The sequence below is a fragment of the Chlorocebus sabaeus genome, chromosome 9 (genome assembly GCF_047675955.1).
Source record: "Chlorocebus sabaeus isolate Y175 chromosome 9, mChlSab1.0.hap1, whole genome shotgun sequence".
Lineage (NCBI taxonomy): Eukaryota > Metazoa > Chordata > Mammalia > Primates > Cercopithecidae > Chlorocebus > Chlorocebus sabaeus.
In genome coordinates, this window is record NC_132912.1 from 44,291,908 (window position 1) to 44,413,803 (window position 121,896).

Sequence of the window (121,896 nt, forward strand, 5' to 3'; positions counted from 1 at the left end):
AAAAAAATCAGAATATCTTGTATTAAATGTTTCCTTTGTATTCTCAGGGTGAATTAATGTTATAATATTTAAAATTACAAAATAGATTGTTAACTGTTACACTGTGGCATTGGAATTTTGACTCTCTGTATTTACTGGTATGAGAGGGCTATCTACAAGGGTAATATTTCTGATTACCTTGGTTGACAGAAACCTCCAGCAGTCTTTGAAACATCTCAAATGACTCTAGTTATTGATTGCTTTTAACGGTATTATGGTACTGTTGGTAGTCATAGTGGCTGTCTATAGAACAATCTTCAAACTGAGCCATGCTTTAGGGGAGGGAAAGGGGCTAAAGTCTCTTCTGTTGGTAATGTATTAGTTACTCCTGAAACGATAAAATCCAACAGAAAGGAAGAGATAGCTACTGTATATTACAGTAAAGAAAACTGCATAGTTATTTTAAATTTAATGGAGGTGAATATGGTTAATATCTACAACTACTTCTGCTTGAGAATAGGAAGAGTATTGTTTTAAAACATATTCTACCCAACTAGAGAGTTCTTTTAAAATGATTGGCCATATGAACATTTGTAATCTTGCCATTAGGCTTGGACCTGCCATATTTTATTTTATTCTATGGTCCTAAATAGTTCCTTTTAATAGTCTAAAAGTATTTATCAATACTGGGCAGACTTTAAAGAAATTACTTTGTAAACCTGCTGACTACCTATATGTATTATACATTTATTATATATTAAATATATAATGAGATTATAAAAGATGGGAATATTGATTTCTTATAATATTTTAAGTTGCAGAATGTATGTTAAAAAGTGATTTGAATGAGATGATTTGTATCTAGAAATTTTATTTCTTTTTGGAATGAGATTAAAATACATTTTGAAAGTTCAAAAAAATGTCCATCTTAACTATTAATTGATCCAGTGGTCATTTGGGATTATGTTATTTAATTTTCATGTATTGATATAATTTTCAAAGATCCTCTTGGTGTAGATTTTTACTTGTATTTTATGGTGGTTTGAGTTATTTGCAATACATATTTTTTCAATTTGTTGTCATGTATATCCTATTGTGTTTTATTTTTTTTATTTTTTTATTTTTTTTTGAGACGTAGTCTTGCACTGTTGCCCAGGCTGGAGTGCAGTGGCGTGATCTCAACTCACTGCAAGCTCCGCCACCCGGGTTCATACCAGTTCTTCTGCCTCATCCTCCTGAGTAGCTGGGACTACAGGTGCTGGCCACCACACCCAGCTAATTTTTTGTACTTTTAGTAGAGATGTGGTTTCACCGTGTTAGCCAGGATAGTCTCGATCTCCTGACCTCATGATCTGCCCACCTCAGCCTCGCAAAGTGCTCTGACTACAGGCTTGAGCCACCGTGCTGGGCCAGCCTATTGTTTTTCAGATGTTGATATTTGTAGTCTGTTATGGAGAATATGCTAATAAAAAGAATGTTTATTCTGCCTCTGTTGGATAAAATGTTTTGTAAATATCTATCAAAATCATTTGACCTAAATTCCAGTTTAAATCCAATGTTTGTTTTTTGATTTTGTTTTAATAATCTTTTTCATTCTGAGGTGGGGTGTTAAAGTTTCCCACAGTTATTGTATTGTAGTCTATTCCTCTCTTTAGATGTAGTAATATTTGCTTTATGAATCTGGGTACTCCAGTGTTTGGTGAATATATATACTCAGAATTTTTATATTCTAACTTAAATTCTGGTTTGTGTGGTATAAGTATAGACACTTCTGCTTACTTTTGGTTTCTTGTTGCATGAAATATCTTTTTTCATGCTTTTATTTTCTTGTCTATATTTGTCTTAATAGGTAAGGTGCATTTCTTGTAGGCAGCCTATAGTCAGACCATGTTTTCTAAGTTCATTCACACAGTCTATTATCTTAAGTGAATAATACAATGCATTTACATTCAAGGTTGTCTTTGATATCTAAGGTAGTGTTTCTGTTATTGTCTTAACTGTTTTATATATTCTTTGTTCCTTACTATTTATCTGACTTTGTCATTGCTCTTTGTTAGTTTTTTTTTATAGTGTTACCATGAGTCCTTGTACTTCCTTTTTTGTGTATTTGCTTTACCAGTGGGTTTTTTACTTTTATGTGTTTTCATGAAGGTTATCCTTTTGCTTCCAAGTTTAGAATTCATTTTATAAATAATTTTCATCTTAATTTCTTTGTTGACTTCATGGTCATTCATGTTGTTTAAATTTCATTTATTTGTATAGTTTCCAGAATTTCTGTTGGTATTGATTTCTAGTTTTGCTCCACTGTGGTCAGAGAAGATACTTAATCTGATTTTGGTATTTTAAAATTTGTTGAGACTTATTTTGTGGCCTAAAATATGGTCTATTTTGGACAATAATCCGTGTACTGATGAGAAGAATGTATATTCTGCAGTTGTTGAGTAGAATGTGCTGTAAATATCTGTTAAGTCATTTGGTCTAAAGTCCAATTTTAGTCCAATGTTTGTTTCTTTTCTGTCTAGATAATTTGCCTAATGCTCTGAATGGTGTGTTGAATTTCCCAAGTATTATTGTATTGCTCCCTATCTCTCTGTTTATGACTAAATATTGGTTTTATAAATGTGGGTGATCCAGCATTTTGTAAATATGTATTTATAATATACATGTTCTTAATGAATTGACCCCTTTATTATTATATAATAATCCTTTTGCATTTTCTTAACTGTTTTTGACTTAAGGTATGATTTATCTGATACAAGTGTAGCTTCTCGTTTTTGCTTTTAGTTTTCATTTGCATGGAATATCTTTTTCCATGCCTTTACAGGTAACATGAGTTTCTTGGAAGCAGCATATAGCTCAAAAATGTTTCTAAATGTATTCAGCCAGTCTATATATTTTTAAATGAATATTTAATCCATTTACAATCAAGGTTTACATTGATATCTGTGGTTTTGTTCCTGACATGTTGTTGTTTTCTAGTTAATTTATAAATTATTTGAATTTTTCATTTTCTTTGACTGTCGTTGTTTGGTGGAGTTCTGTAGTAGAGTCCTATGATTTGTTTCTCTTCCTCCTTCGTGTGATTGCTTTACCAGTGAGTTTTTTATACTTTCATGTGTTTTCCTGGTTGTAAATATTGTCTTTTTACTTCCATGTTTAGGAATCAGTTGAGCATTTTTTGTAGGGCCAGTCTAGTGGTGACAAATTTCTTCAGGATTTGCTTGTCTGGAAAAGACTGATTTATACTTTATTTATGAAATTCAGCCCTGCTGAATGTAGAATTCTTAGCTGACTTTATTTTTTCTTTCAGCATTTTGAAAATGCCATCCCACTGTTTTCTGGCCTTTATGGTTTCTCCTGAGAAACCCACTGTTAGTCTGATGGGGTCTCCTTCATAGGTGAATAGATGCACTTTTCTTTCTGATTTTAGAATCTTTGCATTTACACCGATTTGAGACAGTCAGATTTTAATGCGCTGTGGTGAAGTCCTTTTTGCACTGCATTTGTTAGGGATCACTGAGCCTTCCATATCAGAATGTCTAAATCTCTTGCTAAATGTGGAAAGATTTTATCTATTATTTCATTAAATAGGTTCTCTAGGCCTTTTGAATTCTCTTAACCTTGATAATACAATTCATAAATTGGTTTTCCCTATGTAGTCCCAAATGTCTCAAAGAGTTTCACTTATTTTAAAAATTCATTTTGCAAAATTTTGTCTTGATTATTTTAAAAGACCTATCTTCAAGTCGTAGAATTTTTTTTCTTTTCCCTGGTATAGCCTATTTTTTAACGTTTTAAATGTGTTTTGTGTTTCCTCCAATAATTTTCTTTTCCTTCAGAATTTCTGGTTTTAATTTTCTTTTCTAAGATACCTATTTTCTTTCTCATTTGTACCTTGAATTGATTTTCTGACTTTCTTTTATTGGTTTTCAGATTTCCATTGCATCTCACTGAGCTTCTTTAAACTTAATGTTTTGTATTTTTTAGGGGTTGATGAATACGTTTGTTATCATGATAATGGTGAGGGTTTCATGGGTATACATGTGTCAAAACTTAGCCAAATTTTACACTATAAACAGGTGCAGTTTATTGTATGGAAATTATACATCCATCAAAACGTTAAAATAGAGCCACAAACTCCTTTATATTTCTCTCAATATGAGATGGATTATAATTCTCTTCCCCTTGAGTGTGGATTGGCTATATATGTCAGTACAGAATAATATTTCTGTACTGCAAAAGATACTGATCAAACAGTAAAAAGAAAAGGCACAGAATGGGAGAAAATAATTGCAAAACACATAACTGATAAGAGACTGGTATCCAAATATGCGAAAAATAAAAAACACTTAAAACTCAAGAATAAAAGATAAACAACCCGGCCAGGTGCAGTGACTCACACCTGTAATCTCAGCATCTTGTGAGGCCGAGGCAGGTGGATCACGAGGTCAGGAGATGGAGACTATCTCCTAACTAACACGGTGAAACCCTGTCTCTACTAACAATGGCTAACCCGGTGAAACCTTGTCTCTACTAAAAATACAAAAAAGAAAAAAAAAAAAATTAGCCAGGTGGCGTGGTGGCGGGTGCATGTAGTCCCAGCTACTCGGGAGGCTGAGGCAGGACATGGCGTGAACCCGGGGGAGGGAGCTTGCGGTGAGCCAAGATTGCGCCACTGCAATCCAGCCTGGGCGGCAGAGCGAGACTCTGTCTCAAAAAATAAACACTAAAAAACACTTAAAACTCAAGAATAAAAAAATAAATAACCCAATTATAAAATGGCAAAGGATTCAAACAAATACAAATGTAAAAGTTGTAAGGCTTCACTAAAGAGCATAAAAGTATGGCAAATAAGCATATGTAAAGATGTTCAGCATCATGTGTCATTAGGAAATAGAAATTTAAAATAACAATGACATACTGCTACACCCATATTAGAATGGCTAAAATCTAAAACACTGACTATACTAACCCTAGCAAGGATGTAGAGTAACAAGAGCTCTCATTTATTGTTGGTGGAAATGTTTATATATTCTCTTTATATATTCTATAGTTTTATATATTCTATTGGATAATTTAAATGTATTTTCCTTCTCATATTCTTCATATTCTTCCTATAATTATATTTGTATTTTTATACTTTGTCTTTATTTGGAGATATTCATTCTGCTCAATATTTTAGTTTACTAATCTTTTTATCATGTGAGTCTAACTTGATATTTAACCCAAATACTGTGTATTAAACGTATTCATTTTTTTTCAATTTATCTTTGGCTCCTTTCCAAATATGCTTGTTTAGTTTATAATTCCTTGATCTTTTCAAATCACTTTTAAAAATTTTCCATTTGATTACAATGGAAACTGCTCAGGGAAATAAAGTTGTGTCTGCCTTTCCCAACCCATACTAACTCACCGCTCCCATGTCACCCACACATTTAATCTCCTCTTTGTTTTCCTGAAAACCTGACAACCATGTGGTTTCTACTGTTAACCTTAAGATTTTTCACCTTCAGTGATGATGGCTTCAGTTGAGGGCCAGCCATTTCCTGTCCAGAGATCACTATGTATTCTCCCATGCCCAGAGCTCCGGAAACAACTATGACTAGAGACACAGAGAATGACTTACCCACTTAGGTAGAGAAGATTAAGGTTTCTTCCTCCTTCCCAGGAGATCTGGGACCTACACCACCACTGTGTTTATACTATAAAATAAAAAATATCACACTCATCCCACAGATATGAAAAGTATAAAAAAAAAAAATGTGTAAGGAAAACCTTCCTCGGCCGGGCGCGGTGGCTCAAGCCTGTAATCCCAGCACTTTGGGAGGCCGAGACGGGCAGATCACGAGGTCAGGAGATAGAGACCATCCTGGCGAACACGGTGAAATCCCGTCTCTACTAAAAAGTACAAAAAAAAAACCTAGCCGGGTGAGGTGACAGGCGCTTGTAGTCCCAGCTACTCGGGAGGCTGAGGTAAGAGAATGGCATAAACCCAGGAGGCGGAGCTTGCAGTGAGCTGAGATCTGGCCACTGCACTCCAGCCTGGGCTGCAGAGCGAGACTCCATCTCAAAAAAAAAAAAAAAAAAAAGACCTACCTCTATGTAAATACTATCACTGTTGATTCGATAATTTTAATAGTTTAACCATCACCAAAAGGAGTTATCTCAAAAATGCAAATTAGGCTAAACATCCAAAAATTAGTCAGTGTAACACAGGATAAAAATAAAACAAATTTGATACACACAAGAACATTTAACAAAACCAACATCTATTTAAAGTAAAACCCAAAGCAGTCCAGAAATACAAGAAAACTTCCTAGACCTGCTAAAAGGCATCTATAAAATGTGCAGCTAATGTCACATGTAATGGTTAAAACCTAGGTTTGAGAAAGTTATTTTAGAAAAAAGACAAGAATGGACTCCACCTGGGGATTGGAAACTTTACATATGATGTTATCATACAAATAAAAAATTCTAAGAAATTTTGAGAAACCCACTAGAACTAATAAATGAGTTCAGCAAGGTTGCATGATTTAACATCGGTAAATTTTTTTTAAGATGGCTGACTAGGAGCATTTCAAACCAGCTGCATCCATTTAGTACCATAATAGTATATAGACAATCATATATTCAGTACATTGTCCAAGAGAGAACACAAGACATCAACAGAAAAGTGACAGGAAATGACAAAAACTAGAAAGGAAAAGAAAAACAGGCAGCCTGTGAGGCCAAGACTGGCTGGAAAACAGGAGTGACTCTATAATACAGGAGAAAGTAAGCAACAGCATTTCTCTGGTCCATTTTCTCACTAGGGAATCATAAAATCTAGATCATGAGAGAGCACTTTGACCCTCCCAATCCCTGAATCTAGCCAAAGGAGGAGTCAGGTGACTGAGAGAAGAAACCACTCAAGGGAGGGAACATGCCCTTGGTTCCACACACTTCCTGTAGCCTAAGAAGCTAGAGCAAGATGACCTTTTTAATCCTAGCTCCTAACAGAGTGTTCATGGTCCTAGTCATCAGGGTTGTTGTCATTCCTAGTCATTAAGGAAACTCAAGCTACTGCGCACAGAACTGGGGCATGAGCAGGGAGTGGGCTAGCACAACCAAGACTGAGAAGCAAGCATGACATGGACAGCAGCCAACAGCACTGAAAGTGGGCATTATCCCCAGGACATGAGCAGGATGACAGTTGTCACAGTGGCTTCATCTTGAGCTGTGGAGGAGTTCCTATGACCCAGGGTTGAACTAAAGAGCAGCATAAATTTCTCAGGTCTGACAGAATAGCCAGGGTGTTTGTGACAGGTGGGAGGAGGGAGCAAGCCCCAGTGGGGCTGGGCATGAGAGGGATAAATTTGCCCAACCACCAGTCAAAATTGTGGGTGCTGAGACCACCACCACCCTCCCTGTGGCAAGGCCTCAGGGCAGTGACAGTTGCCCCTCACCCAAGCATTTCACCAGCCCCCTGAGGATTGCCTCACTCCTACCAATTACCACTGTGCAGGCACTCATCACTGGGGAAGTGTGAGTGCAATTCAGCTCCATCCAGTATCACCCCTTCCTTAGGACAAAGTGTAGGATCCAGGGTTGTAAGGAGGTCCCCCAACCTAATCCACCACCTGGGACAACAAAGTGTGTCTTTTGGGATCACTGAAGTTGGGCATAAACAACATACTGCTTCCATCACAGCTGGCTTTTACCTGAAAGTGCCACCAACTGGCCTAGATGCTGGCATACACAGCCCATTACAACCATTGCCAACACAGCTGGGACTCAGAAGAGCACTTGAGACTTGGAAGAGCATTTCACCACTACTGCTTTTTCCATTGCCCATGCCACCATGACTGTCCAGAAGTTTGAGAGTCCATTCGCCCTCCCAGTATGCTACAATTACAACTGGCATCTGAGTAAGTTACCCTGCTGGTGGCCTGCTTGGAGTCACCAACACAGGTGCCAGCATATGTCACTCTAGGTCAAAAGGATAGATAAGCTTAGTTCACCAACACTTGCACTGAAACCTAGAGATGGGCCCATACAGCATTTCAGTGTAGCCAGCACAACTTCACTGTAGCCCCTAGAAATAACCACACTGTAATGCCCTGAGGAAACCATAAATACCACTAATGATATTTTACAACCAAAGAAATCACACAAAGACTTCACAATTAAATGCAAAGCCAATAAACCCTACCCAACCAACATTCTACTCACATCTTCAGGAAAAAACTCCTCACCCTCAAAGAAAGTAAATTCAAAAATAAAAAGTGACTTTTACATCAGATGCATAGAAATCAATGTACAGACACAAGAAACATAAGCAAGCAAGGAAATATGACATCCTTAAAGGAACACAATAATTCCTTAACAAAAGATTTTTTTTTTTTTTTTTTTTTTTTTTTTTTTTCTGAGATGGAGTCTCACTCTGTCTCTCAGGCTGGAGTACAGTGGCACAATCTCGGCTCCCAGGTTCACGCCATTCTCCTGCCTCAGCCTCCAGAGTAGCTGGGACTACAGGAGGCCACCACCACGCCTGGCAAATTTTTTTTTTTTTTGCATTTTTTTTAGTAGAGATGGGGTTTCACCATGTTAGCTGGGATGGTCTCGATCTCCTGACCTCATGATCCACCCGCCTCAGCCTCCTAAACTGCTGGGATTACAGGTGTGAGCCACTGCACCAGGCCTATTATTATATAACTGGCCCCAAAACTATCCATAAACAAAATCTCTGCAGCACTGTGGCATGTTCATGATGGCCATAACGTCCATGCTGGAAAGTTGTGGGTTTACCGGAATGAGGGCAAGGAACACCTGGCCAACCCAGGGCGGAAAACCACTTAAAGGTGTTCTTAAACCGCAAACAATAACATGAGCGATCTGTGCCTTAAGGGCATGTTCCTGCTGCAGATAACTAGCCAGACCCAACCCTTTATTTCAGCCCATCCCTTCATTTCCCATAAGAGATACTTTTAGTTAATCAAATATCTATAGAAACAATGCTAATGACTGGCTTGCTGTTAATAAATACATGGGTAAATCTCTGTTTGGGGCTCTTGGCTCTGAAGGCTGTGAGACCCCTGACTTCCCACTTCACACCTCTGTATTTCTGTAATTCCTCTAGTGCCGCTGGGTTTAGGGTCTCCCTGACCAAACTGGTCTCAGGACAAAAGATCAATTTTCCCCCTAATTTTGGGCTATGATGAATGAAGTGGCTATGATCATTTACATATACATCTGGATAGACATTTGTTCTGTTAGATTTCCAGTAAAAGTTATCTGATTTACTTCTTTATATACAGATCCTGCCTGCCTGCTTGCCTGTCTTCCTTCCTGCCCCTCCTTCTCCTCCTTCCCTCCTTTCTCTCTTTTTCTTCCTTTCTTTCTAATAGGATCTCACTCTGTTGCCCAGGCTGGAGTGTAGTAGCACAATCATAGCTCACTGCAGACTCAACCTCCTGGCATCTCACCTCAGCCTCCTGAAGAGCTAGCACTACGCATGCACCCTGCCACGCCTAGCTAGATTTTTGTTTTGTAGAGATTTTTGTTTTTGTTTTTGTTTTTGTCTCCCAATTTTGCTTGTCTGGTCTCGGTCAGAGACCCACCCACCTCAGTCTCCCAAAGTTCCGGGATTACAGGTGTGAGCCACCATGACCCGTCTATATGGATTTTATTTTTTTAAAAAAGTAGTTTTAGTCCCACAGCAACACTGAGAAGAAAGTACAGAGAATTCTCATCTAGCCTCTACCCCTCCCCCAACATGCCCAACCTCCATTATCAACATCCCCCACCCGAGTGGTGCATTTGTTACAACTGATGAACCTACACTGACACATCATCATCACCCAGAGTCCATGGTTTACACATGGTTTACACTAGGGTTCACTCTTGGTGTTGTACATGCTATGGATTCTGATAAATGGGCAGCAATATGTACCTACCAGTACAATATCATACAGAACAGTTCCACCGCCCTAAAACTCCCCTGTGGTCTGACTATTCATGCCGCCTTCCTCACTAAACCCTGGCAATCACTGACTCTTTTACTGCTTCCATGGTTTTGCCTTTTCCAGGTTGTCATACTTGGAATCATACAGTGTGCAGCCTTATCAGATTGGCTTCCTTCACTTGGTATTATGCATTTAGGTTTCCTCTTTATGGATAATTTCTTTGCATCACTGAATAATATTTCATCATCTGGATGTACCACAATGTGTTTATCCCCTTACCTCCTGAAGGATATCTCAGTTGCTTCTAAGACTTGGTAATTCTTTTAAAAAGCTGCTGTAATCATCAATGTGCAAGTTTTTGTATGGACATAAGTTTTCAGCTCATTCAAGTACATGCTAAAGAGATTACTGCATCATATGGAAAGAGCGTGTAGTTTTATAAGAAACTGCAAATCATCTTTCAAAATAGCTGTACCATTTTCATTCCCACCAGCAGTGAATGAGAGTTCCTGTTATTCTACATCCTCCCCGGCACCTGATGTTGCCAGTGTTTAGAATTTTGGTGATTCTAATAAGTGTGTTATGGCATCTCACTGTTGTTTTAATTTACAATTCCTTAATGGGATATGATGTGGAGCATCTTCTCAATTGCTCATTTGCCATCTCTATATCTCCTTTGGTGTAGTACCTGTCCAAGTGTTTTGCCCATTTTTAAATTACAGTGTTTACTTTCTTATTGTTGAATTTTAAGAGTTCTTTGTCTATTTTGGATAAAGTCCTTTAGCCTCTCCAGCAGCTGGGACTACAGGCTTCTACCACCACGCCCGGCTAATTTTTTTGTATTTTTAGTAGAGATGGGGTTTCACCGTGTTAGCCAGGATGGTCTTGATTTCCTGACCTCATGATCTGCCGCCTCAAAAGTGCTGGGATTACAGGTGTGAGCCACCTCACCAGGCCTATTATTATTATAATTTAAGTTCTAGGGTACATGTGCACAATGTGCAGGTTTGTTACATAGGTATACATGTGCCACGTTGGTTTACTGCATCCATCAGCTCGTCATTCACCTACTTATTTCTCCTAACGCTATTCCCCCCCCAGCCCTCACCCCCCAATAGACCCCAGTGTGTAATGTTTCCCCTCCCTGTGTCCATGTGTTCTCATTGTTCAACTCCCACTTATGAGTGAGAACATGTGGTGTTTGATTTTCTGTCCTTGTGATATTTTCCTGAGACTGATACTCTCCAGCTTCATTCACGTCCCTGCAAAGAACATGAACTCATCCTTTTTAATGGCTGCATAGTATTCCATGGTGTATATGTGCCACATTGTCTTTATCCCATCTATTATTAATGGACATTTGGGTTAGTTATCAATTCTAATCCATTATATCATGCTGTTTTCTTGTCCTGCCTCAGTACCAATGACCTGAAAAGCCTTGTTGAAGGAAGACTCTATCTGATGACTCAGAGCAAGTATTTTTTAGTGTGTTATTGTTATTAGCAGAAAGAGGGCCATAAAACACATGGGGTGAGCTGAATATATTCTAGGCAAAAGAAGAAAATATTCAAATTCTCATGTTATTTTATCTAATTATTTTATCTCTTTTGGTGTGTGGCTTATAATGTGTGTATTGTATTAATAAAATTATATAAACATGTAGTTTACAAATAGTTGCCAATATTATTAGTGCATGTCCAAGTATTATGTTACTGGAAGTATAATCCTCAAAATATACCATTAAGCTCTTAAGTCAATAGTACCCTAACGCTTTTCCTGGTTCCATCGTGACAGCTGAGCAAAATTGTTCTGAGGGTGCAGACAGATGCTAAAGCACTCTCAGTTATCGGTTCTGGCAGTAAGATGAATGTGTTTCTTTACTAACTTATGCTCTTGGACAAAGATAACAATTTTAACTATAAAATGTGTTTCTTATAAACTCATAGATATCAGGAGGTTGTAGAGCAATGTTCTACAGTATAGTCATAATTGATCTTGACATATAATTGGGCCCACTTTTATCTCAAAAGAGGCTGAGTAATTATGGTACTTTTTCGTTTTTTTGTGATGTAAGGCTAAATTGTTTGAGTCACTGGATTAAATAGATTTGATAGCACAATGGTGCCTCCAATCCTGGCAAATAACATTAGTAGTTGCAAAATTGTTCAGTGAAATCATGCAAGGTGTTCTGATGTCATGTATTTTCTGAGACAACTTGAGGAAAATTATATTTTAAATTGGAGACCAAAATATTGTTCAAGGCATAAGAGGGGATTCCTGTATTAAGAGGGATCTCAAAAAAAAAAAAATGATGTTATGATCATTTTGTCGCAACTTTATAGTTTTCATAAAGTTATTGCAAGTAGTGTTTACTCTCTTGAAAAATCAGTGATGGACATCAGAAATACGCGGATGTGTTGAAATGAATTTACATAAAGAATCTCTTAGATGGAAACTAAACTGAGAAAGACCCAGGGCCATTTTTAGGTGGTATAGCTAAGAGGGTTTTGGTAAGCACAACAATGCCCTCCAAAGATGTTTACATTCTAGTTCTCAGATACTAGGAATATATTATATTTCATGGCAATGGGCATACAAAGTTACACATCAGATCAAGATTGCTAATCTTCTGATGAAAAACGGGGATATTATGAATTATAATGGTGAGTTCAGTGTAGTAATTAGGGTCCAGAAATGTGAAAGAGATACAGAGAATGGAAAGTGTCAAAATGATGGCATCTTAGAAAGATTTTTTCAACTGTTTGCTTTGGTAATTTTCTCCATATTAGCTTAAAATTCTACCAAGTTCACATAAACTATACACATATAATTGGATAATTTTATATGTTAACAGCATCAATATAAAGTGAGAGAATATAAAACAAAAGTATAATGTCTAAAAGGGGAGACCCAGGTACAATTAGAGTATAGATAGTGTACATTTTGTAAGGTCATAATTGTGGATGGCTTGGTGAGACAAATATTAATACATGTATGTTTTAATAATAATTATTAAATTATTACATACACAATTTGGTGTAGAAAATAATGTAGAGGCTGAATGATCAAGAAGTCATATGAGATAGTCTAGGTTTATCAAGGGTAGGAGGATAATGTAAAAAATGAAGATGATTTGTGATGATATTGACTACTAAATAATAAACACTGATGATATGAAGTCTTTCTTTCCCAGATATACAAAATAGATTTTCTCTTTGCCATTTGGAAGAACCCACTTTCCACTTATGTTATCATTAAAAGATCCCTTTTATTTCCAAGCTGGCATTGGAGTCCACCAACACTGTCTTGTTTGTTTATTTGTTTTTTCCTCCATATCTTCACATTCTTTCTGAATAACAAGCCTAAGTCCCCATGACCTGATCACCTGCCACTTGGCCTTTATTCACCTAGTGATGCTTCTCATAGTAATGGATTTGTTTTCTCTAGATGTATTTGAGTCACTTCATTTGTGGAATGACTTCAGATGTAAAGTGTAATTCTACCTGAGCAGAGTGACAAGGGGGCCTCTCCATCTGCACCTCCTGCCTCCTGAGCACTCTCCAGGCCATCACCATCAATCCTAGCACCTCCTGGTTGTCAAGAGTTAAGCATAAATCCATAAATTACATTATCCATGTTTTCTTCTTTTTTTGGTTCCTCAATTTATTTTCCAGAAGTAACACGATCATGTATACAGTAGCTTATTTCAAGTGACACAGACCAGGCAACTGACAAATAAATACTGACAAGTAAATATTGCTCATTTTCCCAGATAATCTCTACAATCAAGGGACTGATTTTTATTCTGGCATTTTCCCTGAATGTTTACTTTGTAGAAATTATGTTGCTCGCAATTGTGTGCATGGTGATACTCTTGTTTAACCATCAGAGGTGATCTCAGCACCTTCACAGCCCCAGCCTCTGCTCCAGTCCCTCCCCAGAGAAAAGGGCCACCCATACCATCCTGCTGCTGGTGAGTTGCTTTGTGATCATGGACTCAGTGGACATCATTATTTTATCTTCCTTAACCATGTGATAGGTTTTTAACTCAGTTATCCCGGATATCCAAAGGCTCACGATCCATCTTTAGGCTTACGTTTGTTCTTTGGTACAGATCAATTTGTCCTTTTGTACAAATAATTGATAAAGGAATTATCAATGTTCTGCAAAAATAAATTCAAAGAGACATCATTTTTAATAAGATCATAACAGAAAAATAATCCTCTGAAAACAGAGATTTTTCCTTCATCAGTTAAATTATTGAAGTAGCACAGGATTTTCATCTGACTTAAGTACAATGTGTAAAATTGTAATTTCATATCTAAATACTTTTGAATTTCAGGCTACCAAGAATTATTTGGTTTCCTTAGTTCAAAGTCCAGCAGGTTTTGATATTCCCAAATCAAGTCTCTTACTCTTTAATTTTTATACTCTTTAATTTTTAACTGTGTACACAAAAAGCATTTCTTTCTTCTTGAAGTGTGCTCTTAAGAAGCTTTTATTTGTAAACAAAAAATTTAGTGTTTTCTTTTGAAAATATTTTAACTTAGACTTTTTTTTGATTAAGGTATTTTAGCTAAGTATCTAATTCTTGCTTTAATATTTTACTCACCTGTATTAGTATTCATTCTCTGTTTCTGGCTCTACAAAAGCTGTGGAATTTTTCTCTCATCTTTGAAAGTTATGTATTTTTCTCTTGCCAATTTTTAGTGTTTTCCTCATTTTTGGTGTTATACAGATTATGATTTCTTTTATGTATTATTTATTTTTTCTTTTGTGAACTCACAATTTCTGAATTCAAGGATTCATGTTTTCAATTATAGAAACTTATAAATTACCAATTGTTTGACTATTGCTATATATATATTTTTGAGACAGAGTCTCACTCTGTTGCCAAGGCTGTGTGCAATGGCACAATCTCCACTCACTACAAGCTCCACCTCCCAGGTTCATGCCATTCTCCTTCCTCAGCCTCCCCAGCAGCTGGGACTACAGGTGCCTGCCACCACGCCCAGCTAATTTTTTGTATTTTTAGTAGAGATGGGGTTTCACCGTGTTAGTCAGGATGGTCTCTATCTCCCAACCTCGTGATCCACCCACCTAAGCCTCTCAAAGTACTGGAATTACAGCCGTGAGACACCTCGACCAGCCAACTATTGCTATTCATTTTAAAATGTATTTTACAGAAACAATTATATTTGTTTTGTTTCTCATTCTTCTACTTCTACTCTTCATGTATGTATAATTATATTTGTGTTTTCTATTACCTTTTCTCCTTTTACTCTATTGGACTATAATAATTATGTTCACTAATTTCTGTTCACTAATCTCATCAGCTTAGATAATACTTTAATTTTTAACTTATATGTTGAGTATTAAATTGATTTGTTTTATTTGTAATTATCCTCCATTTGGCTGAATATAATGTTTTAAGCTTGTAACTTCTTGTTCTTTCCATGTGTTTTTTACATTTTTAAAAATGTATTGAATTTCTTCTGACACTCATTCTAGTAACTTTTTTTCTCTGTGTGCAAGGTAAGTTATAATTTGATTCTCAGATTTGAGATCTGCCATAAGTTTAAGACTTTTTTTTTCCATATGCATTATGGGGAAGTCGGACAACCTGCATGGATTTGGCATCATTATAGTCACCCATATCTAAGAGCAGCACTTGCTCCTTAGCATGATGAGTTGTTTCTGGATTGTTTCTTTATTTTAGTTATATACCTCAGAGATTATAATATTTTCCCTTCAACTCTATTCAGCATTTTAAGAATTCTTATGACTTTCTAAGAATTTTAGCTTTCTGAATTAATGTTTTTAATGTGTATTGTATTTTCTCAAAAAGTACAAATATCAATAGTGTACACATGAGGAAAACCATATATATATTCTGTTGTAGATGACAGCATCTTGAAACAAAACCCTAGTTAGTTCATTTATTTATTTTTATTATACTTTATGTTCTAGGGTACCTGTGCACAACGTATAGGTTTGTTACATATGTATACATGTACAATGTTGGTATGCTGCACCCATTAACTCGTCATTTACATTAGGTATATCTCCTAATGCTATCCCTCCCCCATCCCCACACCCCACAACAGGTCCCAGTGTGTGATGTTCCCCTTCCTGTGTCCAAGTGTTCTCATTGTTCAGTTCCCACCTTTGAGTGATAACATGTGGTATTTTGTTTTCTGTTCTTGCGATAGTTTGCTGAGAGTGATGGTTTCCAGCTGCATCCATGTCCTTACAAAGGACATGAACTCATCCTTTTTATGGCTGCATAGTATTCCATGGTGTATATATGCCACATTTTCTTAATCCAGTATGTCATTGATGGACATTTGGCTTGGTTCCAAGACTTTGCTATTATGAATAGTGCCACAATAAACATATATGTACATGTGTATTTATAGTAGCATGATTTAGAATCCTTTATATATATATATCCAGTAATGGGATCACTGGGTCAAATGTTATTTCTAGTTCTAGATCCTTGAGGAATCGACACTCTGTCTTCCACAATGGTTGAACTAGTTTACAGTCCCACCAACAGTGTAAAATTATTCCTATTTCTGCACATCCTCTCCAGCACCTGTTGTTTCCTGACTTTTTAATGATTGCCATTCTGACTGATGTGAGATGGTATCTCATTGTGGTTTCAATTTGCATTTCTCTGATGGCCAGTGATGGTGAACAATTTTTCAGGTGTCTGTTGACTGCTTAGATGTCTTCTTTTGAGAAGTGTCTGTTCATATCCTTTGCCCACTTTTTGATGGGGTTGTTTGTTTTTTTCTTGTAAATTTGTTTGAGTTCTTTGTAGATTCTGGATATTAGCCCTTTGTCAGATGAGTAGATTGCAAAAATTTTCTCCCATTCTGTAGGTTGCTTGTTCACTCTGATGGTAGTTTCTTTTGCTGTGCAGAAGCTCTTTAGTTTAATTAGATCCCATTTGTCAATTTTGGCTTTTGTTGCCATTGCTTTTGGTGTTTTAGACATGAAGTCCTTGCCCATGCCTATGCCCTGAATGGTATTGCCTAGAATTTCTTCTAGGGTTTTTATGGTTTTAGGTCTAACATTTCTGTCTTTAATCCATGTTGAATTAATTTTTGTATAAGGTGTAGGGAAGGGATCCAGTTTCAGCTTTCTCCTTATGGCTAGCCAGTTTTCTGAGCACCATTTATTAGATAGGGAATCCTTTCTCCATTTCTTGTTTTTCTCAGGTTTGTCAAAGATCAGATGTCTGTAGATGTGTGGTATTATTTCTGAGGGCTCTGTTCTGTGCCATTGGTCTATATCTCTGTTGTGGTACCAGTACCATGCTGTTTTGGTTACTGTAGCCTTGTAGTATTGTTTGAAGTCAGGTAGGTAATGTGATGCCTCCAGCTTTGTTCTTTTGGCTTAGGATTGTCTTGGCAATGTGGGCTCTTTTTTGATTCCATATTAACTTTAAAGTAGTTTTTTTCCAATTCTGTGAAGAAGCTCATTGGTAGCTTAATGGGGATGGCATTGAATCCATAAATTACCTTGGGTAGTATGGCCCTTTTCACAATATTGATTCTTCCTATTGATAAGCAGGGAATGTTCTTCCTATTGTTTGTGTCCTCTTTTATTTCATTGAGCAGTGGTTTGTAGTTCTCCTTTAAGAGGTCCTTGACATCCCTTGTAAGTTTGATTCCTAGGTATTTCATTCTCTTTTGAAGCAGTTGTGAATGGGAGTTCACTCATGATTTGGCTCTCTGTCTGTTATTGGTGTATAGGAATGCTTGTGATTTTTGCACATTGATTTTGTATCCTGAGACTTTGCTGAAGTTGCTTATCAGCTTAAGGAGATTTTGGGCTGAGATGATGGGGTTTTCTAAATATACACTCATGTCATCTGCAAACAGGGACAATTTGACTTCCTCATTTCCTGATTGAATACCCTTTATTTCTTTCTCTTGCCCAATTGCCCTGGCCAGAACTTCCAACACTATGTTGAATAGGAGTGGTGAAAGAGGGCATCCCTGTCTTGTGCCAGTTTCAAGGGGAATGCTTCCAGTTTTTGCCCATTCAGTATGATATTGGCTGTGGGTTTGTCCTAAATGGCTCTTATTATTTTGAGTTACATTCCATCAATACCGAATTTATTGAGAGTTTTTGGCATGAAGTGTTGTTGAATTTTGTCAAGGGCCTATTCTGCATCTATTGAGATAATCATGTGGTTTTTGTCTTTGGTTCTGTTTATATGCTGGATTACATTTATTGGTTTGTGTATGTTGAACCAGCCTTGCATCTCAGGGATGAAGTCCACTTGTTCTTGGTGGATAAGCTTTTTGATGTGCTGCTGGATTTGGTTTGCCAGTATTTTATTGAGGATTTTTGCATTGATGCTCATCAGGGATATTGGTGTAAAATTTTCTTTTTTTGTTGTGTCTCTGCCAGACTTTGGTATCAGGATGATGTTGGCCTCATAAAATGAGTTAGGGAGGAATCCTTCTTTTTCTATTGATGCAAATAATTTTGGAAGGAATGGTACCAGTTCCTCCTTGTACCTCTGGTGGAATTCGACTGTGAATCCTTCTGGTCCTTGACTTTTTTTGGTTGGTAGGCTATTAATTTTTGCCTCAATTTCAGAACCTGTTATTGGTCTATTCAGAGATTCACCTTCTTCCTGGTTTAGTCTTTGGAGAGTGTATGTGTCCAGGAATTTACCAATTTCTTCTAGATTTTCTAGTTTATTTGCGTAGAGGTGTTTATAGTATTTTCTGATGGTAGTTTGTATTTCTATGGGGTCGGTGGTGATATCCCCTTTATCATTTTTTATTGTGTCTATTTGATTCTTCTCTCTTTTCTTCTTTATTAGTCTTGCTAGTGGTCTATCAATTTTGTCGATCTTTTCAAAAAACCAGCTCCTGGATTTGTCAATTTTTTCAAGTGTCTTTTTGTGTCTCTATCTCCTTCAGTTCTGCTCTGATCTTAGTTATTTCTTGCCCTCTGCTAACTTTTGAATGTGTTTGCTCTTGCTTCTCTAGTTCTTTTAATTGTGACGTAAGGGTGTCAATTTAGGATCATTCCTGCTTTCCTTTGTGGGCATTTAATGCTATAAATGTCCCTCTACACACTACTTTAAATGTGTCCCAGAGATTCTGGTATGTCGTATCTTTGTTCTCATTGGTTTCAAAGAACATCTTTATTTCTCCCTTCTTTTCATTATGTACCCAGTAGTCATTCCAGAGCAGGTTGTTCAGTTTCCGTTTAGTCGAGCTGTTTTGATTGAATTTCTTAATCCTGGATTCTAGTTTTATTGCACTGTGGTCTGAGAGACAGTTTGTTATAATTTCTGTTCTTGTACATTTGCTGAGGAGTGCTTTACTTCCAACTATGTGGTCAATTTTGGAATAAGTGTGATGTGGTGCTGAGAAGAATATATATTCTGTTGATTTGGGGTGGAGAGTTCTGTAGATGTCTATTAAGTCCTCTTGGTGCAGAGTTCAATTCCTGGATATCCTTGTTAACTTTCTGTCTCATTGATCTGTCTAATGTTGACAGTGGGGTATTAAAGTCTCCCATTATTATTGTATGGGAGTCTAAGTCTCTTTGTAAGTCTCTAAGGACTTGCTTTATGAATCTGTGTGCTCCTGTATTGGGTGCATATATATTTAGGATAGTTAACTCTTGTTGTTGAATCAATCCCTTTACCATTATGTAATGGCTTTCTTTGTCTCTTTTGATCTTTGTTGGTTTAAAGTGTGTTTTATCAGAGACTAGGAGTGCAACCATACCTTTTATTTTGTTTTCCATTTGCTTGATAGATCTTCCTCCATCCCTTTATTTTGAGCCTATGTGTGTCTCTGCATGTGAGATGGGTCTCCTGAATACAGCAAACTGATGAGTCTTGACTCTTTATCCAATTTGCCAGTCTGTGTCTTTTAATTGGACCATTTAGTCCATTTACATTTCAGGTTAATATTGTTATGTGTGAATTTGATCCTGTCATTATGATGTTAGCTGGTTATTTTGCTCATTAGTTGATGCAGTTTCTTCCTGGTATTGATGGTATTTACATTTTGGCATGTTTTTGCAGTGGCTGGTACCGGTTGTTCCTTTCCATTTTTAGTGCTTCCTTCAGGAGCTCTTGTAAGGCAGGCCTGGTGGTGACAAAATCTCTCAGCATTTGCTTGTCTGTAAAGGATTTTATTTCTCCTTTACTTATGAAACTTAATTTGACTGGATATGAAATTCTGGGGTGAAAATTCTTTTCTTTAAGAATGTTGAATATTGGCCCCCACTCTTTTCTGGCTTGTAGAGTTTCTTCTGAGAGATCCACTATTAGTCTGATGGGTTTCCCTTTGTGGGTAACCCGACCTTTCTCTCTGGCTGCCCTTAACATTTTTTCCTCCATTTCAACTTTGGTGAATCTGACAATGATGTGTCTTGGAGTTGCTCTTCTCGAGGATTATCTTTTTGTCATTCCCTGTATTTCCTGAATTTGAATTTTGGATTTCCTTGCTAGGTTGGGGAAGTTCTCCTGGACAATATCCTGCAGAGTGTTTTGCAACATGGTTCCATTCTCCCTGTCACTTTCAAGTACAGCAATCAGACGTAGATTTGGTCTTTTCACATAGTCCCATATTTCTTGGAGGTTTTGTTCATTTCTTTTTACTTTTTTTTTCTAAACTTCTCGCTTCATTTCATTCATTTGATCTTCAGTCACTGATACCCTCTCTTCCAGTTGATAGAGTAGGTTACTGAAGTTGTGCATTTGTCACATAGTTCTCGTGTCATGGTTTTCATCTCTATCAGGTCGTGTTAGGACTTCTCTACATTGGTTATTCTAGTTAGCCATTTGTCAAATCTTTTCCCAAGGTTTTAAGTTTTTTTGTGCTGAGTTCATACTTCCTCCTTTAGTTCGGAGAAGTTTGATTGTCTGAAGGCTTCTTCTCTCAACTCGTCAAAGTCGTTCTCTGTCCAGCTTTGTTCTGTTGCTGGCGAGGAGCTGCATTCCTTTGAAGGGGGAGAGGTGCTCTGATTTTTAGAATTATCAGCTTTTCTGCACTACTTTTTCCCCATCTTTGTGGTTTTATCTACCTTTGGTCTTTGATGATGGTGACGTTCAGATGAGATTTTGGTGTGGATGTCCTTTCTGTTTGTTAGTTTTCCTTCTAACAGTCAGGACCCTCAGCTGCAGGTCTGTTGGAGTTTGTTGGAGATCCACTCCAAACCCTGTTTGCCTGGATATCAGCAGCGGAGGCTGCAGAAGAGTGATTACTGCTGAACAGCAAATGTTGCTGTCTGGTTGTTCCTCTGGAAGCTTTGTCTCAGTGGTGTACCTGGCCATGGGATGTTTGAGGTGTCAGTCTGCCCCTGGTGGGGGATATCTCCCAGTTAGGCTACTCGGGTGTCAGAGACCCACTTGAGCAGGCAGTCTGTCCGTTCTGAGCTCTCAAACTCTGTGCTGGGAGAACCACTACTCTCTTCAAAGCTGTCAGACGGGGACATTTACATCTGCAGAGGTTTCTGCTGCCTTTTGTTTGGCTGTGTCTTGTCCCTAGAGGTGGAGTCTACAGAGACTGGCAGGCCTCCTTGAATTGGGGTGGGCTCCACCCAGTTCAAGCTTCCTGGCCGCTTTGTTTACCTACTTAAGCCTTGGCAATGGCGGGTGCCCCTCCCCCAGCCTCTCTGCCACCTTGCAGTTAGATCTCAGACTGTCCTGCTAGCAATGAGGGAGGCTTTGTGGGTGTGGGACCTCCAAGTCAGGCATGAAATATAATCTCTTGGTGTGCTGTTTGCTAAGACCCTTGGTAAAGTGCAGTATTAGGGTAGGAATGACCTGATTTTCCAGGTGTTGTGTGTCACAGTTTCCCTTGGCTAGGAAAGGGAATTCCCTTCCCCCTTGCAGTTCCCGGGTGAGGCAATGCTTTGCTCTGCTTCGGCTCTCACTTGTTGGACTGCACCCACTGTCTTGCACCAACTTCATGACATGCCCCAGTGAGATGAACCCAGTACCTCAGTTGGAAATGCAGAAATCACCCATCTTCTGTGTTGCTCACACTGGGAACTGTAGGCTGGAGCTGTTCCTATTCGACCATCTTGGTAACACCCTAGTTACCTCAATTAAAAGACAGCTCTCCTCCAGTATACTTTGAGGTAACAAAAATTGGTAGTGTGTAATTTTTTAAATATTAGAAAACTGATCTTACATTTTGGCAAATGATCTTACATTGGCAAAATTACTTATTTGAATTTAGGTTTTGGCTCTCATCATATTCTTCCTCATTAACATTTCCTTCAATCCATAAATGCAGTCTCAGTTTGAATCTTCCTTTTAACCCAGAAGTTAATTTTTAAAACCTTAATAAAATTTGAATGTAGCTAGATATTATTTGTTGGCTACATATTAGCCAATAATTTCTGTTACTTACAATGATCAGAAAATATGATCTGAATTTCTGTTGTCATAAATTCAATAACATATTTTAGGCCTAAACCTTTCCATTTCAAATCCTTGGGTCTGGTAGTTGAAAATAATGATTATCTTTTGTTTTCCTGCCAAAAGCGCTTCCCATTTATTTCTATGCCTAATTAGTCAAACTTTCTAATAAATTTATTTAACACTAATTATGTTTATTTTCTTGCTGTATACCAAAACCATCAGTTTTGTAATTTAAATGTCACCTAATGTGAGTGAAAATGTGTCAGAGACTAGGGAAGAAGGTAGATGGAGAAAGGGAAGGTGTTGATCAAAAAGTACCCAAGTTTCAGTTACACAGGAGGCGAAAGATTGATCTAGTGCAAAAAAAAATGAGTTTAATAAATAATAATGCACTATATATTTTGAAATTGCTAAAAGTAGATTTAAAATTGATTTACATAGTGTTTTACATATTTATAAAGCACATGCGATATGTTGCTACATGAATAGAATGTGTACTGATCAAGTCAGGGTATTTGTGGTATCCATCACTTTGAGCATTTATCCATTCTATACGTCAGGAACATTTCAAGTTATCTGTTCTAGCAAGGAAATATAAAATACATTATAATTAACTATGGCCAACCTACAGTGCAACTAAACACTAGATTTTTTTCTTTTCCACCTGTGAGTTTGTATTCATTTACCACTCTCTTTTCATTCCCTTTCTCACCCACACACTGTGCCGGGCCTCAGGCATATAATATTCTACTCTCTGTGTCTATAAGGATCATCTTTTTAGCTTCCACATATGAGAGAATGCATGCAAAGATTTTCTTTCTATGTCTGGCTTATTTCACGTAACTTAATGACCTCTGCTTCCATCCATGTTATTTATATGGCCCAACACTGTTCATAAATATATACACACACATTTACCACATTGTATTTGTCCAATTATTCATTGATGGAAACTGGTTAATGTTATATCGTTGCTATTGTGAATAGTGCTGCAATAAACACACATTGGGGATATAATTTGAAGAGGTTTTTTTGTTGATGTTCCATACAGATTTTAAGATTGTTTTGTCTATGTTTTTGAAAACAGTGTTAGTATTTTCATAGAGATTGCATTGAATCTGTAGCTGGCTTTGGGTAAGTATGGTCATTTTGATGGTATTAACTTTTTCATTCCATGAAGATGAGATGTCTTTCCATTTGTTTGTGTCCTCTACATTTTCTTTCATCAAAGTTTTATTGTATTTTTTTAGATGTATTTCACCTTATTGATTAAGTGTATTCACTAAATATTTTATTTTTGTAGCTATTGTAGATGAAATTGCCTTATTGATTTCTTTTTCACTTAATTCATTATTAGTGTATGGAAATGTTATAGATTTTTATTTGTTGGTTTTTTATCTAAAATTGTATGGAAATTATAGTTTTTTTTGTTGAGTTTTTAAGTTTTTCTAGATATAACATCATGACATCTACCAAAAAAAAAAAAAAAAAAAGGGAGACAATTCGAGTTTGTTTTCATGAATGAATTTTATTTCTTTCTCTTACCTGATAGCTCTGGCCAGAACTTCCAGTACTAAAATAAATAGAAGTAGTGAAAACAGGTGTCCTTGTCTTGTTCCCATGCTTAGAGGAAAGTCTGTGAGCTTTACACCATTCAGCATAGTATTAGCTGTGACTTTGATTATATGATCTTTATTATGTTGAGGTATGTTTCTTCTATGATATGCCTAGTTGGCTGAGTTTTTTTGTTGTGAAGACCTGTTGAATTTTATCAAATGACTTTTCTGATTGTTTGAAATAATTATAAAATTTTTGCCCTTCATTTTGTTGATGTCATGTCAAATGTTCGTTGATTTATATATGTTGAACCATCATTGCATCCCAGAGATAGATCCCACTTGATCATACTGTATTATTATTTTTTGATGTGTTATTGAATTCGGTTCTCTAGTATTTTTTGATAATTTTTACGTCTATGTATATCAGGAATATTGGCCTGTAGTTCCTTTCAGTCTCGTGTTCTTGTCTGATTTTGATATCAAGGTAATGCTGGCCTAATATGAGTTAGAGAGAAGTTCTTCCTTTTAACTTTAATGTTTTGATAGGGTTTGAGGAGAACTGGTGTTAACTTTCTTTGAAAGTTTGGTAGAATTTGGCAGTGAAGCCATCCAGGCCTGGACTTTTCTTTGTTGGGAGACTTTTTATTACTGATTTAATCTCATTATTCATTATTGATCTACTCAGGTGTTCTATTTTTTCTTGATTTCAATCTTGGTAGGCTGCATTTGTCCAGGAATTTATTCATTTCCTCTAGGTTTTTCTAGTTTGTTAGTGTATAGTTGTTCATAATAATTTCTGATAATCTTTTGTATTTCTGTGATATCAGTTGTAATGGCTTTTTTATTTCAGATTTTATTTATTTGGATTTTCTCTTTTTATTGGTAGCCTAGCAAGTTGTCAATTTTGCTTATCTTTTTGAAAATCCAATTTAAGTGAAGTTGATTGTATTAAGTGTTTAGTCTGTATTTTGTTTAGTTCTGCTCTAATCTTTATTATTTTTTTCCTTCTATCGATTTTGGGTTTGGTTCATTTAAAACATTACATTCTTTAAGTTCAAAAAAAAAATAAATAAAAAATAAAAATAAAATAAAACATTACATTCTTTATTAGAATGCTTTGTACTTTTTTGATATAATTTGATGCTATAAACTTCTTTCTTACCATTGGTTTTTTGCAGTATTCCATTAGTTTTGGTACATCATGTTTTGATTTTTGTTTCAACAATTTTTAAAAATATCTTTCTTAATTATTATTTTGACCCAATGGTCATTCCAGAGCATGTTGTTTAACTTCCATGTATTTGTACAGTTTCCAAAGTTTCTCATGTTATTGAAGTCTCATTTTATTTCCTTGTGGCCTGAAAACATATTTGATATGGTTTTGACAATTAAAAATTTATTGAGACTGGTTTTGTGTCCTGATATATGATCTGTCTTGGAGAAATTTTAACGTACTCATGAGAAAAATTTGCTTCTGTCATTGTCGGATGAAGTGTTCTATAAATGTCTGTCAGATCCACTTGGTCTAATTTGCAGTTTAAATGTAATGTTACTTAATATTCTGTCTCAATGGTATGTCTAATGATGAAAGGGTGGTATTGAAGTTTTCAATTATTATGTATTGAAGTCTATCTCTCTCTTTAGATCTAATAATATTTGCTTTATATATTTGAATTGTCTGGTGTTGAGTGCCCATATATTTAAAATGGTTAAATTCTCTTGCTGAATTCATTCCTTTATCATTACATAATATCCTTCTTTATCTTCTTTTACTGGTTTTGAATTAAAGTCTGTCTTATGTTACGTAAGTGTAATTACTTCTGCATGCTTTTGGTTTCTGCTCATAAGAAATTATTTTTTCAAACCCTGCTCTACAGATGTCACATATTTTTAGTTATTCTTGTACTTTTCTGAAAATCGTAGCTGCCTGCCTTAAGACGTTTAAAAATATATATTTTCCCAAAAAGTGCAAATGTCAATTCATTACTACTCATGAAAACATTTCACATGTATTTTTTTGTGGCACATCAGCATCTCTTGAGAAATCCCAAGTGGAACACACCCCCATTCCCCAATATATCATAAGATAAAAATAATTTATGGAGCATATTTTTATATTAAAAATCTAATTTTCTGTTAGACATATTGCTGAAATAATAATACTCTACTAAAAAGAATAATACCTATAGGTGGCCAGAAATTACTCTTTTTTCTATAGCATTAAGCTAATATTGGTAGAATTATTATTTCATATTAAGCTTTTTGACTGCAATCACAGTGTTTCCTTATTAGACTTTTCCTGAATCCATAAAAAAAATATTTTAATTTTTCACTTAATCCAGAAGTAAGAAGATCTTAATGAAATGTCCATGTGGCTAAATATTATTTGTTGCTTACACTTTATTTAATGGTTTCTATTGTCATTTTCAGTGGCCAAAATCTATGACCTGCTGAATTTCTGCCATTGTGAATTAAATGACGTATTTTAGACCTTAAGTTTTTCCATTTAATATACTTTGTCTGATATTTGATAATAATGTACATTCTCTCTTTATTGGTCAAAAAGGCTAACCATTTAATTATATGCCTTAATTAAGCTTTCTAATAAAGTTATTTAACATTATTTATCTATATTCATTTGTTGTATGCCAAGACAGTTGATTTTTTAATGAAAATTTTAATATAAACTAATATAAACAAAAACATGCAAACTTTTTTTTCTCAAGGAATCTTTGGGCTATTAAGTTTAAATTCTAAGGTATTAAGCATATAAATAATACCTTAGAATGACACCTAAAATATTGTATATACTAAGTGATGGCAACTCTGTTTCACAAAATTGTCTTTTATCGAACAATTCTTCAAATATAATATTATTTTGTATTTTTATTAAAGTTTATTTTTGGCCTACCTAAAAGTTGCTAAAAAATAAGAGGTAGGCATATTCTGCCTTTATAAATTCTGAAGTGAAATGGCAGTTTCAATAATTTTCTTTAGATACAGTAACTTATTTTTGTCAAACAGTAAATAAAAGTTTTAAACAGCACAGTTATAGTCATATTCTCCATCCTATAACACAGAAAATTTTAAGTCATTCATTAATTGGGCTACAGCCTTATTCTATATTATTACTCCAGCGTGTTTGTTTGTCTATCTATTTGTTTGGCTTTTTGAGATGGAATTTTGCTCTTGTTGCGCAGGCTGGAGTGCAGTGCTGCAATCTCGGCTCACAGCAACCTGCCTCTCCTGGGCTCAAGTGATTATCCTGCCTCAACCACCTTAGTAGCTGGAATTACAGGCATTCTCCATCATGCCTGGCTAATTTTCTGTGTTTGTTTTTAGTAGAGACTGGGTTTCACCATGTTGGCCAGGCTGGTCTGGAACTCCTGACCTCAGGTGATACCTCTGTCTTTGAAAGTGCTGGGATTACAGGCATTAGCCACTGCCTCTGGATACTCCAGAGTTTTTGATGCCAACTGCCTAGAAAATATATTTTTATGAATACTACAAAATAGAAATACACGTTTTGATAGGTACAAACTATAAAAGTTAACTAAAAAATTGAATATATAGACATATATGAAAAAACAAAATTTATAAATAATTATATGTTGAGAATATTAAAATGTTTTTGCATAAAAAAGCTCAGTGACAAATTGCTTAAATTATAAATTACATCAACTTTTAATGAAGAATTAATACAAATTGTATACAAAAACTCAGAGCAATATAAGAAAAGGTAACATTTCCCAATTCATCTATTAGTTAGTATTAGCACAATAAAAAAAAAAAAGCATACAAAAGAATCACGCATAAAAGAAAACCATGAACCAATATTTTTATGAATATAGACACATAGGTTGTCAACAATACAAATTGAATCCAACAATGTATAAAAAAGATTATACATTATGACAGAGAAGGATATTTTCACAAATGCAATGTTGGCAAAATATTCAAAAATTAACCAAAGTATTGCATAATATACTTCAGTGAAGGGGAAATTATTTAACAGACATAGAAAAAGACAAGATGAGAAATCCAATATCCATTTGTAATAAGATTCACAGCTAACTACTGAAAGAAAGAGACATCTGAGTCCTGCTTAAAGCCGTCTATTAAAACCTACTGCTAACATAAATAATAGTGAAATAATTAGAGCATTAGTTATAAGTTTTGAAACAAGAGAATAATTTAAACCATTTTAATCAACATTGTACTAGAGGTATTATCCCCTAAAATTAAACTAGAAAAATAAGCAAAATTATCCAGATTAGAAAAAAAGCACGATCTTTTATTACACAATACATACTCTTCTACATAAAAATATGTAACAAATTCACTAAAAACTTAATCAAGTTAACATCACAACTACAAGACAAACATATTTACACTAAAATATTTTAAATTATAACATGAAAATATTTTAAATAATAAATTGAAGAAACTGAATAAATTGAGAGCTATCCAGTGTTTAAGAATAACAATATTTAGTATTTAGATTAAAATAACCAACAAATTTAGATTCAATGCAAATTCCCAATTCTGTTTTAAAATAGAAATTGACAAGCTTTTTATAAAATATGATTGTACAAAGAAAACCAAATATATACAACAAATTTGAAAAATAATCCAATGGCTTATATTAAAAATATCAATTCCTACTACAGTGTTACAGTAGATAAACAGTATAGTGTTATTATGAAGATAAATCTAAGTAGACTAGTAGAATAAAATTGACAGTCCATTAGTAAATACATTAATATGGTAAACTTATTTTGTCAAAGATACCAAAAAATTTCAATAGGAAAAAGATATTTTTGTGATCTTGGTTTAGGTAAGAACTTTGAAAAATAGAACACCAAAAGCATAATCAAAAGGAAAAAAAAATGGATTGTATCTTGTTGAAAATGTTTTATTTTTTAAACATTTACATGAAGAATACGAAAAGACAAGATGTTTAATAAGAGAACAAATTTTAAATTATATATCAGTTTAGGCCATAATATCCAGAACTTATAAACAATTGTTACAAGTCAATAATGAAGCAATTAATTTAAATGGACAAATACATATTACATACATTTCTTTTTCCAAAGAAAATATACACATTGCCAAATTTTATGTAAAAACATGTTCAGTATCAGCCCTGAGAGAAATACAAATCAAATTACAATAAAATAGTAGTGAACAGCCACTAGAATGGTTATAATTGAGAGACAATAAGTGTTGAAAACATGCAGAGAATGTGGAACCCATATACATTAGAACTGGGAATGTATATATTGCAATCATTTTGAAATAAAAATAAAATTGGCTATTCCTCAAAATTTTGAACATATAATCAACATACAAAACATAAATTTTACTCTCATGTATGTATGTAAAAGGAAATTTCTACACCCATAAAAAGATTTTTATGTGAATTCTCAGAGCAGCAAGATTTATAAAATGTACAAGTAGATACAACCTAATATCTATCAAGTTGTAAAAGAAAAGATAATAAATTATCTTTGCAAACATTACCACTTGATAGAGTTACATAATAATGCATGCTTCAAAACGAATGTAACAAAAATATTAAGCTAAGTTAAAAAAAGACCCAAATGACCACATCATTTATTATTCCATTTATTATAAATCTTTATAATAGGCTCATGTATAGAGATGTAAAATTTACTAATTTTTGTCTAAATCTGTCATGCTAAAGGAAAGAGAATGAAAATAGAGTGCACTTTTCTTTCAAAAGTGGAAATATTTTAAAGTTATTTTGTAACTGATTGTATAATTTTTTTTATTATACTTTAAGTTCTAGGGTACATGTGCATAACGTGCAGGTTTGTTACATATGTATACTTGTGCCGTGTTGGTGTGCTGCACCCATCAACTAGTCAGCACCCATCAATTCGTCATTTACATCAGGTATAACTCCCAATGCAATCCCTCCCCCCTCCCCCCTCCCCGTGATATAAACATACTAAAAAGCTAGAAAATTTACACTTCAAACATGGGATTACTACATTATATAAAATATATGCCTGTAAAGCTCTTTAAAATACAAGCATGTCAACAGATGTTAAGGTTGTTCTGACTTTCAGAAGCCTGTCATGAATTGTGAAAACCAAATACATTTATTATCCATTTGAAGGAATGATAAATGAAGGGGAAGAGGCAAGGTAACATGTTGAGATTTGGGCTTCTATTAACCTCATCACCCAAATAGTGAACATAGTACCTAAGAGCTAATTTTTCAACATAATGGTAAATTTGTCTTTCCATTTGACCTTTCAGAGTCCCCAGTGTCTATTGTTTCCATCGTTATGTCTGTGTGTGTTTATTGTTTAGCTCCTACTTAAAAGTGAACATTTGGTACTTGATTTTCTGCTTCTGCATTAATTCACTCAGAATAATGGCCTCCAACTGCAACCATGGTGCTGCAAATAATATAACTTCATTCTTTTACATGGCTGCATAGTCTTCCATGATGTATATGCACATCTTCTTTGTCCAATCTACTGTAATAAGAACCTAGATTTATTTCATGTATTTGCTATTGCTAATAGTGTTGAAATAAACATACAAGTTCAGGTGACTTTTTGCTAGAATATATATATATGTATTCCGCACCCCCGCCCCCCCACCTTTGGCTAGACCACATCCCTGCCAATATTTGCTTTTGTTTTTTTGTTTTTGCTTGGTTGGCATTTTTTTACTTTTTAATAATAGTCATTCTAACTGGTGTGAGATGGTATCTCAATGTGATTTCAATTTACATTTCTCTGTTGATTAGCGATGTTGAGCATTTTTTATATTTGTTGGCTGCTTGTATGTCTTCTTTTTAAGAAGTGTTTATTTGACCTTTGTCTTTTGACCACTTTGTTGGAGTTATTTATGTTATTCTGTTGATTTAAGTTCCTTAAAGATTCCAGATATTAGTCCTTTGTTGGATGCATAGTTTGTAAATATTTTCCCCCATTCTGCAGGTTATGTGTTTACTCTGTTGACTGTTTGTCTTGCTGTGCAGAATTCCAATTGCCAATTTTTATTTTTGTTGGATTTGCTTTTGCAGTCTTAGTCTTAAGTTCATTTCCTATGCCAATGTCCAGAAGTCATTTTTCTAGGTTATCTTCTAGGATTTTTGTTTTTTGAGGTCTTATATTTAAGTTTCATCAATGTTGTGTTAATTTTTTTATATGGTGAGAGGTATGGGTCCAGTTTTACTTTTCTGCATATGGCTAGCCGGTTCTCCCAGCACCATTTATTGAATACAGTGTCGTTTCTCTATTGTATATTTTTTGACTGTAGAAAAGACCACTTGGTTGCTGATGTGTGGATATATTTCTGGGCTGTCCATTTTGTTCCAGTGATATATGTGTTCATTGTTTTTACTAGTGTCATGCTGCTTTGTTTAATATAGCTTTGTAGTATATTTTGAAGTCAGGTAATATGATGTCTCTGGCTTTGTTCTTTTAGCTTAATATTGCTTTGGCTATTCAGGCTCTTTTTTGATTCCAGATAAATTTTAAGATTGCTTTTGTAAAAATTTTGTGAAAATGGCATTGGTAATTTGATAAGAATTGTGTTGTGTCTGTAGATTGCTTTGGGTAATATGGACTTTTTTTTCATCATCATCATTATTATTATTATTATTTAAGTTGTAGGGTACATGTGCATAACGTGCAGGTTTCTTACATATGTATACTTGTGCCACGTTGGTGTGCTGCACCCATCAACTCGTCAGCACCCATCAACTCGTCATTTACATCAGGTATAACTCCCAATGTAATCCCTCCTCCCTCCCGCCTCCCCATAATAGGCCCCGGGGTGTGATGTTCCCCTTCCCCAGTCCAAGTGATCTCATTGTTCAGTTTCCACCTATGAGTGAGAACATGCGGTGTTTGGTTTTCTGTTCTTGCAATAGTTTGCTGAGAATGATGGTTTCCAGCTGCATCCATCTCCCTACAAAGGTCACAAACTCATCCTTTTTTATGGTTACATGGTATTCCATGGTGTATACATGCCACATTTTCTTAATCCAGTCTGTCACTGATGGACATTTGGGTTGATTCCAACTCTTTGCTATTGTGAATAGTGCCGCAATAAACATACATGTGCATGTGTCTTCATAGCAGCATGATTTATAATCCTTTCGGTATACACCCAGTAATGGGATGACTGGGTCATATGGTACTTCTAGACCTAGATCCTTGAGGAATTGCCATACTGTTTTCCACAATGGTTGAACTAGTTTACAATCCCACCGACAGTGTAAAAGTGTTCCTATTTCTCCACATCCTCTCCAGCACCTATTGTTCCTGACTTTTTAACGATTGCCATTCTGACGGGTGTGAGATGGTATCTCATTGTGGTTTTGATTTGCATTACTCTGATGGCCAGTGATGATGAGCATTTTTTCATGTGTCTGTTGACTGTATGAATGTCTTCTTTTGAGACTGTTCATATCCTTTGCCCACTTTTCGATGGGGTTGTTTGTTTTTTTCTTGTAAATTTGTTTGAGTTCTTTATAGGTTCTGTATATTAGCCCTTTGTCAGTTGAGTAGATTGCAAAAATTTTCTCCCATTCCGTAGGTTGCTTGTTCGCTCTGATGGTAGCTTCTTTTGCTGTGCAGAAGCTCTTTAGTTTCATTAGATCCCATTTGTCAATTTTGGCTGCTGTTGCCATTGCTTTTGGTGTTTTAGACATGAAGTCTTTGCCCATGCCAATGTCCTGAATGGTATTACCTAGGTTTTCTTCTCGGGTTTTTATGGTTTTAGATCTAACATTTAAGTCTCTAATCCATCTTGAATTAATTTTCATATAAGGAGTATGAATGGATCCAGTTTCAGCTTTCTACTTATGGCTAGCCAATTTTCCCAGCACCATTTATTAAATAGGGAATCCTTGTCCCATTTCTTGTTTTTCTCAGGTTTGTCAAAGATCAGATGGCTGTAGATGTGTGGTATTATTTCTGAAGACTCTGTTCTGTTCCATTGGTCTATATCTCTGTTTTGGTACCAGTACCATGCTGTTTTGGTTACTGTAGCCTTGTAGTATAGTTTGAAATCTGGTAGCGTGATGTCTCCAGCTTTGTTCTTTTGGCTTACGATTGTCTTGGCAATGTGGGGTCTTTCTTGGTTCCATATGAACTTTAAAGCAGTTTTTTCCAATTCTGTGAAGAAAGTCATTGGTATCTTAATGAGAATGGCACTGAATCTACAAATTACCTTGGGCAGTATGTCCATTTTCACAATATTGATTCTTCCTATCCATGAGCATGGTATGTCCTTCATTTGTTTGTGTCCTTTTTTATTTCACTGAGCAGTGGTTTGTAGTTCTCCTTGAAGAGGTCCTTTACATCACTTGTAAGTTGGATTCCTAGGTATTTTATTCTCTTTTGAAGCTATTATGAATGGGAGTTCATTCATGATTTGGCTCTCTGTTTGTCTGTTACTGGTTTATAAGAATGCTTGTGATTTTTGCACATTGATTTTGTATTCTGAGACTTTGCTGAAGTTGCTTATCAGCTTAAGGAGATTTTGGGCTGAGACAATGGGGTTTCCTAAATATAGAATTATGTCATCTTCAAACAGGGACAATTTGACTTCTTCTTTTCCTAACTGAATACCCTTGATTTCTTTCTCTTGCCTGATTGTCCTAGTCAGAACTTCCAATACTATGTTGAATAGGAGTGGTGAGAGAGGGCATCTCTGTCTTGTGCCGGTTTTCAAAGGGAATGCTTCCAGTTTTGCCCATTCAGTATGATATTAGCTGTGGGTTTGTCATAAATATCTCTTATTATTTTGAGATACGTTCCCTCAATACCGAATACATTGAGAGTTTTTAGCAGGAAGGGCTGTTGAATTTTGTCGAAGGCCTTTTCTGCATCTATTGAGATAATCATGTGTTTTTTGTCTTTGGTTCTGTTTACATGATGTGTTACGTTTACTGATTTGTGTATGTTGAACCAGCCTTGCATCCCAGGGATGAAGCCCACTTGTTCATGGTGGATAAGCCTTTTGATGTGGTGCTGGATTTGGTTTGCCAGTATTTTATTGAGGATTTTTGCATCGATGTTCATCAGGGATATTGGTCTAAAATTCTCTTTTTGTTGTATCTCTGTCAGGCTTTGGTATCAGGATGATGTTGGCCTTGTAAAATGAGTTAGGGAGGATTCCCTCTTTTTCTATTCATTGGAATAGTTTCAGAAGGAATGGTACCAACTTCTCCTTGGACCTCTGGTAGAATTCAACTGTGAATCCTTCTGGTCCTGGACTTTTTTTGGTTGGTAGGCTATTAATTATTGCCTCAATTTCAGAGCCTGCTATTGGTCTATTCAGGGATTCAACTTCCTCCTGGTTTAGTCTTGGGAGAGTGTAAGTGTCCAGGAAATTATCCATTTCTTCTAGGTTTCCTAGTTTATTTGCATAGAGGTGTTTATAGTATTCTCTGATGGTAGTTTGTGTTTCTGTGGGGTCAGTGTTAATATCCCCTTTATCCTTTTTTATTGCATCTATTTGATTCTTCTCTCTTTTCTTCTTTATTAGTCTTGCTAGCCTTCTATCAGTTTTGTTGATCTTTTCAGAAAACTGGATCCTGGATCCATTGATTTTTTGGAGGGATTTTTGTGTCTCTATCTCCTTCAGTTCTGATCTGATCTTAGTTATTTCTTGCCTTCTGCTAGCTTTTGAATGTGTTTGCTCTTGCTTCTCTAGTCCTTTTAATTGTGATGTTAGGGTGTCAATTTTAGATCTTTCCTGCTTTCCCTTGTGTGCAATTAGTGCTATAAATTTCCCTCTCCACACTGCTTTAAATGTGTCCCAGAGATTCTGGTATGTTGTGTTTTTGTTCTCATTGGTTTCCAAGAACATCTTTATTTCTGCTTTCATTTATTTATGTACCCAGTAGTCATTCAGGAGCAGGTTGATCAGTTTCCATGTAGTTGAGCAGTTTTGATTGAGTTTCTTAGTCCTGAGTTCTAGTTTGATTGCACTGTGGTCTGAGAGACAGTTTGTTATAATTTCTGCTCTTTTACATTTGCTGAGGAGTGCTTTACTTCCAACTATGTGGTCAATTTTGGAATAGGTGCTATGTGGTGCTGAGAAGAATGTATATTGTGTTGTTTTGGGGTGGAGAGTTCTTTAGATGACTATTAGGTCCGCTTGGTACAGAGTTGAGTTCAATTCCTGGATATCGTTGTTAATTTTCTGTCTCGTTGATCTGTCTAATGTTGACAGTGGAGTGCTAATGTCTCCCATTATTATTGTATGGGAGTCTAGGTCTCTTTGTAAGTCTCTGAGGACTTGCTTTATGAATCTGGGTGCTCCTGTATGGGTGCATATATATTTAGGATAGTTAGTTCTTCCTGATGAATTGATCCCTTTATCATTATGCAATGACCTTCTTTGTCTCTTTTGATCTTTGATGGTTTAAAGTCTGTTTTATCAGAGACTAGGATTGTAACCCCTGCTTTTTTTTGTTTTCCATTTGCTTGGTAGATCTTCCTCCATCCCTTTATTTTGAGCCTATGTGTGTCTCTGCATGTGAGATGGGTCTCCTGAATACAGCAAACTGATGGGTCTTGACTCTTTATCCAATTTGCCAGTCTGTGTCTTTTAATTGGACTATTTAGTCCATTTACATTTAAGGTTAATATTGTTATGTGTGAACTTGATCCTGTCATTATGATATCAGCTTGTTATCTTGCTCACTAGTTGATGTAGTTTCTTCCTAGCATCGACGGACTTTACATTTTGACATGTTTTTGCAATGGCTGGTACCTGTTGTTCCTTTCCATGTTTAGTGCTTCCTTCAGGATCTCTTGTGGGGCAGGTATGGTGGTGACAAAATCTCTAAGCATTTGCTTGTCTGTAAAGGATTTTATTTCTCCTTCACTTATGAAACTTAGTTTGGTTGGATATGAAATTCTGGGTTGAAAATTCTTTTCTTTAAGAATGTTGAATATTGGCCCCCACTCTCTTCTGGGTTGGAGAGTTTCTGCCGAGAGATCTGCTGTTAGTCTGATGGGCTTCCCTTTGTGTGTAACCCGATGTTTCTCTCTGGCTGCCCTTAACATTTTTCCTTCATTTCAACATTGGTGAATCTGACAATGATGTGTCTTGGAGTTGCTCTTCTCGAGGATTATCTTTGTGGCATTCTCTGTATTTCCTGAATTTGAATGTTGGCCTGCCTTACTAGGTTGGGGAAGTTCTCCTGGATGATATCATGCAGAGTGTTTTCCAACTTGGTTCCATTTTCCCTGTCACTTTCAGGCACACCAATCAGACATAGATTTGGTCTTTTCACATAATCCCATATTTCTTGTAGGCTTTGTTCATTTCTTTTTACTCTTTTTTCTCTAAACTTCTCTTCTGGCTTCATTTCATTCATTTCATCTTCAATCGCTGATACATCTTTCTTCCAGTTGATTGAGTTGTTTACTGAAGCTTGTGCATTTGTCACGTAGTTCTCATGTTATGGTTTTCATATCTATCAGTTCTTTTAAGGTCTTCTCTGCATTGGTTATTCTAGTTATCCGTTCATCCATTCTTTTTTCAAGGTTTTTAGTTTCTTTGTGCTGCTTACGTAGTTCCTCTTTTAGCTCTGAGAAGTTTGGTCGACTGAAGGCTTCTTCTGTCAAATTGTGAAAGACATTCTCCGTCCAGCTTTGTTCTGTTGCTGGCAATGAGCTGCATTCCTTTGGAGAGGGAGATGTGCTCTGATTTTTTGAATTTCCAGCTTTTCTGCACTGCTTTTTCCCCATCTTTGTGGTTTTATCTGCCTTTAGTCTTTGATGATGGTGATGTACTGATGAGGTTTTGGTGTGGGTATCCTTTCTGTTTGTTAGTTTTCCTTCTAACAGTCAGGACCCTCAGCTGTAGGTCTGTTGGAGTTTTCTTGAGGACCACTCCAGACCTAGTTTGCCTGGATATCAGCAGCGGAGGCTGCAGAAGGTAGAATATAGCTGAAAGGTAAGTGTTGCTGTCTGATTCTTGCTCTGGAAGCTTCGTCTCAGAGGTGTACCCTGCCGTGTGATGTTTGAGGTGTTGATCTGCACCTAGTGGGGATGTCTTCCAGTTAGGCTACTCAGGCCGTCTTGAGCAGGCAGTCTGTCTGTTCTCAGATCTCAACCTCCATGCTGGGAGATCCACTGCTCTCTTCAAAGCTGTCAGACAGGGGCATTTACCTCTGCCGAGGTTTCTGCTTCTTTTTGTTTAGCTACGCCTTGTCCCCAGCGGAGGAGTCTACAGAGGCAGGCCGGCCTCCTTGAGTTGTTTTGGGCTCCACCCAATTCAAGCTTCCTGGCAGCTTTGTTTACCTACTTAAGCCTCAGCAATGGAGGGTGCCCCTCCCCCGGCCTCGCTGCTGCCTTGCAGTTAGATCTCAGACTGCTGTGTTAGCAATGAGGGAGGCTCCATGGGCGTGGGACCCTCTGGGCCAGGTGTGAGATATAACCTCCTGGTGTGCCATTTGCTAAGACCCTTGGTAAAGCACAGTATTAGAGTGGGAATTACCCGATTTTCCAGGTGTTGTGTGTCTCAATTTCCTTTGGCTAGGTAAAGGAATTCCTTTCCCCCTTGTGCTTCCCAGGTGAGGCGATGCCTCACCCTGCTTCAGCTCTCACTGGTCGGGCTGCACCCGTGGACCAGCAAGAACTGTCCGACACACCCCAGCGAGATTAACCTGGTACCTCAGTTGAAAATGCAGAAATCACCTGTCTTCTGTGTTGCTCACGCTGGGAGCTGGCGGCTGGAGCTCTTCCTATTCAGCTATCTTGGACACTCCCTATGGTCTTTTTAAACTGTGAAAATTACCTGGCTTCTTCCATAAAAATTTGGGTTCAGCAGGTCTAGGTTTGGGGCTAAGACTGTGTACTTTTAACTAACAGGCAAAAAGAACTTAAGGAAGAAGTTTTGTCTAGTGCAGATGAGTTTTTGGGGGATTGGTGAGAATTTCTCAAGTTTTTTTTTAAGGGAGACAAAATAAGAAAGTGAGAAAAGAGAAATGGATTAAGTGCAGCAGTAATTTATGTGTGTGGATTTCCTTCTTACCTTCTGAGAGAAACGCAAGTGAAGGACTGAAGTTATTTTACAGTTTCTTGTGGAAGTGAGCTGTGCTTTACTGAATAAGACATCTCTCTCATACTGGATTATATGAGTCTAATGCAGTTTTAAGGAAGCAGAAACATCTTTGGGTGAAGAAGGCTATAGAGAGAGACTTGGGAGTTTTAGGTACACCAGGAAAGTTTGAAGCATTCCCCAGGAGAATCAGGGAGGGACGTCATCACAGATACGGTACAGAGGTCCTCAGCTGTGTGTGATAATGACTGAGCTAGAATATCCTCAGTTTCTAGTAGCCCTTGTCTGAATGGTTCTGTGATTTTTTGCCAGGATTACTTAGCCACACAGTTGTAGCAGTGGAGGAAGCAGAAAGCTAGATAAATCCATGGATGGAATTTTTCAGGAGAGTAACATCGGGCATGAAGGCAAGAGAGCCGTGTGTGCTGGAAAGAGAATGATTATTTGGGGGATGGTAGTTGCTTTAGCTCTCTATTGCCACAGTGTTGCTCCTAGAAAACCACCACAATCCTCAACTGCATGCATTGGTAAGCTCTTTTGCTCATGGGTCTGGGATGTGGGAAAAGCTCTAATTGCTGATGTGTCTCTGAGGCTGTAGGTGGCCCTGCTGGTCTCTACTGGATTTGTTCATATTTCATGGATTTCCTGGCTGTCTGCTGACCCTGGAAGTTCTTAGCTAGGGTCACAGAATCAAAGTATGATTTTGAGGCAAAGGTACATGGCAGAGTATGCACAAATGGCAGGTTTAACATTGGGGCTATTTTTGCTGTCTCCCACAGTAGCTGCCAATACATTTTAGCATCTTTTTGAAAACGGTTCAACTTATGTTTTAGATTCTGGGAATACATGGGCAGGTTTATAACATGGGCATATTGCATGATGCTGAAATTTTGGGTATGGATGATTCCATCACCTGGGCATGTGCATTGTACCCAATAGGTAGTTTTCAAGCCCACAACCCCTCCCTTTCTCCCTCCTCTAGTAGTCCCGACTGCCTATTGTTGCCATCTTTATGTCCACGTGTACCCAATGTTTAGCTTCCACTTACAAGTGATAATGTGCAGTGTTTGGTTTACTATTCCTGCATTAATTCACTTAGGATCATGGCCTCCAGCCACATTCATGTTGCTGCAAAGAACATGATTTTGTTCTTTTTTATGGCTGTAAGTATTCCATGCTATATATGCATTACATTTTCTTTATCCAATCCACCATTTATGGCCATCTGTGTTGATCCCATGTCTTTGCTGTTGTGAATAATACTTTTACCATCATTTGAAAGCATACCTTTATAAGGGAATACTTTGTACAGATAAAACAAAATATAGAGAAAAGTCATTCAGATCTTTTTTATTTAAAATGCTTGATATTACTACCTAATAAAACCTCAACCATCTAAAATAAAACCTCAACTATCTTAAGCAACTAATGCAAGAAATACTATTCTTTCATTGTTCTTTTTATCATGAGCCCTGTGTGTACGTATCTCTTTTATGGATCTCAATCAGGATTCATTCAGCATTTTCAAGATAGAAAATGTGAGTTATAATTAAATTCTGCCTCTCTAAAATCATTTCTGGTATTAAGTTTCCTTCAGGACATTGTTTTTTTGAAAAATGAGTTAAGATATGCAAAATAACTTTGTACTTTATCTTCACTATAAAAGCGCCTGGAGTGAACTTCTTCTCTACTCAGGCTAAATTGTTAATTAGTTCAAGGCACACCAGAGATGTGATCTTGGAATCTTCTGATAGCCAACGTTTATTAAAACAGTAGTCATTGGTCTTGATTAGATTTTTGTATGTATTTGGGGGATGGGGGGCAGTGGGCAGCTTAGAGTAATTTTAATGTGTTATAAAGATAAGTGTTGGATGGGTGCAGTGGCTCATACCTGTAATTCCAGCACTTTGGGAGGCCAAGGAGAGCGGATCACCTGAGGTCAGGAGTTTCAGACCAGCCTGGCCAACACGGTGAAACCCCATCTCTACTAAAAAACACAAACAAAACAAAACAATCAGCCGGGCATGGTGATGGGTGCCTGTAATTCCAGCTACTTGGGAGGCTGAGGCAAGGAGAATCACTTGAACCCAGGAGGCGGAGGTTGCAGTGAGCCGAGATCATGCAGCTGCACTCCAGCCTGGGCAACAGAGTGAGTCTAAAAAAAAAAAAAAAAAAAAAAAAAAAAACTAGCATGGAAGATTTTGACAATAGTTGGCTACCTAACAAAACCCACTAACACCACTTTAAATCAGAATTTTGTGAAGGGTACGGCCTCATCATGAGACATACTCTTTTTCATCCTCATGTGCACACTTGAGTTCTCTACAGCTGACACTGTTTAGGAGTCCTATTATATACTTTCATAAGCTCTTACCCTTCTTCTGTTACAGAAGTTGCTTGCAATTCTTGGTGTGATTTGACTGGGATTCCTTCCCTACTGGAAGGTGAGATTCATGGGGGCCGAGCTCTCTGAGCTCTGCTCATGTTACTGGAATCTCAGCCACTAACACAGTGAACAGGTACATGAGATCCTTCTTCACAAGGACAAAGTAGGTACCTGCTTGCCTTGAGTGATTTAAAACATTTTAAGACATGCTTTGCTGCCTCTAGATATTTCTCTGGTTAGATCCCCACAAAGATATCTGTAACATTAAGCTCTGGGACCACGTGAGAGCAGACTAGCTGCTCACAGATTCCTGAAAGAAATGCAAAACCTTTTCTCTGGCCCCAGGTACTCAACTTACTTTTTCCCGCTCCATCTCTTTTTGCCTTGCCAACATGGAAACTGGAAACCCCATGGAATTATTTCTCCCAGCTCTTATCTCTGAGGGTAGAACTCAATCACCACCCACCCTTAGTTTCTGTTTCTGCAGAGCTAGTCGCAATAGAATAGCAATAATTTGCATCTCCAAGCTTCTGTGACCTGGATGCATGGCATTTTCTGAGACTCTGGCCTCGACGGTGCACAGCTCTCCTGCAGGTTGCCCCTCTGAGTCCCTGCTGGGCTTTGGGCTGGACAGCTCTGCCTTCCTGGCCCTAGGGACATCCCTGTGATTGACATAGCTTGGCTTCAGTGAAAAAACACAAAGTGCCAGGTTTTTCACTTCGGTTTATTTTTTTCCCTTCCTTTGCAAACAAAAGAAAAACTATTTTCCCCTTGTGCTTTATCAAAAGATATACATATATACGTTTTAGTTGACATATTTAAAGCAAGAGAATAGGATCACTTCTTCCCACAGCCTCTTAGCTTGTAGACAGGGCCTTTTAAAAAATATTCATACATTTAAAGATATGTGGGAACACACAGCTACAACGACAGGTTTTTCAATTCACAGATTTTTTTTTTTTTTTTTCTAATCTGCCTCCAGCACCCTGAGTGAACATTACTGGAAGCCTCAGGAGAGAGTCTCCAGCTAGATCTGCATTTGTACAACTGTCAGGATTCTGCCTCCGTTTAAGTCTTAAATTAGCCATTGACAGGTTTACAACATAAAGCCAAGACAGAATTCTCCCAGCTTTTCAAGCCTGGGAACAAGTAGAGATAAACAAAGATAGTAGTGTTTGAGGCAAATGCACTGTCTTTAAGCTAGAGTGGAGTCCGTTTAGGTGAGTACTTTTCCAGGAGTTTTGTTAGCGATCTGGGGAAGGTTGAACACTTTCAAACCTGTATGTTTCCTTCTCTGACCTTTATAAATAGGGAATATCTAAACAGGATGTTAAGGAGATTTCCTGTCAGCTATAATTAAGCAAAAGGGATGGAAGGATTTTATTCCTTAGTCTTCAGCTTGTTCTTAGTCAGACATCTCTGACCCCATGATAAAGTTCCAAAGGGAAATTTCATCTTCTTGGTGTTGGGTTGGGGCCTGTGGTCTAGAAGTAGATGGTAAAGTTAAAGAGAAACAGCCTTAAACTGTTTTCTCCTTCCTTCCTTCCTTCCTTCCTTCCTTCCTTCCTTCCTTCCTTCCTTCCTTCCTTCCTTCCCTCCCTCCCTCCCTCCTTCCTTCTTTCCCTCCCTCCCTCCTTCCTTCCTTCCTTTTTGGCCACTCCTTGTTTTCCCCCAAATCATCTTGTTCTTCTGTTTTTGGAGGTGATCGTCATTATTTAATGAAATCTGTCTTTTATGGTAAGATCAGCAGCAGCATGTCAAAAGCGTGCCTACTCGATTCTTTGGTTGAGATGACTTCAATATCCTGAACCCCTGTGTATTATTATAGGAGAATGCACTGTTAATTATCAGCTAATAACTTATTTATTATGTACTTACTGTAGTGTTTGTCGAGCCCTGTAAGAAAGATGTAAGTGAATAAAATCTAGTCCCTGCCTTCAAGAAACTTCTAATTTAGGGAAGAAAAGCAATGCACATCTAAAGAGATAACTATAACAAGACAATTAGTACCATGTGTGGCTTAGACAGGGAGGCATTTAAGGGCAGTGCTGTCACAATATGGCCCCTTACAACTCTGCTGACTATTTTTTCTGTGCTTGTGATCACTGACAGTCTGTGGCCTGGAGTTTCTGTAAAAGTGTTAATCATAAATGTAAGATTTCTGTTTGTAGCAAAGCTGTGAAATTCAGTACTAGCAAGGTATTTCAAAGTTCCAGATGAAACTCTTTGAGGTACCATGTGAAAGGACCCATATTTGCTAAAGCAACTTGGAGTGAAATTCAATGTCTGGCAAAAGATCCCCTCTGGGTGAAGAATGGGAAGTGCTCTCTCTTCTCCCCTCTCTTTTATTCTCATTCCCTTTTTGTCTCACCTCTCCCTCACTTCTTCTGACCCTGTTGATCATTTTCGTAGCTTTCCCAGTCTAATTGGGATCTTCTGCAACAGAGGGTCAGCGAAGGCTGGAAGAGAAAGGAGGGATATTCTCAATGAGGAAGGTGGGATCCTATTACAGAGGCAATTTGCCCATAAGTGAAATTTCATGTCTAACAAATGCACTACCCTATTGCAAATCCACTGCAATTAAAACTCAACTTCATCATCTGACTGTACTCAATGAATTAGAGTAACTCTTGGGATATAATTTTGTGTGTTCTCATTATAATTGCTAAATCATAAAGTCCATCAATTCACCCTGGGTCTGTAGAGCATTAATATCTAATAATGAAGTAATGAAGTTCTACTATGGTGGGAATTCCACTCAGTTCTTCTTCTTCCAAGGTATTTCCATTAACCCTTAATGAACGAAATATGTAAAGTCTCAAGGAGACAGATTTTCTGGTTCTTCTGGATACTCAATTAGTTTGTACAAGGTAATATTTAAGATGACTGGTCAAGGCTTCTGTAGGAGTGGAAGAGGCCGAAAGAATCATAGCAAAGCACAGGCAGGATGGTTGTGGGTGTGTGGGTTGGTTTGTTTTTATTTTAGAACTTTGAAGACAACATCACGGAGCAGAAAAAGGGGACATGGGATAGGTATATACCTGCTGGAAAGGTATGACCTCTTGGGTTGGCTTTTGATAGGCAATTACCAGTGTTAGAATTACATTGCAGAACTTTGAAATCTAGTTATGAGGTGAAATACGTGGAAGTTAAATGTAAAATGTGACTCTTTTGACAACACTGATTGTTGTTGCCACTAAAATCGGATCCTCTTTTTGTTGGTGATACTGTTTACATAGAGGTAGGTTTTCCTTACACATATTTTTCTTACACTTTTCATAGCGGTAGGATGAGTGTGATATTTTTTATTTAATAGTATAAACTCAGTGGTGGTGTAGGTCCCAGATCTCCTGGGAAGGAGGAAGAAACCTTAATCTTCTCTACCTAAGTGAATAAGTATTCTCTACATCTCTAGTCATAATTGTTTCTGGAGCTCTTGGTGTGGGAGAATACATAGTGATCTCAGGACAGGAAATGGCTAACCCTCAACTGAAGCCATCATCAGTGAAGGTGAAAAATCTTAACTTTAACAGTAGAAACCATGTGGTTGTCAGGTTTTCAGGAAAACAAAGAGGAGATTAAATGTGTGGGTAGTATAGGAGGGGTGACTTGGTATGGGTTGGGAAAAGCAGACACAACTTCATTTCCTTGAGCAGTTTCCATTGTAATCAATGTGTTGGGTCAGCACCAACCTCTTTACCTGAGATAAAATATTTAATGCATGTTTGTGTCAGCCTCGGAATGTGCTTTGCCCTCTTAGATTTATATTTTTGAGTTTAGGGTCTGAGTTACATCCAAAAACTAGTGGCCTAGCCTTAGGCCAACCTCTTCCATGAGGTGTTTTTTGTTTGTTTGTTTGTTTTTGTTTTTTTCTTTTGACAGAGTATCACTCTGTCACCCAGGCTGGAGTGCAATGACGCGACCTCGGCTCACTGCAACCTCTACCTACCAGGTTCAAGCGATTCTTCTGCCTCAGCCTCCCGAGTAGCTGGGATTACAGGCATGCACTACCATTCCGAGCTAATTTTTTAAATATTTTTAGTAGAGATGGGGTTTCACCGCGTTAGCCAGGATGGTCTAAATCTCCTGACCTCATGATCTGCCTGCCTCCACCTCCCAAAATACTGTGATTACAGGCGTTGAGCCACCATTCCCGGCCCTAGTTTGAGTTTTATATCCAGATTTTGGTGGAGCCACCAAAATCCACAGCTTCTGAGGACCTAATTATATGAAGTTTTCAGAAGTGAAACAAAATTCAGGAGTGTGATCAGAGAAAAGGCTCCATTTTCCCCCTCACTGATGCCCTCCCTAGTCCTGGGGAAATTAACATGGTGAACGGCTGTTTCTGAGCTTCTCTGGGCAGTTGATTGTACAAAATGTGGGGAGTAAGGCAAAACCACAGGTTCTCTTCCTGCAGTAAATAATCTGGAAATGATCCTCTCTTTTATAAAAATATTCCACAGTGATCAATGTGAAACAGGTTATCGAGAGCATGCATTCTCAGCAGGGGCGACTTACACCCAAGGAGCAACAACTGCTCCTTGAGGCAGGGCAAAAACAAATCTCACTCAATGGTGCATAGGCTTCCAGGGGGCCAGAACACACGGCACTGCTTCAGAGCACATCAGCATTCAAGTGTTACGGATTGAGTGGGGTTGCAATTAGGAAAAAAGAAATCTCTAAAAAGGCTTTTTAAGGGTACCATAATAAAAATATGGTTAAAAAGCACTGATCTAGGGTAAGGTATGATTTTAGGAGCTGCAGCATTGATATCTATTTGGGGACTTCTCCATGGAGCATTGACACAATTCATAACTTTTCCAAAAGGAAATAGAATCCAGGAATCTTTGATATAGACAGAGTTCAGTATCTAAAACTAACAGTAAGAAAAATATTTTAAAAAATAATATCATCCTTGGGGCACAGGAGTCTTACTATCTCTGAAGTATTCCCTCGAGTACATTTTAAAAAAGGACAATGTTCAGATCCAAGAGGCTGGACAGAAACAAGTGCCTGATGCGTTAACCCTGAGGATGAATGTGAGCTATCTTGGTATCTATGGGAAAAAGATCGATTATTTGGTACATAGTTCTGTGTGGGTTTCTGAAAGTGGAAACATTTTACTCTAGATCTAGACTTTTAAACTACATATTGGTAAATGTTGACAATTGAGAACACTGCTTCTGTTTTATAATGTAGTATAATCCAAGAGATTTATCTGTATTTATAGAGGTTCTTTTCAGAGGTAACCAAATCAAACTCTTTAAAACTATTGCCATTTGCATTTCCAGTAATTTTAACTAATTTAGTTTAATATTATTTAATTTTTTTATTGGATAATCTTGATATACAATATCCAAGCTCTCTAGATTTTACTCACCATCTATTATTTTGCCTGCGCAGAATAATGAAATGGTATTATTTTTGAGTATATTCAAAAATCTTTCTTTAGAAGTGGTTATATTTTTATAAGAAGGTGTTAATTGTTTGGTTCTTATCAAAACCTAGTAGTCGTTTCTAGAAAAAATTATCGATAATGTTGTAGGAGAATAGTATTAAAGATAGAAAGCTTATACCCCCTAATTTCACCATAGGAACTTAAACTTAGATAAATGAGAGCTTGGCTCTACTTCTGCAGTAATTGCAGTATAGACAATTCTGGCCTAAAGTGAAGGGAAAATTGTTTCTGTTTAGATTTAAAATTTGTGAAGCAAACTCTTGTAGGCCTAAATAGGAGTTAAAATAGACTACTACCTTTTGCCCAATGAATCTCATAAAAATAATTGAATAGGTACTGAAAAGAATATTCTTTAATGTCAAATTTCAATCTTGATCTTTAATATGGCAAGTACAGGAAAATTATGAAGGGCCTTAAGAGAAATCATTCTGAAAATAAATCAGACCTCTGATATCCAGTCTCGTATATAAGAAGCTTGGAAGTCATACCATAACCCCATCTTAATACCAAGTAAAAAGATCAACAAACTGAAATTCAAAAACTCTTTCTAGAATCTTCGGATAAGGGAGGACATAGGGCAAGCCTCTGCATCTTAGATTGGAGAGACAAACAGACAAATACAGAGAATTACAACCTGCCAGAGTAGAGAGCCACAAGCAGAAACATCCGAGGAAACAAGCACAAGGGCATGGAAACCTGAATTGCAATTGACGAATTGGTGAAGGCTCAGTATGGACAAGTCTGAGAGTTAAGAACTCTGGGGGAGGGGGGCAGTCATAGGGGCACCCTCCTGTCATTGCAATTTTGTGAGTTTCACCTCTAGAATCTCAGCTCTTCTTAGTTCTCACAGTGACTATCTGAGAAAAATCTTCTCATGCTTCCAGCAGAGAAGAAAAATTAACCATTTTGAAATATGCCAGAAATGTCTATTCTTGAAAGGCCTGCCCACAGGGGAAACTATCTTACCAGTGCCTAACCAACCTGAGGGAAGGCAGATTCCTATTTCCAGCCCCTTCTAGCAATCCTGTCTCACATAAGTAGACAGAAAACTGAGAAGCACTGGCAAAGTCCACAGACCAGGGGCACAGGCTCACCGTAACCTAATCATAAAACTACATTGCACTTTCCTTTCCTATGCCCCTTAACTACTACATCACTACATGCCTCATTACCAAACTCCCTTAAATAGGAATAAACTAGGTATTGATGGAACGGATCTCAAAATAATAAGACCTATGTATGACAAACACACAGCCAATATGATACTGAATGGGCAAAACCTGGAAACATTCCCTTTGAAAACTGGCACAAAGATTCCCTCCCTCACCACTCCTATTCAACATAGTGCTGGAAGTTCTGGCCAGGGCAATCAGGCAAGAGAAAGAAAAAAGCATATTCAATTAGGAAAAGAGGAAGTCAAATTGTCCCTATTTGCAGATGACATGATTCTATATTTGCAAAACCCCATCATCTCACCCAAAAATATCCTTAAGCTGATAAGCAACTTCAGCAAAGTCTCAGGATACAAAATCAATGTGCAAAATCACAAGCATTCCTATACATCAATAACAGACAAACAGAGAGCCAAATCAGGAGTGAATCACTTCACAATTACTATGAAGAGAATAAAATACCTAGGAATCCAACTTACAAGGGATGTAAAGGACCTCTTTAAGGAGAACTACAAACAACTCCTCAATGAAATAAAAGAGGACACAAACAAATGGAAGAACATTCCATGCTCATGGATAGGAAGAATCAATATCGTGAAGATGACCATACTGCCCAAGGTAATTTACAGATTCAATGCCATCCCCATCAAGCTATCAATGACTTTCCTCACAGAATTGGAAAAAAAATACTTTAAAGGTCATAGGGAACCAAAAAAGAGCCTACATTACTAAGATAATCCTAGGCAAAAAAAAAAAAAAAAACAAAGCTGGAGGAATCATGCTACCTGACTTCAAACTATACTAGAAGCCTACAGTAATGAAAACAGCATGGTACTGGTACCAAAACAGATATATACACCAACGGAACAGAACAGAGGTCTCAAAAATAACAGCACACATCTACAACCACCTGATCTTTGACAAACCTGACAAAGACAAACAATGGTGAAATGATGCCCTATTTAATAAATGGTGCTGGGAAAACTGGCTAGCAATATGTAGAAAGCTGAAACTGGATCCCTTCCTTACACCTTATACAAAAATGTAATTCAAACTGGATTAAAGATTTAAATGTTAGACCTAAAACCGTAAAACCTCTAGAAGAAAATCTAGCCACAATACCATTCAGCACATAGGCATGGGAAAGGACTTCATGCCTAAGACACCAAAAGCAATGGCAACAAAAGCCAAAATGGACAAATGGGATCTAATTAAACTAAAGAGCTTCTTCACAGCAAAAGACTACTACCATCAGAGTGAACAGGCAACCTACAGAATGGGAGAAAATTTTTGCAATCTACTCATCTGACAAAGGGCTAATATCCAGAATCTGCAAAGAAGTTAAACACGTTTACAAGAAAAAACGCCATCAAAAAGTGTGCGAAGGATATGAACAGACACTTCTCAAAAGAAGACATTTATGCAGCCAACAGACACATGAAAAAATGCTCATCATCACTGGTTACCACAGAAATGCAAATCAAAACCATAATGAGATACCATCTGACACCAGTTAGAATGGTGATCATTAAAAAGTCAGTCAACAGATGCTGTAGAGGATATGGACAAATAGAAATGCTTTTACACTGTTGGTGGGAGTGTAAATTAGTTCAACCACTGTGGAAGACAGTGTGCTGATTCCTTAAGGATCTAGAACTAGAAATACCGTTTGACCCAGCGATCTCATTACTGGGTATATACCCAAAGGATTATAAATCATGCTGCTATAAAGACACATGCGCACATATGTTTATTGCAGCACTATTCACAATAGCAAAGGCTTGGAACCAACCAAAATGTCCATCAGTGATAGACTAGATTAAGAAGATTTGGCACATATGCACCGTGGAATACTATGCAGCCATAAAAAAGGAGGAGCTCATGTCCTTTGTGAGGACATGAATGAAGCTGGAAACTGTCATTCTCAGCAAACTATTACAAGGACAGAAAACCAAACACTACATGTTCTCACTTATAGGTAGGAATTGAACAATGAGAACACTTGGACACAGGGTGGGGAACATCACACACCAGGACCTGTTGTGGGATGGGGGCTGGGGGGAGGGATAGCATAAGGAGAAATACCTAATGTAAATTATGAATCAATGGGTGCAGCAAACCAACATGGCGCATGTATACCTATGTAACCTGCACGTTGTGCACATGTACCCTGGAACTTAAAGTATAATAATTTTAAAAAGTAAAGAAAAAATAAATAAATAAATAAATAAATAACAGATAGGATCTTGCTTTGTCCCCCAGGCTGGAATGCAATGGCACTATCACAGCATACTGCAGCCTTGAACTTCTGGACCCAAGTGATCCTCCTGCTTCAGTCCTCTTTGTGGCTGGAACCATAGCTGTGTACAACTATGCCTGGCTAATATTTTTACTTTTTTTTTTTGTACAGACAGAGTCTTGTTATGTTATCTAGGCTATCCTCAAACTCCTAGCCTCAAGCCATCCTCCCACCTCAGCCACTCAACATTCTGGAATTACCAGTGGAAGCCACTATGCCCAGCCCAGATGCCCTTTTACCCAGTATATGATGTCAAATTTCTAACAAAAAATTAGAAAGCATACTAAAAGGGAAAAAAAAGAAACCCCAAAACCAGCAAACAAAAAACCCAAAACAACAAAAAGTTTCAAGAAACGGAACTATCTCACAGAACTATATTCAGATATGGCAGGTATATTAGAATTATCAGATTGGTAACTTTAAGCAACTATGATTAATATGATGAGTGATAAAATATTGGAATAGTGGAAAAAATAGACAATTTGTAAGAACAGATTGGTAATATAAGCAGAGAGATGGAAAGTCTAAGAAAGAATCAAATAAAAATTCTAGAGATCAAGAAACTAACAAAAATAAAGCATGGCATTGAAGGCTCATTAGTAGACTGGATGTGGGTGAGGAAAGAATCTTGAGCTTGAGTATATTTCAAGAGAAACTTCCAAAAACGAAAGCAAAGTGGAAAAGACTGAGTAAAAATGGAACAGAATATCCAAGAACAGTGGGACAACTACAAAAGATGTAAGTATGCATAGTGGAACCCCAGAAGGAGAAGAAAGAGAGAAAGAAATAGAAGAAATATTCAAAACGATAATGAATGAGAATTTTTCTAAATTAATATGTGACACAAAACCACAGATTCAGGAAACTCAGAGAAGTCCAAACAGAATAAACACCAAAAAACTAAATCTAAGTCGTATCATATCTAAACTGCAGGAAACCAAGGATAAAAAAATAAATCTTTGAAAGAAGCCAGAAGAGGGAAGAATAAACCTTACTTATAGAGGAGTAAACATGCAAATTGCAGCTATCTTTTCAGAAACCACACAAGCAAGAAGAGAGTGGAATAAAAAGTATTAAGAGGAAAATCCTTCAACCTAGAATTCTGTATCCTGTGAAATTATTCTTCAAAAGTTGAGGAGAAAGACCTTCTCAGACCAACAAAAATTAAGGGAATTTGTTACTAGTAGACCTGCCTTACAAGAAATGTCAAGGAAAGTTCTTCAGAAAGAAGAGACCTGATGTAGGTCAAGGAATCTCAGATCTACATAAAGGAATGCACAATATTAGAGAAGTAATAAGTGATGATTCAAAATCATGATAGCAACACTGTATGTAATGGTTATAGCTTATGTATAAGTGCAGTGAATGACAGCAATGGTAGAAGGTACAGAGAGAGGAATTAGTAATATTTTGTTATGCCCTTGAATCTAAAATCAAATTTGTTTAACAAAGATACCTGCCCTACTTGTGAAATCATATTGTACCATTTTAAAGTGGATTTGAGTTAGTTATAAGTATATATTGGAAACTGCAGGGTAAACACAAAAAAAGAAAAATGTAAAAAATGAGTGTAACCAATATGCTAAGAAAAGAGAGAAAATGGAATCATAGAAAATGATTGGTTAAAGCCACAAAAGGAAGAAACAGTGGAAAGCAAAGATAGAAAGTAACTTATGATAGATATAAATACAACTATAACAATAATCCCAAGTACATGAAGATTAAACAACACAATTCTAAATAACACATGGTTCAAAGACATTTCAAAAGAAATTTTAAAAATTGAACTACATAACCATACACCAGATTAAAATTTGTAGAATACAGAAAAAACACTGTTTAGAGGAAAATTGGAGGAAATGTGTAACATTGAACGCATATATTAGAAGACAAGAAAGATCTAAAATCAATAATCTAAGCTGTCACTTTAGAAATAAGAAAAAGAAGTGCAAATGAAATCCAATGAAAGCTGAAGAAAATAAATAATAGAAATTGGAGCAGAAATCAATGAAATTGAAAACAGAAAATCAATAGAGAAAAATCAATAAGATAAAAAGCTGTATGTATTTTCTTTGAGGTGCAGTCTCGCTCTGTTGCCCAGACTGGAGTGCAGTGGTATAATCTCGGCTCACTGCAAGCTCCACCTCCCAGGTTCAGGCCATTCTCCTGCCTCAGCCTCCGGAGTAGCTGGGACTACAGGTGCCTGCCACCACGCCCGGCTAATTTTTTGTATTTTTAGTAGAGACGGGGTTTCATTGTGTTAGCCAGGATGGTCTGTTTTTTTGTTTTTTAAAATAACTCTATGAGGTCTGCATCCTCCTAAAATTAAACCAAAGACATTACAAAAAAAGGAAGCTACAAATCATCGTCTCTCATGAACAGAGATCACAAAATTCTCAACAAAATATTAGCGAATTTTATCCAACAATTATGAAAAAATGACATACCATGACCCACTAGGATATATCCCTCATCTGAAAAGCTGGTTTAACAACCCAAAATGAATTTAAGTAATCTATCTCAACAGGCTAAACAGGAATAACTGCATGATTATATATATAGAACCATAAAAAGCATTTGCAAAATTCTACGCTCGTTCATGGTAAATCTTCAACTTGAAAAAGACATCTATGAAAAACCTATAGCTAACAACACAATGATGAGAAACTAGAAGCTTTCCTGCTGAGATCAGGTAAGAGGCAGGGATATTCTTTTCTCATCACTCCTTTTCAACACTTTTGGGAAGTTGAGCTAATACAATAAGAAAATAAAAGGCATACCGATTGGGAAAACATAAAACTATCTTTGAAGAACACATGATAATCTAGGTAGAAAATCTGAAAGAATCAACAAAATACTCCTTAATTATAACAAGATTGTAGGTTGCAAAGTGAATATACAAAAGTTAATTATTTTCCTGTATGCCATCAATGAACAAGTAAAATTTCAAATTGAAAACACAAAGTCAATTTCTTTAGCACTTGCAAATATAAAATACCTAGGTATAAATCTAGCAAAATGTGTACAATATCTATATGAAGAAAATGACAAAACTCTGGAAGAAATAAATAAATTGAGAGATATTCCATGTTCATGGATTTAAAGGATCAATATTGTCAAGTTGTCACTTTTCCCAAGTTGAGGTACAAGTCAACACAATCCAGTCAAAATCTCAGTAAATTTTTTTTCGGTATGAAAAACTAATATTAAAGTTTATATGGAGAGTTGAAGATCTAGAATTAGCAATATGTTACGGAGGGAGAAGAACAATAGTGGAGGTCTGACAATATTTGACTTCAAGACCTCCTATAAACTATGGCAATCAAGACAAAGTGGTGTTGGAAAATGAATGTCCAGTAAATCAATGAAACAAAATAAAGATCTCAGAAACAGACCATAAGTGTCATCAACTGATCTTAGGTAAAGAAACAAAAGCAATGTAATTAAGCAAAGATAGTATTTTCAACAAATGGAGCTGGAATATTTGGTCATCCATGTGCATAAAAATAAATTTAGATATAGGCTTTAAGCTCTTACTAAAAAAATGCACTCAAAATGAATTATAGACCTAAATGTAAAGAGCAAGCTTAGTAAAACTCCTAGAAGATAACAGGAGAAAATCTAGGTGACTGACAGTATGGCTATGAATTTTTAGATTAACACCAAAAGCATGATCCTTGAAAGAAATCATTGATAGGCTGGACTTTATTTAAAAACTTCTGCTCTGCTGAAGAATCTGTCAAAAAAATAAGCCACAGATTTGGAGTAAATAGTTCCAAAAGATCTATCTGATAAAGGACTTTATCCAAAATAGACAAAGAACTTTTAAAATTCAACAATAAGAGAGTAAGCACTGTGATTTAAAAATGGGCAAAACACTTGAACAGGTGCCACATCAAAGGAGATATACAGATGGCAAGTGAGCAATTGAGAAGATGCTCCACATCATATCCCATTAAGGAACTGTAAATTAAAACAACAGTGAGATGCCATAAGATGCCTATCAGAATCACCAAAATTCTAAACACTGGCAACATCAGGTACTGGGGAGGTTGTAGAATAACAAGAACTCACTCACTGCTGGTGGAAATGAAAATGGTACAGCTATTTTGAAAGGTGGTTTGGCAGTTTTTACAAAACTACACATTCTTGCCATATGATACAGTAATCTCTTTACCGTGTACTTGAATGAGTTGAAAACTTACATCCATACAGAAACCTGCACATTGATGATTACAGCAGCTTTTTAAAGAATTGCCAAATCTTAGAAGCAACTGAGATATCTTTTAGGAGGTAAGGGGATAAACACATTGTGGTACATCCAGATGATGAAATATTATTCAGTGATGCAAAGAAATTATCCATAAAGAGGAAACCTAAATGCATAATACCAAGTGAAGGAAAGCAATCTGATAAGGCTGCACACTGTATGATTCCAAGTATGACAACCTGGAAAAGGCAAAACCATGGAAGCAGTAAAAGAGTCAGTGATTGCCAGGGTTTAGTGAGGAAGGCGGCATGAATAGTCAGACCACAGGGGAGTTTTAGGGCGGTGGAACTGTTCTGTATGATTTTGTAATAGTAGGTACATATCGCTGCCCATTTATCAGAATCCATAGCATGTACAACACCAAGAGTGAACCCTAGTGTAAACCATGTGTAAACCATGGACTCTGGGTGATGATGATGTGTCAGTGTAGGTTCATCAGTTGTAACAAATGCACCACTCGGGTGGGGGATGTTGATAATGGAGGTTGGGCATGTTGGGGGAGGGGTAGAGGCTAGATGAGAATTCTCTGTACTTTCTTCTCAGTGTTGCTGTGGGACTAAAACTACTTTTTTAAAAAAAATAAAATCCATATAGACAGGTCATGGTGGCTCACACTTGTAATCCCAGAACTTTGGGAGACTGAGGTGGGTGGATCTCTTGAGGCCAGGAGTTTGAGACCAGACAGGCAAAATTGGGAGACTCCGTCTCTACAAAAACAAAAATCTAACTAGGCATGGCAGGGTGCATGTGTAGTGCTAGCTATTCAGGAGGCTGAGGCGAGACGCCAGGAGGTTGAGACTGCAGTGAGCTATGATTGTGCCACTACAATCCAGCCTGGGCAACAGAGTGAGATCCTATTAGAAAGAATGGAAGAAAAGGAGAGAAAGGAGGGAAGGAGGAGAAGGAGGGGCAGGAAGGAAGACAGGCAAGCAGGCAGGCAGGATCTGTATATAAAGAAGTAAATCAGATAACTTTTACTGGAAATCTAACAGAACAAATGTCTATCCAGATATATATGTAAATGATCATAGCCACTTCATTCATCATAGCCCAAAATTAGGGGGAAAATTGATCTTTTGTCCTGAGACCAGTTTGGTCAGGGAGACCCTAAACCCAGCGGCACTAGAGGAATTAAAGACACACACACAGAAATACAGAGGTGTGAAGTGGGAAGTCAGAGGTCCCTCAGCCTTCAGATCTCAGAGCCCCAAACAGAGATTTATCCATGTATTTATTAACAGCAAGCCAGTCATTATCATTGTTTCTATAGATATTTGATTAACTAAAAGTATCCCTTATGGGAAATGAAGGGATGGGCCGAAAGAAAGGGTTGGGTCTGGCTAGTTATCTGCAGCAGGAACATGCCCTTATGGCACAGATTGCTCAATTGTTGTTTGTAGTTTAAGAGCAACTTTAAGCGGTTTTCCGCCCTAGGTGGGCCAGGTGTTCCTTGCCCTCATTCCGGTAAACCCACAACTTTCCAGCATGGGCATCTTGGCCATCATGAACATATCACAGTGCTGCAGAGATTTTGTTTATGGACAGTTTTTGGGCCAGTTATATAATAATAGGCCTGGTGCAGTGGCTCACACCTGTAATCCCAGCAGTTTAGGAGGCGGAGGCAGGTGGATCATGAGGTCAGGAGATTGAGACCATCCCAGCTAACATAGTGAAACCCCATCTCTACTTAAAAAATGCAAAAAAAAAAAAAAAAAAAAATTAGCCAGGCATGGTGGTGGGCTCCTGTAGTCCCAGCTACTCAGGAGGCTGAGGCAGGAGAATGGTGTGAACCTGGGAGCCGAGATTGTGCCACTGTACTCCAGCCTGAGAGACAGAGTGAGACTCCATCTCAGGAAAAAAAAAAAAAAAAAAAAAAAAAAAAAAAAAAAAAAACTTTTGTTAAGGAATAATTGTGTTCCTTTAAGGATGTCATATTTCCTTGCTTGCTTATGTTTCTTGTGTCTGTACATTGATTTCTATGCATCTGATGTAAAAGTCACTTTTTATTTTTGAATTTACTTTCTTTGAGTGTGAGAATTTTTTTCCTGAAGATGTGAGTAGAATGTTGGTTGGGTAGGGTTTATTGGCTTTGCATTCAATTGTGAAGTCTCTGTGTGATTTCCTTGGCTGTAAAATATCATTAGTGGTATCTATGGTTTCCTCAGTGCATTACAGTGTGGTTATTTCTAGGGGCTACAGTGAAGTTGTGCTGGCTACACTGAAATGCTGTATGGGCCCATCTCTAGGTTTCAGTGCTAGTGTTGGTGAACTAAGCTTATCTATCCTTTTGACCTAGAGTGACATATGCTGGCACCTGTGTTGGTGACTCCAGGCAGGCCACCAGCAGGGTAACTTACTCAGATGCCAGTTGTAATTGTACCATACTGGGAGGGTGAATGGACTCTCAAACTTCTGGACAGTCATGGTGGCGTGTGCAATGGAAAAAGCAGTAGTGATGAAATGCTCTTCCAAGTCTCCTGTGCTCTTCTGAGTCCCAGCTGTGTTGGCAATGGTTGTAATGGGCTGTGTATGCCAGCATCTAGGCCAGTTGGTGGCACTTGCAGGTAAAAGCCAGCTGTGATGGAAGCAGTGTGTTGTTTATGCTCAACTTCACTGACCCCAAAAGACACATTTTGTTGTCCCAGGTGGTGGATTGGGTTGGGGAACCTCCTTACAACCCTGGATCCTACACTTTGTCCTAAGGAAGGGGTGATACTGGATGGAGCTGAATTGCACTCAGACTTCCCCAGTGATGAGTGCCTGCACAGAGGTAATTGGTAGGAGTGAGGCAATCCTCAGGGGGCTGGTGAAATGCTTGGGTGAGGGGCAACTGTCACTGCCCTGAGGTCCTGCCACAGGGAGGGTGGTGGTGGTCTCAGCATCCACAACTCTGACTGGTGGTTGGGCAAATTTATCCCTCTCATGCCCAGCCCCACTGGGGCTTGCTCCCTCCTCCCACCTGTCACAAACACCCTGGCTATTCTGTCAGACCTGAGAAATTTATGCTGCTCTTTAGTTCAACCCTGGGTCATAGGAACTCCTCCACAGCTCAAGATGAAGTCACTGTGACAACTGTCATCCTGCTCAAGTCCTGGGGATAATGCCCACTTTCAGTGCTGTTGGCTGCTGTCCATGTCATGCTTGCTTCTCAGTCCTGGTTGTGCTAGCCCACTCCCTGCTCATGCCCCAGTTCTGTGCGCAGTAGCTTGAGTTTCCTTAATGACTAGGAATGACAACAACCCTGATGACTAGGACCATGAACACTCTGTTAGGAGCTAGGATTAAAAAGGTCATCTTGCTCTAGCTTCTTAGGCTACAGGAAGTGTGTGGAACCAAGGGCATGTTCCCTCCCTTGAGTGGTTTCTTCTCTCAGTCACCTGACTCCTCCTTTGGCTAGATTCAGGGATTGGGAGGGTCAAAGTGCTCTCTCATGATCTAGATTTTATGATTCCCTAGTGAGAAAATGGACCAGAGAAATGCTGTTGCTTACTTTCTCCTGTATTATAGAGTCACTCCTGTTTTCCAGCCAGTCTTGGCCACACAGGCTGCCTGTTTTTCTTTTCCTTTCTAGTTTTTGCCATTTCCTGTCACTTTTCTGTTGATCTCTTGTGTTCTCTCTTGGACAATGTACTGAATATATGATTGTCTATATACTATTATGGTACTAAATGGATGCAGCTGGTTTGAAATGCTCCTAGTCAGCCATCTTAAAAAAAAATTGTACCGATGTTAAATCATGCAACCTTGCTGAACTCATTTATTAGTTCTAGTGGGTTTTTCAAAATTTCTTAGAATTTTTTATTTGTATGATAACATCATATGTAAAGTTTCCAATCCCCAGGTGGAGTCCATTCTTGTCTTTTTTCTAAAATAACTTTCCCATACCTAGGTTTTAACCATTACATGTGACATTAGCTGCACATTTTATAGATGCCTTTTAGCAGGTCTAGGAAGTTTTCTTGTATTTCTGGACTGCTTTGGGTTTTACTTTAAATAGATGTTGGTTTTGTTAAATGTTCTTGTGTGTATCAAATTTGTTTTATCTTTATCCTGTGTTACACTGACTAATTTTTGGATGTTTAGCCTAATTTGCATTTTTCAGATAGCTCCTTTTGGTGATGGTTAAACTATTAAAATTATCGAATCAACAGTGATAGTATTTACATAGAGGTAGGTTTTTTTTTTTTTTTGAGACAGAGTCTCGCTTTGCAGCCCAGGTTGGAGTGCAGTGGCCAGATCTCAGCTCACTGCAAGCTCTGCCTCCTGGGTTTACGCCATTCTCTTACCTCAGCCTCCCGAGTAGCTGGGACTACAAGCGCCCGTCACCTCACCCGGCTAGTTTTTTTTTTTTTTTTTTTTTTTTTTTGTACTTTTTAGTAGAGACGGGGTTTCACCGTGTTCGCCAGGATGGTCTCTATCTCTTGACCTCGTGACCCGCCTGTCTTGGCCTCCCAAAGTGCTGGGATTACAGGCTTGAGCCACCGCGCCCGGCCGAGGTAGGTTTTCCTTACACATTGTTTTTTTTTTTATACTTTTCATATCTGTGGGATGAGTGTGATATTTTTTATTTTATAGTATAAACACAGTGGTGGTGTAGGTCCCAGATCTCCTGGGAAGGAGGAAGAAACCTTAATCTTCTCTACCTAAGTGGGTAAGTCATTCTCTGTGTCTCTAGTCATAGTTGTTTCCGGAGCTCTGGGCATGGGAGAATACATAGTGATCTCTGGACAGGAAATGGCTGGCCCTCAACTGAAGCCATCATCACTGAAGGTGAAAAATCTTAAGGTTAACAGTAGAAACCACATGGTTGTCAGGTTTTCAGGAAAACAAAGAGGAGATTAAATGTGTGGGTGACATGGGAGCGGTGAGTTAGTATGGGTTGGGAAAGGCAGACACAACTTTATTTCCCTGAGCAGTTTCCATTGTAATCAAATGGAAAATTTTTAAAAGTGATTTGAAAAGATCAAGGAATTATAAACTAAACAAGCATATTTGGAAAGGAGCCAAAGATAAATTGAAAAAAAAATGAGATACGGGGGGCGGAGCAAGATGGCCGAATAGGAACAGCTCCAGTCTCCAACTCCCAGCGCGAGCGACACAGAAGACCAGCGATTTCTGCATTTTCAACTGAGGTACTGGGTTCATCTCACTGGGGAGTGCCAGACGATCGGTGCTGGTCAGCTGCTGCAGCCCGACCAGCGAGAGCTGAAGCAGGGCGAGGCATTGCCTCACCTGGAAAGCGCAAGGGGGAAGGGAATCCCTTTTCCTAGCCAGGGGAACTGAGACACACAACACCTGGAAAATCGGGTAACTCCCACCCCAATACTGCGCTTTAAGCAGACAGGCACACCAGGAGATCATATCCCACACCTGGCCGGGAGTGTCCCACACCCACGGAGCCTCCCTCATTGCTAGCACAGCAGTCTGTGATCTACCGGCAAGGCAGCAGCGAGGCTGGGGGAGGGGCGCCCGCCATTGCTGAGGCTTAAGTAGGTAAACAAAGCTGCTGGGAAGCTCCAACTGGGTGGAGCTCACAGCAGCTCAAGGAAACCTGCCTGTCTCTGTAGACTCCACCTCTGGGGACAGGGCACAGATAAATAAAAGCAGCAGAAACCTCTGCAGAGGCAAACGACTCTGACAGCTTTGAAGAGAGCAGTGGATCTCCCAACACGGAGGTTGAGATCTGAGAAGGGACAGACTCCCTGCTCAAGTGGGTCCCTGACCCCTGAGTAGCCTAACTGGGAGACATCCCCCACTAGGGGCAGTCTGACACACCACACCTCACAGGGTGGAGTACACCCCTGAGAGGAAGATTCCAAAGCAAGAATCAGACAGGTACACTCGCTGTTCAGAAATATTCTATCTTCTGCAGCCTCTGCTGCTGATACCCAGGCAAACAGGGTCTGGAGTGTACCTCAAGCAATCTCCTACAGCTACAACCTACAGCTGAGGATCCTGACTGTTAGAAGGGAAGCTATCAAACAGGAAGGACACCTACACCAAAACCCCATCAGTACATCACCATCATCAAAGACCAGAGGCAGATAAAACCACAAAGATGGGGAAAAAGCAGGGCAGAAAAGCTGGAAATTCAAAAAATAAGAGCGCATCTCCCCCGGCAAAGGAGCGCAGCTCATCGCCAGCAACGGATCAAAGCTGGACGGAGAATGACTTCGACGAGATGAGAGAAGAAGGCTTCAGTCCATCAAATTTCTCAGAGCTAAAGGAGGAATTACGTACCCAGCGCAAAGAAACTAAAAATCTTGAAAAAAAAGTGGAAGAATTGATGGCTAGAGTAATTAATGCAGAGAAGCTCACAAACGAAATGAAAGAGACGAAAACCATGGCACGAGAAATACGTGACAAATGCACAAGCTTCAGTAACCGTCTCGATCAACTGGAAGAAAGAATGTCAGCGATGGAGGACCAAATGAATGAAATGAAGCGAGAAGAGAAACCAAAAGAAAAAAGAAGAAAAAGAAATGAACAAAGCCTGCAAGAAGTATGGGATTATGTAAAAAGACCAAATCTACGTCTGATTGGGGTTCCTGAAAGTGAGGGGGAAAATGGAACCAAGTTGGAAAACACTCTTCAGGATATCATCCAGGAGAACTTCCCCAACCTAGTAGGGCAGGCCAACATTCAAATCCAGGAAATACAGAGAACGCCACAAAGATATTCCTCGAGAAGAGCAACTCCAAGACACATAATTGCCAGATTCACCAAAGTTGAAATGAAGGAAAAAATCTTAAGGGCAGCCAGAGAGAAAGGTCGGGTTACCCACAAAGGGAAGCCCATCAGACTAACAGCAGATCTCTCGGCAGAAACTCTTCAAGCCAGAAGAGAGTGGGGGCCAATATTCAACATTCTTAAAGAAAAGAATTTTAAACCCAGAATTTTATATCCAGCCAAACTAAGTTTCATAAGTGAAGGAGAAATAAAATCCTTTACAGATAAGCAAATGCTTAGAGATTTTGTCACCACTAGGCCTGCCTTACAAGAGACCCTGAAGGAAGCACTAAACATGGAAAGGAACAACCGGTACCAGCCATTGCAAAAACATGCCAAAATGTAAAGACCATCAAGGCTAGGAAGAAACTGCATCAACTAACGAGCAAAATAACCAGTTAATATCATAATGGCAGGATCAAGTTCACACATAACAATCTTAACCTTAAATGTAAATGGACTAAATGCTCCAATTAAAAGACACAGACTGGCAAACTGGATAAAGAGTCAAGACCCATCAGTCTGCTGTATTCAGGAGACCCATCTCACACGCAGAGACATACATAGGCTCAAAATAAAGGGATGGAGGAACATTTACCAAGCAAATGGAGAACACAAAAAAGCGGGGGTTGCAATACTAGTCTCTGATAAAACAGACTTTAAACCATCAAAGATCAAAAGAGACAAAGAAGGCCATTACATAATGGTAAAGGGATCAATTCAACAGGAAGAGCTAACTATCCTAAATATATATGCACCCAATACAGGAGCACCCAGATTCATAAAGCAAGTCCTTAGAGACTTACAAAGAGACTTAGACTCCCATACAATAATAATGGGAGACTTCAACACTCCACTGTCAACATTAGACAGATCAACGAGACAGAAAGTTAACAAGGATATCCAGGAATTGAACTCATCTCTGCAGCAAGCAGACCTAATAGACATCTATAGAACTCTCCACCCCAAATCAACAGAATATACATTCTTCTCAGCACCACATCGTACTTACTCCAAAATTGACCACGTAATTGGAAGTAAAGCACTCCTCAGCAAATGTACAAGAACAGAAATTATAACAAACTGTCTCTCAGACCACAGTGCAATCAAATTAGAACTCAGGACTAAGAAACTCAATCAAAACCGCTCAACTACATGGAAACTGAACAACCTGCTCCTGAATGACTACTGGGTACATAACGAAATGAAGGCAGAAATAAAGATGTTCTTTGAAACCAATGAGAACAAAGATACAACATACCAGAATCTCTGGGACACATTTAAAGCAGTGTGTAGAGGGAAATTTATAGCACTAAATGCCCACAAGAGAAAGCAGGAAAGATCTAAAATTGACACTCTAACATCGCAATTAAAAGAACTAGAGAAGCAAGAGCAAACACATTCGAAAGCTAGCAGAAGGCAAGAAATAACTAAGATCAGAGCAGAACTGAAGGAGATAGAGACACAAAAAACCCTCCAAAAAATCAATGAATCCAGGAGTTGGTTTTTTGAAAAGATCAACAAAATTGACAGACCACTAGCAAGACTAATAAGGAAGAAAAGAGAGAAGAATCAAATCGATGCAATTAAAAATGATAAAGGGGATATCACCACCGACCCCACAGAAATACAAACTACCATCAGAGAATACTATAAACACCTCTACGCAAATAAACTGGAAAATCTAGAAGAAATGGATAATTTCCTGGACACTTACACTCTTCCAAGACTAAACCAGGAAGAAGTTGAATCCCTGAATAGACCAATAGTAGGCTCTGAAATTGAGGCAATAATTAATAGCCTACCAACCAAAAAAAGTCCAGGACCAGATGGATTCACAGCTGAATTCTACCAGAGGTACAAGGAGGAGCTGGTACCATTCCTTCTGAAACTATTCCAATCAATAGAAAAAGAGGGAATCCTCCCTAACTCATTTTATGAGGCCAACATCATCCTGATACCAAAGCCTGGCAGAGACACAACAAAAAAAGAGAATTTTAGACCAATATCCCTGATGAACATCGATGCAAAAATCCTCAATAAAATACTGGCAAACCGGATTCAGCAGCACATCAAAAAGCTTATCCACCATGATCAAGTGGGCTTCATCCCTGGGATGCAAGGCTGGTTCAACATTCGCAAATCAATAAACATAATCCAGCATATAAACAGAACCAAAGACAAGAACCACATCATTATCTCAATAGATGCAGAAAAGGCTTTTGACAAAATTCAACAGCCCTTCATGCTAAAAACGCTCAATAAATTCGGTATTGATGGAACGTACCTCAAAATCATAAGAGCTATTTATGACAAACCCACAGCCAATATCATACTGAATGGGCAAAAACTGGAAAAATTCCCTTTGAAAACTGGCACAAGACAGGGATGCCCTCTCTCACCACTCCTATTCAACATAGTGTTGGAAGTTCTGGCTAGGGCAATCAGGCAAGAGAAAGAAATCAAGGGGATTCAGTTAGGAAAAGAAGAAGTCAAATTGTCCCTGTTTGCAGACGACATGATTGTATATTTAGAAAACCCCATTGTCTCAGCCCAAAATCTCCTTAAGCTGATCAGCAACTTCAGCAAAGTCTCAGGATACAAAATTAATGTGCAAAAATCACAAGCATTCTTATACACCAGTGACAGTCAAACAGAGAGCCAAATCAGGAATGAACTTCCATTCACAATTGCTTCAAAGAGAATAAAATACCTAGGAATCCAACTTACAAGGGATGTAAAGGACCTCTTCAAGGAGAACTACAAACCACTGCTCAGTGAAATCAAAGAGGACACAAACAAATGGAAGAACATACCATGCTCATGGATAGGAAGAATCAATATCGTGAAAATGGCCATACTGCCCAAGGTAATTTATAGATTCAATGCCATCCCCATCAAGCTACCAATGAGCTTCTTCACAGAATTGGAAAAAACTGCTTTAAAGTTCATATGGAACCAAAAAAGAGCCCGCATCTCCAAGACAATCCTAAGTCAAAAGAACAAAGCTGGAGGCATCACGCTACCTGACTTCAAACTATACTACAAGGCTACAGTAACCAAAACAGCATGGTACTGGTACCAAAACAGAGATATAGACCAATGGAACAGAACAGAGTCCTCAGAAATAATACCACATATCTACAGCCATCTGATCTTTGACAAACCTGAGAGAAACAAGAAATGGGGAAAGGATTCCCTATTTAATAAATGGTGCTGGGAAAACTGGCTAGCCATAAGTAGAAAGCTGAAACTGGATCCTTTCCTTACTCCTTATACGAAAATTAATTCAAGATGGATTAGAGACTTAAATGTTAGACCTAATACCATAAAAATCCTAGAGGAAAACCTAGGTAGTACCATTCAGGACATAGGCATGGGCAAAGACTTCATGTCTAAAACACCAAAAGCAACGGCAACAAAAGCCAAAATTGACAAATGGGATCTCATCAAACTAAAGAGCTTCTGCACAGCAAAAGAAACTACCATCAGAGTGAGCAGGCAACCTACAGAATGGGAGAAAATTTTTGCAATCTACTCATCTGACAAAGGGCTAATATCCAGAACCTACAAAGAACTCAAACAAATTTACAAGAAAAAAACAAACAACCCCATCCAAAAGTGGGCAAAGGATATGAACAGACATTTCTCAAAAGAAGACATTCATACAGCCAACAGACACATGAAAAAATGCTCATCATCACTGGCCATCAGAGAAATGCAAATCAAAACCACAATGAGATACCATCTCACACCAGTTAGAATGGCGATCATTCAAAAGTCAGGAAACAACAGGTGCTGGAGAGGATGTGGAGAAATAGGAACACTTTTACACTGTTGGTGGGATTGTAAACTAGTTCAACCATTATGGAAAACAGTATGGCGATTCCTCAAGGATCTAGAACTAGATGTACCATATGACCCAGCCATCCCATTACTGGGTATATACCCAAAGGATTATAAATTATGCTGCTATAAGGACACATGCACACGTATGTTTATTGCAGCACTATTCACAATAGCAAAGACTTGGAATCAACCCAAATGTCCATCAGTGACAGATTGGATTAAGAAAATGTGGCACATATACACCATGGAATACTATGCAGCCATAAAAAAGGATGAGTTTGTGTCCTTTGTAGGGACATGGATGCAGCTGGAAACCATCATTCTTAGCAAACTATCACAAGAACAGAAAACCAAACACCGCATGTTCTCACTCGTAGGTGGGAACTGAACAATAAGATCACTTGGACTCGGGAAGGGGAACATCACACACCGGGGCCTATCATGGGGAGGGGGGAGGGGGGAGGGATTGCTTTGGGAGTTATACCTGATGTAAATGACGAGTTGATGGGTGCAGCACACCAACATGGCACAAGTATACATATGTAGCAAACCTGCACATTGTGCACATGTACCCTACAACTTGAAGTTTAATAATAATAAATAAATTTAAAAAAAAAAAAAAAAAAAAAAAAAAAAAAAAAAAAAGAAGACATACAATGGTAAAGAAGTATATTAAAAATGTTCAACATCATTAATCATCAGGAAAATGCAAATCGACACTACAATAAGGTATCATCTCACCCCAATTAGGATTGCTATTATAAAAAAGACATAAAGTAGCAAATGCTGGTGAGAGTATGAAGAAATGGGAACTCTTATTCTCTCTTGGTAGGAATGTAAACTAGTACAACCACTATGGAGAATGGTATGGTGGTTCCTTGAAAAACTACAAATAGAACTACCATATGATCCAGCAATTCCACTATGAAGAATTTATCCAAAGAAAGGAACTAATTGTATCAAAGAGACACCTACACCTCCATATTTATTGCAGTACTATTCACAATAACCAAGATATGGAATCAACCTAGGTGTTCAACAACAAACCAATGAATAAAGAAAATGTGGCATATATAAAAAAAAAAAAAAAAAAAAAAAAAAAAAAAAAAAAAAAAAAAAAAAAAAAAAAAAAAAAAGAAAAAAAAATGAATACGTTTAATACACAGTATTTGGGTTAAATATCAAGTTAGACTCACATGATAAAAAGATTAGTAAACTAAAATATTGAGCAGAATGAATATCACCAAATAAAGACAAAGTATAAAAATACAAATATAATTATAGGAAGAATATGAAGAATATGAGAAGGAAAATACATTTAAATTATCCAACAGAATATATAAAACTATAGAATATATAAATAGAATGTATAAACATTTCCACCAACAATAAATGAGAGCTCTTGTTACTCTGCATCCTTGCTAGGGTTAGTATAGTCAGTGTTTTAGATTTTAGCCATTCTAATATGGGTGTAGCAGTATGTCATTGTTATTTTAAATTTCTATTTCCTAATGACACATGATGCTGAACATCTTTACATATGCTTATTTGCCATACTTTTATGCTCTTTAGTGAAGCCTTACAACTTTTACATTTGTATTTGTTTGAATCTTTTGCCATTTTATAATTGGGTTATTTATTTTTTTATTCTTGAGTTTTAAGTGTTTTTTAGTGTTTATTTTTTGAGACAGAGTCTCGCTCTGCCGCCCAGGCTGGATTGCAGTGGCGCAATCTTGGCTCACCGCAAGCTCCCTCCCCCGGGTTCACACCATGTCCTGCCTCAGCCTCTTGAGTAGCTGGGACTACATGCACCCGCCACCACGCCACCTGGCTAATTTTTTTTTTTTTTCTTTTTTGTATTTTTAGTAGAGACAAGGTTTCACCGGGTTAGCCATTGTTAGTAGAGACAGGGTTTCACCGTGTTAGTTAGGAGATAGTCTCCATCTCCTGACCTCGTGATCCACCTGCCTCGGCCTCACAAGATGCTGGGATTACAGGTGTGAGCCACTGCACCTGGCCGGTTGTTTATTTTTTATTCTTGAGTTTTAAGTGTTTTTTTATTTTTCGCATATTTGGATACCAGTCTCTTATCAGTTATGTGTTTTGCAATTTTTTTCTCCCATTCTGTGCCTTTTCTTTTTACTCTTTGATCAGTATCTTGCAGTACAGAAATATTATTCTGTACTGACATATATGGCCAATCCACACTCAAGGGGAAGAGAATTATAATTCATCTCACATTGAGAGAAATATAAAGGAGTTTGTGGCTCTATTTTAACGTTTTGATGGATGTATAATTTCCATACAATAAACTGCACCTGTTTATAGTGTAAAATTTGGCTAAGTTTTGACACATGTATACCCATGAAACCCTCACCATTATCATGATAACAAACGTATTCATCAACCCCTAAAAATTACAAAACATTAAGTTTAAAGAAGCTCAGTGAGATGCAAGGGAAATCTGAAAACCAGTAAAAGAAAGTCAGAAAATCAATTCAAGGTACAAATGAGAAAGGAAATAGGTATCTTAGAAAAGAAAATTAAAACCAGAAATTCTGAAGGAAAAGAAAATTATTGGAGGAAACACAAAACACATTTAAAACGTTAAAAAATAGGCTATACCAAGGAAAAGAAAAAAAATTCTACGACTTGAAGATAGATCTTTTAAAATAATCAAGACAAAATTTTGCAAAATGAATTTTTAAAATAAGTGAAACTCTTTGAGACATTTGGGACTACATAGGGAAAACCAATTTATGAATTGTATTATCAAGGTTAAGAGAATTCAAAAGGCCTAGAGAACCTATTTAATGAAATAATAGATAAAATCTTTCCACATTTAGCAAGAGATTTAGACATTCTGATATGGAAGGCTCAGTGATCCCTAACAAATGCAGTGCAAAAAGGACTTCACCACAGCACATTAAAATCTGACTGTCTCAAATTGGTGTAAATGCAAAGATTCTAAAATCAGAAAGAAAAGTGCATCTATTCACTTATGAAGGAGACCCCATCAGACTAACAGTGGGTTTCTCAGGAGAAACCATAAAGGCCAGAAAACAGTGGGATGACATTTTCAAAATGCTGAAAGAAAAAATAAAGTCAGCTAAGAATTCTACATTCAGCAGGGCTGAACTTCATAAATAAAGTATAAATCAATATTTTCCAGACAAGCAAATCCTGAAGAAATTTGTCACCACTAGACTGGCCCTACAAAAAATGCTCAACTGATTCCTAAACATGGAAGTAAAAAGACAATATTTACAACCAGGAAAACACATGAAAGTATAAAAAACTCACTGGTAAAGCAATCACACGAAGGAGGAAGAGAAACAAATCATAGGACTCTACTACAGAACTCCACCAAACAATGACAGTCAAAGAAAATGAAAAATTCAAATAATTTATAAATTAACTAGAAAACAACAACATGACAGGAACAAAACCACAGATATCAATGTAAACCTTGATTGTAAATGGATTAAATATTCATTTAAAAATATATAGACTGGCTGAATACATTTAGAAACATTTTTGAGCTATATACTGCTTCCAAGAAACTCATGTTACCTGTAAAGGCGTGGAGAAAGATATTCCATGCAAATGAAAACTAAAAGCAAAAACGAGAAGCTACACTTGTATCAGATAAATCATACCTTAAGTCAAAAACAGTTAAGAAAATGCAAAAGGATTATTATATAATAATAAAGGGGTCAATTCATTAAGAACATGTATATTATAAATATATATTTACAAAATGCTGGATCACCCACATTTATAAAACCAATATTTAGTCATAAACAGAGAGATAGGGAGCAATACAATAATACTTGGGAAATTCAACACACCATTCAGAGCATTAGGCAAATTATCTAGACAGAAAAGAAACAAACATTGGACTAAAATTGGACTTTAGACCAAATGACTTAACAGATATTTACAGAACATTCTACTCAACAACTGCAGAATATACATTCTTCTCATCAGTGCATGGATTATTGTCCAAAATAGACCATATTTTAGGCCACAAAATACACAGCTTACTTTCCTGAGGATTTTAAAATTCCAATTTGAATGCTGCTACTGACTTGAGGTAAAATGTAGAGTGAAATTTTCGGCATTTCTTATGATTTTTATTATTTCTTAATTAAATGAGACACTGAGAGGTACCACCAGAAATAGTCACAGTCACTATGGATTCTAAGTAATGGAAGGATAGAAATTAAGGCTACAAAGATTGTCATTTGGTTAAAGGACATATAGTTGTAGCCATGAAGAATGGGGCTAAATGAATGGGAGAGCAGCGGAAGGATGGTCCAACTCAGATACTACATACTAGCTCCTAGAGCTGCTTTGAATCTAGAACCACTCTCCACCTTAAGTGTCCATGAGGACCAGACCTATTTTGACCCTTGTTTTTGTTTTCACTCATGTTTCAAGGTTATTATGCATGAGCTACCACCTGTGAAAATAAAACTCCCTTTTGGCCAAGGTTGACTGAACTTCTATTGGCTTCAAAATGAAGAGTCAAACTAAGACAGATGTGAGGAGAAAGCAGAGATGAGCCTTCCCAGCTCCTCTGTGTTTGGCTGGATGTGTCTTTTCTCATCAGTAGACATGTTGTACAGAGGTGAGGCACACTACAAGAAGCAGCCAGCCTCTGCCATCCAGTGCATGCTCACTCTGGCAGTGACTTTCTCAATCAGCCTAAGCAAAGGCTCCTCCATTGTAGCTGCACTGGTCCCTTTCCTTCTCTGTCTTGCAGGTGGCCTCAGTAAGGAAGGCAAGACAGAGAGATATCTCTACCAGAGGTTGAGTAGTCTAATCGTATAAACAGATTGAAAAACTCAAGAATTCAGATAGTCCAGTGTATCTCCTCTGGCTCCTGAAATCCCGCAGAAGTTGACCTTCAGAAGACAGGACAATGTGGGAAAGTTTGAAACTTCCTGGAGACTTGTTACATGGCTTTGACCAAAAGGCTGATAGTGATATGGACAATAAAGTCCAGGCTGAGGTGGTCTCAGATGGAGATGAGGAAATTCTTGGAAACTGAAGCAAAAGTGACTCTTGTTATGCTTTAGCAAAGGGACCGACGGCAGTTTGCCCCTACCCTAGAGATCTGTGAAACTTTGAACTTGAAAGAGATAATTTAGAGTATCTAGTAGAAGAAATTTCTAAGCAGCAAAGCATTCAAGAGAAAGCAGAGCGTAAAAGTTTGGCAAATGTGCAGCCTGATGATGCAATAGAAAAAAAAAAAAAAAAAACATTTTCTGGGGAGAAATTCAGGCCTGCTGGAGAAACTTGCACAAGCAATGAGGTGCTGAATGTCAATCACCAAGACAATAGGGAAAATGTCTCCAGAGTACATCAGAGACTTTCACAGCAGACCCTCCCATCACAAGCATGGAGGCCTAGGAGGGAAAATGCTTTCCTGTGCCAGGTTCAGGGCCCCCCTGCTATGTGCAGCTTATGGGCTCAATGCCCTGTATCCCAGCTGCTCCAGTTGTGGCTAAAGAGGGCCAAAGTATAGCTCAGGCCATAGTTTCAGAGGGTGCAAGCCCAAAGTTTTGGCAGCTTCCATGTGGTGTTGAGCCTGCGGGTGCACAGAAGCCAAGAATTGAGGTTTGGGAACCTCTGCCTAGATTTCAGAGGATGTATAGAAAGAGCTGGTTGTCTAGGCAGAAGTTTGCTGCAGGGGTGCGGCCCTCATGGAGAATCTCTGCTAGGGCAGTGTGGAAGGGAAATATGGGGTGGAAGCCCCCACACAGAGTTCCCACTGGCATACTGCCTAGTGGAGCTATGAGAAGAGGGCCACCATCCTCCAGACCCCAGAATGATAGATCCACACACAGCTTGTAGCATGCACCTGGAAAAGCCGCAGATACTCAATGCCAGCCCATAAAAGCAGCCAGAACGGTTGATTTTATGCAGATTTTATGGAGCCTGATTTCCTAAAAAAGCTCACTAATTCAGTGATTACCAATTTATTGGCCACAGATTCCCAGGTACCTCAGAAATCACTGAAAGGGTCTCTGTAAGTCCATGGAGTCTCCAGGCATCATCTAGAAACAGTCATATCTCACACATACAGATATTGCTGTTTTTCAAATGTATGTAGATGAGTTGTAATTTAGGAGTTTTACAGACTCAACAGGTACTAAAAGTAATACTTCAATCATATTGGAGGTTTATAAAAATGTTTATAATTTTTTATTAAAATGTAGATTAAGTTAGGAAACCACTTCATTAGACCAGTTGTTATCTAGGTCTGAGCCATCCAGTATGGTAGCCACATGTGACTATTTAGAGTTAGAATGAAATTAATTAAAAATTCACTTTCTTCAGTTTCCCTAAGTACATTTTAAGTAACCACATGAGGCTAATGGCTAAATGACCAAAAAGTGCAGATATATAATATTTCCATCCTTGCAGAAATTCATGCTGTTGATGTTGACACTTAAGATGAATAAAAAGTAACTTAACCATGAAATGTAAATTTAGCAGAAGTCAGTCATCTAATTTATAGCATAACAGAGAGAAAAGAAATTGGGGATGGTTAATCAGTTTCTACCCTTGTTCGGTGAACAAATACATCACTTCTTCATAAAGAAATAAATGAGATTTATTGTTTTTTTTCTGGGTATTGCCTGGATTGTAAATGCTTCTCCCACCTCCTTATCCCAACCTTCTTCCTTGTAAGTTAGTTACTTGATATTGGCAAATGGCAACTATGGAGACTAGAAGAAACACAGAAAGAAAAATAGTGGGTCCAAAACTGAAGAGAAAAAGAAGTGGCATCTACAGGATCTCCAGCTAGGGGATGAAGAAGATGCTGCGAAGAGAAATCCCAAAGTTGTTGCAGTTCAGTCCGCTGTGCAGAAGGCTCAATCCTTTCACAGGTGTGTTTAGCTGCAGTCTGGTGCTTATTCCATTGATTCTTTTTAAATAGTAAGAGCCTTTCACAGGTGACATTTGTATTCACAAGTCTAGTCCAGCTCCAAAGGACAAGGAGATGCATGGTATGTGACTTTTACTAAAATGTGAGAAGCCTTTCCCATAGAAGCTGCCTTGCCTCCAGCATCTGCACACTGGTTGGTGTTTCTCACCCAGGATAAAAGAATTTACAGAATTTGTTTGTTCCTAAACTTTAAACTGTTTCTATGGTGATAAGTGTGCTTTCCCCCTTGGATATGTTTCACGTAGTTGTAATATAAAATACAAAAATTACAATATGTAATACTAACATAGCTTTATTTAGTGAGTCCTTGTGATATTCTTAGCAGTGGACTTTAAACGTTATTCAACTAAATCCTTCCAGCAGCCTCACCGGAGTAGGAATCATTCTTGGCCTCATTTTATAGATAAGAAAACTGAGGTCAAGAAAACGAGTTCCCTCCAGTCATATAACCAGTAAGTAGGAGAGGCAAATTTAACTACAGAGCCTCTGCTCTTATCTGTTATGATGCACTGCTTTGGTATTTACTTTTTGATTTTTTAAAAATTATTAAAATCACTCATAAAACAGTCAGATTTAAGGAGTGTTTAATTTTCAACTCTCTATACTATTGAAGTCATCTTGTTACATCTTTATTAAACAGTAATTATTTGGATAGGGGCCAGAAATTAACAAGTTAATAATTGACAAGTTAATTATATTTATATATTGTCTGTTGTACCTTCTATAAAATACACTAAAGTACTCATATCTATAAGTATACTAAAAAAAGTCTACTTACGAGGTTGATACCTTTTACTCTATTTTGAAAGTGAGTTTACTTTTAAAAAAAAAAAAAAAATGAATAGGACTCAGGATTTGAAGACAAAAAACATCGTATTCCAGTGGTTGATTGAACTCCACTAGAGCCCCCATCAATAGTGGCAGTGGTGACGGGGTCCCCAAAGTTGGAAAGAGCACTTTGATATAATGCCTCATTCCGAACTTCACCGGGCAGAAGTTGACCGAGATCAGAGGCCTTGTGACGATCGTGTCAGGTAAAAGATGCCAGACACAGAGTTGGTGTGGTTGTTGTCATCTGAGGGACATGCGTGTGTTTGTTGTTTACTTGAGTGGAGCATGTTAAATATTGTCATATTATGTTACCTCTCTTATACTTTTACTAAGTTGGCTATAGCGTCAGAAAAGGGTAAGTTCCCGGAGATAAGGATGTGATACATATCTTATCCTGACTGCTCTATGGCTCTACCAAGCATGTTCCTTGGAAGGGCCTAGCAGGCCTGGTCACTGTGAACACATCATTTAACAGAGAGCACGTACCTCCTATGTGCCAGGTGCACATTCTTGCCCTTATGAAGCCACATGCTGGTGGAAGTGCACGTTTTCTCTTTTCCCTATGAGAATTTGTCAGCTTTGGAAGATGGTGGCCTTTCCAAGTTTGAAGGAAGATGAAATAAACTTCCAGTGGTAGAATGGCAATGCACACTCTGAAATCTCTTGTTATTGCAGTAATATAGTTAGATTGAGGTTTTTCTTTATCTTTGGAGCACCCATATTTTGTTTTCCTTTTTTTGAGACAGTCTTATGCTGTGGCACAGACTGGAATGCAGTGGTGGGATTACAGCTCACTGCAGCCTCAACCTCCCAGGCTCAAGCAATCCTCCTACCTTAGCCTCCTGAGTAGTGTATGCCACCATACCTGACTAATTTTTCTTTGCCTCCCTACCTTTTTTTTTGAGACAGAATCTTGCTCTGTTGCCCAGGCTGGAGTGCAGTGGCACGATGTCAGCTCACTGCAACCTCCATCTCCTGGGTTCAAGCTATTCTCCTGCCTCAGCCTCCTGAGTAGCTGGGATTACAGGCATGCGCCACCATGCCTGGCTAATGTTTGTATTTTTAGTAGAGATGAGGTTTCACCATGTTGGCGAGGCTGGTCTCGAACTCCTGACTTCAAGTGATCCACCTGCCTTGGCCTCCCAAACTGCTGGGATTAGAGGCATGAGCTGCTGCACTGCGCCCGTCCTCCTTTTTTTTGTTGTTTTTGTTTTGGAGAGATGGGGTTTCCCCATGTGGCCCAGGCTGGTTTCAAAACTCCTGGGCTCAAGGGATCTGCCTGCCTTGGCCTCCCACTGTGCCCAGCCCATATTTTCTTGACCATTTTCTTATAACCTTAATTTAGAAATGATTATCGTTATGAATATTCTGTTATATTATATTTGAGGATGTTTGTAGCTATAGTGGGAATACGGGAAGTTTTTGTTTTTTTTTTTTTTTGTGGAGCACTCATTTATTGAGGAGAAATTCCATTTACAAACAATTTTATGGTAGATTAAAATAAAGCAAATACTAATTCCAACTGTATAAGTATGTAACAATACAAAATAGATTGTTCTAAATTCTTTTCTTTTTTTATTTAACATTGATGTCTCCCTTGCCTTTGAGAGAAAATATTGCATTGCAAAGCTGATGGGTGTTTGAGTGAAAAAATATATATCAAACTCATCCTTAATGTAACCTGGTGATCATACTTTGGCTGATATGAGATTGGACATTCGCTTGGAGATGAGCCATTTTATTAAGCCACAGTGACCTCCTCTCTTCACTAAATTTGAGTGGAAGATAAACTTCTTCCAGAAATTAAGTGGTAAATTTTTGGAATGTTCAGAATCGGTACCTTTTATCTTTTTATTCTGTTATTAGATGTGTATGATGGGTTGCAAATAATTTATTTACTTTTGTCTTTTTTTTTATTATATTTTAAGTTCTAGGGTACATGTGGATAACGTGCAGGTTTGTTACATATGTATACTTGTGCCATGTTGGCGTGCTGCACCCATCAACTCGTCAGCACCCATCAACTCGTCATTTACATCAGGTATAACTCCCAATGCCATCCCTCCCCCCTCCCCCCTCCCCATGATAGGCCCCGGTGTGTGATGTTCCCCTTCCTGAGTCCAAGTGATCTCATTGTTCAGTTCCCACCTATGAGTGAGAACATGCGGTGTTTGGTTTTCTGTTCTTGTGATAGTTTGCTGAGAATGATGGTTTCCAGCTGCATCCATGTCCCTACAAAGGACACAAACTCATCATTTTTTATGGCTGCATAGTATTCCATGGTATATATGTGCCACATTTTCTTAATCCAGTCTGTCACTGATGGACATTTGAGTTGATTCCAAGTCTTTGCTATTGTGAATAGTGCTGCAATAAACATACATGTGCTTGTGTCTTTATAGCAGCATGATTTATAATCCTTTGGGTATATACCCAGTAATGGGATGGCTGGGTCATATGGTACTTCTAGTTCTAGATCCTTGAGGAATCGCCATACTGTTTTCCATAATGGTTGAACTAGTTTACAATCCCACCAACAGTGTAAAAGGGTTCCTATTTCTCCACTTCCTCTCCAGCACCTGTTGTTTCCTAACTTTTTAATGATTGCCATTCTAACTGGTGTGAGATGGTATCTCATTGTGGTTTTGATTTGCATTTCTCTGATGGCCAGTGATGATGAGCATTTTTTCATGTGTCTGTTGGCTGTATGAATGTCTTCTTTTGAGAAATGTCTGTTCATATCCTTTGCCCACTTTTCGATGGGGTTGTTTTTTTCTTGTAAATTTGTTTGAATTCTTTGTAGGTTCTGGATATTAGCCCTTTGTCAGGTGAGTAGATTGCAAAAATTTTCTCCCATTCTGTAGGTTGCCTGTTCACTCTGATGGTAGTTTCTTTTGCTGTGCAGAAGCTCTTTAGTTTAATTAGATCCCATTTGTCAATTTTGGCTTTTGTTGCCATTGCTTTTGGTGTTTTAGACATGAAGTCCTTGCCCATGCCTATGTCCTGAATGGTATTACCTAGGTTTTCTTCTAGGGTTTTTATGGTATTAGGTCTAACATTTAAGTCTCTAATCCATCTTGAATTAATTTTCATATAAGGAGTAAGGAAAGGTTCCAGTTTCAGCTTTCTACTTATGGCTAGCCAATTTTCCCAGCACCATTTATTAAATAGGGAATCCTTTCCCATTTCTTGTTTTTCTGAGGTTTGTCAAAGATCAGATGGCTGTAGATGTGTGGTATTATTTCTTAGGACTCTGTTCTGTTCCATTGGTCTATATCTCTGTTTTGGTACCAGTACCATGCTGTTTTGATTACTGTAGCCTTGTAGTATAGTTTGAAGTCAGGTAGCGTGATGCCTCCAGCTTTGGGAAGTTTTGATAGAGGTGAGGACATTGGCCTGCAGCTGAACAGCAAGATCATGGTTATCATGGAGCCTGTCAAGTCAGAATTTTTCCTGTTTGAGCACTTTTATTCATCTGGGTACACTTTTGATATTATTTAAATTTAGAACACAGCAAGGAAAACAGGATGGAATTTATTTTATTTTACCAGTTTTCGCTTATAAAAATGAACTTCTGGTACACTCCTATAAACGTATATGGTGTTTTGCTGGATGCAATTACAAAAATGAAAATTAGCGTTGATGGTTACAGTTTTTTCAGGGTCTTTTTAAAGTAAAGCTTTCATCTTTTCACTTACAGGTAAAAAGTGCAGACTCACCATTATTGAATGTGGGTGTGACATTAACATCATAGTTGATCTGGCTAAAGCAGCAGATCTAGTAAGTCAGCAGGGGCAGCCTGGGGTGCTGATGGAGACTTACGGCATTGTGATAGGTTATTTACCCTGTGATGAAGGGAAGAGAGTTTTATGATTATTAAAGGAATCATGGTCATCATCAGGGATACAGTAAATGTAACTGAATTGATGATAATAATAGTAATAAATGTTATTATATTAATAATAAACATGGAATGTGCACAATGACATGTATTCCAAAATCTTAGAGCACATCACAGGATGGAGAAAACCTTTAATGAACACAGCTAATAAGAGCTCATTAATATGTGTACATAGATATGTAAAAATATATCATAGTAAGTGTCATTTCTTCTTGGACCCTTCCTGTCACCGTGCTGACTGCTTTCTACAAACTTGGCTTACATAGACCCTTGATACACCCTTGAGATGAGTAGGCATTATCTGTAGCTTACAAAAGATGAAATAGAGGCTCCCAGCAGTTAAGTAACTTGTGTGAGGATGGGACCTTTCTTCTCGATGGTTCCAGAACCTTCATCCTTAATGATAATGCTAAAGTACATGAATTGCCTGAAGAAGTGGTCAGAGTTTATCAATAGAAAATCTAGACAGTACTCAGTGTATGGAAAATGTACACGCTCTTGCATTTATGAAAATGATAATGTTCACTATTTCTGATATTCTATTAACTACTTAGTTTAATCAAAGATGGGCATTTCTTTTTCCATATTTTGTTATTTTTAGTTTATCTGTGGAAAGATAAGAACAAAAGTGTATTTAATATTAAAATTACAAGTTGCCAGTAATCAATTCTGAAATTATTTTGCAACTTTGAAAGTGTCTTAAATTTTAAAAATTGGTCTTATCTGCTTATATTTTCTTATAGACTACCATTCATTATAATCTTACAGTGTTTTGACTTAATTTTAAACTGGTACCTATTTAAAAAATACTCTGAGCAATTGAGTTATACAAGTTGACATACAAGATAGAGGTTTCCACTGCATACTTCTCAAAAAAAAAAAAAAGATCTTTTTTTTTTTTTTTTCCTATGAGGATATTGAAACAAGAAGTTGGTTTTCTGTACATATTTAATATATTTCATTGGTTATCACTTGCTTCCCATTCTTTGGATGTCAGAGACCTGTTATTTGGCTTAAAAGTACATTGCAGAAAACTTCATTTCTTTAAATTAGGATTTCTTAGGTAAGGGCCAGGTTAGACCCAGCCTTTTCTGAGTTGCTTCTCATGCATTAAAATTCTTAAAATGGAAGTTTATATCCTAGTGGACATTGTCTTATGGTTGGCTTTTAGAGCAAGTAAGAGGGTGGTGGTTTCTCTGTCTGGGTGATGCCTATGTAGTCATTTGATTTAGTCTGGAGTGCGACTTTTCTGTCAAGGACCAGAGAGTAAATATTTTCGGCTTTGTGGATCATATCTCTTGCAGCTACTTAGCTCTGCAGTTGTAGTGCACAGGCAGCCATAGACAATATGTAAATGAATTAATGTGGCTGTATTCCAATAAAACTTTGTTACAAACACAGGTGATGGGTGGATTTGGCCCATGGGCCAGTTGCCAACCCCTAGTGTAGGTGGTCTGTTTTGGTAATTTCTTTGAGAAATGATGTGTTCTGTTTGTAGGTACTGATGCTTACAGATGGCAGCTTTGGGTTTGAAATGGAAATGTTTGAGTTTCTAAACATCTGTCAAGTATACGGTTTTCCTAAAATTGTGGGAGTTCTCACCCACCTTGACTCCTTCAAGCATAACAAACAACTGAACAAGACAAAGAAGCAATTAAAACACAGGTTCTGGATAGAAGTTTACCCTGCAGGAAGAGAAATAATTGTTGGATACTAACAGTATAATCCTACTAAAACAGACTGAAGAGGGCTGATGCAGTGGTGCATGCCTGTAATCCCAGCAATGTGGTAAGCAGAGGCTGGTGGATCACTTGAGGCCAGGAGTTTCGAGCTCAGAGCAAAATGACCAAACCCTGTCTCTACTGAAAATGCAAAAATTAGTCGGGTGTGGTGGCATGCACCTGTAATCCCAGCTACTCAGGAGGCTGAGACATGGAATTGCTTGAACCTGGGAGGCAGAGGGTGCAGTGAGCTGAGATCGTGCCACTGCACTCCAGCGTGGGTGACAGAGTGAGACTCCATCTCACCCATCTCACCAAAAAAAAAAAAAAAAAAAAAAAAAAAAAAAAAAAAAAAGACTGAGGAGGCATTGCTAAAAGTCTCTCTAGGATTTGGATTCGGCTCCTGAATTCCCTTTGTGTATGTGTTCACAGTCTCTGGAAGGTTTCCCTCAAGAGGGTGCTTATTCTGGGTCTCTTGGTGTATCTCACTGCTGCACCAGGCAGTGTCTGGCTGTTTTGGGATCGGGACTTAATAGAGTACATCAGAAGTTTCTGCCAGTTACAGGATCGGGCACTGCCCCTTCCTTTCCATGCTGCTCTGGTCCATCAGCCACAGAACTGTTTCTGTGCTCAGATGCCTCACCTCGCTCTCCTCACCATACTTAGACAGATGAACCTGCTCAGCTGCAGAGCAGTCTGCCTCTGTGGGGTTCTAGTAAGTCCTGAAAGAAGCCAGCAAGGCTCTGGAAGCCTCAGAACAGTGGCTTTGCTGCAAATCTCCCTTCTTAGGATTGCTTCTTGTAAACAAGAAGAGCTTTTATTTTGTTGCAGTATTGATGAGAATTTAATTGGAATTTAATTTTTAATTTTCCTTTAATGTTTAGGGTGCCAACTGTTCTACCTTTCTGGAATGGTGCATGGAGAATATCAAAACCAAGAAATCCACAATCTGGGCCATTTATTACAGTTGTGAAGTTTAGGCCTCTCACATGGCAAACTTCTCACCCTTATATACCGGCAGAGAAGTAAAAAGTGATTGTAAACTTTTTCTTCCTGGGCCATATATTTCAAAGCTAAACAGGCTGGAAAAAGAAGAGTGGTAGGATTTATTTTGTGCCTATTTGAATAGTGGGGGTAGAAGTGTAGTTGATGGGAAATGTCTACTTATATCATTGCTCAAAGATGCTGTGCCTTTGGGAGTAAATTAATTATGAGATGTTTAGGAGAATGGGAGGACTTGGAAGCATTTAAGGCTATAGGATGTGGCCCCATCCTATGTTCATCCTCAGTTTTCAGTGATGCTGCCTTCATGCCCGGGCGCTTGAGTCCTCGTGTATGCCTTCAGTTTCCTTCCTTTGTGCTCTTCTTTGTGCTGTGGTTTTCTCAGCCTGGAATACCCTTTCTCCACCTGCCAGAATCCAAGCCACAGCAAAAATCCCGGAGCACAGGCTCACCCTCTTCCAGAAAGGGGTTTTCTGAATATGTTCTTCACTCTTCCCTGACCCCAGGTGGACATCATCTCCCTGTCTGGTGTCTTATGGAATGAATGTCACTTTCAGCCTAGAGACACAATTGTGTTCCTGCCCCTTTTCCTCTGCTGGATGGTGAACGGTGCTTCCTTATTTCTTCATTTTCTAGTTTTCTAAATGACATGCTTAGTGGACAAGAGTGTGATGAGTCATTGACACATGAAAGGAGGTATAAGAACTTTTGGCATTCATTTCTACTGTATGATTGAGTTTATTTTTCTAGGATGGAAGATTTGACAAACCCAGAGGATATCCAAACAAACATCAAATGTGACCGGCAGGTGTCACTTTATGGTTATGTAAGAGGAGCACACTTGAAAAATAAAAGCCAAATTGACATGCCAGGTATTCTCTTGTTGTAGGACATACTAGAATTACACATAGGATTCTTGGGATGGCTTTATTTCTCAGAAAAACTGAAAAGTGACCAAACAAGGGAAGATGGCCTTGCTGGACGTTTTAAAAGTAAGCCAGCTGTGTGTAGGCCTGCAAAGGTGTTATCGAATCCCCTCTTCTCTGACCTCTTGTCTTGTAACTAGAGGGCCACTGTTTCAGTGTGGCACAATGCCCTTATTTAGTGTCATGGGTTAAGCCCTTGGACTATGGCTCGTTTTTAACCCCCCAGTCAACAGTGGATACTTCTGACTTCTTGTCAGCTGAAGCTGGCTTTTTGGATCCTGTCTTCTAGGGGTAGAAGATTTTGCCATGAGTGACATCGGTTTCCTCTCAGACCCTTGTGCTCTTCCTGAACAACAAAGGAAGCACTGTTTAAATGAGAAGGAGAAGCTGGTTTATGTGCCTCTTTCTGGGGTGGGGGTGTGCTGTGTGACAAAGACGCTGTCTATGTTGCCTTGGTGGCAGCCACAGTTTTCAGGCTTCGGTGAGACGGGAGTCATTGCTCTGAACTCTCATTACTCTTTCTGAATCTGTTTTTTAATCACAAAAAGTAAGGTACTCAGCTTTTACTTATTGAAGATTTTTCTCTTGTACTTATAATAAAGACCCAAATGCATATTGTAAATATATAGGATAAAAATAATACCTTTTTTTTTTTTTTTTCATTTTACCAAGCAGAAGAGTCCTGTCCTCCAGGCCTCCTTGATCCATGGCCCCAGCGCGGGCCCTGCTGCCATGTGGCACCTGCACAGCCCATCCCCCTTTCTACAAAATCAGTGTGCTTTCCAGTTCTCATTGGTCCTTTTCTCATTCACAATGGTCTCCTCATTCTGTATTTTAAAGTGGATTTTAAATGTTTATTTCTTAGTTCTGTAGTTGAATTTTATTGGGTTAAAATCAGGATTATTTAAAGATGTTAGAAAAGCTAGCATTGTTGTAGCACTGGAACTGCGATTTTTCTAGCTAGATGTTTAGATTATCAGGTTACAGACTCCCTGAAGTTTGGAAAAGTTTAATGAAGATGGGGATCCATTTCAAGCTTTGTTCTAAGGATTTTCTTCTCTGCTTTTTGAGGCATTAAGAAAGGTTCTCAGGAAATGTGTCTAAGATAATTTTGAGAAATTGAGTGAAACCAGTGTCTCTCCAGGATCTTTGTGCTTTCCTCACGTGCCTTTTCTTGGTGGCCTTGACAGGACAAGGTGGGGCCCACCCATGAACTGGTCCAGAGTCTCATCTCCACCATCTCCACCATTGATGCCAAGATGGGTTCAAGTCAGGTGACGCTGTTTGCTGGTTCCAAGCCACTTGGGTCAGAGGATATAGATAATCAAGAGGAAGTCTGCTTTTTTTCTATTTTTAATAAAAAGATACATTTTAGAAGGTGTGTAATTCTGCTATCATAACACATTTTGGTGGGATTCATTCTATATTGTTTTGTTTTTCTTTGTGTATGCATGTGTCTCTGAGGGCTTTTCACTCACCTGACATTACGAGGGAGTATTTTCTTGAAATAAAATACACGACGCATTTTTCAACAGACCCCAAATATTCTTCAAATACCACACCATCTTCCATAGGTTACTTTTTGTTTTTTTAAGAGACCTAAGGGCACTCCGCTTTCTTTTGGAGGCCAAAACACTAGAACAGTCAGGGAGTTTGTGGCTGTCCAGAAGCCACATGCCTTGCCTCTGAAAGTTTTATTTAGATTATGTTGTATTATCTCCCATGGGTAGGTTTCCACTGATATATGGCTTATGTGAATTATTTCTCAGTCTGGGTTGGGAATTTGTATACCTTTATGCTTAGTGGATGTTTGCAAAACATTGGTTATGTTGGATTGATTGATGACTCCCAGTAAAATTTATCTGAAATTTTTGAGATTACCTAGTATGTAATTTGTTACAGTGTGCATAAACTACCTAGCACAATGCCTGACAGATACGAAGTGTTCGCCGAAAGATCACTCTTTTATAATGAGTGTTGTTAGCTACTTTCATTTTTCCATATCCTTTTAGTCATCCTTGTCTACAAGAAAATTCTCTTCTAATACAGTTATAGTTAAAATACATAATTTTATTTCTATATTCTGAGCACTTCCTTTTTCTATACAGTCTTCATGTAGTCATCATTTTGTTATTATTGGGGTATTCTTTTTTTTTTTTTTTTTTTTTTTTTGAGACAAAGTCTCACTTTGTCTCCCAGGCTGGAGTACAGTGGCGTGAACTTGGCTCACTGCAGCCTTGAACTCCCAGGCTCAAGTGATCCTCCCACTCCAGCCCCACAAGTAGCTGGGACTACAGGAGTGTGCCACCACACCTGGCTAATTTTTTAGTTTTTTTTCTAGAGATGAGGTCTCACTATGTTGCCCAGGCTGGTCTTGAACTCCTGGGCTCAAGCAATCCTCCCGCCTTAGCCTCCCAAAGTCCTGGGATTACAGATATGAGCCACAATGCCTGGCCTATTATTTCTGTATTCTACCACTATACCTGGCCTATTATTGCTGTATTCTAACTTATCCATCTCTTATGGTATGATTTTTTGTTTTTTTCTAATTTGTGTTTTCATAACTTTACATATCTTGCTATGTTAATTAGCTTTATACAGTTTTTTTTCATCCTGTGATTTTAGCCTCCTGATGATTCTTGTCTGTCAATTATGGCACTGGTGACTTAAAATGGATGTTCTTCCTCTGTCATTCCTCCTACATTTGTTAGCCGGCATTTTTAACAAAGAGCTTTCACTTCTCCCCTTTATTTTGGTATCACTGCTGACTAATGTACTTGCATTTTTTTCCATGGGTTATTTTCCATCACTATCATTATTCTTCCTGATGCCTATGCTGTCCCAGATTTGGCCACGGGAGCCTTCAGCCTGTCTCCTGTGTCCTTTCAACTGTCTCTGTTAGTCTTTGAGCATTTCTTCCTTTCTGACAAAACAAGAGGATCCAGGCTCATTTTGCCCTTTTCCTGCCTTGGGCCTGGACTCGGCCATTTCTCTTAAGGATCATGTGCTTTTAGCTTAGAAATAAATCAGCTTTCCAAAAGATCTACAAAACACTAACTTCCTTTTTAAGTGATTTTTTTCTAAAATTAGATTTTTTTTTTTTAAAAAAAGGCTTATTTCTTTATTCTCCCTATAAGTTCTTTTGAAGTATGCTGTTAGGGAACCATGCCTGAGTTTGTTTATTAAATGTTCCAATTTTTATCAGATCATTTTTTCCCTATGCTATGTCATCTTAAACAATTCCTTGACATTTTCTATTTCTTTATGTTTTTGTTGACTATATTGCCATTTCTAGATTAACTGATTAATGTACAAGTTAAATTATTTTGCATTTCCTTGGTAATATAGGCTGTTGATGTCAAAGGAGGAAAAACAAATGGACTTGAAAACTGGCCAAGTGCATCAGAAAGCCATTTTTGGAGATAAAGATGAATCTGGAGATAGTGATAATGAAGAAGATGATGAAATGTCTGAAGATTATGGGTTGGAAAATGGCTCTAGTGATGAGGAAGCAGAAGAGGAGGAAAATGCTGAGATGACTGATCAGTATATGGCTGGTAAGGGCGTCAAACGACAGAAACTTGAAGAGTTGGAAGAAGACAGTGAAATGGATTTGCCAGCATTTGCTGACAGTGACGATGACCTTGAGGGGAGCTCAGCGGAAGAAGGGGAAGCAGAGGAAGCTGATGAAAGCAGTGAAGAAGAGGACTGCACTGCAGGAGAGGGGGGCATTTCAGGATCAAAGGCTGTTGGAGAAGGTAGTGAAGCAGGGCTATCACCAGCGAATTGCCAGAGTGACCGTGTGGATCTGGAGAAGTCTTTGCCGATGAAGAAAGCAGCTCTCCCCACTTCCGATTCAGGGCATTGCACAGCTGAAGAGGCGTTTGCATCGGAAGATAAATCTAAAGAAAGCTCCTCACTTGGTGCAGAGGAAGAGGACTCAGAAAATGAAAAGGCTATTAGAAAAAAGTTTTCAAAGTCTTCTCAAGTGAGCAGTGGTCAGAAACTGGGGCCAAGGAACTTAATTGATGAGACCAGTGATATAGAAGATTTACTCAAAGAGGAAGAAGATTACAAGGAAGAAAATAATGATTCCAAAGAAACCTCACGTAAGCTTAAATTTAGTTGGTTACTGCTATGAACTTGGCTGTCGAAGTGCTACCCAGTGAAATGTCTACATTTGGGGATCTGTTGATTTGGAGATTAACTGTTGAAATGCTGCATTGTGGATGGATCTCAAGGTAGGGGAGACACGTGAACAAGCCTAACTGGAGGTTGGCATTGGTCATTTCAGGTGCCCTCAGGTGGAAGGAAGACCTTTCCAGAAAGGCAACTGAGGGCTTTCTGAGGCAGCAGCAAGCAGCTTCAAACCTCCGAAAGCTTATTTACGGGACAGGTCAAGAATTCTGGTTCAGAGCTGGAAACGTTTTAGTTTCTCTGATTGTTTTCTGAAAAGGAGATGAGGGAATTGGTTGATTGGGCTGGTATTGTTGACATCCATAATTGCTGGCCATCACATTTCATATTTGGCAGATTAATCATCAGCTTATGAGGACCACACTTTGGTCTTATGAAGTAGACTTATGGGTTTGTTGTAAAACTTGATGCAAATACTGTCCATTGCATCATGTTATGTCCCCTATTTAAAAGTCCTTCATGAGAAACTTTTTGAGAATTTGGTGCTAGAAAAATACTTCTGACCATAAAAATATTTATTTTTTCCTTTCTGAGAATGAGAACCCTATATAACACAGTTTGTTCTCCCTTTTGCCCTTGTCTTCTGATTTCACGCTTTATTAAACTTACCTATATGTTCTTTCTGGTAGAATTAATGCAAAAGTAAATAGATAGTGGTTAACTTTACATTGTGCTCCCTGGTTACTGCACGATGAGATCAAGGCCACATGGTGAGACATTTGGGCTCAGCACACTGAGTTGGGAGGGTTGTTGTGAACTGATTTTCATTCAGGTTTTGTCTAAGTACCCTTAGTGATGAGAGGCTCAACACTCTTTAGAGCTCTTCTTTAATCATCTAAAGCTCTGCTTTTAAATGTCCCTTCCCTCCCTTGACCCCTAATAGTCTCGTTCCTCGGCCTCTTAGCTGCTGCTGTGCAGGAGTGTAGGAGCCCCACACATGTAGAGCAATAGCTTCCTGGCTCTCTTAACCTGTGACTGCCCTGCCCTCTCAGTGCCTAACTCATATGTGGCCATTGCCATACCCACCACAGACAGAGGACCTCAGTTCCTGAGTTCGAAGACTCATGGCCTAACTTGTCGAAAACAATGAGTCCTCCAGGGCTATAGTTTTTGTTCTCACTTTTCTGCCATGGCATCCTCTTTAGTGGCAGAAGATAATGAAGAAGAAGATCATGATACCCAAGAAGAGCTTGCAGGGTTGTTTCATGTCAACCAGACTGACAGAGAGTGGAAGCACAAGGCTGACTCTTTAGACTACTCTGGATTTCTTGTGGAGGCCCTCCGTGACTGGGATTTAGAGGAAGTAAGGCTGGGTAGTACATTTGATTTATTAGAGGATTGTTCTAGAATAAGATTATCTGATGTCAATATTGCTTACCTGTTGCTGGCTTCTTATTTTTACAGGATTACAGGTCATTCTCCGAGATATTACAGTGGGCACTTCATGCATCCTAAGCAGTAACATGTTCTGAGTTTAGTTAGACCATGTACATGGCCCACGGAGGACAGGTTCAGCTTCCAGTGTGGACAGTAGTGTGCATCTTCATTTTGAAGCGGTGCACATAAGTTTTTATACATCAGATGTATTTTGTGTCTTATCACTAGGATATATGTAGCACTCCTGAGTTAACATTTATAGTTTTTGCTATTTGTAAGCATAGAGAAATCTGTGATACCTGTAAATGTTCTTCCTGCAGCTCACCACTTTGTAATCACACTGGAATTCATTCAGTACTCAAACTCACCACAGCTTACCCTCCTCTTAGACGTCTTCTCTTTCTCTCTCTCTCTCTCTTTTTTTTTTTTTTTTTTTTTTTTTTTTTTTGAGATGGAGTCTCACTCTGTTGCCCAGGCTGGAGTGCAGTCATGTGATCTTGGCTGACTGCAGCCTCCGCCTCCCACGTCCCGGTTCAAGCAATTCTTCTGCCTCAGCCTCAGGAGTAACTGGGATTATAGGCATGTGCCACCATGCCCAGCTAATTTTTGTATTTTTAGTAGAGATGGGGTTTCACCATGTTGGCCAGGCTGGTCTTAAACTCCTGACCTCATGATCCATCTGCTTCAGCCTCCTAAATTCTCTTTTTTTTTTTTTTTTTTTTTTTTTTTTGAGACACCGTCTTGCTCTGCATCTTGTACTGGAGTGCAGTGGCATGAGCATATGGCTCAATGCAGCCTCGACCTCCTGGGGTCAAGGGGTCTTCCCACCTCAGCCTCCAGAGTAGCTGGGACTATAGGCATGAGCCACCAGGCCTGGCTAATTTTTCCATTTTTTGTAGAGAAAATGTTTCACCATATTGAGCTAGTCTCAATCTCTGGGCTCGAGTGACCTTCCTGCCTTGGCGTCCCAGCCTGCTGGGATTACAGGAGTGAGCTATCGTGCCAGCCCCTTTCTCTATATTCTTTTCTGCAATGTTCTGATCTTCCAAAGGTTGGCTTCTTTTTTGTCAATTCTGTTTGGCTTAGATGTCGCTTCTCACAGAGGCCCAATTGCTATCATACTGCCTATTGTAATTCACCAGGTACCACATAATGAACTTTATGAGATTTTATTTAACCATTCTTTATGGTGAAATTTAATACAGATATAGAAAATCACATGAAAACAATTGTTTAACTTAATGGGTTGCCAGAAGGTGAAGACTCCAGCACTCAGGCTGGAAAATCAAGCTTTGCTGCTCAATTGTGACACCAGTCACAGTCCCCTTCCTCCCTGTAGAAGGAGGTGTGGTCCAGCTTCTTATGGGGACTCTTTCCTTTTCTTCCTGGTTTCCTCCTCCATGCTTCCATAAGCATCATAGTTTACTTTTACCTGATTTTCATTACTGTTTTTCACTCTATCTTTTAACACTTTTAATCAACAATCTTTCCTTCTCATTTCTTTTTTTGGGTTACATTTTATTTAAGAAATCAAGTCTTTGGTCTGCAGAATTTCTTGTATTCTGGACTTTGTGGATTGCTTTGCATCCCTCTGCAGTTTCACAGGCCCTCCTGTATTTCCTGTGAATGGGTATGGAGCAATACTAATAGAACTTCTGTGATGAGTGGAATGTATATCTGAGTTGTGGGTTGTGGCTTCTTGTGGCTACTGAGCTCTTTAAATGTGGCCAGCAAGACTAGAGAACTAAATTTTAAATGTTATTTAATCTTAATTAATTTAAATAGTCACATGTTTCTAGTTACCTTATAGACAAAACATCTAACGGTTGGATAGGATTTACATTTGATTTTTATTTTGCGGCAAAACTGCCTCCCAAGTGGTGGGTGGTGTTTTCTCATTAGGAGGCGCATAAAGACTGGTTGTGTCCTTTTAATGATGTTAGATGTTATCATTTGTTGGTGCTCAACGCCTAGAACCATCAATTTCTTAAGAACATAGAGTGATGATGTTCTATTCAATAATTTCTCTTTATTTATTAGCTGTAATACTTATTTAAAGAGAAACTTTTTCTCTTCTACTATTTGGTTATCCACTTCTATATATATAAGGTAAATGCTTAATGTCTTTTTTGGAGACGGAGTCTTGCTCTGTCACCCAGCCTGGAGTGTAATGGTGCAATCTCAGCTCACTGCAACCTCTGCCTCACAGGTTCAAGCAATTCTCCTGCCTCAGCCTCCTGAGTAGCTGGGTTTACAGGTGCCCGCCACTGTGCCCGGCTAATTTTTGTATTTTTAGTAGAGATGGTGTTTCACCATGTTGGTCAGGCTGGTCTCAAACTCCTGATCTTGTGATCCTCCCGCCTCAGCCTCCCAAAGTGCTGGGATTACAGGAGTGAGCCAACGCGTCCGGCCCATACTTGATTTTTTAATCAGTTTTTCCAAAGGACACTTGTTAGTAAGTTTCACTGTGGTGTCATGGATGTAAATGTAGTTGATGTGCCTGGTGCTACTGCACCTGTTATCCTTATTGAAACTCCTCTTTATCCCACCTGTGGCCTGTGAGAGTCTCTGCATGCCAACTCCTGAGTTCTTATGTGACGATCATAGTCATCCTTGATCAATTCTTGGTCTGTGATGTCAGAGAGCTCTTGGAATCAGCCATAAGAAGTCCTGATTTCTTTTAGTAGAAAATGTATTTCAACATGACAGCCTAGGCATAGGAATGCTTACTGCCATGAGTTGGTCATTACTTCTAGGCCTTCTCAGCTACCCGAACCAGGAGAGTCCATACAGATATTTCCAGTTCACATTCAGGACTACATCCTATTCATTCTTCCACTGGAGAATTATTCCCTGGTTGAATCAGAAGATGATGAAATTAGAGAATCACATAATTACTCATTTGCTTTATCCCATATTACACACAAAATAGTGTCAGAATAATATGATTACTGAAAACAGTTAAATAATATTTTCCCTCATATACTCACTCATTTCTCTTTTCAAAAGTGACTGTGCCATTTTACTTACCCACTGGCACTGTATGTGGGTTCCAGTTTCACCACTTCTTCACCAGCACTTGTTATTATGTCTTTTTGATTATAGCCATCCTAGAGGGGATGAAGTTGTATCTCATTGCAGTATTGACTTGCATTTCCCTGATAGATAATGATGTTGAACATCTTTTCATGTGTTTATTGATTATTTGTATATATTCTTATATTGTTTACCCATTTCAAAAGTTGGATTACTTAGTTGTATGTGTTGTTTATATATCCTGGATGTAAGTCCCTTATCAGATACATAATTCTCAAATATCTTCTCCTATTTTATAGGAACTAAGTTTTCAAACAGACGGGTTTAGATTAACAAGTATCAAGACCAACTTTGTAAACTACTGTTTCATTGCATCGCCTTAGAAACCTTAATAAAATTGAAAATTAGTTGAATTAGTAATTATCTATTTGTTTACTTATGAGGTTAGTAGGCTAGTAGTATTTAATACTTTCCCTATCTGCTGCTTCATGTGTTTTATCTCTGCAGTTACACTGTCTCCATCAAAGGTAAAGTTATTTCCTAGACTCATTTGGAATGAGAATATCCATGAAAGTGGGAAATATTTAAAGGCAAGTTGTTGCCTACTGCCATTTCTTAGAGTTGTTTTGCTGAGTGATTGGAATATCTCACCTAAGTACTCACTTTTCTGCATAAGGCTATGAACAGTCTCAGAGATTGTTTCGTGACTGGAAAGTGGGAAGACGAAAAAGATGCAGCCAAGGTCTTAGCAGAAGATGGTAAGTAAAGAGCTGGGTTCTCCAGGAAGACTGGCTTCTCAAACTTTATATTCTTCTGTATCTTAGACAATAGTGAAATTGAAAATCAGTCACTTGTGAAATGCTTTGGGGAATTGAGACAGGAGTAATGAGCCAGGTAATATTCTGGTTTTTCCTTTTATGATGATCTTATTTTCTTAGTTGGCTAACTGATTTACTACATATGGACCTTAAAAGTGAGAAACTTTCCATAAATTTTATCACATGTTTGTTAAAAATAGATTTCGTGTGATGTGAAAAATATACACAAATAGCATTTATATTTTTCTTTTGATAATAAAGGTAGTATGCATTGTGGAAAATTTAGAATGAAAAATACAGAACATACCGGAATTCTATCAACCTGTAAGGAAACCTTTGTTAACTTCTTGAAGTATTTACTTCTAGTCACTTAAAAATCATGTGTATAAACCTTTTTAGCTGTACTTTATATAACTTTTGAGAGGAGGATTGCTTAAGTGATGTACTTTATATAAATTTTGTCATCAAATTTTTTCAAAGGTTTCATTTTTATTATTTGAATATCATACCATAATTCAAGTCACAATTTTTTCAACATCTAAGTAGTTTTGTACTTTGCTCATTTTATAAAGAACTCCACACTGAACAACTTTGAAATAATTCTTGGCTCACACTTTTTATGCTCTGTTACCCAGGCTGGAGTGCTTTGGTGTGGTCACGGCCCACTGCAGCCTCAGCCTCGCAGACCCAAGTCTCCTGAGTAGCTAGGACCACAGGCATGCATCACTATCCCCAGCTAATTTTTTATTTTTTTTTGTTCTGACAGTCATTTTCTGTTGCCCAGGTTGGTCTCAAACTCCTAGGCTTAAGAGATCCTCCTGCCTCAGCCTCCCGAGTAGCTTGGACCACAAATGGATACCACCATGCCTGGCTAATTTTTGATTTTTTTGTACAGATGGGGGTCTTGCCATGTTGCCTAGGCTGGTCTTGAATTCCTGGGCTTAAGCAATCCTCCCACCTTAGCCTTCCAAAGTGCTGGGATTATAGGCATGAGCCACTGTGACTAGTCTGTAGTATGCTAATATATTCTTTACATATATACAATTTTTTTCCTGGACTTTCTAGTTTATATCATTGATCTCTGTTGGTTCATTTATTATTACTATAATTTAGAACCCTATGTAGCTTTATCACGTTATTAAGACACTAGTTATTAAAACTGTGTCTCAACAGTTTCTTTCTCTTTCTGTTCTGCTGGGGGGCTTTTTTAAGGATTCTCCTGACTATTCTCACTTCCTTAGGGTTTTTTCCATAGGAACTTAAGAATCGTCTTTTGTTTTCAAAAGAAAGTGTGGTGGGTTTCTTTTTTAATCACTTTAGTGAGGTATAATTGATGGTAAACTACAGTGTTTAAAGTGTACAATTTGATAAGCCTAAATATGTGAATATACCATCGCCACAATCAAAATAATGAACACATTTATCACCCTCACAGTTTTCTTATGCCACTTTGTAACCCTCCATCCTGTCCTCTTCCATCGCCAGGTACATTCAGCTGCCTTGTGTCACTATTAAGTAGGTATTTCCTTTAGAATTTAATCAAAATGGGATCCTACAGTATGTACTCTTTTCTGTCTAACTTCTTTTTCTCAGCATGATTATTTCAAGATTCATCCATGCTGTTGCATCTTCATTTCTTTTTGTTGGCTAGTGGGTAGTCCATTGTATGATGTGTAGCAATTTATTTATCTGTTAACCTGTTGATAAACAATTACTTCCAGGTTTTGGCTATTATGAGTAAGGTTGCTGTGAACATTTTTGTAGAAATCTTTATTTGAACCACCACTTTTATTTCTTTTGGGTAAATAAGTAGTTCAGAATGGACTAAATGGGTCATATGAGAGGTACACATTTAAGTTTTTAAGAAATTATCCAACTGTTTTCCAAATTGTTTACACCATTTTCCATTGCCACCATAACTTTATGTGACTTCCGGTTGCTTCACTCTACATCTTTGCCAGTACCTGGTAGTGTCAGTCTTTTTAAATTGTAGAACCTTCTTTTAGGCATAGAGTGGTATCTTGAAGTTTTAGTGACTAATGGTATCGGGCATTTTTTCATGTGCTTATTTGCCATCTGTGTCTTCTTTGATGAAACATCTGTTCAACTGTTTTGCACATTATTTTAATTTGGTTACATTCTAAGAAATTTTATGTATTTTTGATACAAATTCTGTATCACATGTGATATGTGATTATTTGTGCCTAGTGTGTGCTTTGTCTTTTCATATTTTTAATAGTTTTTCACAAAGCAAAGTATTTAATTTTGGTGTAGGTCAATTTATCAAAATTTTCTTTTTCTTTTCTTGAGATGGAGTCTTGCTCTGTCTCCCAGAGTGCGATGGGATCTCAGCTCACTGCAACCTCTGCCCCCTGGGTTCAAGCCATTCTCCTGCCTCAGCCTCCCTAGTAGCTGGGATTACAGGCACTCGCCACCACACCCAGCTAATTTTTGTATTTTTAGTAGAGATGGGGTTTCACCATGTTGGCTAGGCTGGTCTTGAACTCCTGACTTCAGGTGATCCACATGCCTCGGCCTCCCAAAGTGCTGAGATTACAGGCATGAGTCACTGTGCCATACCCAGAATTTTCTTTTATGGACTATGCTTTTGATACTGTATGTAAGAAATCTTTGCTTCATCTAATGTCACAAATTATCTTTTATATTCTATAAGTCTTACAGTTTCAGGTTTTACATTTAGGCCTATAATCCTTTTTGAGTTAATTTTTTTTATGGTGTTGAGTATGGATTTAGGTTCCTTTTGACATATTGATATCCACTTTTCCCAGCACCATCTGTTGAAAAACCATTTTTTCCCCATTGAATTAGCCTGTATTGGTTGGCCATATATGGATGAATATTTCTGGGCTCTCTGTTCTGTTCCTTTGATATATTTGTTTATTTTTATACCAATACCAACATTGTCTCAGTGACTTACAGCTTTATACTTAGTCTTGGAATTAGGTAGCTTTCAACTTTAGGTAGTTTTGCAAACTTTAGTCTCTTTTTAAAAGTGGTTTTGGTTAATCTAGGTTCTTTGCATTTTCATATAAATTTTATGATGAGCATGTCAATTGCTAGAAAAAAGCCCACTGCAATTTTGATTGGGATTTCATGAAACTTGTAAAATAATTTGGGAAAATTGACATATTAACGACGTTGACTTTTCTGATCTATGAACATAGTATCTCTCCATTTATCTTGTTCTTTAATTTCTCTCAGCAAGGTTTTCAGGATACAGGTCTTATACAACTCTCAACAATTTATTTTCATATCAACTTGTACTTGTGTATGGCTAACATGTAAGAAATACAGTTTATTTTTTATATTGCTCTGTATCCTGCAATGTTGCTAAATTACTCATTAGTTTTTTGTTTGTTTGTTTGTTTGTTTGTTTGGGACAGAGTCTCTCTCTCTTTGTCACCCAGGTTGGAGTGCAGTGGCGTGATCTTGGCTCACGGCAGCCTCTGGCTCTCAGGTACAAGCAATTCTCATGTCTCAGCTTCTCAAGTAGCTGGAATTACAGGCAGCCACCACCATGGGTAATTTTTGTATTTTTAGTAGAGATGGGGTTTCACCTTGTTGGCCAGGCTTGTCTTGAACTCCTGACCTCAAGTGTGTATTTGGAGGGGAGGGGTAAACTTTGACTAAAGAGTGTTGATGGTTTTCTAAGTAAATACTTCTTCCTATCCTAAGGATTGTTTTCTTGTATGCTGCCTTTTCTCCTGTTCTGCACAATAAAGCCTGGGGTTCCAACTTCTACTTTGACCTTTCACTCTGGTCTAATCTCATATGGTTCTCCCAATTTCTGTGCAGGATGGTTCTGGGAGCCGAGCAGGAGCCCCCTTTCTCTACAGAGAGGCTGAGATAGATGCCAGTGGTTTTACTTTCTTTCTTTCCTATCTGGATGACTTAACTTTTCTTGCCTTACTGCCCTGGCTTAAACTTCCAGGACAGTGTGGATAAGAAGTCAAAGTAAAAATCCTTGCTTTGTCCTGATTTTGCTTATTTTCCAAGTGAACTTAAGAATCACCTTTCCTATTTCCAAAAGAGAACTTTGTGGTGTTCTTTTTTCCTAAGAAAACTTTTAAGTTTGAGGTAATTGTAGTTTGACATGCACTTGTAAGAACGAATATGGAGAGATCTTGTACTATAGCGCTATCTGTGTATATATGTACTATATATACTATGTGTACTGTAGTACAACGTCACAGCCTGGATGCCAACATTGATACAATCTGCTGACCCTATGTAAATTTTTCCAGTTTTACTTGTGTGTGTGTTTTACGTGTGTGTGTACTTCTGTGCTCTTTTATCACATGTGTAGGTTTGTGTGTCTACCAACAGTTAAGATACAGAGCAGTTCCATCACAAGGATCGCTTGTATTGCTGTTTTATAAACACACCCACGCCCCTGCTGTTCCCCAGCCCCCAGTTCCTTCCCTTGTGAACCATAATGTGTTTTCTGTTTCTACAATTTTGTCATCCTCAAGAATGTTAAATAAACAGAATTATACAGTCTATAACCTTTTGGGAGGGGCTTTTCTTCACTCAGCATAATTTCCTGGAGATCCATTCATGTTAGTGTATGTACCATAGTTCATTCCTTTTTATTGCTGAATAGTGCTGCGTTGTATAGGTGTACTAGTTTGTTTAACCATTCATCTGAGATCAAGCTGGGTTGTTTTCAGTTTGTTTTGTTCTGTGTTTTTTAAAGAAAGGGTCTTGCTCTGATGCCCAGTCTGCGATCTTGGCTCTCTGCAGCCTCGACCTCCTAGGCTTAAGTGATCTTCCCACATCAGCCCGCCAAGGATCTGGGACCACAGGCATGGACTACTGCACTTGGCTAATATTCATATTTTTTGTAGAGACAGGATCTTGCTGTGTTGCTCAGGCTGGTCTTGAACTACTGGCTTATTTTCAATTTTTGACTATTAGAATTGAGCTATTATGCACACTTGTATACAAGTTTTTGTGTAAATATGCACTTCCCACTTTTCTGGGAAATCAATGCCCAATAATGCAATTGCTGGGTCATATGGTAATTGCACAGTTTCATAGGAGACTGCCAGAGTAGTTGGACCATTTGATGTTTCTACTAGCAATTATGTGAGTGATCCAATTTCTTTACATCCTTGCCAATGTGTGGTGTTCTCACTGTTGTTTAGTCTAGCTATTCTAATAGGTATGTGATATTTCACTGTGGTTTTAACTTCCCTGATGACTAATAATGGTGAGCATTTTTTCATGTGTTTATTTGCATTTTTATATCTTATATACAGATATAAAATATCTGGGGATGTCTTTGGGTTTTTTTTGCACTTTTAAAAATTGAGTTGGGTTGGGTACTGTAAGTTCATTACATATTTAACTCCATTGTCAGCTGTGTGATTTGCAGAAATTTTCTCCTAGTCTGTAGTTTTCACTTTCTTAACAGGGCCTTTCACAGAGCAAAAGTTTTTATTTTTGATGAAATCCAATTTACCAGTTTTTGTTTGTTTGTTATAGGGAATATCAAATTTGTTTCAAGTGGAGGAACTATTTCCTATTCTTTGATCCTGAAGCTTTTCTCCTATGTTGTTTTCTAAAAGTTTTTTTTTTTTTTTTTTTTTTTTGAGATGGAGTCTCGCTCTGTTGCCCAGGCTGGAGTACAGTGGCGTCATCTCAGCCCACTGCAACCTCTGTCTCCTGGGTTCAAGGGATTCTCCTGCCTCGGCCTCCTGAGTAGCTGGGACTACAAGCACGTGCCACCACATCTGGCTAATTTTTTTGTATTTTTAGTGGAGATGGGGTTTCACCGTGTTAGCCAGGATGGTCTCGAGCTCCTGACCTCGTAATCTGCCCACCTCTGCCTCCCAAAGTGCTGGGATTACAGGCATGAGCCACCGTGCCTGACCCTAAAAGTTTTGTAGTATTTTTTGTTTTCTCTTTACACCCATGATCTATTTTGATTTTATGAGATATGAGGCTTAGGTCAAGGTTTATATTTTTGCATGTGGGTGTATAATTTTTCTAGCACCATATGTTCCATTGAATTGTTTTTGACTTTTGTAAAAAAAATAGTTGAGGATCTTTGTGTAGATCTGTTTCTGGGTTCTCTTGTGTTCCATTGACTTCATGTGTCAATCCCTTGGCCAGTACCACCCTTGCTGTGTAGGTTCCCGTAGCTTTATAGTGAGTGTTAAAGTTGAGTTAGAGTGTCTACTCTTACTTATTCTTCTTTTTCAAAATTAGTTAAGCTATCCCAGGGCTTGTGACTTTCCATATAAATTTTAGAATAAACTTGTCTATGTCTATAGCAACTTAGCTGAGATTTTGATAGGATTGCATTAAACCTACAGATCAGTTTGGGGGAGAATCTTTTTCTAGTTTGAGTATTAAAATATATGAACACAGTATACTTATTTATTTTAGTTTTTTTTACTTCTTTCGTCAGTATTATGATTTTCAGCACACTGGTTGGAAATATGTTTTGATGAGTTTAGACCTAAGTATTTCATTTTGATTGATTTTCATTTGTCTTTTATCCTGCTAAACTCGCTTATTAGTTGTAGGAGGGTTTTGTTTTGTTGTGTTTTTGTAGATTGCCTGGGATCATCTACACAGAAAATTGTGTAGAAATCATAGGGACAGTGTTATTTCTTTCTTTTCAGCCTGTATGGCTTTTCCTTTGTTTTTTTTGTTTTTTGTTTTTTGTTTTTTAATTAAATTGTTTGGGGATAGAGATGGAGTCTTGCTATGTTGCCCAGGCTGGTCTCAAATTCCTGAGCTGCAGTGATCTGCCTGCCTCAGCCTCCCAGAGTGCTGAGATTACAGGTGTGAGCGACTTCTCCTGGCCTTCTTTCTGTTTTAAAATTTTCTGCCTTAATTCAGTGACTGGACTTTTAGTACAATGTGGAGTAGGAGTGCTGAGAGTGGAACAACTTCCTATGTTGTTCCCAATCTTTTCACTGTTATCTGTTTATTATCATGATAGGGTGTAGAATTTTGTCTAATGCCTTTTGGTGTCAGTTGCTACAGTCATCTGGATATGGGTTTCACTCTTTACTCTTTTGATATAAATTACATTGATCTTTTCAATTTTATTTTTTGAGATACAGTCTTCCTCCATCACCCAGGCTGGAGTGCAGTGGTGCGATCATGGCTCACTGCAACTTCGACCTTCTAGGCTCCAGTGATCCTCCTGCCTCAGCCTCCCGAGTAGTTGGGACTACAAGTGTGTGCCATCATACCTGGCTAATTTGTTGTTGTTGTTGTTTGTTTGTTTTGTAGAGGCAAGTCGTACTGTGTTGTGCAGGCTAGTCTTCAACTCCTGGCTTCAAGCTATCCTCCCACTTCGGCCTCCCAGTGTTAGGTTTATAGGCAGGAGTCACTGCACCGGGCCCGATTCATTTTTTGATTGCTGAACCAGATTTGCATTCCTGGAATAACTCTCACTTGGTCATAAATAAAAATAAAAATACAACATATGGAAATGTGTGTGTTTTTTTGTTTTTTCTTTTCATGTCAGATGGTTAATGTGCTAATGTTGTAACAAGGGTCAAGGGTGGCATATCCCACATACATGCATGAATACCCAGTCATCACACTTACGAACTATGAAAAGATCGCCATGTGAAAATTTTTATACAAATCTTTTTATGTGTTATTGGATTCCATTTGATAGTATTTTGTTGAGGACTTTTTGCATTCATGAGGAATATTGGTCCTTGGGGTTTTTTTTTTTTTTTTGGTTTGTTTTCTTTTTGTGGTGTTCTGTCTTCATCTGATTTTGGCATCAGGATAATACTAGCCTCATAAAATGAGTTGCAAAGTGTTCCCTATTCTGTTTTCTGGAAGAGTTTGCATGGAATTGGTATTAATTCTTAAATATTTGGTGTAATTCTCCAGTGAAACCATCTGGGTGTAATTCTCCAGTGAAACCATCTGGGCCTGGAGATTTATCATTCAGAAGCTCTTAATTACAAATTTTGTTTCTTCAATGGTATAGGATGATTCAGGTTATCTATTTCATCTTGCCTGAATTTTGGTAGTTTATGATTTTCAAGGTAGTTTATGATTTCAAGGCCCGTTAGGGAAGTGGAAGTTGCACTGAGTGCCTTCTTGAAGAGACCAGCTTGGGTAGTCTGAGGGTGATGTTTAGAGTATTTGCCTAATACTCTTTAACGGCTGCAGGAGCCTTTTTGATAACCCCTGTTTTATTTGTGATGTTGCTGGTTTATGTCTTCTCTGTTTTTATCTTTGTCATAAAATTTATTAATTTTGTTGATTCTATTCGAATAACCAGCTTTTTCTTCCATTGATTTTTTTCTGTTTTTCTGTTTTCAATTTTATTGATTTCTGCCCTTTATTATTTCTGTTCTTCTGCTTGTTTGGGGTTTATTTTGTTCTTTTTGAAATTTCTTAGATTATTGGTTTATCTTTTATCATTTCTAAAGCGAGCATTTAGTGCTTAAATTTCCTTCTCAGTACTGCTGTGCTGTACCCCACAAATGTTCAAATGTTGTGTTTTCATTCATATTTCCTTTGGCACTTCTTTTTGGCCCATGCATTATTTATAAATATGTTGTTTTAATTATCAAGTATTTAGAGAGTTTCCTGTCTTTCTGTTATAGATTTCTGGCTTGATTACATTATGTTCTGAGAACATATTCTTATGATTTGAATTCTTTTAGATTTGCTGTGATTTCTTTTATTGCCCCAAATGTACTTTTTCTTGGTAGATGTTCTGTTGTCCTTAAAAATGTGTGTATTTTGCTGTTGGGGAGTGGGGTGTTGTACAGATGTCAGATTTTGCTGGTTGACTGTTCAGATCTCTTGTAAATCTTTGCTCCTTTTCTGCCAAGTTTCATTCTGTCACTTATGCTAGAGTGTAGTGGCATGAACATGGCTCATTGAAGCCTTGACCTCCTAGGCTCAAGCAGTTCCCCTGGCTTAACCTCCTGAGTAGCTGGGACTATAGGTGTGTGCCGCCACACCTGGCTAAATTTAAAATGCTTTGGAGAAACGAGGCCTTGCTGTGTTGCCCAGGCTTGAAGTCCTGGCCTCAAGCGATCCTTTGTCTTGGCCTCCCAGAGTGCTGGGATTACAGGCATGAGCCACTGAGCCCGACCTCTGCCTAGTTTTAACAGTTGCTGAGAGGAGGATGTTGAAGTAGATGTCTTCTTGGTGGGTTAATCCTTTTGTCATTAAGCAGTTGTTATGGTCACTTCCTTTTCATGCCATTGGTGAAGGAGGGGTCCCTGCCCTAAAGTGTAGGAGATGGCTGAACACAACACCTGGTGTGGATGGATGAGATTGACAGCAGTGTTTTAGTCACATATACCCACAGCTCAGAGGAGGACACTGAATGCCACACAGGGTCAGATGGGCACCGTACTCTGTAGCAGAGTGAGGGCTGGGGTCTGAGGAGGCAGGCAGGCTTGGTAGTAACAAGAGCGCACAATGACTAATGGTTCCCGAGGGGGGATGCAATTGGCTTGTTTGAATAAATTCATGGGCTGGCAGACAGGTGAAGTGAAACTTCTTAGGCTGAGGTGCAGCTGCTCTGGCTGATAAAAGAACTAGCCAGGTGGGGAGCCTTTCCTGCTGGGTGGCAGGGTAGGAGCTGTCTGTCAGAAACAGGAAAACCCATGGCTAGGCCTTTGGGGCCCTGTAAGGCTCAAAGATGTCAAGGCAGCATAGGAAATTTTAGATCTTAAAATTCAGCGAAAACCCTCTCTCTAGCTCTGGTAAATTATTTTACTTGAAGTCTACTTCATGAGATATTAATATATTCATTCCTGCTTCCTTAAAAAATTAATGATTATGTAAGATATCTTTCTCCATTCTTTTACTTTCAACCTACTTAGGTCCTTAAGTGAATTTGAAGTTTCTTATGAACAGTATCTAATTGGGCCATGTGTTTATTTTAGGCTCTCCATCAATCTATCTTTTGGTTTATTTAGACCATTTACATTTAAGGTGCTTATTGTTACGTAACTGCTTAAGTCTGATGTTTTTATTATTTTCTTTGTTTCCTTTTTCTTTCCTTCCATCTTCATCTATTTCTGTATAGTGTAGTTGCATGTATCTCTTTGTATAGTCTTACAGTGTTTGTTCTGGATGTTACAATATGCGTATTGTAATATAGTAGTCCACTGGTACTAGTATTTACTACTTCAAAGTGTGGAAACCTTCCTTCCATTTAGGCCTCTTTACTTTTCTACTTTTGTAAATCACTGGCTTGAGTATCAGGTGGTGATATAGTTTTTGTTTCAGTTATCAAATGTGATTTTAAGAACTGTGGATTGTCTAGTGTATGTATCCACATTTCTGGTCCCTCCCGTGATCCCATGTTCATCCCTTCTGCATAAGAACATTTCGTAGCCGTTTTTTATTTTGATTTTTTTGTTTTAATATTTTGTATTGTAGAAATGGCAGAACATATCTCTGTAGCCCTTTTCTTTAACATTTCTAAATTTACCAGTGACAAATTCCTGTATTCTCTTCCTCTGAGAATGTCTTTTTTCTCTCTTCATTTCTGAAGGGTAGTTTCATGGGATATAGAATTTGTAGCCAACAGTTTTATTTTATTTTATTATTTTTTTTTTTTTTTAGCAATTGAAAATGTTGTGCCACTTCTTTCTGGCCTCCATGATTTTAGAGGAGAAATACAATGGCATTTGAGTTGGCATGTCCCTACAGGCATTCTGCCTCTTTTGGTCTTTGTTTTTAGTTTTGAAAGTTTAATCAGTGTTGCTTTCTTTTGGTATACTTTGAGGTTTGCCCAGTTTCTTGAATCTGTAAGTTTGTATCTTTCGCCAAATGTGGGAAGCATCAGGAATCAGTTATTTGCATGCTTTCGCAGCTCTGGTCTCCTGTAGGACTCAGATAACATAAATGCGGGGTCTTTTATTATTGTCCCACAGGTCCGTGCAGCTCTGTTCATTTGTTTTCAGGTTATTTTCTCTCTATTGTTCAGACTGGGTGAATTCTGTTGATCAGGTTTCAGCTTCTCCGATTCTCTCCTCTGTCGTCTTCACTTTTACTCAATAGAGCCCATCCAGAGAGATTTTTTCAAATTTCTGTTACTATATTTTATATTTCTGTAATTTCCATTTGATTCTTCTTCAGTTTCTTTGCTGAAGTTTTCAGTTCTTTGTTTGTTGCCATAGGATTTGTAGTTGCTTGTTGAAGCATTTTTATACTGGCTGTTATAAGCGATGAGTCAGATGATTCCAACATCTGACTCATTTCAGTGTTGATGTCTTCAGTTGTCCTTTCACATTAAAATTATGATTTTCTCAGTGGTATGACAGGTCATATTCTGTTTCATCCTACATATTTTGGTTATTCTGTTAGGAGGCCTATGTAAATTTTTAATTTTTGCAGGCAGTCCTCCTGTTTAAGTTTAGTCTGTAGGTCCTGGTCTACTTTGTGGGCTATAATTCCAATGACAATTTAATTTCAGAGACTTCATGGTGTTATTTTGGTCTGTTTGGTGTATCTGGTATCACTGGGGCTCTCCCATCAGTCCCTGCTGATGCCCATCTGAGGGAACAGGGGAGCTGCCCCAGGCTGGGCCACCTGCTGCAGCTAGGTGGGTGGGGAATGGTGGTTTTCTTGTTGTGGGGAAGATCTCCTTTGATCTGGGGGCATTGAGCCTGCCTGGGTTGCCTTCTATTCTAGGTTGGGAGTTGGGAAACACTGGGTCTGGGTCACCTTCCTGTTGGATGGGATCCAGGGAGACACCTGGCCACTATGTATTCCCTAGTCCTAGAGTCCCTCAGCAGCCTTTTTCTTTCCACCTTTAGGAATTCTCCAGTGGTCATCTCCTGTCTATTATTTCTAGAGTTTAGGTTATACTTCTTAGTCAAGAGGAAATAATGTGTTGTCTTCTCTAGACCAGAAATCCTTAGTGGTGGTTTTGGGTTGTAACTGTGCTAAAGGGAGAATTGGCATATTTGTGATGTCAAGGCTTTCTTTTCAAATGAGGACATATCATCATTCAGTAGATGATATTTACAACACCTGCTTCCTTGGGTTGAAGAATGTAGTTAAGGCAAGGAAAGTACTTAACGCAGTGCCTGGTGTGGAGAACACTTACGAGTGTTGGTGGTGATGCTATTTCTTTTGTCCTTTGGTGGCATATTAAAGCTTTTCTTCTTTTTTTAAAAATAAATTTCCAGTGCATTTCTTGTTAGGTTTATGCCTGTTTTATTCTTTTTTGCTTTTATTACAAATAGGAGCTTCCTATCTATTATAATTTCTACCTGGTTCTTTGGCCCTTATGTGAAAATGTTTTAATAGCCTTCTAAATGTTGCTCTCCCAGGCTGAGGCAGGTGGGTTGCTTGAGCCCAGGAGGTCAAGGCTGTAATGCACTATGATAGCCACTGCCCTCCAACCTGGGCAACAGAGCAAAAACTCTACCATCTCTTAAAATAAGAAAAGTAAGTCAGATCATTCCACTGCCTTGCTCAAAATCCTCCTCAACTTCTCATCTCTCTCAAGTAAACCCAAAATTCTTACAATGACCTAGAACTATGCCATCTAATATGGTGGGCATTAGCCACCTGTAAGTAAATTTAAACCTATTTAAAATAACATAAAATTTTAAATTTTAATTTTAAATTTTAATTTTAAATTTAATCTTCAGTCTTGCTAGCCACATTTCAAATGCTTAATAGCCACTTGAAATATTGTAATTTGCTATCGAGTTGGGCAAAGCAGATATATAGCATGTCCATCAGCACAAAAGTTCTATTGGAAACCATTGGTCTAACATCTGGAAAGGTTATTAACTGCCTGCCTGTGGGCAAAGCACACTTCCCTGATGCATTTTTTTGGTGGTTGGTTGATTGATTTTTAGATAACTGGAATTTGGTACCAGCAGTTACTTGTGTGATTTAAAATTTTAAAAACTTGTATCTTGAAGAGAATACAGAATATTACAACTAAAAAAAAAGTTGCTCTCCCAAATGAGTTTTAACTTGTCTATTTCTTTCATTATTTTTTCTTTTCCTTTTTTTTTTTTTTTTTTTTTTTTGGACACAGGGTCTCACTCTGTCACCCAGGCTGGAGTTCAGTGACGCAATTATGGCTCACTGCAACCTCTGCCTCCTGGGCTCCCAAAGTGCTGGGTTTATAGGCGTGGGCCACTGCACCCAGCCTTATTTGTCTATTTCTTTTAAAAATGGGACCTATAATTGAGCCCAGAGCTGCAAAAACAAATGAAGGAATGAATGAGTGAATAAGCTCTTCCCATGGGTTTAGTGCTCTACTCTTAATCTAAATGCTATGTTTTATATAATCTAAGATTTCCCCTAGGTGTGTTACATGATTGTGTTGTGTTGAACTTACACTGAGACTCCTTTTAACATGTGCTGGTGTCAGCGTGGGGCTTTTCTATTCACTCTTTGAACTATTCGTTTGGGGGACATAGATAGACCTCTATGTCTCTCACGAAGAGTGTCCATTGGCTGGATATGTTGGCTCATGCCTGTAATCCCAGAGCTTTGGGAGACTGCAACAGGAGGATCACGAGGTCAGGAGTTTGAGACCAGCCTGGCCAATATGGTGAAATCCCATCTCTACTAAAAATACAAAAATTAGCCAGGCCTGGTGGTGGGCGCCTATAATCCCAGCTACTTGGGAGGCTGAGGGAGGAGAATTGCTTGAACCTGGATTGCGGAGGTTGCAGTGAGCCAAGATCGCACCGCTGCACTCCAGCCTGAGTGACAGAGTGAGACTCTGTTTCAAAAAAAAAAAAAACAAAAACAAAAACAAAAAACAAAAAACAACAAAAAAAACCAGAGTGTCCATTATCTATACTGGAAAAATTGAAACTGATTTTGACATGAAGTTTGACATGAATGTGGATTGGGTCCATTTAGCTTACCTAAACAGATGATGAAATACTAACTGTTTTATGAAGCATTCCCTAGTGCAAAGTTTTGCCTGTGTCTGTGTGTGTAGTGACGGGAATGATGTGAATGAGGCTTGGAATGCCGAGCACACTGTGGGCTTGCGGTGGGTGGGGCCAGCAGCACAGGCATGTCTGGCTCACAGAGCAGCCTTTGGGTGTGCTTTCCCCAGAGGAGTTCTATGGTGATTTTGAAGACTTGGAAACAGGGGACGTTCACAAGGGAAAATCAGACCCCGATACTCAGGTATGACTTTATTGTGGCTGGTTGTTCTTGGTCATTGTGTTCTCAGAGAGGCCCACACTGAGAAATGCAAATCTTACTTGTGATGTGTGAAGATTGCAGACTGGATGGATAGATTTCTTACTAAAGGGTGGTGGGGATGTGGGGGCCAGAAAGAAGCTTTCTTGTTTACTTGTTAAGTTTTGGATGACAATTACTACAGCTTCTTGCCACAGTCATTTGCCAAGTCTGCCGTGATTTTTCATTCTCCTCCTCTTAAATTTAAGTGTCATTTAAAAGAATGAAGTCCCTGTTCTCCCTAATATTTCTTTAGAACAGGGTCTGGGAGCATCTCCCTGAGGGACACATCTGTTGTTTTTATTCTAATTTGTGTTCCCAGCCAGCTTAAGGAATGGCAGCTAATTGTAATGCAGATGTAACCATTTCCTATAGCAGCACCATGTTATTCAGAGAGAAAGGTCCTGTTATGTTTTGTTTTATTGATAATGATAACAGATTTTTGCTAAGATTTTTGTTTAAATAGAACTTTAAAAAGTCTAATGTTTAAAGAAAAGACCTTCATAACTGTACACAAAATTTTTTCTTCTGGAAATTTAAGAATGAAGATGTAGAGAAAGAAGTTAAGGAAGAAATTGACCCCAAAAAAGAGGAAAGTGCCACGAAAAAGCATTTGGATAAGAAGAGAAAATTGAAGGAGATGTTTGGTGCAGACTATGATGAAGGAAAAAGCACATATTTTGATGATCTTAAAGGAGAAATGCAGAAACAAGCACAGGTGAGAAGCCTGAGTTCCTCTCAGCCCCTTGTCAAGACTATCATAGTGCAGGAATCCCTGACTTTGTTTGGGTGCCTGCTTCCTATCCTGCTTCTGTGCCTTTCATTTGGACTCCTGGGTAGAGATGCATATGAGTGTGTTTATTCATGCAGTGAGCTCATTGTTTCTGCAGTCAGAAGGTCACCAGAAAAAGATTCATACCTATTTTGTAACAAGAATTAGGAAACAGAAATGACTGAGACATGGTCTCTACTTTTGAGACTTTTACAATGTAGTGACATGAGACAGTGTATTCATTTCAGTGCAAACATTGGCTGCCTATTCCGATCGCTGCTCCCTGATTTGAATGGCAGGTGATCAGTGGCCCGTGTGGCTTATGGACACACCAGAGCTCCCAGGAGGAGTGCTCTGAAAACTCATCCTGGTCAGAGTTTACAAGGACATGTGGAGTGTAAGGTCTGATGTGAAGATAAAGGGAGATGGTGTAGCCCTCCTGCCTGGGGGTGCTGAGCAGGTTGCTGGAGGCGGTGATCTCACTCTGAAGGAGACAGACACAGAAAAGTGTGTACAGTTGATGGTGAGCATCTGAGTTGCGCCTTGTTAGTGAGGCCAGGAGTGCCTGTGTAAGCTGGAACAGATTAGGTATATGATTTGTGAAACAGAGTTTCATCTTAGGTCTTCATTTAGTCAAAGAACTATCTCCTGATTAGGCATTAGCTTAGTGGTTGCAAGTCTGTATTGACCTTTGACAGGCATGACTAGGTTAACTCTGAACTTTTTGCTTCACACCATTTACAATTTAAAATTACCTAGAGCCTTGTAGGCCATTGGAAAAGACTGTTTCACTCTGAAATGGGAGTCCTTGGAGGGTTTTGAGCAGAGGAGAGACATTCAGGTAATCGGATCACTCTGCCAAGAGATCAGTCGGGTGGCACAAACCAGAGAGCTGGCAGTGGAAATGAGACAAAGAGTCAAACCCGGATAGACTTTATTTAGAAGCTGGGTCAGTAGGATTTCCTGGTGGACTGAATGTGGGGTGTGTGAGAGAAAATGAGGATGGTGACTGGAAGTTCCTGGAAGGATGGGTTGTTGTAAGTTAGACAGGAAACCCTCTGTAGATGCAGCTTTGGGAAGATGATGTTTGGGTCGGTTGGGTGTCATGCAGACAAGCGGAGTGTCAGGTCTGGAGAGAGAGGTCTGGCCAGGGACTTAGATGTACAGACCTCAATATGTAGATGCTACTTAAAGCTGTGAAGTGGCCGGGGAGTTAGTGTAGAGTGAGTTGGAGGAGCAGCACTGGTGTGGGCAAGAGAGGACGACTGTGGCCGTGAGGCCTGAGCAGTGCCTGGGAGGGAGAAGCAGTCTAAGCATGCACGCATGCGAGAGGCCAGCTGTACACGGAGACGACGCGCTGTTCAGACCCTGCTGCCATGTTAACTGCGGTGAAGGCAGAGTTGACCACTGGAGCAGGGGCGTGGAGGCCTTCAGCGATCTTAGCAAGCACCATTTTTCATGGATGTAGGAGAATGGGAACAGAGGAATTGGAGGCTGCAACTGCAGAAAACTTTTGAGGGGTTTTGCTGCAGAGAGAAGCAGAAAAATGGAGCAGTTGGTGGTGGAAGAAGTGGAATCAAAAGGTTTTGCGATAAGAGAGAGAACAGAGGGAAGAGCTGTTGGAATAAAGTCCAGGAAGAGTGGATGGTGTCTAGTGAGCCAGTGATGTGTGGCCCTGAGTAGAGGCCTGGACAAATCATCTGTGCCTGAGCTGCCTGTAGAACTTTCTGTGATCATGGAGATGCACGTCTGTTCTTCCCAATATTGTAACCCTGGCCACAGGTTGATATGGACCACTTCCAGTGTGGCTAGTGTGATTGAGGAACTGCGTTTTAAGTATTTGTAATTGTAATTAATTTTAATTTAAATAGCCACACATAGCTCCCCTACGGGCCAGGTTGGAGCTCTAATAAGGCTGGATATGGGAGGAAACCCTGGTAGAGGGTTGACCGTGGATGTTCTTTTGGTTTTGGAGTGAATCAGGAAACAGCCATCAGCTAAGTGAAGGTGAGGGAGGTGGTGGGTGTTTGAAGACAGGGGGTAAGTGTGAAAGAATTGTTCGGAGAGGAAGGAAAGAAGGTGTGGACTGGGGACATTTCCAGTGTTCGGGCACACAGGGCTCCACAGAGTTATCTACATTTGCTGTCCCTTGGAGCAGCAGAGAAGAAAACGGGACATATTCTGAGCAGACTGCAGAGGTAAAATGTGTGGTTTTGTTTGTTTGTTTTGAGACGGAATCTCACTCTGTCGCCCAGGCTGGAGTGCAATGGCATGACCTCGACTCACTGCAACCTCCGTTTCCCGGGTTCAAGTGATTCTCTCACCTCAGCCTCCCGAGTAGCTGGGACTACAGGCATGCACCACCATGCCCAGCTAATTTTTGTATTTTTATTAGAGACAGGGTTTCACCATGTTGGCCAGGTTGGTCTCAAACTCCTAACCTCATATGATCTGCCTGCCTCAGCCTCCCAAAGTGCTGGGATTACAGGCGTGGGCCACCATGCCCTGCCAAATGTGTAGTATTTTTAATGGGATAAAGCCTACATAATTCTGTCCACAGTTCCTTTACTTAGAAATTGCTCCTTTGTTCATGTTAATCTTATGTTTATTACAGATAACGGCATATGGGTTTTTTCCCTGTCATGTGTAGCTGAATTGCGCAGAATTTGAAGATCAAGATGATGAAGCCAGAGTTCAATATGAGGGGTTTCGACCTGGGATGTACGTCCGCATTGAGATTGAAAATGTTCCCTGTGAATTTGTGCAGAACTGACCCCCATTACCCCATTATCCTGGGTGGCTTGAGCAACAGTGAGGGAAATGTTGGATACATGCAGGTGGGTCCCTTTGCTGCATATTTGGTGCCTGAGGCTCTGTGGATTTCCCCTCCATCAATCATCTTACGCTCTCGTCCCCTCAGATGCGTCTGAAGAAACATCGCTGGTATAGGAAATCCTCAAGTCCTGAGATCCAATCATATTTTCTGTAGGGTGGAGGAGGTTTCAGACCATCCTGCTCTATTATATCGAAGACCACAATGGAAGAAAAAAGCTTCTAAAGTATACCCCATGGCACATGCATTGTGGAGCAGCCTTTTGGGGTAAAATATGATGACAATAACTTGCTTATTGCCAAGATTACACCTTACAGGCTGCATCATTACAGCTTTGTGCTTTTCCTGTCATAAAATTCCACTCCTAAGATTTTTCTCTTTTCTGGGAGCGGGGAGGTGGTTTGGAGTATATATGTAAATCTATATCCAAATGTAAATATCCATATCCAATATGTAAAACTGGAATCTAAAATTTGTGGTTTGCTATATTTCTTTTTTTCTTTTTCCTATAAGGCCCTATCACTCCACAGGGAACTGGTTTCTTGGCAATACAATCTGTCAGTGGCATAATGGTAACTATCTTGGATGATTTCTTTTACAGATTGGTTTGAGAAATGCATCCTGAATGTGGGTTATTATGTACATGAGACTTTAAGTTGAAAATTATTCATTTTTAGTATTATAAAGTAAATTTCTGTTTGCTTTTAATCTTCCTACATCCTTTTCAGTAGGGTGTGGGAGTAGAGGAGGTGAGGTGGAAGAATTATAATGGTCCTGAAGACATATTCTACTTTTGTGCATCTTTTGGATTTATTTATCTAAGCAAATACTTAAACAGTGTTCACCATGTGATAAGCACTACAGGAGGTTGTGAGGAGCCATCAGAGACCAGCCAGATGCGAGACTCCCGGCAGCAGTGCTGGTGTAGCAGTCTGTTCACTCCATTTTCATTTGACCAGTCAGGCAGGGCAGGGTTTATCGGTCCCATTTAACAGAGAAGAAAGCAGAATAATGAGCAGAAGGAACCTGCCCTGAAGGTCCAAATTTTGATTTCCTAAACATTGAAACTGTATTTTTCTTTTCCATTTCATTCTAAATAGATCATTATAGTGAATTACATTCCTCTGAAATCACTCTCGGGAGAGTACTCAAGTTGCCCCCGCCCCCCCACCACACCTTTTTTTGAGTCAGAGTCTCACTCTGTTGTCCAGGCTGGAGTGCAATGGTGCTATCTTGGCTCACCACAACCTCCGCCTCCTGGGTTCAAGTGACTGTCCTGCCTCAGCCTCCTGAGTAGCTGGAATTACAGGTTGCACCACCACACCCAGCTAATGTTTGTATTTTTACTGGAGATGGGGTTTCACTATGTTGGCCAGACTGGTTTCGAACTCCTGACCTCAAGTCATCCACCCGTCTCGGCCTCCCAAAGTGCTGGGATTACCTGCACTCAGCCTCAAGTCACCCTTGTTAGCTTGGCTTACCGATTTTAAAGTTTTGGATTGCTTTTGTCAAACCACTGGGTTGCCAGTTCAAATGGTCTCCCTTGTTTTTCTTAGCTAATTGTAAGTAAAATTCACTTTGGTAATGTATTGTGTCACATAGAATTGAAGTTTTTCTCTAGCTGATATTATTCCTATTTTCAAATTTTGGGGTTTCCATTATCCTGATTTTCGGATAGCTGCCACAGGAGTTGTCCTTGATCTGGATAAATCCATAAAAATTGTGAAGAAATTAAAGCTAACTGGTTTTCCATATAAAATTTTCAAGAACACTTCATTTATTAAGGTCTGTATATCTATATATTCTCATATTTATAAATGTCCATATTGTTTGAGAAAAGGAATGAAATACCTCTGAAATATGGGCCTCAAGTTTTTAGAAAAGTATTTGAAATCTTTTATAAACTTCATATTTTGTTTGCTCCTTTATATTCTGTGTTACTTAAATATGCTCAAAAAAGCTATTTTTTTGAAAAGTAAACAGCTATTTAGGAATTGAAGCTGTTACTCATGACTTCCATGTGAGACTGCCACAGAACTCATAATGAAAATATGTCATTTTATCCACTGGCTTTTGTTTCCTACTTTTTCAATTTGTGTTAAGAAAGGGAAAAAAATCACAAGTTTGTCTAACCATTCAGTAGAAAAATAGACAAAAGCATTTGCAGACAACTTGGCAAGGGTACAGAGAAATGGATGTACTGTTTTTCAGTATTTGGGGAGGGTGGTTTGAGCAGCATTTATTGACAATTTCATTAGTGGGGATGTTTCCATTACAAACACAGGGTTAGGAAGATCATAAAATTGTTCTTGCAATATAAGGTAATAATACCACCGGCGTTTATCTTACTGTTTTCATGTTCTAAGTGCATGCACCTGAGTAAAAGGATCTGAGCTGCAGTCCAGTCTGAGAGATGCCAGCAAAGGCTGCCTAGGCCAGTTCAGTCCAGTAAATCCTTCTTCGATCTTCTCTTCCACACAGACAGCGGTGATGAGCATGCCCATGAACCCACATGATTATTTTGGGGAAAATGAAAGGGTTGTATTTTTGAGGTAGTAATTCTACTTTCAGGGGCAAATGCATTTTGATTATTGTATCACCCTTTAGTGAGTTGTTTTTTTTCTTTAACCAAGGATATATGTTTGAGGGAAGAAGTAAAGCATAAACTATATGATTTTGTGTGTATTTTTATCTTGCTATACCTGTAGGGAATGTTTAATTCTGCCTTGGAAGTAGCCAAATTTGAAGGTGCTGTGATTCGAACTGTCAGTGGGATAAGGGGGCAGATCAAGAAAGTGCTCTGAGCTCCAGAAGGCGCTTTCCAGGCCAGCTTTCAGGACAAGCTGCTAATGAGTGGTGAGTGTCTTGAGTAGTGTTCAGGGCAGGGTGTTACCATTCATGCTTGACTTCTAGCCAGTGTGACGAGAGGCTGGAGTCAGGTCTCTAGAGAGTTGATCAGCTGCAGCCTTAGATCTCCCAGTCTTATGCGGTGTGCCCATTCGCCTTGTGTCTGCAGTCTCCTGGCCACACCCAGTAACAGTTCTGTGATCTATGAGAATAGTTTCCTTAGCGAGCTTTCCCTTCAAATACTTTGCAACCAGGTAGAGAAGTTTGGAGTGAAGGTTTTGTTCTTTGTTTCTTCACAATATGGATATGAATCTCCTTTTGAAAATGTTAAAGTAAATTACCTCTCTTTTCAGACCTTGTTTTCATGCAAACTTGGTATCCTGTTTCCATCCCAGCCTTCTATAACCCAGTAGCATCTTTGTTGAAACCCAGTAGGTGAGAAAGACACCTGGTCAGGAATGTGGACCACCAGCCAACTCGGGCTTAACCATGGCGTCAGACTAAAGGCGAACAAGGACTCTCTGTGTAAGGTACCGGTCGCGTGTGTGTTAGTGGAGATGCAGTCTGTGCCCTGCAGACAGGGAGTCACACAGACACTTTTCTATAATTTCTTACATGCTTTGAATGTTCAAGTATAAAGTCTAATGTTAAATTTGATTGAACAGTTGTATATTCACGGAATATTTTGTAACGGAACACCAAAAAATGGTAATAGTGGTTCTTTCTGGATTGAAGACAAACTTTTCTTTTTTAAAATAAAATTTATTTTATATATTTGAGGTTGACCACATGATCTTAAAGGATACATATAGTAAACTGGTTACTACAGTGAAGCAAATTAATGTATCTACCATCTCATGTAGTTTCATTTTTTTGTTTGACAGGAACAGCTAAAATCTTATTTAACAAAAATCCCAAAGACAACACATTTTTATTAACTATAGCCCTCATGTTGTACATTAGATCTTTAAGTTTTTCATCCTGCATGTCTGCTACTTTGTATTATTTTAATGTATGTCTCCCCATTTACTATTGGTCATTTCCTATTTGGCCCATTATTCAACTGGGTTGTTTTTCTGCTCTTAAGTTGTAAGAGTTCTTTACTGATTTTTGGATATTAACACTTTATCAGATATGTGATTTGCAAATATTTCTTCCAGTCTGTAGGTTTCCTTTTCATTTTATTGGTTGTTTCTTTTGCTGTGCAGAAGCTTTTTAGTTTGATGCAGTCCTCCTTGTTTATGTTTGCGTTAGCCTGGCTTCTGGTGCAATATCCAAAAAATTATTGCTAAGGCCAATATCAAGAGGCTTTCCTCCTATGTTCTCTTCTAGGAGTTTTATGGTTTCAGGTCTTCTTTAGGTCTTGCATCTGTTTTGAGTTAAGTTTTGTGTGTGGTGTATGATCAGGGTCCAATTTTATTCTTTTGCATGTGAAAATCCAGTTTTCCCAGCACTATTATTGAAGAGAGTATCTTTTTTTCCATTGTATTGTCTTATTTGCCCTTGTCAAAAATTAGTTGGCAGTATATGACCTTTATTTCAAAGGTCTCTGTTCTGTTCCATTGGTCTATTTTTTGTTTGTTTGTTTTTATGCCAGTACCATACTGTTTTGATTACTATAGCTTTGTAATACAATTTTAAATCAGGAGATGTAATGTCTCCAACCTTTTCTCTAACAGTAATCTGTTGGCTGTTTGGGGTTTGTTGTGGTTCCATATGAGTTTCAGGATTGTTTTTTCTGTTTTTTTTTTTTTTTTGAGATGAAGTCTCACTCTGTCACCCAAGCTGGAGTGCAGTGGCATGATCTTGGCTCACTGCAACCTCCACCTCCTGGATTCAAGCAATTCTCCTGCCTCAGGCCCCCAGGTAGCTGAGACTACAGGCACGTGCCACCATGTCTGGCTAATTTTTGTGGTTTTAGTAGAGACAGAGTTTCACTATGTTGGCCAGGCTGGTCTCCAACTCCTGACCTCATGATTCACCTGCCTCAGCCTCCCAAAGTGCTGGGATTATAGGTGTGAACCACCACATCTGACCAGAATTGTTTTTTTCTGTTCTGTGAAGAATGCCATCAGAACTTTGATGAGAATTGTTTTAAATCTGTATATTTGCTTTGGGCAGTGTGAACATTTTAACAATATTAATTCTTCTAACCATGAACATAGGATATCTTTCCATTTGTTCATGTCTAAATTTCTTTCATCAATGTTTTATGGTTTTCAAGTGTACACATCTTTCACCTTCTTGGTTAAATTTATTCCTAAGTTTTTGTTTTTCTTTGATGCTGTTGTAAATGAGATTATTTTCTTGATTTCTTTGTCAGCTAGGTTATTTGTATATAGAAATGCGACTGATTTTTATATGTTGAGTTTATACCTTGCAGCTTAACTGAATCAATTTAGTAGTTCTCATAGTTTTTTTGTGGAATCCTTGGGGTTTTTTAGATAAAGGATCTTGTCATCTGCAAATACAGATAATTTTACTTCTTTAATTTAGTTGCCTTTTTTTTTTTCTCTCATCTGATTGCTCTTGCTAGTACTATGTTGAATACGAGTGACAAGACTGGGCATCTCTATCTTGTACTCAATCTTAGTGGAAAAGCTTTCAGTTGTTCCCCACTAACTATGACGTAGACTGTGGGTTTTTCATAAATGGTCTTTATTATGTTGACAAACTTTCCTTCTATACATAAACTATTAAGAGGTTTTATGAAGAAATGTTGCTAAACTTTGTTAAATGCTTTTTCTGCATCAATTGAGGTGACCATGTGGTTTTACATTTTATTTTGTTAATGTGATATATCACATTGATTTGCATATGTTAAACCAGGCTTGCACACCAGGGAAAAATCCCACTTAATCATTATGTATAATCTTTTTGATGTGTTGTTGAATTCTATTTGCTAAAATTTTTTTAGGATTTTTGCATCAGTGTTTAATTTATTGGAGAAGTTGACTTGTAGTTTTTCTTGTGTGTGTATGTGTGTGTTTTGGTTTGGCTTAGGTATTAAGGTGACACTGGCCTGGTGAAATGTGTTTGGAATTATTTCCTCTCACTCTGTTTTTGGGAGGAGTTTAAGAAGTAAACTCCCAGGGGATGGGAGTGACTCTGGACATGGGAGTTACATGGTAGTGACTCTGGACCCTGGAGTGGTAGAACACAACAGCATCCCAGTCTCCATGAGGCCAAGTACAGCACCAGCAAGGACCCCAGAATGGTAGAGCACTGCTGTGGCTTGGGCCCTCGGGGGCAGGGACCAGCACAACAACTACTTCTCTCCCTGGAGAGGCAGGTGCCTGGGCAACTCAGATTCTCCAGGGATAGTCCAGTTTCAAGAAAGCAGGGTTCCACAGTTGTTTGTCCTGAAAGGCAAGGTACCCCAGTTCAGCCAATGCTATTTTCCTGGGATGTGGGGGTGCCATGTTGTCTCATCCCTGTCAGGTGTGGCTGCTCAGCTCAGCCAAGACTCTGATTCCCTGTGAAGCAGGGCAGTGCTTCAGCTCTCATGCAATGAGAGGTTGTCTGCTCTGGGTAGCCAAGGCACTGATTCCCTGGAAAGCAGGGCACCAAGTCAGCTCAGGGCCCAAGGGGCAGGGCACAATTGCAGCTGGGAGGGGAGGGGCACAGCAGTCTGGCCCTACAGGGTAGGGTGTATGCTGTGATGTGGACGTGTTCGTTCCCACCAGCACTCCTGTTGAAATTTGATTCCAAATGTGGTGGTGTGGGAGGTGGGGCCTAGTGGGAGGTATTTGGGTCACAGGGGCAGATCCTTTATTAATAGGTTAGGCCTTTTCATGGGACTGCATTAGTTATCCGGAGTGGATTATCAGAGTGAGTTCAACTTCCTAGACTCTCGTGTTTCCTCTCTTGCCATGTGAGCCCTTTGCATACACCTGTTTCCCCTTCCACTTTCCCCATGAAATGAAGCAGCACAAGACCTTCACCAGATGTGCTGCCCTATCTCAGACTTTTCAGACACAAGCAGGGTGAGCCAAATAAACCTTTTTTATAAAATAAGTTACCGAGTCTCAGGTATTCTGTTACAGCCACATTAAATGGCCTAAGACAGTGTAACAGCAGCTCAGGGATGGTGGGCCACTAGGCGGGGGTGATACAGAGCAACAAACCCTGAGGATGGTAGAAGGGTGCGGTGGCTGCTCACCCTGGGTGGGACATGCTCCCGAAGTGGTTCCGGGTCCAGGAGGTCAGTTGCAGCAGCAGCTGGTCCATGGGGGTGGGGCGCAACGTCAGTTCCTTCTCTTAGGGGAGTGCTGGGGCTGCTGGGCCCCTTTTGCTTCCTTATCTCCACAGGGAGACATCCCCTCTGCTTCAGGCTGATCCCTCTGGGGATGGGTGGTGGGGGACAGATGTTTCCTTCTCTCCTTTATGTGACTGTCCTGGTTTTCTGTGCTCTACTGGATTTCTGCTACTCCTTGATGCACTCTGGGGCTCTGCCTTAGAACCTTCATCAAAATATAGTTGTTTGCTGCTTTGGCTGTCTTTGTCAGAGGACAAATGCAAGGGACTATTGATTGGCCCCTTGCTGGTGTCCCTCCCTCTTAAACTTTTCACTGGGTACTCTTTTGAACCACTTTTTCCCCCACCATATACATGTATTTTTAAAGCATCAATGTGCTAATTTCTATTGAAGCAATGTGGATTTTTCTGAAAGTTTTAATGTTTTAATAAGCTTTTCATTGAAATGTTAATGTACATACAGAAGAGTGCCCATATCGCAGGTGTGCAGCTAGATAAACTGTAGCACACCAGGCTGCCACACCCTGGACCAAGCAGTAGCCTCACCCTGAAGCCTATCCCAGGCACTGCTGCCCCACCCCGCCCCCCAAAATAGCCACTTTCCCACTTCCTGACATAGATTTGTTCTGCCTGGTTTTGAATTTTATAAAATACAACACATTCTATTTAGCCTGGCTTCTTTGCTTCAGTATTATAGGACACAACCATGTTCTTGTCTATGGCAGACATTGATTTATTGTCATCGTTGAGTTCCATTATATGACTGTGTCACCATTTATCCATTGATGAGTAAAATGATTTCCTGTTTTTGGCCGTTATCCCACGGCCCTGAACGCTAGGTCTGGATGTGGGACTTGCGGGTATGCAGGGGCACACACACTTCTACTGGAGGATCCCTGGGTGGGGTAGAGACTCCAGGGCACCTGTGCTCTGCCTCAGTGTGGAGGCTTCTGTGTCATGTCCTGGGAGCACAGTGGCTTGGCCTCCACCAGCAGCAGCAGCTTAAAGAGTTCCTGCTGTTCCACATGCTTGAAGACAATTCAAGTTTTGTTTTGTTTTCTTTTTCTTTTTTTTTTTTTTTTTTTAGGTTTTCAGTGCCTGTCTGGACTTCTATTTTCATTTAGATTTTTGGTTTCTTAGAAATTTCGTTATTCTCTTCATAGCTTAACAACGTATTTGAAAAGATTTGTTTTCATGTGGAGTATTTTTTTGTAATAGGAGGGTTATTCAAGGCATCAGTCTGCCACTCTGCTAGAAACAGAAGTCTCCCAGGCATTTCTTTTTATATAAAATAGTTAATGAAATTTTGAACTAGCTTACATGAATTTTTGTTAAAATACACTTCAGGATGTGGTGTCCATTATCCATTCTACTCTTCTGTGAGAAGCAGATTTCTCTGAATTCTTGAATTTGAAAACAATTGGGGTTCCTAAACAGAGAATATGGAATATTATTGGGGATGATGTCTTTAATAATACATTTCAAGACATAGGAGAAACTTTTTCTATACGGTTGACTTTAATAAAAGCCTAGGGCAATTTTATTAATTGCAATAATAAACTTTCAATTTATTAATAGTATTTATGAGGCAATTAAGAATTTGTGCCATCTTGATTAAACATAGAATTTAAGAGTACCTTGAAAATTCAGTACAGAGTATTTTGCCTTCATCTGTTTTTGAGTCCCCCTTCTTTCAGCCAGTCTTCCATCAGAAATAGAATAAAGTTAAACTTCTTAATTAGAATCAGGAATCAGGACTCTTTGGCTGCTGACTGAAGGAAGAACTGTCCTTAAATCCAGAGTGGGCCAGGCGTGGTGGCTTATGGCTGTAATCCTAGCACTTTGGGAGGCCAAGGCAGGTGGATCACCTGAGGTCAGGAGTTCTAGACCAGCATGACCAACATGGTGAAACCCCATCTCTACTGAAAATACAAAAATTAGCTGGGCATGGTGGTGTGCGCCTGTAGTCCCTGATACTTGCGAGACTGAGACAGGAGAATTGCTTGAACTTAGGAGGTGGAGGTTGTGTGAGCTGAGATTGTGCCACTGCACTCTAGCCTGGGCGACAGGGCGAGACTCCATCTCAAACAAGCAAACAAACAAACAAACAAATGAAAAACCCAATATCTAGAGTGGTTGATAGTCAAGATGAAAAACTAAATTATTTTTGTTAGGCTGGGAAATAACCACCTCAGTGGCCTAAAGACAAGGCCTGAAATTTCCATGAAAAGAAACTGGGATCTATTCATCTGCTCTGTTGAGACCCCATAGTTCCATACCATAGAAATGGGCACAGAGGGTTTTGGCGGGAAGAGTTGTAAGTATAAGCTCTCTGTTCCTCTGTTTACGAAGAATTGTGGGGGTCCACTGAGGCAGTTCATATTTGGCAGATGATTGAGACCTGATTTCTCAGGGCCAGTGGACTCTGGTGTTGCTGATCTTGTGGAAAAGTCAACCCAATGAGAAGATTTTATGCAGAAGTTTTAAATACACATTGGTCATAATTTGAATATGTCACCGTCTTTATTTTTCTTTTCAGCCAGTCCTAAGGCAATCCTGAGGCAAAAATTCACTGCAGATTCCAAAAGCCTTGCAGAAGGCCCTGCCATTTAAGAACAAGCCCAAGACCCAAGCAAAGGCAGCCAAAGTGCCGAAGAACAGGTGGAGACCGGCCGTCATACACGAGCCTCATGAAAGAAAGGTACTGTCGCCCATGCCGTACTGCATGCTGCATTTAGATAGGAGAAGAACACTCTCAGCAGCACACTTCCTGTTTCTACTGCAGTCTCAGTTATTCAGGGCACTGGAACTAAAGTCAGAGGAAGAGCCAGAGTCCATTTCCCTTCCTTTGCCTGGTCCTGCTCTGCCCTGTGCTTTTGATGGGGAAAACAGGCACATGGCTGAGGAACTCCTCTGTCTTGGTTAGCTGCACACAGTGTCCACAGAATGATGAACACAGGTGGTAAAGGTAAAATGCGATCACACCTGTGTCTCCATGCCAACAATGACTTCCTAGCGCAGGATGCATTTTCATGCAGTTAGTATTCATTTGGATCGTGGGTTGCCTCTAGTCTTAGTGTTTAGGATGCGAGTGTGTCAGGTGGCTGAGAGCATTCTGATACTCACTGGCTTTTGTTGTTGTCAGATCCTCGTGCTGCTGGATGCTCTGAGTACAGTTCACAGTCAGAAGATGAAGAAGGCCAAGGAGCAGCAGCACCCGCACAATAAGGAGCACTTCAGAGCCAAGCGGAAGGAGGAGGAGGAGAAGCTGAAGCGGCAGAAGGACCTCAGGAAGAAGCTCTTCCAAATTCAGGGGCAGAAGGAAAGAAGCAACCAGAAGTCCAGTTTGAAGGGGGCTGAGGGCCAGTTGCAGTAAGCCTTTGGACTGGAGGGACTGTCCCTGGATCTGCGGAGGTGGACAGTTGCAAACATCACAGTTTGAATGCCTGTGAATGACAAGTCAGTGGGCAAGAGCTCAAGAGATGTCTCTACCCTAACTGTGCCTGCAAGAGGGGGAACAGAGAAGCCTGGACTGCTGGGACCGGGTTCGTTCTCACCACCTGGGGCTGTAGAGCTTTAAAGTGATGTAAGCTGTGGTTATGTGGATTCTCTTACTTTCCTCTGCATGCCTCAGTTTAATTATTTTGTACTACAAAACTATCATTAAAATTTTTTTTTGTTAGTTTTGGTTTAGTAGTTTTCATTAGGGATGAATGCCTGTCAATTCTTTGTGGATAATTATTTATTCTACCACCTTCATGAGGAGTCTTCCAGAAGAGAAAGAAATATTCACTTGAACCCTCAGCTCTCATGGAAAATTTTAGAGAAGGGTGTGTAGTGTTTTTGTTGTCTGTTATTTCCTTTGATCACTGGCCCTTGTGGACATTTTCTATCTTATTTCATATGTTTGCACATTAGTATAGTGACAAGGTAACAGTAAGTACATTTTTAAAGCTTTAGACCAGGAGATTGTCAGGTGCAGAGACCAAGTAAATTGTATATATCAATGAGATAGGCTTCCCATATTATGCTCATATGTTATGCCCATATTATGCTCATGCATTATACCTGCCTAGCCGCACTGACTTTTTTTTTTTTTTCCCCCAGACAGAATCTCACTCTATCACCAGGCTGGAGTGCAGTGGTGCGATCTGGGCTCAGTGCAATCTCCGCCTCCCAGGTTCAAGCAATTCTCCTGCCTCAGCCTCCCAAATAGCTGAGATTACAAGCACATGCCACCACACCCAGCTAATTTTTGTATTTTTTGTAGAAACGGGGTTTCACCATGTTGGCCAGGATGGTCTCAAACTCCTGACCTTGTGATCCGCCCGCCTCAGCCTCCCAAAGTGCTGGGATTACAGGTATGAGCCACGGTGCCCAGCCCATTGCCCTTTTAAAAAATTAAACATTATATTGATGTAATCATACTATTATATAGGCGATGAATGTATTTTATGATTATATGTTGATATAATTATATGAAATCTAATCCTATACAATGTAATCATAGAATCACATATAGTTGTATACTTTGCCCAATTTCTTTCAGTGGTAACATTTCACACATATCACAATCAGGATATCGATATCAATACAGCCCACTGATTTTATTCACACTTCCCCAGCTTTACTTTCCCCAATGTATACTCCTCCATGTGTGCATGTGTGTGTAGAAATATGGAATGCAGCTGGGCACAGTGACTCACGCCTGTAATCCCAGCACTTTGGGATGCTAAGGCAGGAGGATCACTTGAGCCCAGGAATTTGAGACCAGTTTGGACAACATGGTGAAACCTCATCTCTACAAAAAATACAAAAATTCGCCAGATGTGGTGGTGCACACCTGCAGTTCCAGCTGCTTGGGAGGCTGAAGCAGGAGGATCACTTGAGCTCAAGAGGTCGAGGCTGCAGTGAGCTGTGATAGCACCACTGCACTCCAGCCTGGATGACAGAGCAAGACCCTGTTTCAAAAAAAAATGTATATTTACAGATATCTATATAAAAATATATATACACAAATATATATGTAGAACATATATATACACACATATATATATGTAGAACACTTCATGAATTTGTATGTCATCTGTGCATGGGGCCCATGCTGACCTCTGTGTTGTACCAGTTGTAGTATGTGTGCTGCTGACATGAGTACCGCATTGCCTTTACAACATCACAGGGGCCAAAGAGGGTCAGCAGGATTGTGAGCAGTTGGCTTAGTCTGACAGGCTGTCTAAAAGTCTAAAGCTGTCAATAGACAGGTGCTCAGCTTTGTGTCTCCATAAGAAGGGAAGGGGATGTGAGGATCCCATCAGGGCTGGGTCCAGCTGGGAAGTGACAGTTGGAACACACCCAGACCAGACCTTTCTGAGCAACTCTGGGTGTAAATTTTCCTCTATTCCTCAAGAGCTATTAGGAATTTCATCATCCAGCATGCTGATAGGCCTGGGGACTGACACATAGTAAGCCCATAACAATTATAAAACAATTTAAAACTAATATGTTATATAGCATAATCTGTACATTTTTAAATGCAAACTTATAATTCAATTAAAATGTACAAGACACTCTGTCATACCATGTTTTATAATTAAGTAGCTTATAAGGTGATCAGCAAGTGGCTTATACAACAAGCAAATTTGTTCAAAGAGAAGCCTTGCAAATAAGTATTTATAATTGTATAGTTTTATATTTCAGCCAGAAGAGTGAACTCCTTTAAGCAATGGGAGAAATAAAAGAATGCTTAATTGCAGTTGCAGATGATTGTCTTTTCCAAAGACAATGTATGTAGGCAGAAGTCATACCTGTTAATATGAAAAATCTTGGTTTACCATATTTGGAGAACAAGGGAAATAAGTTTGTGTATCAAGATTATTTAAAACTAAAGTTAAGGAATCTCTAATGTCTGAAAGAAATAATAAATAGCATTTTCCATGTAGAGTTTTTATTGGTGAAGGCCCCACCTTGCCAGGTTAGTAAAATACAGTCACACATCAATTAAGGATGGGGATACATTCTGAGAAATGTATCATTAGGCAATTTTATCATTGTGTAAACATCATAGAGTGACACGCAAGCCTAGATGGTACAGCCTACTGTGCACCTGGGCTCTGTAGTATGGCCTATTGCTTCTAGGCTACAAACCTGGACAGCATGTGACTGTACTGACTACTGTAGCCAGTTGTAACACAGTGGTAAACATTTATGCATCGAAACATAGAAAAGGCGTAGCAAAAATAGGATATGGTGGAACCACCGCCATATATGTGGTCTGTTGTTCACTGAACGTCATGCGGCATGTGGCTGTATGTATACACATAGTTTTTGCTGTGAGTTTGCATCTGTCTCATAGGAAGACATATGTCACAATGAGGACCACACTGGAGACTGTGTAAATTACTTTTCAATACTAATAGCTTATTCATTTGATATTGTCAGCAAGTATGTTGCAAAAATAAATTCCACCAGAATGTGAGTTCCCTGAGAGCAGGAACTGGGTTGTTCACCTTGTTGGCACTTGGAGTAAGAGCCACTGAGCTTAGCGCTGCATAAAATTGCTTGGAAGAAAGAAGGGAGGGCATTCCAGGTAACTGAAGTATTGCTATGCAAAGTAAGCATTTGCCCTCTAAAATATTTTAACAAATTTTATAGAAACCTTTCTCAATTGCATTGAACTTTATTGATTGTAAAAATTACTCTGTTATACCTTTCTATGTTTTCACTATGCACAGGCAGTCATAGGTGCTGGGTATGTTTTGAAAACGTATTGAACCTACAGTGTACATATCATTCCATGCCATTAAATATTCTTATTTAATCATAGATGTGTTCAGTTGTGTTTGGTTTCCTATTCATGGATGTACTAGATTGTTTCTTTTTTTTAACAAAACGTGTGAACTTGCTTTAAGTATTATCATTTGGTGACATGCTCGCCATTTCACACCTGGCAGACTCCCATGTCTATTTAAGAAGATTTAGTTAAAAAATTAAAAAAAAAAAAATTTTTAAGGCCGGGCGCGGTGGCTCACGCCTGTAATCCCAGCACTTTGGGAGGCCGAGGCGGGTGGATTACAAGGTCAGGAGATCGAGACCATCCTGGCTAACATGGTGAAACCCCATCTGGTGGCAGGTGCCTGTAGTCCCAGCTACTCGGGAGGCTGAGGCAGGAGAATGGCGTGAACTGGGGAGGTGGAGCTTGCAGTAAGCCGAGATCAGGCCACTGCACTTCAGCCTGGGCGATAGAGTGAGACTCCATCTCAAAAAAAAGAATTTTTTTTTAAGAAAAAAATCTGTATGTAGGTAGACCCATGTAGTTTGGACTTGTGTTGTTCAAAGGTCACAACTGTACCTGTGGTGACTGATATGAAACAGATGACCAAAAATGTTAGTTTTATTTCCCCATCTGGTCCCATTTAAAAGAGGTGTTTAGGTCTGAGAATTTTCACATGTACGAGGTTCCACAGTCAGGATGCCGAGGAGCTGCACCCCTCTTGCTGTAGTCCAGCCTTCCCCACCCAACCCTGCTGACTGCTGATGCGCCTTCCATCCCTGTCACACTGTTGTCTCGGGAAGGTCACGTGAGTGGAGACACGCAGCATGGGATCTCTGAAACTGGCTGCTTTTGCTAAGCATCATGTTTTTGAGATCCACCCCAGTGCTCTGTGTGTCAGTGGCGTATTCCTTTCTATTGTGGAATGGTGTTTGCCTGCACAGGGAGACACGGGTGGTTACCCCTTCATTCATGGGAGGACATGTGGTTGTGTCCAGATTTGGGCGATTATGGATAGAGTTGCTATAAATATTTGTGCAGAGGTTTTCATGTGAACACAATTTTTCCTTATTTCAGGGAAAATCGTTGTGGGACTGCTGGGCTATGTGGTTTAACAGAACTGTCAAAGTGCTTTCCAGTGTCACCTCACTATGGTTTTGATTTGCATTTCCCTAATGACTAGTGTTGATGGTCTCTCATAGGCTTGCTGTCTTCCACATAGAGCGTCCTCTTCAGTGAGGGTGCAAGTCTTTTACCACTTTTGTTTGGATGGTTTTCTAACTGTTGATTTTGAGAGCTCTTTA

General features: G+C 38.7%; 1 non-coding gene and 2 pseudogenes across 1 annotated transcript; 2 read left to right on the forward strand and 1 right to left on the reverse strand.

The window, feature by feature from the left end:
- The window catches only part of LOC140712494 (transmembrane protein 161B pseudogene), a 3,011-nt pseudogene extending 2,402 nt beyond the window's left edge, over positions 1-609 (forward strand).
- A 55,313-nt stretch (positions 610-55,922) lies between these two features.
- Positions 55,923-121,083, forward strand: LOC119622918 (ribosome biogenesis protein BMS1 homolog; annotated as a pseudogene).
- Positions 96,414-96,517, reverse strand: LOC140712542 (small nucleolar RNA U13). Its single transcript, XR_012094143.1, has one exon. It is a non-coding gene; the product is annotated as a small nucleolar RNA U13 (small nucleolar RNA).
- Positions 121,084-121,896: the final 813 nt, after the last annotated feature.